Raw genomic sequence first — 131,584 nt, forward strand, 5'->3', positions numbered from 1 at the left:
TTTTTAGTTAAGTAACCAAAACAAAAACTTATCAATAATTTAGTGACTAATGATGTATTTACCCTTTTATTATTTTTCAAATTAATATTATAGTTTAATTTCTTATATAGTTCCAAATTTGTATATTATTTTAAAATTAAGAGAAATTATCTTTAATAAGTAAAAATAATTAAAAATAAGTTATTTAAAAACTAATTAAGATTTAAATGTATAAAATCACATTCAACACATGTGATGGAAAAGCTTTTGAATTGACGAAAATGCCTTTATTTTCCATCATATTGTTAATTTTACATTTTAAAATAATTATAATACTTAATTTAGAATTATTAGTTAAAAATGAAATAAAATAGAGGGTGTGATAATTATGCATTTAAAAATAATTATAATTTAAATAGAGTTATTATTTTAATAGAATTCTAAGTATATTAATTATTAAATTATTAATTTTATAACATCTCTTGTTAAACCTAAAGATATTAATTTTAGGTAATTTTCAAAAATTTTTATACACTTAGAATAATTTTATGAAGATAAAAAGCTCTAAAAAGCCTTTTAAAACTCATTTTGGTTTAACTTGGGTTGTAGTTCATGTTGGAAAAAACTCCGGTTTGAATTTTTTTTTCTTGCACAACAGAAAATTAAAATTTTGAAAACCGACTTGGTTTATGATATTTATAACAATAAATCCTCGATTGAATTCGTACTTGTGTTTTCGGATAGGTGGATCTTTTTTGTTCATGACTTTCAACCAAATGATCTTCTACGCTATTCTTGTACCACGAATCGCTTCAACTGTGAGCTCGAACAAATCGAATCAAATATAAAACTAGAAATATTTTATTTACTTTTAGTGGGAAAGTAAATCTCTCTAAATTAAACCAGTAGCATTGCAATTCCATAAAATAAAATTTATTCTTAAAATAAATTTCCACTATTTTATGCGAGAATAGCAATATTGAAAACTTCAAATAAACTACTACTTTCCTCTTTCTGTTGTGATTTGAAGCTTACCAGTACCATCTATTTATAAAGAAGGTTGGTAGAATCCTAGTTGAAGTGGTAGAATACAAATAATATTATTTTAATAGAAAAATCCTAGTTGAAGTGGTAGAATACAAATAATATTATTTTAATAGAAAAAATCTCTAACTCCTTATTATTTAATGATAGGGGCAACAACCCTAGATAGGAATACTAGGGTTTGACATCCTATGTATTCCATAAAAGGGGAGTTGAATCTCTCCTGTATTGGATCCGATTATATTTGTTTCTTGGATTTTAACCTAACACTTTATAATTTAATCCAACTCAGTACATGTTTTTCTATTTCCCAAATTAAATATTATTTACTCAATTAATTTAAATAAATTAAATTTTCAATTAAATAATTATCTCAACCCAATTCTATACTTACCCTTAACCTATTAACACAAACTTCTCTTTAATACAGGACAGAATATAAAAAAAATCAAATTCTTACTTGCTCTTGTGGCGGTTACTATACCCCCACACGTATACGTCGAAACAATCTTTTGGGCGAATAACACCACGTTAGACAAACTATATACTACTATACGCCGAAACTTTGGACCCGCTAGACCTATAGTGTTACAGTTCATCAATTTTGCTGCGAAGTGTCAAGGTTGTCGAACTATGCTAAGTGTGAACCCCAACGATTGGCAAACTCCTTTTTGCAAACCATTAATGAATTTTGATATACTATCTAATTAGTACCCTACGAACCGTGTTCGCAATATCTAAGAACCTAAGGGGAGGTTCGTGAAACTTACCCTATTTAAAGAAGCATTACTCCGTGAAAACTAGGATGTGCGAGTTAAGCAAGGATGCGAACCCCAATGCTAGATAGTTGAATAGTTGTATATTGTTATACGAACTTAAAGTTCACATGTTCTTAATTCCTTTCTTCAAATATTTATGACTTCAGGAAAAGAGTAAGTTAAGTCCTTGCAAGCGAAATAGGTTCGCATGTTATTGCTGTTGCATATCATGAAGCAAGCGAAGTGAGTTTGTGAGCTTGTACTTTCTTAGACCTATACATGTTACTTTATTTCAACTTGTGGTGTGTTGGAGGTTAGGTTGGATGATAACAATGAGTTACTTAAATGGCTAATGAATAGCTAGAGTTCGGCAATCGGATCGGGAATGAGGTGTTACAAGGTTAACTTAATTTCAAACTTAGTCATTGGCATAATCTAAGTTCACTATCTAATAATCTCTTTAATTTCAAGTCTAATTCATCAATTTCTCTCTAATGACAACTTGCTAAATATCTAAAAATTGAAGAAATCGATACATGGGCTAGCTAAATCAAGTTCCAGTGATTAAGAATTTATAAAAAATTGAAGAAAATAGTTTGATTACCTATGAAAATTGGAAGTTTGAATGTGTTTGGAAGTTAAGTTTTTTCTTTTCATTTTTATTTCTTTAATGGCTTACTACTTGAGAAAGAAGATGAAATCTTCTCATCCACTAATTTGGCTATTTGATGTGAGCATCCAGGCCCAATCAAGAGAGCATGGAGCATGGACAAGATGGGCTAACTCTACCTCAAGGCCTTATTACAAGATCGAAGCTAAACAACTTAAGTCCAGATTGAACGTAGTGGTTCAAGAGTTTGTGACGAAGGCCCTACAAGCTTATTTGAAGGAAAAATGATATAAAGATTCAATTTCTTAGCCCAATTCTATCATAGATGAAGCTTCAAGAATTCAAAGAGAATAAGATTCTGAATCTTAGTCTTAGAAACCACATTTTGGAGTTGGAATGTCATGGATCACACTGACGAGCTTAAATAAGCCCAATCTTGCAACGAATGGATCTAGCTCGTAAAATCAACCAATGGGGACGCCCATAAGCTAAACTTGAAGTTTCAGCTATATTTGAGTCTATTTGGATCAATTTAGGACTTAGTTTATATTTTTTAGTTTTAATTTGGCCCAATTTGTTAATGACCTAATTAATAAGCTTATTGTTAGTCAAGTCAATTTAATTCCAAGTAAATTTGGTCCATGCACAAAGCCATAAAGCTAGATAAATTCATTTGGTTTATCTAAGCTTTATCTAGAAATGCAGGTTAGGCTAAATTTTAGGTGTTTGTCTTCCACAATTTTAAGGATTTGTTTAGCTAAAATTTTAGGTGATTGTCTTCCATAATTTTAAGGATTTGTTCGGCTAAATTTTAGGCATTTTTCTTCCACAATTTTAAGGGTTTGTTTCTCTTTTATCTAGTCTCCTTGTAGTATAAAAGGAATGGTATCAACCATCTTTGAACACATTGTGAGTTTTTATTAATAAAAATACTCTTTGAGTTTCTTTTTTGCGAGATTTGTTCTTGTTTGTTTTAGAAGTTGTTCAACAAAATCTATTTAGATTGTTGGGATCATCTTGAAACTTTGACTTGCCAAGAACTCTTTCTTGGAGGGGAGATTAGAACCGATTGAAGGGAGTTGTTGGATTTTTTATTCCAAAAGCTTCTTATGGCACTTATTCAACCATCCATTCTCCATCTTCTATCTTCAATTTTGTCCACCCATCATCTTTTTTGTCTCTTCTTTAGTTTTACTTGTTGTTTACTTTATTTATTGGTTTTCTTGAATCTAATCACTTCAAATTCACTTGGTATTAATGTTACAATTTCCATTCAAGTCGGTCTAGCGCCTTAAGTCAAATTTGAAACTTGAAAGCTTTCGATCCTATTCCCCTATATCACTATTTATAGTTTGATTAACATTTAATTAACTTAATTAATCATGATTAGTTCATTAATTAAGGTTTATTTATTTATAAGATTAAGATTAAGTGGAAATCATCATCTTCCACTACCTTATGTTTATAATTGGCTAAATAACCATTTTTGACCTTTGGATAATTTCTATCTATATCCTAGAGTATTTTCTCAATTAAAACTCAATAGTGATTAAACTTTTACAATTTATTCCCTGAGCTTAACTAACGATTTTATTAGTTAAATTACTTAATTAATCTTTAATATATTTTCATATTATCTTTTTAAATCTTCTTATTTTACATTTATGGACTTGGTTTACAGAAATGGAGTTCTAAAACTGTCTAAAATCGAGTCGTTACACATTGTACTACGAATTGCGTCGAGTATAGGCTCGAGCCACACAAAAAAATAAAAAAATTAAATGATTTAAGTTCTTTCTATAAAAACAAGTAAAGATCATAATTCCCTAAAAAATAGAATTTATATAATAAATTCTCACTACTTTCTTGCAGAATAACGATAACTCTAATAATTCTAAAGTCTATTTTTAGGTCAATTGGTGCTATCTATTTATAGAGGGAAGTACAAGAACTCTGGTTGAATAACGCCTTTGTAAATAATATTGATTTAATTAATAAAACACTCCTATTCTAACTAAAGTATGTGAGGGCGACACACCCTAGTAAATTACTAAGGTTTCCGCTCCACATGTTACATGAAGGGAATTTTAGGCCTCTCATGTATTTGGTCTAATTATATGTGCTTCTTAGACTTTTAATTCAATACTTTATAATTTAATCAAACCTAATACTTATATTCTATTTTTCAAATTTAATATTATTTATCCAATTAATTAAATTAATTGAATTAACTAAATTAATTTCTTAATTAAATAATTTTCACAGCTCAATTCTAATTCCATTAAAGTCATAACAACTTCACTTAAAAAAATATATGAGGAAATATATTTAATTTAGTTATTCAAGAGATTTATAGTGACTAATTAATTTAATTCCATTTTCAAACTTTAATTAATTAAATAATAATTTGAAAAACCTTAAATTAATTCTCAATTCATTTTCGTACTTAGCGAGAAAACGTATTCATTTGTGAGTATGATCCATTTCTCTCACTTCATTTTTTCCATTCATTCTTGTTCATTTCTATCAACTTGATTTTACATGCAATTCATTTCTAGTTTAAATGAGCTAGCGGAGGAATCGATTGAATATATATAATTAGGGCTAAAATAATTTAAAATTATGTTTCAACTTTTCATTTATTAATTATAAACTTATTTAGTTACAAAGTCATTCCACTAAAGTATCACGACTAAACTTTCCTTAATTATATAGCATTACAAAAGTTACTTAATAAGTGGTCGTCGAATGACCCTATCATAAGTGTGTTACCCTCATAGGATATTCTTAATCTCTTCGGGATAAATTCTTTTTCCCAATATGATCCTATTTTATCTCATGGTAACCATTACATCTCTTTCATGAAAAGTCAATTACTACCAAATAGTAATCAAGTCATTTATCACAAAGATAAACAATTCGTGTCTATGTTTACTTTTCATCTATCATGTAATGTTGATGAGAGAATATTATTTACTCTTTAGCTGGGCTATGAATTTCACTATTGTGGAATGATGCTACATACTGCTAAAGTCATATAACCAACGCAACAACTTTCAGTTCCTTATTTATTTAAACTTAGTCTTTTACTTACATCAAAGTATACGAGTTATGCATATATAGTCTATCATTCACTCAAGAGAAATGTATGCTATACTATGAATGTTATAAGTGAATAAATTCATAATCGACTTAAAAGTAACAATGTTAACTTTTTAACAATGTTAACTTTTTAGTGTTTAATTTCAGTTTTAGAGTTAATTTGATTAAATTTCATAATTAGCTAATAATATTAGCAATTAACTTTCCTCAAATTAACTTTAAAATTTGAATTAAATCACATTTATTGAATTGTACTTGACAAATTAAATGCAAAATTAAACAAATTTACAATTAACGCTAAATTTATTCTATTAATAAAATCATGAAAAAATCAAACATAATAATATTAACAATTAACTTTCATCAAATTAACAATAAAATCCGAATTAAACACTAATATTACGTTTGGTAGGAGTGTTATATTTTCATCATATTTCAGTATATGAATTAGCGATAAACTAATTTCAAATGGTAATTTTTTACTACTCACATAACTTATTTATAAAAAGACTATTTCCGATTTAAAGCGGTCCTTTTTTTTTTTTTCAATTTAAGTAGGAAAATCTGTAATGATAAAACTAGCGAGGCTTTCCCTTTCTTGTCTGTTCACCCTCCATGCCTCTCTCGCTATATTTAAACTGAGGAGAATATTAATTTTGTTTTATAAATTTTTTTTGATTAGTAATAACCTTTAGGTAAATTTTCATTTAATTAATTATAAAACTTTATAGCAGTTTAAACTAAGTTTTCTCACAATTAAATATTTATTATTTTCACAAACCAACAAATATATAGTAAAAATTAAGATATATATATATTGACTTGATTATTAAGAAAAAAAATAAAAAAGATAAAAAAATATTAATGTTAAACAAAGATATATTTGTCTCTCTACCTAAGTAATGTGCCACCTCGGCCATTAGAATATAAAGTAACAAAATAGATGAAAAAGGAATGGTTGGTAAGGTGGTTGCAAAGTTGATTTGGATGGAGTAGAGTCGGTTGGTATATAGTATTATAATTTGTTCTATTTACGAAAATGTTTAAAATTATCCATAAATAAAAAGGATATTGTACGAAAAAAGTCGGAATAAAGAGATATAGATTAATCGTGAGAATGAATGGTGGGATCACGCACTAAATAAAAATCCCAATACTCATTTATTGAATATATTTTGGATAATGAAAGGTGGGATGATAATATAAAAAAGCGCACTAAATGAGAAAAGCAGCGAAAAATTCACACTACCCTTTTTGAATTATGTTTGGAGAATGGAATGGTGGGATCATAATAGCAAAATGCGCACTATATGAGAAAAGCACCTAATAACCAAAATCAACCAAACAACACTCCGCTTGTGGGCCATCTCCGCCATAGCTATTGCACAATTTCTCTTTCATCAATATTTTTGGGACATTGCTCTGTTTCCATGATAATAGAGTCTTCTGGGTTTTTTTTTTTTACTTGTGGTTTAAATAAATTTGGTTTGCTTTGGCTGTCTTTCTGGTTTTTGGCTCTGTGATGGGGAATTGTTGGTGTAAGTGGGAGCCTACCATATACAAAAATCCCAAATCAGGTTTGTTTATTTCTCGTTTTCTACTTAAAATCGAATTAAGTGTCATATACACTTTTTTGTTTTCATGCCATCGGATTTTTCATCTTAAAATTTGAAAAAAGAATGAAACTCTTATTGTACACACACATTTATATTGCTTTGTCAGAGTCTCCCAAGGAGCAAGAGAGAGAAAGGAGGGAAGGTAGTAAGTTGCCCTCAAACCCGGAAGAAGTAGAAGACCTACGTGGCGGTGATTCTGCAGCAAATCCATTAATAGCATTCACATTCGAAGAGTTGAAGATTATCACTGCAAATTTCAGGCAAGACCGTGTGTTGGGTGGAGGAGGTTTCGGAAACGTTTACAAAGGCTTCATCCCCGAGGACTTGAGGGAGGATCTTCAGATTCAGCCCCTTCCTCTTCCCGTTGCTGTAAAAGTTCATGACGGTGATAACAGTTATCAAGGTCACCGAGAATGGCTGGTGGGTGCTTTTGTCCTTTTTCCTAGAAAAAAAATCATCTGATGAGAAAACATGATTTTATTTGTGGAATGCTTTAGACGGAGGTCATATTTCTGGGGCAGCTGTCGCATCCGAATTTGGTGAAACTAATTGGATACTGCTGCCAAGATGACCATCGGGTACTTATATACGAGTATATGCCTCGTGGTAGTGTGGAAAACAATCTTTTTTCAAGTAAGTATGTTTTGTTTTCATCACTAAAACCTACAAGCTCCATGCAATGCCATTATAGGAACCTGGCCAAGCGACCAGAAACCAAATATCACTTTGATTAGCCTACCCAACTCCTCTTTTATCATAATTATATACAACAGAGAAATTAGGTTTTAGGACAGCAATTCAGATTCAGTATGTTAATCAGGAACTAAAACCAACTCAGATTTCATTACCTGCTACTATGCTGCCTTCTTATAATGTGGTGATAGAACAAAGATTTCTTTTTTTGATAGAAAAAACTAGGCAAAATGATGAGTAGTTTCTGAATAGTCTTTTTGTGTATGTCACTAAAAATCATTTTAGACCCAAAAATCCATTTTGAGAATCCAAATTTAGCTAAAAAGTAAAACAAACAAACCAAAAAAAATTTCCTTGAATCCCAGAGAACGTAAACTTAAAACAATTCAAAAGGCAAAATAACTATGATTCGAGAAATGATTTCAACACTAAAAACAATTTTGAACACGAATTTAATATTAAACTTATATTATTTGTCAAATCACCTAAAATAGATGAAAAAAATTAATATTTTTTAATTTTGTAAATATAGTGTACACATGAATTGCCATGTGAATAATAAATTAATTTTTAAAAATTTAAAATTTAAAAAATAAAAATTATTATAAGTATAAAAATCATAAATTATTTTTTAAAATTTTAAAATATTAATTAATTATTAACGTGGCATACATGTGAAATGTCACGTCAACAAAAGTAACAGATGTTAACTTTTTCATCTATTTTGGGATAATTTAACAAAAATAAAAGTTTAATAATTAAAAAAAATAAATTAAATGAAAGTTTAAAATATTTTTTTAAATTAAAAAATTAAATAATTCATTATACCAAAATTTTATTATATAATCTTTTAGCAAAACAAAAACCTTAATTCTTTAACTTCATCTTTTCTTTCATAATCAAAAGTTAAATTTTCAATCATTTCAAAAATTTTAAAAAGTTAAAATTTATACCAATACACTGTCGATATTTTCTACATAATAAAATTAAATTTCATAAATACTTAATTTCTTGTAATTTAAGTTAATTCTTCCAAAGTACAGCTTATGCTTTAACAAAATCACTATAGATATTGTTAAATCTACAATTGATTCGCTATATTTCACCGCCTATCCTGCTTCCTTATAGATATTTAATCTTAAAAATATTATCATCTTCATAAATATTAGATGCATCTATCCCGGCCCTCAATCTTATTTCTTTTCAATTTAATTTTTTAAATATTTTTAAAGGTAAGTAAATATTTAAATATATTTAAATATAAAATATTTTTATATTACTTATTATATTTTTACTCCATTAATAGTTTATATATACAAGGATATAATTATAATTTTATATAGTGAAGCGGGTCGTGGTGGGACAAGCAATTATAATAACCACTCCACACTCACTATCCAAAAGAAAAAATCCACCCACCCACCCCACCTCACGTCCACATTTCAAACAAAAAATCCGCTCTATTTGGAGCAGATCGGTTCAGAATCCATTTAGCGATTCGAGTTTTGCCATCCCTATTTGTGGGTGAGAAACATTTTTAAGTAAGAGAAAATATTCAGTACACTGCCAGTGAAGTTTTTAAACTTCACTGGTAGAGTTAAGGGATTGACAAGTGTCTTATAGGAATATAGTAAAATATTAAAATAATAATTTAAAAAAAGGAGGCATTTGACAATTTGTTAAGGTTACTTGTGGAATTAAAAATATATACTGTCGGTGTACTAAATACTAACCCTTTAAATAATAGTATTCACTAAAAAAATTGTATTTTTTTTTCAAAAGAAAAATAAATAAAAATTAAAACAAGCAATTAATTTAAGTGAATGGTAAATTTTGATGGTAATTATTTATTATTATAGATAAAAAGAAAAAAATTATATATTAGTGGAGCATTTGTGTAACAAATATATAAAAATAATGTGGCTTTGGTTGAAATGATAAAGTTATGATAGTAAAAAAGTATAATTGTTTTGGGTTCAAATATCATGATTGTCTTTATGGGCATATATTTTCTAGATTTATCAAAATATATATATAAAAAAACATAAATGCCTTTAAAATAATATTTTTTGGTTTATAAAATAAAGGAGTTATTGGTAATAACTGAGTTAGGACTCGATTGTGGGATGACACCAACTTAGTCAATCATTTAAAATATAGTACTAAAAATTCTATTACACGCGTATGCACTTGAAAATCACAAATTTAGAATACAAATGTTTGTTTAAAAATAACATACAATAAATAATGAAATATATTGCTTGAAACTAACTAATAACAACATATGAATTATGTACAATAAAATGAAAAAAAATAGAATATTATCATACGCGAATGCATGTGGAAAGCATTTATTTATAACATAGATGTGTGTTCAAAAATAACATGTAATAATTAATAAAAAGTATGGTTTGAAACTAATTAATAGTAACACATCAAATATGTACTATGTTAAAATTAAAATAAAAAAGATCAAATTGTGAGTAAAATAAAATTTAAACACAAAAACACAACAAATTAAGAATACTAAATAAATACAATTGTTTATCATTGTTTTGTCATCAACTTTAAGTTGATATCGAGTTAAGTTATGACACGAACTCAATTAATAATATTATTAACACAAAATATATTTATTAAAGTTTCATGTAATAGCAAAATATTATTTTAGTTCAAATGGTAATTACAAATATTTTATATGGATAGTGGTCTTAGTTCAAATCTTATTGAATGAATAATTTAACCTCAATCAATCAACTGTTATAGCCTCACAATTGCAATTCTAACTCCCTCAAACAATTTATCCCATTAAGAAGTGTTAAAAGCACTAACCCATATTATAAGTAAATCAAATATTTTTACATTAAAACAATATTCCCAAACATGAATAATATTGTGCTCATTCAGCTCGATAATTATACTCAAGAATAAAGGTTTCCATTTAAAGTTAGAATTATTTCAACTTCATTTAGTCAATCAACTTGGTTTCCTTGTTTCCTTGAAAATAGAGATGAAATTGTTGCCTTATCTTTAATAAGAGCGATCCACTCTTTATAGCTTTCATCTTTTCTCCATTTAGACTTCATACAGACGAAGGATTGAAATGAGTTTTGAGCATTTAAAATAGTAATGGTGTTGTTCTTTGTAAAATCTTCAACACAGATGTTTATTTCTTCTATTATATTCTTTCTCCATTTATTCATTCTCCTTTTTTTTGCAAACATTAGATGAAAACGAGTCTTTTTTAGCTCTGTCTCATAATTGATGTCAAAATTAACAACCCCAGTGGTGCAAAAGCATCTAAATTAGCCTAATAATTTATTGTTTATATTAGAGTCTATTTGTGTTTACAATTCTTTTATTGAATAGTTAGTTTGTAAGTGATTAGGATAAGACTCTTAGTAAGAATTCTAGTTTAAAAAGTACACTAAAAGGTTAGTAGGATTGTTAGATTTTAGTGTAAATAGGTTGTAATATATATATTTACAACCATATTATTATTTCTTATTATCTTCTTTGAATTAATAGAAAAAATTAGAGGTTTTCTATAACCTTGAGTTTGCTAGAGTTCCATCTTCTTTCCTATTCATTTGTTCAGCACTAATTTGTTTATTTACGATTGTTTTCTCCCCTAAATCACATTAAATTTTGGTATCAGAGTCTAATTAGATCCTAGGAATTAGATTAGGATCTGTTTTTAACCCATGGTTAGACGTGTTAGCGGTCGAGGAAGATGAAATCAGTGTCAAGAAACAGAATTAGTTGCGCTACATCATGCGGTTAAAGAATTGTCATGTGTAGTTTACACTTGGCTGCAGCAAGAACATGCGGGAACCTAGATGGAGATTTTGGAAGGTGCTCACAACCAGTTTGACATATTGGAACATAGTCTTACTAAAGAATCTGATTTTAGTGAGGAAAAAAACTCCTTTCATGATGCTGGACTCGTAAACCTTGCGCTACCAGGTGGATTGGAGGAGCAATTGGTTTATGCCTTTGAAATAAACAAGGGTGGAATTAACATTGAAGTTAAGGATTTCCATGGAAAGGCATGTATGGACGAGAAAGATTGTGATAGGTTAGAACCAATCTATGATGATTATACTGAGAAAAGTGAATAAATTTGTGTATTTGGTTCAAGGAGAGTCTTTGGTTGTCCATAGAGTGATGACAACCAATGGCTCAAAAGAATGGGAGGATTGGAGGCGAGTTGGAATCTTCTTGATATCTCAAAGGACACAGCGTTGAAAAAAGCAACTTTCTGATATCTTCTTGATATCTTTTGAAGAACTACTTGCATACAATGTGAAAGCTAGCTTTCTGAAAGCTGCAACTAGAAATCAGGTTAAGATAGTTTCAAGCAATATAGACAGTGCTAGAATATCTTTAGAAAAAAAAGTCTTGACGAAAAAAGCATTAATGAGGACTTTCAATTAATAATTTTATATGATCGTCTTCCTTAGCGTCCAAACTTGCATCTTATTTTGATGAGCTCAAATATCAATGTTGATTTGTTCCCTAAACTTTTGCCTAGAGTTTATGTTGGGAAGGGAATGCAAGAAAGTCAGTTTGCACTTATAAGGTATACTTTTGTTGGTATATTGCTTTTGTGTGCTAAGTTTGCATTCGACTATTTTATCCAAGTTCTTGATGTCAAAGAGGGGCAATGCCTACACTACCCATAACTCCTTCCCAACCCATAAATAGGAGGATAATGCGCTTCAACTAACTCAAACCCATTTTCTCCTGCATGGACAGTATAAATCATAATATATGAGTTTATTGAATAAATTTTGAAATATAAATGTCTTGGTATATAATTTATTTTCGATTAAATATTGAATAGCATCGTATCTGATCACGTTATAAAAAACATCGTGCCAAAAGTTGTAGCTTTCTCCTCCCCTTCTTCTGGTATAAGTCATCTGTTATTTCTAATCACATATTCAGACATGGTGGTAGGCATAGTGACAGCGTCCATACCAACTTGTAGTTCGTATGACGATCGATATGGAACATGTAGTTTGTCAGTAAGACCATCAAACATAGCATGCCTGCAGTTTTACTTATTTTAAACGTTAGGCAATGAAAAATCCTTTGTTACAGGAGTATTGCTTCCCCTTCCGTGGTCAACTAGAATGAAAATCGCATTGGGTGCTGCAAAAGGACTCGCCTTTCTCCATGAAGCAGACAAACCCGTCATCTACCGCGATTTTAAGACTTCTAATATTCTACTTGACCTGGTTACTAGTCTTCTTTTTTTCTTCCTGATCTTTTTGAATAGCTTGTCTGGTTATTTCTGCTAGAGCATTTTGCTTGCAATATTCATGATTCGGTTTGGTTTGAATAAACAGGATTACAACGCCAAGCTCTCTGATTTTGGCCTAGCGAAAGATGGACCCGAGGGAGACAAATCTCACGTCTCGACTCGCATAATGGGTACATATGGATATGCAGCACCTGAGTACATCATGACTGGTAACTTCTTACTGCTTATTATGCATTAATAATGGATATTTATTTATTTATGAAGCTTTAATTTTGTGCAGGACATTTGAGTCCTCGCAGCGATGTGTACAGCTTCGGTGTTGTCCTTCTGGAACTGCTTACAGGAAGGAAATCTCTGGACAAATCACGGCCAGCCCGCGAACAAAACCTTACAGATTGGGCTCTTCCTCTACTTAAAGAGAAGAAGTTACTGAACATAGTAGATCCTAGATTACAAGGAGATTTCCCCACCAAAGCCTTTCACAAAGCTGCCATGCTAGCTTATCACTGCCTCAACCGGAACCCCAAAGCAAGGCCTCTCATGCGAGATATAGTTGATTCCTTGGACCCTCTTCAGCTTTCTCACCCACTTCCCATAGAAAAAACTATCGTCACCGTCTCTACTGAGGTACCAAACCAACATCAGTTCAATGTTAAGACTGTTACAGAATTTGGTGCTCCTCTATAATAACTTTTTCTTCTAATACACATACATATATTTGTCTATATATGCATATGCAGGCAGCTTCTTATTCATTTGTTGCTTACATGGATGAATCTAGTGAGCATATTGTTTGTGGGAAGCCATATAATGGAATACAATAACATACAATTCTTTTTGTTGGTTCTCACTTCTAATTTATTTAGTAAACTGAATCAATGGCTGAGGTTTCATTTTAGCATCACGACTTGTGGCAGACGTGCAACTATATCAAGGGTTTTTGTTACTTTTGTTGTCCCATGAGATTATTTAGTAGACCAATATAATTATTATTTTATTTACCAATTAATTTTTTCCAACTGTAATAAATAAATCAAGATAAATTTGAGTAACATTTAAGTAAACTGGTTGCATTACTAAGTTTTACAGAATTTTAATATTAATATATCTATGAACTAAAGTAACAATAAAATTCTTTCATAAAAAAAACAATACAAGACACAGAGAGAATGAAAAATGAATATAAAAATATATTTAAATTATGACATGCTGATTTAACTTGGAATATATATATTTTTTAAAAATTAGAATATATACACATATGACAGTGACAAATAGTCTTAATAAAAATAAAGAAAAATTGACCAAAACAATTAAAAATATATATATGATATATGTAGAAACAATAAAAATGACCTGATGGTTATTAAATAAATAATTGATAAACTATAATATATGCAAAATTAAAATTAACAAACTTTTTATACGAAATCAATCCTAATTTATTGATCAGAAATAAAATTACTTAACGAAAATTATTCACTTTTCACCATTTAAATCTTCCTATGAGATTCATGAATAATTTTATTAATGAAAACTTATTTCCTTTCTATAAAATTTTAATTCTATCACAATTGTATTAATCATTTTTCTCTCTCTTTATGATCCAAGTGTCATAGATGTTTGATAATGACAAATTGTCACTTAATTTAGTAATGGTCGAATGCTCCTCTAATGGTACATTGTAAATTGTAACATTTTTAATTTAATTATGTGACCTAATTTATGTAAAATTTTCTTAACCGTTTAATTTGGTAATGGTCGAATACTCGATTTAAGTAAAATTTTAAACTTCCGTTATAATTAAATAATTATTTTCTTACCCAAATTTTCTTAAAAATATGTTTCATTAGATTGAATCATTTATGACCATTGGTAATATTCTAAAATAGCTAACATTAAAATTAAACTTCAAGACACAATCAAAGGTCATAAGGGTATTGAACAAAGATCTTATTTGATCTCATGGGTCTCACATATCTTTGAAGCAGAGATCAATTATTTAGCTACCCATATTGGTCAAATAACATACAAGTGGTATGAAACAGATTTTATGGTATTACTCTTCCTTTTTACTTAGTGCGCATCTCTTTATCGAAATTTCAATACTGTATAGGAGATAGTTCAGATGCATTTAGTATCTAACTTGAATCCAAAACTCTTAACGTTTTGGATCTAATGCCCTTAATGTAGTTTTCTGTCGTAATATACTTGTAATTTTTTGAACAGATGGTTTAATAAATTATCATCATTCACATTATTATCATTTGTATTTATTCTCAATAGTTTTTCCATGCAAAGCAAAATGAACCAGCAAATATTGGCTCTCTAATTACCTAATGTTTAACTAATATTAAGCTGCATTAGGTGGTCGAATCGGAATGCGAGAAAATAACTTATATTAGTAGGTAATCTAAATGATCCATAATCAAATCAGAATTGAGAAAATCGATTAAAAGACTATTATGCAATCTATCAAGTTTAATGGGGAGATACATTGTCTTGGGTATTAGAGCAAATGACTCTCAAAAGATAAAGACATAGCATGATTGTCTGGACTGACAACACTTCGGATGAGACCCAAGTAGAATGAATCCTAGATCTGTATGTATTCATTCAGTTGTGACGCTCATACTGTTGCTTACCTCAATCTTGAGCAAGTGATGGATTATAAGTATGTTACTCATGTACTTTGATGGACTAAAAGTCTGAGTTCAATTGGTACTAGAACGAAAGTTGATTCATTGGGTATAAAACTTGTACATGATATAGTTTTACTTACAATAGTGGAATTCATAACCCAAGTATATGGTAAATGATATCCTCTCATTAGTAGTACATGACACATGAAAATGTAATGTGGCTACGGGTCATTCGTCTAGGACAAATGATTAATTACTATGTATGAGTAATTGACTTTTTCATGAAGGAATATGTAATGGTTACCATGAGATAAAATAGGATTAGATTAATTGAACAGATTTAACTCATAGACATTAAGGATATCCTATGAGAGTAACATACATATGACAAGGTCATTGGATGAGCACTTGAAAAGTAGTTTTCGTAGTGATATATAATAAGAAAAACTCAGCCATGATACTTTAGTGGAATGACTCCATGGCTAACTAATATTGTAATCAGTAGATAAAGAGTTGGAACTTAATTACAAATTATCTGATCCCCAATTATATATGTCTAATCATTCTCCCCACTAATTCAATACAACTTTGATGGTTTGTATTTGAATAGATAAGATGAAAAAATACAAATGACGAATTAAAGAATTAGATCGCATGTATCACCATCCACAATAAATGTGTTTTCTTGCTATGAATAAGAGATTACTTAGAGATTAAATTAATTTCTTCAAATTATTATTTAATTTATTAAAATTGAAGTTCGAAGTGGAAATTAAATTAATTAGTTATCATAGACTTATTCAACAAGATAATCAAATTTATTTACTCATAGATTGTAGTAAGGTAGAGTCATCATGACTTTAACACAATTAGAATTAGATTGAGAAAATAATTTAATTAAGAAATTAGTTCAATTTATTTTATTTTATATAAACAATATTTTGGGAATAAAAAATTGGTTATTGTGTTGGTTAATTTATATGAGTTGGTTAAAGGTCCAGTTAACACATATAATTGTACACTATATACAAATGAGCCCATTTGGTATGGGATGGGCAACAGCATTAAGTGTAACACCTCAAACCCGACCTAGACGTTATAGTCGAATCTGGCAGCGTCACATGAGAGTACTTTTAGGAAACCTTTTTAGGAAACCTTATCAAGAGAAAAATCGTTCAGTTTGTTATCTTCACTTAAGTCGGGAAATCTCTATTCCAATTATTACGTGAAAACATTTCATTAACGTGGAAGCTAAAACATCATTAATTCATAAATCAATAATTTAACAATTTAAAATCCCAAAATAAACCCAAGAATAGTTCGAGTTCCAAATACATATTAATCCCAAAACATATATTTAAATAAAGCAGGCAAAATAAAGTGTTACTCAAAAATCCATAAATGTCTACCAGTGGTCACCATCGAGCCCTTCGTCACACTGATCCACCTACTGCTGAGGATTTCCTAAGAAACAAAATAAACAAAGGGGTGAGTTTTCGCAAACTCAGTGTGTACATCCCCACAAACAGCATGCATACAAACAGATAACAGAATACAGTTATTCGGCCTTAGCCATACAGATATCACATGCAAAACATATCAAATATCAGAAATATCATGCCCACCAACCCTGCACACAATCTCCGTCCAACCCATTACACCATGTGGGGATAGAATCGACCCACCTAACCTTACACACCAAGTATGGGGATTTAATCAACCCATCCAACCCTACACACCATAAGGTACCGCATCGCAGCACACATCATAAGTATGCAGCTTAGCTGCCAGATATCAGGCTAGTCGCCTCTCAGACTTCCTTCTCTTCACAACAATCCCAACCCAATGCAATGCATCATAAATATCATGGCATGCTATTATGCAGATAGTAGATCATATCAACATCATGTCAGAGCAGATATACAGAATCAGACAGATACACATGCTTATATTAACATACTTTTCAGTAACCAATCGGAGTATGGGGACTAAGTAACGCTTACCGCCCCTACAGTCAGGTCACAGTCGATTCAAGCAACCCGTGCAACATTACAGAACATTTCACCAAAATTGGGCTCACACGCCCGAGTGCCCTGCCCGTGTGGGCCCACACGCCCGTGTCCGTCGTGCTAGTGTAGCGCGCGCACGGCCTAGCTGGTCAGTGACACGCCCGTGTCTTGCGACGCAGGCTACCACACGGGTAGACCACATGCTCGTGTGGCGTCGACAGGCCACTTTTTAGCTTTCGCCGAAACTCGTTTTCTACATAATTAGAGTACACACCTGGTTCGTTTTCGCTACTAATCCAACCACGAGCACTCCAAAGCCTAAAATCGCTCGTAGCGAACCCAAAATCAGTCTCTTAAGTCTGATTATTAAGAATAGGCAAATCTCGAAACGAGAGATCTACTTACCTTCAACGAATAACAGTGATTCTTCGCTGTTTGGAACCCGATTAGCGATCCACAAAACTTTGGTAATCCCTTAAACAGCAAATAAAATCCTTTTAAACAATCTCTAAATGAAGTCACGCAATTTAATAAAACCATACTTACCAAGCCGACGAATCCACTAGCAATACGTCACCACTAATCGAAAAGAAAGAAAAACGGAGGAGAGGGGAAAAAGAAACAAAATTTTCGGCAGCAAGCGTTTGGCAGAAGAAAACGGCAGAGGAAAAAGCTTTTGTTAAAAAGAAAGAAAATAAGGACATACCGTAAACCCCTAATTTTTTATTAAAATATTATTATTTTGTTTTTACTTATTCAACTAAGACTCTTGTGATTCTCTCTATAAATAAAGACTACTGGCTAGTCAATCACTCACCAAATTAAGTGGACAGTCTATCAAAATTCAATGAGATTTATTCTTCTAAATAAAATCTAATTTTGAGAGAGTTTGCTTTTCAGTTTCTAGCTTTTAAGAGATATTAATATTCCTACTGAATATTAATAGAAAGTTTTCATAGTGTTCATAGGTTCTTAAATTAGAGCACACACTCTAAGTAAGTCGAGATTTGAGAATAGTGGAGAAGATCTTATTGGTCGAAAACCAAAAAAATCTTATAGCACTTATTTCAAAACACATGTATGGATTTAGTAAAGGGTTTAATGCTATAAATAACACAATTGCTCGGTTTTAAAAAACCTTTAATTTTTCGTTGTGCAACAAAATTATTTTCTAAACCAAAATTTTCTAATTAGTATTAGAGACAAGTTGTGCTATATTTATAGTGTAAATCAATTTAACAAATTATTCTTCTCTCTCTCTCTCTCTCTCTCCCACTCTCTCCCTCCCTTTCTTTCTCTTCCTCCCTCCCCTCCCTCTCCCTCCCTTTCTCCCCCTCTCTCTCTCCCTCTCCCACTCTCCCACTCTCCCTCTCTCTCTCTCTCTCTCTCTCTCTCTCTCTCTCTCTCTCTCTCTCTCTCTCCCCCTCTCTCCCTCTCTCCCTCTCTCTCTCTCTCTCTCTCTCCCTCTCCCCCTTTCTCCCTCTCTCTCTCTCTCTCCCCCTCTCTCTCCCTCACACACATACACACACACACACACAAAGGCTAAACGAATAAAGAGTTTTTGTATCCTAAATTTTTGATAGATCCTAGAAAAGCATGGCAAACCCATAACCCAAATGAAACGGAAAATTAATGAATGGCAAATCCCCATGGGTGGCTAACTGAAGCATATACAAAATCTTTATAAAGCTCTTTATATCCTATGTCATACCAACTATACCCGAAAACCTTTCCAAATCATCTAATAAGGCTATTAAGATTAATACATAATATTTCATTTGCAACAAACAATTTAATCATATCATTAACATTAAATTCACCAACTTATTCCCATCAAATAACTCATTTAATCATCAAATCAATATTCAAAACATCACACTTCCACATAATCAAGAACACATACATATCATAACTTCAACAACCAAATAAATTCTCTCACAGGATCTTCCGCTTCACGAATTTCCTGATAAAAACAAAGTTAGAAAGCCTCATACGCCCAGGCTTAGGTCAATGATAAGATAAAGGAACAAGGAATTCTGAACGAAAAAAGTGCTCTCTGAACCGAACGTGAAAGTTGTTTTCCATCAGACGGCTGAAGGCACCGAGCTAAGACCCCATCGGACATCTTGTAGTCAAAATTGCCACGCCTAACTGAGTCCGAAGCAACACAACCAAGCCATGCACGATGCGGATTTCGGTGGTCATATAAAATAAAAGGATTCCCCATGGCAAAGAGAAGACTTCGGCAAGGGTACTATTGGCCGACCCTTGAATCAGATTGCAACGAACATGTGCGGAAATGCCACGCTTGCCAAGCTCATGCCCAATCCATCCGGGCCCCGGCCTCTCATTTGCATACCATTGCGCACATATGATCAAGAAAAGAGTACCTATAATCACATGAAAACCATGAAAGCCAGTTGCTAATTCAACAAAGAGCAAATTAATTAACATAATTAGCAAAAATAAACCTTTGCACAAATACATATCATAACTTCAACAACCAAATAATTCAACAAAGAGCAAATTAATTAACATAATTAGCAAAAATAAACCTTTGCACAATTAATTTAGGCAAAAGCATAGAGTGAGTCAAAAATTAGAGAGCATAAACCAAAACTATCTATTCTTTTGACACCTTCATTTTCTCTTTCACATTTGAAATTTTGACTAGTTCTCTTGTTTCACAAACACAATTAAATCAACGAATCAAGTTAGATTAACAAGAATTAACAAACAAAAATTCTAAAAAAACGATTAATGATGCATTTGATAAAACAAGACTAACTTCTCTTTTCTAAAACTTAACTAAAATCCAGAGTAAAACGTTGTTGATTGATGAAGATATCATTTAAAATCAAACTTACCAACCTTAGATTTATGGAATTCAACCAAAGATTGAGAGAACTTTGAGAGAGAAATGGAGAGAATTTCTCTAGGTTGATTTCGACTAATGTGCATAAAATGGAGAGTAAAAAAATAAGTTATAATGTCTTATTTGGTCCTCTAACTTTATAAAAAAAAATCAGTTTAACCATTTATTTTTTTTTCTCTTTTAACCTTTGAATTTATATTTTTTTGTCAAAATTAACCTCAAATGGACAAAAAAGTTAATAATCGTTAACTTTGTTTATGTGGCATCTATGTGTATGCCACATCAAACAATTATTTTTTTTAAATTAAAAAAATATTTTAAAAATTCCAAAAGTAGGAAATTAAAAATTATTTTAAATTTTTTGTAAAAATAAATAATATTATAATTTTTTAAAATAAATATATTATAAAATTATATGTGTAATTATTTTCATCTTTTTCAAAGATTTGTTTTCTTCTAAATATTAAATAAAAATAAAGCATTAAAAAAATACTCATTTTAAAAAAATATATAAGTTATAATTAAATAATTTATTTTTTAATTCTTTCTTTTCCTTTCCGTTGCCTTTCTTTCCTCCCTTCTTTATTTTTTTTCTTGTACTTTCTGTTTCTCCCATCTTTCTCTCTTCTCCTAACCCTAGCCACTGCCCTTCCAAGGCGCTGCAGACGCCATTCGGCCTCCACCAATTGGAAGCCCCCAAAGTGATGCTCCTTGTCTTCCATTCACGTTTCTCAATTTAGATTTCCTCAAACCCAAACTAAAACCTTCAAAAAAGCCAATTGGTTATTAATATGTACCAAAAAAATCAGATTGGTTATTCATTTCTATTTTTTTCTTGGGATTTAATATTTTAGTTGCAATAATCAATGGAAAAGAGAAAACTTATAGTTTGTATAATGTTAAGAAAATAATTAGCAGAAAAGAAAAAAATAAATCATGGAAGAAAATTATAAATTTTAATATAACTTTTTGAATTTTAAAAAATTAATCTCGGAAGAAATTTATAATTTGTAATATTTTTTATGAATTTTTAAATAATTGTAATAATTTTTGAAATTTTTAATTTTTTTTGGATTTTTACAAAATTTACAAAATAATTTTAATTGTTTTTTAATTATTTTAAAAAATTTAATTAACTGTTAACTTTTCTATCCGTGGTTTAATATGACAAAAACCATAAGTTTAAGGGTTGAAAGAGATAAAAATTTAAATTGAAGGCTAAAATGATTTTTTTTATAAAGTTAGAGATTAAAAAATAATTGTTCCCTCATCTAAATGTGAGTGATAGAGATTTTGCTATTTTGCTTGTGGTCTAATGACCCTATAAGGCCCTTTCATCATTTTAATCCTAAAATCTAAAGTTAAGACATTTAACCCACTTATTTGATTTTTCTTATGAAATAGTCCATGCCTCTAATCAGTAATAGAAAATGGCAGGCATAATAGTTTTGAAGTGAATTGTGAATATTTAGAAGGCAGGCAAGCAGTTTGGTTAAAGATTGAAACTTGATTTTTTATTTTTATTTTTATTTTGAAGCATTACAGCAGTTTTGTTTATAAATAAAAAAACCATTCTCTTCTTCTTGGAAGTTGTAATGGAATACTCACAAACTTTTGGTCTTTGGAGGAGAATGGCATAAGCCATCACTTCCAATTCAGGATATATTGCCCCTTAATTTCTTAAATTTCTTTGGAAGTTGTAATTTCACGTTGCACAAGCTTTCACTTTGCTTTCTCTTCTTCTTTGGCTTCATTTTTTATATTTTTATAAAAAAATATTTTAATTTTAATTTTTTAATTTTTTAATTAAAAAAAGACTGTTTTTTAATTATAATTGAATTAATTGAATATGTAAATATAAAAGTACTAAAAAATTAAGGATTAGTGAGTAAATGGAAGTGAATTAGGGTTGGGTCGGGCATATGCATGTAGTTTAGGCAAAATAAAAACTTAAAAAGGATATTATTATAAGAAGGCGAAAGGGAAAATAGGGCGTAAGAAGAAGAGAGAAGAGAGAAGTGAGCGGGTGGGTGGGTGAGTGTTTTGGGGAAGAAAACATAAAAACAAAAGCGCCGTATTTGATTATAGTTTTGGAGTTGAGAGATCATAAATGCTTTTGCTGAAGCGATACATTGGTTGGCAGATCTTGGGGAGAAGAAAGTGAATGGAAATGCAAGGTGGGAAAATGGAGAAAGATTTCGTGTTGCAATGGGGAAACAGAAAGAGGCTAAGATGTTTCAACAAACTTAAAAAACAGCACCAGCACCAGTTTGGCGACAGCGGCGGCGGCACCTCTACCACGCCGCACTCCTTACCTCTGCCCAACAAGAAGATGGGCTCCTCGCCTGTTGCCAATCGTCTCAAAATGTAAGGAATGGATATTGTTTGTTTGCTTGATTACCCAGAACTAGTTTATTTTTAGTTCAGAAGTGTAATTATAGATCTGGGATTTGGTTTAACAGGAATTCGGATTTGGGAACAAATAAGTCAAGATCGGCATTGACATCTCCGGAGAAGGAAGATAGGTACTATGCAACAAGGGGATCGGGTTCCTTAGTGTTGGAAGACAATAATACCAAGGTTTTGATGGATCACCACCATGTTAAGGAAGATAAAGGGACTGTGTGGCCCAGATTGTTCACCACATTATCTAATAAAGAAAAAGAACAAGATTTCATGGCTATGAAGGGTTGTAAGCTTCCTCAAAGGCCAAAGAAAAGGGCAAAGTTGATCCAGAGAAGCATTCTCGTCAGTCAAGTCTTCCCTTCTTTTTCTTTTTTAAATTGCTAAGATTGCTTCTCATTTGTTGGGTTGGTGGTGTAGTTGGTGAGCCCAGGGACATGGCTATCAGACCTGTGCCAGGAGAGGTATCAAGTCAGGGAGAAGAAAACTTCAAAGAAGGTAACCACTTCTGGCTTTCACACCCCATCTTTCTTTTGCTCTTTAATCAGTATTATAGACGGTGCCCATTTGTTTGCTTTCTGTAATTCAGAAACCAAGAGGATTGAAGGCCATGGGAAGTATGGAAAGTGATTCTGAAAGAGATTGATTGATTGATACAAATGAATCCACTCAAGTGGTCTGCCTTAGCCTGGGAAGACGATTACTGATATAGCTTTTCCTTTATTTCATTTCTTACATATGGTGCCATTGTTGAAAAGAAACAGCCAAAAAAGATGGGGTTTTCCCTTATGTTTTGCTTTTGTAGCTGGCAAATTGTGATCAAATTTGGAATCAATTACTCCCTTGTAGTTTTATCTAATCCAATTTCTGAAAGCCCTTGTTAGCATTCCCCACCTCACGATTGCACTTGCACCAAGGTTAAAGGCAACGCTTGTCGGAACATATCCATTCGATATTTGACAACGGATAAGCATAAAACCATCTAAACAAAAACAATATCCATTCGATATTTGACAACGGATAAGCATAAAACCATCTAAACAAAAACAAGTCAAGCCAATTTGCATTGAAAATAAATCCCAAAGTATCACGTTCTTACAAACATAATTTCATTTCGAATCAAGGGGATACAAATGGGATTAGCTTCGCTTCCATTTCCCATTCCAACAATTGCTAATTAAAAGCATGAGATCCGTAAAACCAACAAATAATTAGATTAGAATCAAAGGAAGGATGGCACATTAAAGTAATATTATATATAAATAAAAGAGGACTTCAAAACTGCAGCTGAAACTGGAACCTCTTTACAGCTGCTATGCTTTTCTACTTTCCCTAATTACTTGGTAATTATTTTTTCTATTCTTTTCAACTTCATTTATTTACAATAATGGACCTATACTCTTCTCTCACCCACTCACAAATACCTACAAATGTACAGTTGGTTAATAATCAATCAGAATGAGAACCCACCCAATCTCATCCATTCTCCACCAGGAAAATACAAAGCTCTATCAAGTCATATCCAAGCTCCACTCCTTGTGTCCAAATCAAAGGAATTCAGGTTCGTACAGGAATCACATCTTCCAGATTGAGAATGAACATTAAGCTTTCGGTGATTGATACCCAACTCGAATCAACTGCTAACTGCTTGGCCATCCTTGCAGCTGAGAGCCCCGTGGCACTTTTAACTGCTACACAAGACACTTCAGTATAAGTTTTGCTTCTTTTGAGACCGACTTCCATCCACACACACAAAAAAGCACTGTTCCCCAAAAATCCAAAAACAAGTGTTGAATTACCTACTATCTTCCGCCTGATTTGGTCCAATGAGACCTGCCCCACAGGTGCACACAGGTTCCGGACAACCCAAGCACCCAAAAGTTTTACCAGCACGCCCTCCGCCAGAAAGACAAGCAGACTGGAGAATCCACCACTGCTAACTACAAAGGTTCCAAGACTACAGATGCTTTTGTGAATACAGAAAGGACAAATGGTGCTTCTTCCCCGGGATGTATGGTTGTAGGCACTATTGTGTAACCCTTTGGTTCAGGCTCTAAAACCATTTCACAAGATATTTCTCGAGAATTAACATAATCTGTACCACCAACTGATTCATGTAGGTAAATGTTGTAAGCAGCACGACGACCACGGGTTTTGAGGATCCTCATTCCAATGTAGAACATCTGTGAATCATGACTAGATTGATAATTTCTAAAACCAGCTGCCGTTCTTGAGAAGCTAACACCCTGAACAGTTAATGCCACTAAAAATCAGAAATTTCTTGCAAGTAGAGAAGAGGTAATAAACTCAATGAAGATTCATGCATTGCATACCTGAGTTAAGGTGATGAATACATGAATTGGATATGAAGCATCTGGACCACTTGCCCTCAATCTGAATTGGGGATTTTGATGCCATGAATTATAATCTTGACAACCACCAGCACTGTAACCACGCCATTGTCCATGAACAGAATATCGCATCTCAGGAGGGTAGACTCGACATACATAAATCGATCTGAAGTGAATTTGAAAATCTTGCCATGACATCCAGAATATACCGTCTTTTGACTGTTCAAAAGGAAACAAATAAGTCATAAAATGAAACCCATTTGAAAAAAAAAAACACTAGGTTTAGATAAATGCATTTATCCAATAATTCATGCCAAAGTAAGCAAAAGGTGCCTACCTGAGGAACATGCTTCAGCTTGTGCCTCATCCTATCTGTCCATTCTGAAGATGAATCAGACCAGGGACCATTCCATTCAACTTCATTTGCCCAAGGGTTTCGAATTTGAACAAGTTTGTGCCCATCCACCTCTCTTACCTGGATAAGAAATTAGTAAGATTGATAACCTGTTCCAACATTTCTTTAACAGTTACTATCATATGCAGAGCAAATTCAGAGGCTGCATTCCAGTATACCTGCAGTAATGAGTATGCGTGTCCTTGCACAATGCCACTGGAAGAAATGTGCACATCAGAGCCTGATGGACTTCCAGCACCAAGAAGAAATCCTTCTTGTTTAAACCGCAACAATTGAGACCATAGTCTACCACTGGCAAGGTCTATCTGGGCCTGGGGACTTCTCATGTCAATCTCCTCCCCAGCACCTCCAGTAAGATCAACAAGTGCATCCTGAACGAGACCACCTTCTAGTGCCTCATAAGAACCATGCAGTTTTGCATATGCCTTCTCCAATATAGAAACCCATAGTTCATTACCCTTCCTGCTGGTAGCAAATGCTGGCTTGCCGGGAGATTCACATGGAATCCAATCATCAACAACAACAGGGACCCACTCACCCTGTAGAGTGTTCATAACCAGTGTATGCCAAGGATCAACATGCTAATTATATGTTGACAAGAAATATCAATACTATAAAACAAAAATCAGTAGCAACTAAATCAAAAAACCACAGGCAGCACTAAGAATCCAATAGTGTATAAGATCAGGTCAAATGTCAGGTAATTATACCAGAAAGAGATTGAAATTTCTTTCTACATGCAGAATGAAATAAGCTGATTGAAGGGTCAGCTTACTCAAGAATTTATTTTGCTACACCTGTATTTACTGGACATGATAGTAATACTTCATAGATCTAGGGTTGTATTTGGTTGAAGCAATCACCCTTCCTGAAACTCCTAAGGAACCCTAGGTGTGACAGTATTCTTTCTTCTTGGTTGTTTGATACATGTAAAGAACCCTAGGTGTGACCCTTGGTATTCTTTCTTCTTGGTTCATTGATACATGGAAGAAACCTTTAAGTGTCAAGCTTTGGTTTCTTTTCTTTCTGCTTCCTTTTTATCTTATTCAGTTTCCTTCTCAGATCAGATTATTGCTTTAAAATCCTAGGCCCTTAAGCTGTCCTGCTTCAAGGACATTTGAAAATGGAATTAAAACCAATTGTGCCGGAGTGACATCCCAGTTCCTTTACCGTCCGAGTCTGACAGGGTTGCCAATAAAGCCGGAGAAATTTAATGCTTTGAAAGACGGAATCCCAATAGTTTTCCTTCAATTTCCAGCTACTCATGCATTGCAAGCTGTGCACAAATTCAATAACAAAATATGACCAACTAGAACATTACCTGAATACAGAAGCGAACGGTGTAGATTCCCTCCTCATTGTACTCTGGAGTAATTATCACTTCAGATATTTGCAAAACCTCCGTCAAAACAGCGACAGCACTCAAAAACCAACAATCACCCAATCGACCCTATTAAATTGGCAGGCAAAGACAAATTACAAAGAGCTGAACCACTAAGTTAACTCTACAACAGAAATTCAGCAGAAAATGATGGGACAAAAGACAACATTATGGAAATATAAGGTCATAAAAGAGTAAACCTGACAAACATCAGAAGGATTTGCAGCCCCAGAAAATAAGCATGGATGAGAATCCAGATGACCTTTAACAATTTCAGCAGGTCTCATCCACTCCGAAACAACCTAGGTTAGAAAGCAAAGACAAGGTGATAATAATAATAATAATAATAATAATGAAAACAACAATAAGAAACACCAATGGATTAGTGAGGAAAATACCTGCAACTTTGAAGGAGGATTCCTTGGATCTATAAAAAGTGACTGATCATTTGGAGGGAACTCATTGTCAGTAAAATGCATTTCACCTCGAGCAGAGAGGGCTTCTTTGACAGCCAACTCAACAGAAAGCATCCGCTGATTAATTTCTTCTTGTGTTTCAATCCTTGGCTTCCTATACCTTCTCGCAAAAGAATCCACATGAACAACAAAACCTTCACGTTCTGACCTCCTTTTCCTACCACTTGAATACTGACCATCCCAATCTACATCATCTCTATCATATAGGTCAACATCAGCAGGGTCACTATCCCACTCATCAACCTGAAGAAATAATAAACAGGTTTAAGTTACATATATTTTGCTCAGATGCAGAATTTTAACACACTAGAACCATACCCTTGGGGGTGAATCTGCCCAATGCCAGTTGTCCTCTGGGAAATCAATCAAGTTAAACTCGGTTGAGCAAATAGAAGTATGAAGAGAAGCAACCTCATCTTCATTTAAGCACCTTCCCCAGAGGAAAACATCCATTATATGCATCTTAGACTCTGCTCCTTCGCTGTCAGATCTCCCAAATGCATCCATATCAATAGGAGGCCTAACACCAACCCAAACCTCAGTCCCTTGTTCCCAAATGCTAGTACCCACAAACAAAGGTAAGCTAGTTTGATAGCCATCAAAACCACCATCTAAATAACAAGTTGCCTCCCCTATATCAGCATCAATGGTCATTGTCACAGTATGCCACCTGTAAAGCAATCACAATCCAGCTAAACTTGAATGCCAAAGGGGAAATACTTAGGCAGTAGATGAAAGCACAGGTAAAGAGCAAAATATTTTCCCAACTCCACACCCTTTTTAAAGACAAATGTGATAGCATAAATGAAAAATAAATCCATATATATAAGGATCATAATGTATTGAGCAAGAAAGTTTGGAGCGAAAAAACAGATCAGAAATTTTTTCTACTAAAAGAAAAATCTCAAACCTTCCATCAGCAATACTTGTCGCGCTGATGCTCCACTCCTTTGCAACAGTTGTCTGTCTGTCACCCTTAGTAATCAATCTAAGTCCAACTTGTCCAGCCTCAATACCTTGTTCAGAACCCGCCACCAAAATTTCCCAGCAGACCTTTTTCTGGAATTCAGTCCCTAACAGACAAACAGGACCAGATTCCGGTTGGATCATTACTGCAACCGAAAAGCTGACCTTTTGACTTTGACACATGCTTGGATCAATTTGACCACAGTGTCTGCCACTTGTTGTTGGCTCATCATCAAGAATGCAAACAGCACCAGATAGTCCCGTCTGTCAATAACATTTATGTTTTTACAAAAATAAGAAATAATTATATCCAAAAGCAAGGATCTCAATGGTACTATTACTAATGATACATTACAAAACCAGTATAACACAAAGTAAGGAAAAGTACAGTAGGCACCTTCTTAATAATTTTGTAATTATGCCTTTCAAATGAACGAAAATCACAAATTACAGTAGGCACATACACACATGAACTATAGACCTGAAGGTAGAAAGATGGCACCTCACACTATAGTATCATAAAATCTTTAATATCCGGTAATATTAACCGTAAACATTTACCTCAAAAAGTGCATGCTTTAGTACATTTTGAACTGTTCATTTTCTTGAAAATGAAAACAAAAAAATAAAGTCCAGGAGGAAACAAACATGAGATGTCAGACAATTAGACTTAGTATAGCAAGGTTAAAAAGAAGTACAATTTATAACAGATTATTGATTTTCTATTTGATTTTATGAGTACAAAATTGCCTTAGAATAGTATGCATGGCATACAGGACCATGCAAATAAATTTGAACACTAAAACAACAATGTAGAAACAAAAACCAACAAGCTCAAACTTTACCCGCTTACCTTCATTATCATGAAATACATCAGTTGAACATTAAGAACTAATTCTAAGTAGAAGCAAAAAGATTTAATACTTTTACTTATTGTTTTTCCTTTATGGGTAGTAGAAAATTACCAGAGCATAACAAACATGGCAAAATGCAATCACATTGCTAAACTATTATATTTAAAAATGAACTAACCTAAATATATTTTTGAACTAGGAATTAACAGTTATTAAGTACAAGCATTTCTCAACTACTATTTACTAATGGGAAAGTATTTGTTGCAAACTACCAAGGACCAAATGCTATTTTTAAACATTTCAAAAAGCAAATAACAAGAAAACTCAACCTGAACTGCTCTACGTGCTAATTGAGCTGTACGAATCCTACGCGCAATGCTTGAAACTCTCTCACGTGCAAAAGAATCCTCAAGAACAGAATCACCTCCTACTGCACGCACTGCAGCAGCCATTGCTGCTGCCTCCCGGCTGCCAGCATTAGGAATAGAAGAAATGAGGGAAGCTTCAATCTCCTTCCATTTACGTTCTTCCTTCTCCAGAAGGGCTTTTCTTCTCTCTTTACCTCTCCCCTCCTCTTCACGCCTCTGCATCAAGATTTCCTCTTCCATCTCCTTCTCTCTTATATAACTATAAATCCAAAATGAGAGGATTTTAAAGCACAGTAGAAATGTTGGAAAATGGCATCTCGAGTGAAAACAAAATATGAAAAGTGTCACACGGTTGCCACCTTTCCTGGATGATCTCAAACTGTCTACGGTCTTCTGGCATCCATTTCTTGATTTTCTTGGCACTTAGATCCGAGAACCCTATACTGTCAAGGAAAAGGTTCAAGCGCACCTCATCCTGCCACATAGTTATAAAACTATCATTAAATTTTTAAATCATACACCATCACACATGAAAAGCACATAAGGGAATGACAAACCTGTACTCGTTCTGCCTTAGCAGTTAAACCAAGCAAGAGCAGTAAATAACCACCAAATTTATCCCACATGTAGACCCATTCAGTATCAATAGCCTCTTCCAAAGCTAAAATTCGTGCATGAGCGCACATTTCTCTTCTATAATCCACATCATTGGTTGGTTCACGCCTAAACCCCCTATGATATCTCATTCTATGGAAGAACGATCCAGCAACTAGTTCCTCATTTCTCAGGCGATCTCTCAATTTCATGACATCGTCTCTAGGAAGCACAAAGTTCCCTCCCTTATCAAGTGTAGCAGCAGGGTCTCCTACCAAAAGAGCTGCTGAACTAGCAGACCTCTGGGGAGCGGAATATGTTCCAGATAAAGCATTTCTTGTCTGCTTGCATACATAACAATAACTTAATCATGAGAAAAGAAAATTTTTTAAAAAATCATAAAGAAGATTTTCCCGATCAGACTATTCTGATATTAAATGGAAACAATAAAAAAAAGAAAGAACAAATGGAATGGAATGGAATCAGTGATAAAGAGCATTAAAAATAATTAATCCCTTAAGGCAAAAATTCAAGAAAATAAACATTAAGGAAGTTTTATGCACCTACCACCAACAAGGGAGTGGAACAAATACTTTTGGAAAAACAAGAAAATGAAAGTACAAAATCAAACATTAACAACCATTTAGAAAATGGCTACAACTTCATGGAAAATATATTTAACTTCCCAGAACAGCAGAGCTGAAAATTTCAACAAGAAATAAAAGAAAAAAATATCACTTCGAGATTTGAAACCTATTTGTAGAAACATCCCCACATACCTTAGTAGCAGATCTAGAAATTGCTTGGACAACAGTATCTTTGCTGAGAAAATGAACTGCATCTTCCATCATCTGGTAGAAATAACAAATGACATAAAGTTAACATGCATGTCAATTTAAAGAGAAAAATCGAAACTTCTTTCAAGCAACATGCCCAAAAAGTGTAGCTCCAAGTTGCAATGGCAAGCACATTGACAGATTAGACAGGACTCACACCTTCAGAGTTAAGCATGGACGAGAAACAGCAAAGCCGAAGGCTACAACAAGGGTTACAGCAGATACAGCAGCACCAGCATATGGTGGATAGATTGTCAAGCTAGCTACAACACCCCATCCTTCAGTTGCAAGTGCAATTCCATACAGGACAAGAAATGCGGCACTATAGGCAACAGATTGCCAAAATTTCATGTCAATGCATGACTAAACATTTAGATTCATCATAGAAGCTAACAATACCAAAACCATATAATAAATAAACAAATGTGATTGAAGATAAATTGGAAATCTATCAGACAGAATATTCTATCTTAACAAACCTGACATTCTTTCCACAATCTGCATGAGCATCATAAACATATACAGGAAGCACTCGTGGAGAATAAACAACAATTGGAGGTGAAAGAAGAACCTACAGAGAAGGAGCATTTTTGTTGAACAAATGAAGTAGAAAGAGAATAATACAAACATTCTATCAAGATAATAGAATATAGCTCACCGTCAGAGCTCTCCCAGCAAGCAGAAACAGAAAAGAAAAATAACCAACAGATGCTCCAATAAAAGGTTTATCTGAAATAAAGATAAGATGTAATGATACCAATAGCATGAGTTACATAAAGTTATGCATCAAACCGACATAATATTTTCACAAATAAAACACCAAAAAGTAAAATAGGTAGAAGGGTGGTTATGTTCACCTTGAAACCAACCAACAAAAAAGGCTGCCAAACCCAAAAGAAAAGCAAGGAAGCAAACCAAGAACATTTGAGTTCTTGTTAAATAGAAATTGTTTGATGCCCAGTGGTGGATAACCCCAATAGCTAGAACAATCAAGAGAAGTAATAACAGAAATGCTGCCCCAATCTGTTTGTGACTCAAGAAAGACAACAGATTAGATAGGGAAATAGCTATAAAAGAGTAAGCTAAATCAAGGACACTCAAATAAGCCTCACTTACTGTCCATGGCTTAATTACAACAATAACAGCTGAAATTGCAGCAAGCAGAAGAAGAAGACCAATAGTAACAAATACATATACACCACGAGAAAGTTTCCAACCATCATCTTTCCTGCATAATAACATGAATTGCATAATGAAAATAATGGTCGACAATAAGTAAAAAACAGATCATGTAAACAATACATCATATTGGGATTTAAGCATTCATTATTTGCTAAATTCAGGAAGACTACAAACCATTTAAGTAATCCAGAGCAAAGAGATAGCAGTGCTGGAATGCACACCAGTGGAAGAAAGGCAGCAAGAAAATCACCAGCTGTAGGAACCTGGTCATCCCTAGACTTCACAATTTTCAAATGGGAGGCACCACAAAATGCGACGAGTACAACTAACAAAACAGCAGCAGAAAAAAGTAAGATCGAATTACATAGCCTCTAGAAATGGATGAAATACTTCTTTACTGGACACAAACAAAAACAGCTTCAATTGATGAGCTAAAAGTAGAGAGTGTAAAATAAAGAAAATGTACCTGAGAAAATACTGACACATATAGCAGAGGAGAGAGAGAACCGGTATGTTGCAAACCATGAAACGATGGGAAGCACACCAGTAACTGCTAAAGCAACTGCAGATGCCATTGCCCAACCAAGGTAAGCAGATGATGCATAAGGAGAGGTAAAGTTATTCTGTTCACCAGTCAATCCCTTGTATCTTAAATCATCTAGAGGCTTCACAGACACTATTGCACCCAGTGCCAGTACAGAACCAGCGAATACTGCTATGCAAAGAGTAAGAACAACAACCTGACAACGACAACAATGAATGTTACAACAGAACAGAAAATAAAATACTGGGAATTACTGCCAGAGAGCAAAAAGATGTGTAACTAGAATACTGAAGGAGTAAGCAATCACATCTTTTTCAACAGAAGACTTCTTAAAAGAAAAAAGAGATAAAAATTAGCAACACAGAAACTACATAATGTTTCTTCACATGAGCACAGCCTAAACGAAACTAACAACAAAAACTTAAAAAGGATACCTTCTTGGCCATACTTTAGCATGAAAATACAAATAGAGATTGATCAATTTAGTAAGAAAGCTTCAAAAAGGGTCAAGAAAAAAGCAGAACAAAATCTAAAGAACTATGGCACAAAAAGTAAATGATGTACTCTTGTCTTGCCAAGTACGTTCTGAACATTGAACTTCAAAAGGGAGTGAAAGACAAAAAGGCAGAAGTTTCTATTTTTATCTCTTTAAATCTTGGGTAACAAAGGAAAAATCTACATTATGTGTAAATGAAAATGCTTAGAAAAATCTGGGAAAGTAATTTTTATATGAAAAAGTTTCTTTTTATACTCTTTTCTTTTTATTATTTATTATTTTGGATATTACAGGAAGCACTTTAAATTTTTCTTTTAATAAAATTTGTTTAGATAACAATTTTTAAGCAAAATTATATAACAAATTATTACGTAATAAATCTCCCCCCAATGAGCATAAATCCAAAATGCACGCAGGTACACATCATGAACTCAAGTCAATGAAGTTTCAACTATGCAAAGTGCTAAAAAAATCAGCTCTAATGCCAGTCTGATAAAGCAGTCTTCTAAATTGCACGTCATTCCTATATTTAGTGCATGATCTATTTTCCTTTTAGGGAACTATTAATGATCATGTTCATCAATTTCCACGGGAAGTTACTGAAGGCTGCACTAGATGTTAAGTAAAGGCTATAGAGAGAGGAAATTTTTGGAGATTGGATCAACCCGCTTGTGACCATAATAGATTGAAGAAGATGAATTGAGAAGGCTGGCTTCAGAAATCTAAGTTGAAGCTGCTAACACTTAAGTAATGAGAGACTTTTGTCAACCTGAGGAAATTGATGCTACATATCTAATTATATACTATTTCATGTTAGATATTTAATTATAAGTATTTCTATTTTTGACCATATAACTAGTGGATTTATTTGTGTCCAAGGGCTAAAGATTAATAGCTGCTGTAGTCCAGTATGAATAATCTTTTCAACACATTAGGCTGCCATATTATATTCAGTTATCATTCAGTAGTCTAGAACCCTAAAACATAAAATACTGCTCTTGTTCCAACCCTAAACTATATTAAGTTAATTATTATCCATTATTTTCTGTTAGTTATTTAGTTATATGTTCAACAATTATATTTATATTAAGTGATTATATAACTAGCATGTGAACACTTAATGACTTTGAAATGCAAGCAGGCTTTTTTGCATCCAAGAGCTAGGATTAAAAGCTTCTGTAACCCTAGTATAAGCAGCATTTTCAAGACACTAAGCAGCATTACTATTCTTATATTAGTTGTTCGAATTTAAAAATTCAGTCTAGTTGTTAACACCATTAAAATCCATCTCTTAAATTCGCTGATGTGACATTTTAAAATTACAAAAGAAATACTCAATAACCATGTGACAGAAAAATGACATTGTAATAACAGAGAACTTTAACGGTGTTAACAATTATTATAGTTCATGTTAGAATCTTAATTAGAATAAAGTATTTAGACCAACTAATATGTTATAAAAGTTGAGGTACCAAATTATATAAAAAATTAACATATATGGATTAACTCTCAAATTTAACTGCAGTATAGGGACCAAAACTGAAACTTGACTACTGTTATTATAATCTAAAAAAAGTAGGGGGATCAAAATTGAAATTTAACCATTATCTTATAATTGCAAAAGAACAGGGTACATGCGCTATACATAGTGTTCCTATCCCAACTTCAATTGTACATCAATTTTTTCCTTTTACTCTGGTTTTCAGCAACCATTTTGATTTTCTTTCATTGTTTCTGTTTGCACTACTTGAGGTCCTATCCCATTAAAGTTTAAAACTTTTCTTAATATATATTTCCCCTAACAATTGCACCAAAATAATTACAAGCAGAAAACCAATAGATTGATCGTATGCCAAAAGCTAAAAATCTAGTCATATAAACTGTGAAAGAATAACAGAGCCAATCCATAAAATGAAAGATCCTGAAGGCAAGTTGAAAGATGCTTGATGACTCTGAATTAAGGAGGAGCACTAAAACAATGTTGCTGGCAGGAAATAAAGATAAGTGGCAGAACAAACCTCCTTTGTCCCAAAATGTCGATGATTTCCGGCAAAACCTGCACACTGAACTTGCGGAACCCAAAATTGGTAGCCATTGCGGATCCATATAGGAATTGCAACAGAGAGACAGGCTACAATGAGAGGCACTGTCAAGGACAATCCAAGAAGCACTGATGACTTGCTGCAGAAAGAACACAGATATTAGTGCATGACAGGCAATTAACCTGGCACCAGTCATAATTGAAGCAATAGCATAAAAGAAATTGTTAATAACCAATAGTGAAAAAGGGATGATAACAACGAAGGGAACATTCTTAACAAGTATGTTGATTATATAATAGAGGTGTTAAACAATGAGCTAGGATATCCAGTTAATCAATTTTGTATTAACCTCAAAAATTAACTACGGAACCATAAGAGATATTTCCATCAACAGGAAGGGGATCAAAAACATTAATTTATATTTATATTACCCATCACTTAAATCAGTGCAGGGAAAAAACAAAACTCCGTAAGGTACATGAAAGACATATCTCTGGCAAAGCTAAAGATCCATTCATTTGTTACTTTGGGTACTTGCCTCTTTCCCTTCCAAAAGTAAAAAGTAATATTTGCAGTCAAATAAAAAAATAATAATAATTTGAAGGATTACGGATAAAACATGATTTAAATAACAAAAAATACATGACTCTTCTTTTATCTAGACGAACCAGTGTTGACAAGGCCATGAAGTGTTGCTTTCGGTAGTCTCTTCAAGGCACAAAAATATTTGCATGAAGAAAGTAAGGCTCAATAAGTATACGTGTCTGTTATTTGTACATGCCTAGTGTATGTGTGTGTCAATAAGCTTAAGATACATAATTCTGATAACTCCAAAGAGTGGTCTAGTTTATCTTACAAAACATGTAAAATTGCCTTGTTTTTCCTTGACCAATATGCATGGTTTCCTTATGGTCCAGAACTTGTCAAATACTCAAAAATTGAGAAGTAGAGTTTGATATAAAGGTATAGCTCATTACAAAATTAAACAAATCATAGAGAACTTCAATCACGCAAACTTCTTTGTGCCTGCCACCTTATAAACAAACATGCCTAAGCACACCATGAATGCACCTTATCAAAAGTGCTTCACCTGAAAGGGTTTAAGGTGTTTTTGCTATATAGTGCGAAAGTGTAGCCCTAGGCACACCTAGAAACAAACCTTGACAACAATGAAACTAATAACTATTTTTCTTAAAATTGCTGTTACATTCTAACTATTTGTCCACTTTAATTAAAACTTCGATTTTAGCCGTTTGCTTGTACTTTATAATAAAAAATCAAGAAGCAAATATGACAAAGCAAGTAGAAAAAGGTATCAACTGAATGGAGCTTTCATAACACAATGAACTAAAAATACAAAACTAGGGGTTGACTAACCTACCAATGACAGAATGAACCAAGGCAAAGCTGTTCAAATACATGACAGGTAATGGTTCTCAGCAAAATATAGACTTGTGACAGCTTAGTATTTCATTTCAACATGTCAGCAAACACAGAAGAATTAAAAATAGAATAGATAAAAGAAGGAACCTAGCACTTGGATGATCCTAAAGAAATTGAAAGATAAATAACCCAGAAGTTTTAAATTACTTGTTGACACTATAGAAACCTTTATGTAGAGAAATTAATTGGAGAAGGAAGAAGATATTGAAGCAGAGAAATTAAAATAAATAAACTTTATATTATTGATAAAAAAGAATCATACATTATATAACAATTCTAGCACATTGCAACTGAATTTGGAACCATAATATAGTCATTCAACTGAATCTAAAAATCTTGAATAAGAAATCAAAGTATTACCATTTCACATTTTTACACTGCAGAAATCACTATTAACTGAAAATTTTGAAACATATTTCATTCATGGATAAAATAGACCATACCTTAGGAAAGAAAGCAGCAGTCCGACAGAAGTGCTGAGCAGCCAAGCAACAAAGCCATACTGGACAAAGAAAAGAAAAAGTGGAGAGGTGGGAGCAAAGCAGACAAGAAAACCGTAATAATTAAAAGAGAGAAAGGATTTATGTAAACTAATGGAAGTTAATACTAGAAATGGTAATCCAATATTGGATGTCATTACAAAAATAATGGCCACAGAAACAATGCTAAACACTTAAGCCAAAGGAAAAAAGAGAAAAAAAAATCTAATATAAATCTGCTACAGAAGAGACTTATTAAAAGGTACGGGGAGAATATTAAATTGAAGGCAGCTGCACCATAAATTTTATTTTTGGTGGCACATGAAAAGTTCCACAATCTTTTGTTTCAAGATTTCATTGATGCCCACTCAAGAAAAGGAATGAAGGATGCACAAGAAAAATACAAAAATGCAGCTTGTAACATAACACTCCAGATATATGGCTACCCACCAGTAATGAAGATTTGGTCAGCCATCTAAGTAAGATGTGTAATTACGAATACGTTTAGTTATCCTAGAAAAATATAAATAGACTACCAACTATAAGTAATAGGAGATTTCGGGATAAGGAGCTAACCTGTATGCTTAGCCTCAATGAGAAAGCATGGTCAAATGAAATCATTGTATATGAAAAGTATAAGGCCTACTGGACCAATATTTCCATATAAGCCTTTTCTAGAAATTTCCATCAATGCTATTGGCAACTCAGGACAAGAAAAGTACTAAATATCCACCTAGGCATTGTCATCTTCTAGAACCACTAAAATGTTCCTTCAAGAGCAAATAGGAGGAAACAGACACTACTCATATTTTAGGAAAACACAAGCAGATTCCAAAAATTCCAACATACAGAACCATAAAAGAAGAGAATGCCTTAATACAAAACAAATAAGCAAAATTATGAAAATAACTACAATCTAAACCTGCATTTTGGAGCCAATAAGTTGCAAAAAGGCCACATTAAAAAGTGAGAAAAATCACAAAAAAATTCCCAAAGGAAACCTCCTTATAATAGAGAATAATAGTGACAACTAAAATTAAGGAAATACTCATATTAGCAATCAAATTCAATCTGAAACCGAGCTGTAATTTCATGTAGGAACATCCAGTACAAACTTGAGAAGAGCAGTATACCCTGCGAGGTTTCGGTGTCAAGGGTGTTTCCTCTCCTTGAAGTGAACGAATAAAAGCCATGATTGAACAGACAACAGGAGATAAAAGCAGCACAGCAAAGCCAAATTCAAACTGCAAGAGATACACAGAATCTCCACATCAGCTATGGCAATGATAACTCTAGAGTAACGTCTATTTACAATTACCGAATTGCTATTAAACATAAACATCAATCAGGGAACTATCAAGTGGCGTCAAATAAAATAAGCAACATCCCAAGGGAAGAAAGGCCCACTTACTTGCTGATGTGTAGCATTTATAATTTTGATCGTCTTGGGACGAAAAACTGCCACAATGATTGTTTCTATAATAAAGACAAAACTAAACAGTACCCATGCTCGCTCTGGAGTACTTGCTATATGATGCAAAACAAGTCTGGACAACTTCAGCCACTTTTCAAGCCCTTGGAGTCTCAATTCTTCCGACAGAGAGATTTGATTCGGCATAGCATTATCAACACTATTGGAATCAACAATTGTAACATCAGTATTGTCTCGATGATCCCGATCTGCATCCAAGCTACTTCTCTGAAGTAATGCAAGTATAGTTGGATCCAAGCTCTTCTCCTTCAACATCATGGCAAAATTAGGATCCAATCCTTTATCTTGCAATAAACTAGTCAGTTCTCTATCACCATGTCTTGCCCTCCTTTTCAACATTGATGTAATCCTAGGATCACTCAACCTTTCTTGCAATGCAAGAGCTAAATTCAAATCCAACATCTGTTGATTTGCTGAAGTTGATGTACTAGACTCACAACCTTGGCTATCATGACCACTACTGGAGCAAACCATAAGAGAGCTATTGGGATCAATATTTTTCTCCAGCGTTCCCACTTCATTCTCTTGGACAACTGAGTGATGAGAACTGTTATGCATTGCTAAACTTGGTCTTCCACTGTCTACACTCTTATCACTATTTATCCCCTCTTGAATGTATCCAAGGCTATTCCAATTATTAGCATCAGAGCATTGAACCATACTCTGACTACTACCTTCAATGATGTTAGTGGAATGACCTCCTTCAACACTACTACTACGTTTGATACTTGAGCCACAACCATCAGAAGAACTAGAAGAACTATTTTGCTCCTTCCTACGAAAACCTTCCCTCAGACGGATCACAGTGCTTTGCAAGGCATCTCTTCGGGCAGCTAACGGGTTTGTAGCTGAAAAATGGCGAGAAACCGCCGCACCTAATAAGACAGATGCTACAACTGCATAGCTAATACAATGCCCCAAGTACCTGAATAAATAAAAAAATTTAAAGACAGAGAAAGAGATCAACTATCTTTAAGCAACAGTAACAAAACCATCACTACAAGAATCATGTGGGAGTTTAGAACAAACCAATAATGCACTCCAAAGCAAATGAGAAAAACCCGTGTAGTTCCAGCAACAAAAAGTGCAACAACACGACTTTTAAGAAGCTGAAACCCATACAAGCATGCTCCCATGTTCCAATCTACAAGACAAAAAAATAAAAGAAACTGAATATGCACGATAGAGATATGATTGTTGTACCAGGAATGTAAACAGCTAAAACTATATTAATACAATAATTTACAACCATACCAAGAATTATAACTGCGGCAGATGTAATAGCCCCAAGCCAATGTGCATCCTTTGCAGTCAGACCATATAGGATAGAGTAGACAAGAAGAACAACAAGGGAGCCAAGGTAAAGAAGTCCAAGATGAGAAGCCCTAAAAAGAAAAAAAAAATCCAAGAAACGCAGTATGGCATGAAAGCAAGTTCTTGCAGAACATGAAGCTTTCCAGTAAATAGATTGAGAAGAAGGCATAAAAAGATACTAAGATTTGAAACTGAATATAAAATAGACTCTTGAAGCATTCACTTAGTGTACCCAGAAAAATAGTGAAGTCTTGAACAATTACACCATCTATTCCTTAAAATAGAAATGGAGAAAAACCTTGACAAATTGAAACATATAAGCATACTCGGAGGCATAAGCTGCTACGTAAAACATACTTTACTACAGCAAGGTATCTACAAACATTATTTTGAACCATGGACATTCAAGACTATCACTGACATTATATATAACAAGAGATGTTAATCACTCAGTACTCGTACATAAAAACCAGAAACTGCTACCATCTGGCAATATTTCATACAATGCCAAATATGAAGATACAACATATTAGAGGGTGACCCTATTTCCATGCATGTCATTATGTGAGTAAGCAGGTGCCATAAGCATGCAAGTAAAAATGACCAATAAGTATTGAAGGAGCAAAAGGATGGAGAGAAATAGAGACACCCAAGCATCAAAATGAACACAATAAATGAACAGGGTTTACCAACTGAATTTCACACCAGAGTAACAAAAGCAAACACAATAAAATGGTTATACCTACTAAACTCCCGAGGATATAACTCGTTTGGGTCTGGTGGTTCTGGTAAACAAGACACAGGACCCATTTCTATACTATCAGAGTATGCAAATTTATAAGCCCTCCGGACATACTCGTCCACATCCAAGCCATTTCCTACATAAGATGTTGAAAGGGAAAGTCAACTTACAATCATTTATAAGTTTGGTCCTGATAATAGGGAAAAAAACCATCAATGTGTAACGAAGAAATGAAATGACTCATTAGGAATCAGGATAGCACTAGAGCAAAAATTACCATTGAAGACCATGCGGCATATAAAGAGCATATTGATTGCTAAGGCAATTGCTGATACACCAAAGAAAAATCCAGAAGGAGAATATCGCTCAGACGCACTGGAACCAGCTGTGACATAAACAGCACAAAGTTCATATGCACAAAGCAGAGCAACAGCCAGCAGAAGCAGAAAAGCAACGGCCCCTATGACAGCAGAAACAAGAACAGTATGAGATAAAGGGAAAAAAATCACTAATAGAAAGATATCACAGAAGATAATTAAAATAAAATCAAGAACACCTATAAACAAAACATAGTATCCTTTAACATCAAAACATCAACAAAGAATTCCAACAACTCTTTCCTCAAAAATGTTGCTTACGGTAGATACTCTCTTCCACCATTTCTCCTCCTAATAAACTACAATAATTTTGTTTTTCCCAGACCCATTGCAAGCTTTTTTTTATTTTACCTTCTACCAGAAATAGATACTTATAACATCATTGTTCAGTTAGTGTCCTTTTGGTCCAATCAGAACTAAGTCAACAAGAATGAGAAAACAATGTTCTCTGAAAATCACTGTTGGAATACACCTATTTTGAAAAGGAAGAAATGCATTTTATCTATTAGAAAAACTTACCCAAGTGGGCATCAGCTTATCATTGCAGTTCTTTTCTAATTTCAAGCTTCAGCTAAACTACAGAAGTTCGATTTCAGCTTTACACAAATTAAAAGTTGATGTTGAAAAGGCTAAAGCTTCATCATTCTAGAGCATATAAGTAGTTGCTCCTGAACTTGGGCGAAAAGGCACCAAAACATTTTTAGTAGTTTTCTAGTTTAAAATGAAGAACAAGTCCAATGTTGTTTAGATAGCAAACCTCACAGTCGGTGTCAAGTGGAGAATGTATATTTCAAGACAAATCTCCACCTGCTAACAAGATCTTGCATTAAACATAAATGAAAAATTTTTGCTACAACTTCTATTGTTCAATACACCAGTAATTGCATACAGTAAAGCTACTCCATCCTAATTAAAACTAAGCTAAGGTTACAGTCCATGATTTTAGTCAGATCAGTCCTTCAATGCCATTAATGCACTCTTTTTCCTTCAATATATAAGCATTTGGCTGAAATAGTTGAACTGTATACTTATCAGCCTCAAAGAAGCCAACTCAAACAGGATTGCAGAAAAGGGATCAAGACAATAAGATAAAAAGGTTAAGAGACAATGCCACAAGGAAAATGGACAACCAAGCAGACCAAACACCCTGTAAAGCTCACAACCACGGGCCAAGAGAAAAGGAAACATTGTGAAACACTTTCTCGGACACTTAAAAATTTGCAGTATAATCTACTTGACCGGTCATTGCCACATTCCTTTCTTTAGGGATATAACATTCTCGAAATATACTTCATCAAAGCCAATATCTTTTCTCAATACTGATTTTGCTCCTAAGGAATTCTATCTCCACTTGTTAGTTCATTTATAATATATTCTTAAAAATCTAGACAGATGGACAGTTTTTTTTTCCTTCAGCAGAGACAGATGAGCACTTAGACTAAATGTGACAAATTACAAAGTCTATCACTAGTGCCAAATAAAGAACCACGACAAGGCTTCAAATAAATTTGAGTTGACTGGAAATAAAATGACTAAAAAAATCTCTGTTCTTCTAAAAGGATATACGTACATCACAAAGTTGAAGGGCAAAAAAAAACAAAAAGAAAGAGGTCATTAAGATGCATACTTGAGCTTTGCCATCGAGTCCTCCACCAAAGCATAATTGAATAGAATGCCAATAATAGAGCAATGCCGGCCATTATTACTGCCAGACCAACAATATCTCTGCCTAATATTATGATTAGCCAGCATCCCCACATGATAAGCACCACAACTGGAGATAAAACAACCGCCCATGCCACTAGAGATAAAAGAGCACATAGCATACCCAGTTGAGGTCCTTGTAAAATACTCGGCCATTTTCGGGCGAAAATCCAACTGAAAAAGAACGAAAACAGTCATTGAAAGAGCACATAGCATAAAAGGGGCTTTACTTGCATATACCAACCAACTTGTGAAGGAGAAAAGTTATAAAAATGACTAATTTTTTTTGTAATAGGTAAGAATTAGTTGTTCAAATTTCCAGAAACAATAAAAAAAGTCAGATCATAAACCACATGGTGGCATTCAACCAGCCATACAAGTAAACCACATTAGTAGTAAAGCCAACAAAAAAAATGGTTAATAATAAGCCTCATAGTCAATTTGTCAATTAGAATTAAATGCAATTACAGAAAACATCTCAGTTATGTAGAATTAAAGTCGTAATTCATTCTTAACAATTCACTTGGAAAACCAGAAAACAAACGCAGCTGCATTCAAACGCTGTTATGATGTTAGCAACTATATCAGTAGCAAGATTAAAGGTTGGAAATATTAGATGCAATACCTATAAATCCGCCATGGGCGCCAATTGACAGCCCAGAGAATGGAAAATGAAGCTAAACCCAAAATTGCAAAAAGGATCCCAGAAATCAAACACGCCAGAGCAACCCCATCCCCTTCCATGGCTTCCTTCTCTCACCTTCAAACAACAAGCAAAAGCCTTCGTTTACATTTCAAACTTATAATTAAAAGAAAAACAGCAGTAAAAAGTTCAGCTATACCTACTTAACCCATATAGAGAACAGTGAAGAAGGAATGAGCTTTACCTACTTAAGTGAAGCAAGGGTAATGGGCAATCGCATGACGGCGAATTTAGGTGAAAGGAGCGAGTTTCGGGCATGAAATTTTGGCTGTTGAGCTAGGGCAATTTAGTCATTTTTGAAGTGAGCTAGGATTGAAACGAAGATGAAGAACCACGACGATGAAGAAGAAAAGAGATAAGGTCTATTAGGGTTTTCTTTTTAGTCTTGTTTGCGAAATTGCTGAAAGATTAAAAAGTTGCAGATGAAGACACAAAAAGAAGGGAAAGAAAAAAAAGAGTAAAGTTTAAAACCCTACAGCTCTCTCCTCTACTCTCCTGTATGTCAACTGTGAACTCTCTCAAGTCAAAAATAAAATTTATTTATTTATTTATTTATTTAATAGAAAACCAAAAGTAAATAATGGGAAAATAAAAACAATCAAAAATGATAGGCCAAGCGAATATATTAATCTTTTTTTTTCTTTTGACGGAAAATATATATTAATCTTATTTCTTTTTAATATTATTAGATAATCATATCATTTTTCTATTAATATATCATTATTTTTCATATTTATGAAATTATTTCTCTTAAAGTAATAATTTTAATGTACCAAAAAATATTAATAATTTAAGTTATATTAATAATTTAAGTTTAATATAAATAATACTAATATAATATTAATTCAAAAAAATTAACTATAATTTTATATACAAAATGTTGAGGGTAAAAAAGTTCTCACACTATAACACCTACAGAAGTGGTTCTAAAGAGAGGAGCGATGCCAACTAGCAAATATGAAACTTCTTCAAAGATAATCTCTAGTGATGGCAACGTTCGAGGTGATCTCGAATAAGATGTCTGGGTTTGCAAATAAATATCCAAAGTCTCAAAGATAATGTTAAGGCGGAACATTTTCAAAGATAAACTTTAGTGATGGTAATGTTTGAGATGATTTCGATATGATAGGTGATATAACGCCCCTAAATCTCTGATGTTATAAATAATACTATTTTGGAAAAATATTTAGTGAAAATTTCCCTAGTAATGGATTGCATTTAATCTAAAAAAATTAAAGGATGTAGTTGGACATCAAAGAAAGTCATTAGAAATGATACATTTTAATTTATTAAACCGATGAATAAACTAAATTGTAAAGAAATAGAGGTGTAAGGGTTAAAACTGTAATTATATCACATAGGTTCAAAGATGAATATAGAAACTTATAAAGGGTAAAATAGACAATTAACAAGAAGATATATTAAAAGTAAAAAAGAAAAAGTTAGTGTACCCTTGAATGATTTTGGACCATAAAATTAAGTAAAAAAAAAATTCAATTTAGGTCCATCAAATCTAAGTAGATGTTTTTATCTTTGTTAGATTTTTTTTTTTTAAATATGGAATTATGTACACATCTTCTCTAACGCATGGCAACAAAGGAAAAAAAAAGACTTGCTCTTTTTCATCTCGTTTCATCTCTTTCATCTAATCAATAAAAAATGTACCCAAAACCTTTTGTTTCTCATGAAATTCTAAATGAAATTTAGCTTCCGACACTTTTAGTTACATGTTAGAATTTAAATAGGGGCAAATCTAGAAAAAAAAATTAGCAGGGGTCGATATTTAACTATAATTTTTGCATGGATTAAAATATAAGTTTATTATGTATTAATTTATAATTTTACTATTTTTGAAGGGACTGAACAAAAGTTTTTATTTTATTTTTAGGAGTTAAAGTGCAATTTGTTATATATTAATTTTTAATTTCTTTTTTTAGAAGAGAATTGAATTGAAAATCTTTCATTTTGAAGGAGCTAAAGTGTAATTTAATTATATATTGATTTATAATTTCTTTATTTCTCCAAAACTTTTACCTACCCAGTTCAGATTTACCTCTTAATTCAATAACCCATGGTTGGAAGTCAAGAGAAAGTTTAGTGAATGAGAGGTAGTTGAGAAGACAAGGTGAAAAACTCATATTTTCTATCATGTATTCATGTTTATTTTAAGTAGAAACATATGACATTGATATTGGATATGTATTTTGATTTTCTTTCTTAACGAAGAGGAAGAGAAGGGAAATGGAAAAAGTGGTGTACAGAAAGGAAAAGAATGAAAGAAGGAAGAAGAAGTCTTAACTAACTTATTCAAGCTAAAGTAAAGTACGTACTTTTTTGAACTCTTATTTACCATGTTTGGATTTAGCTAGAAATTTTATAAACTATGATTTAGAATAATATTTAAATTAAAGAATTAATAAATTAGATGGTGAAGGAAGTATGAATATTGAAAGCTAATTTTCAATTCACACTCATAATTATATCCCTTTTTTAGTTAAATATGACTCATAATTAAAGGGTTAAAGTTCATATTCAAGTCTCAACAAAAAATTAATTTTAAAAATTCATCAAAATTTTTTAAGTGATGAAAGGTCTTAGTTGCCTGGCAGCCAGTGTTGTTTGAACCAAATCAACCCATCGAATAGGTTGAATCGAGAACTGGCTGGAGGATCGATTCGAAAAGTGACTTTGAACTAATTAGACTGTGAACCAGTGGTTGAACCAATTAAACCGATGATTGAACCAAGGTTTTTGTTTTTTTTATTTAACTAAAAAAGAGTCATAATTATTACTGTGAATTGAAAATTAGCTTTGTAACATTTCTTACTGGGATCAAATATTAGGCTCGGGTAAGGAGTGTTACAGGTGAGCCTTAAGATGATTATGTAGGATGATCTCGACATGATCAAGTCTTCCTGATGTGGCATATCAACTAAGAATATGGTCTTAAAAGGTGTTCCAAACATGAACAAGGTCTTTGCAATGCATTGAATAAACTAGATGGTCTCTAAGGGGACATCTGATTTATCTCAAACTATGGGAACTTCAGAACGTCTATAAAGAGAGAAACACGATTAGTGGTCACTAGAGGACTTCTCTCTAAGGAAAATTTTGATGCTTAAGTTAGTAGTCGAATGAAACATAATGTAGATGCAACACCTTGAGTCTAGATTCTAACTCCAGCAAGAGATGCTACATTCACTTACTTATAAGACTTTTCAATTTTCATATATGTTTTAAGCTTTATTTTTTTCTCATATGACATTTAAAACCATTCCAAAGGATCCTACTATGAAGCGGAAGCATTCTAAAGTCATTTAAAATCCTTTCAAGGATTAAAAACAACATTTTCTTAGAGCAAGGCACCCTAAGTATTAAGGTTTATGCTTGTTACTTGGATACAAGGGAGCCAAAATCAAGCTTAAGGACACTTTAAAACATACCAATTCATAATTTAATCATTTACAATCATCCTCAATCATTTATAGACCTCAAAATACTCTTAAAAATAATTCAAATCATTATACAACTCATTTATGTTTAATTTCCAACTAATATGCCATAAAGGTTCAAAACATTTCATCTTAAACACAACTTATCTTTATGCCGTTGCACTATCTATTTGAACACTTTCATTTTAGTTTGAATACCTAAGTACATGCCACTCTAGTACCATAATTTAAAGTCCATACATCACAAACCTTGCAATGTTTATGAGATGTGACCCGAATTACCACGCGTGAACTCGTTTCTCTCAATCTATTTCTCCAATTTAATTGTTTGAAAATAATGCCTTAAGTTTCATAGAAGCTTAGTAAGTACTCATCTGAACTTTATACTTATCTTACTATTAAATATAAGTTTGTTTTAAACACATTCATTCAATTATTTCATATTGCAATCTTTTCATTTAAAGTAATATAACTTAAAGTTAAAAATCTTCGCTTACCACCTATTTCACTTAGCCTTTAGTAAATGATTGAGAACAGAGAAGGTTGTGCGGAATCACATTGGAATGCTAAAGTGATAATCACACACTTGTATCATAGTGCAGGTCACACTTTGAAGTGCTAATCACACTTAAGAGCTTTGAGGGTATTCTTATGGCATGCCATTTATTCCGGTAGTTCAACCTTGTTTGTTAGGGACTTTACATTATCTTATTCACTTGTGAACATTTTTTTATTCTCTCATCACACTTGGTCTCCATATTCAAATACACTTTTCCATGTCACTTTTTTCTATATCACATATTTTCATAACCACTTCACGTCGTTCATCAATTCATTCACTTATATAACATTCTTTCACTAACTTTACATATCACTTTTCGTTTTCACTTTTACATTTGCTTAATTACTAATTTTCACTTCTTATATACTTTACAATTAATTTATTGAATTTCACTCATATTCACTTATGATAGACTTTTATTCTTTTAATTACTTCACTTCTTTACTTTTCTTAATTATTTATGAATCATTTCACTACAATTCATATTATTTATAATTCACTTCACATATAACTTTTTCAATAGAATTTCATCTCTCTTTTAGAAAGCTATACTTAATTCTTCCATTTTTCTACTTTCTCACTAACTAATATGTCACATTCATGCGCTTACTCAGAATTTATGTTCATATTGCTTTTGTTATTAACTATATTCCATTTCCCTAATTTCTTTACTTATTATTTGATTCATTTTTCAGATGGTAATTTCTTTCTTAAATTCACTTGTTTATAAATTTCATTACACTTTTTAATATTTTCCAAATTAGTCCGTATAACATCCTTAAAACCCCTAGATCATAGGTAGAGTTATCTTGAGAATACATGAGTAGATTTTTTAGAGTAAATAAAATGATATTTAGTAGTGAAAAAAGAGAAGATAGTTGGATATCGAGGAAGTTGAAAAGACTGATATATTGAGGGATATTAATCCAAGGTATAGAATAAATAGTAAGGTTGTGAAAAGTGTAGGGGTCAAAACGTGAATTTAAAATATAAAATGATAAAATTGAATTAATGGGAAAAAGTAGAAGGATTAGAAGTGCAACTACACCAAAAGTGAATAGTCACTCAAAGGATGAATTGTAAAGATTCTAAGGGGCAACAAGGTTATTTTTCAAAGTGGATAATTATAGAATTATTAATTAAGAAAACTACGTAAATGTTCGCATTATTTAGAGCCATTGGATTTGATGGCATTTGAGTTTTAATCTTAGATAGATTTTTTTATTAAATTAAATTAAATTAAATTATTTTATTTATTAAATTAATAGGATATATTTATGGAAAGATGGAGAAACTCTCCGTCCTTCTTCTTCACTTCAACCAAAGAAAAGAGAAGAAAAAGTCCATTATCTTACAATTTCATCCCTCTCATTCATTAAAGACAAATGCTAGCAAAAATCCTTTGAATTTTCATTAAAATCTTTAGTAGAATTAAGTTTCCAACTTTTGGGATATACCTTAATTAGTGTAGTGATTTCTTTTATATGTACTTGGATTTTTTGAACAAATTGGTTTAATAAAATATCTATTAGTTTCATTAATATCTTTATATATTGTCCTCAACGGTTTTTGAATGCAAAGCAAAATGAAAGTAAATATTGGTTCATTGATTATATAATGTTTAATTAAGTATAAGTGGTATTATGTGGTCAGATCGTAAAACGAAAAGACAACAAATATTAGTAGATAATATGAACACATCCTTGGTATAATTAGAAACGAACAAATCGATTGAAAAATTAATATGTCGCCTATCGAGTCTACGTGGGGAGATACCTTGCCATGGATATCGAAGCGGATGACTCCTAGAAGATAGAGACATAGATGTGACTAGCTAGACTGCCAGTACATTGAACATGTTTCGACTAGAATAGATCCTAGATCCGTTTCTGAGTTTATTCACTTGTGACATTCATAGTGTGTCATACATTAATCCTAAATGGATGATAGATTATGTATGTATGACTCGTATACTTTGATGTAAGGATGAGCATTTATTGAGTAGCTTTCATAATGGTATATAATAAGGACATATGGGTCACACAACCGTTTCACCAGGCCATGCGACTTCACTCAGATCGTGTGTGTCACAGGACCGTAAGTGTATGACATCATCAGTAACGCCATTGATATTAAATGTGTCACAAATCTCCAAAAGGTTAGCTAAATGAACATTCAAATTTTCATCTTACAACTTATCAAACTGAACATATTGTTGCACCATCTGAATTGTATTTGACTTAATCTTAAAATTATTTGCAGTAATAGTCGGTCTGACAAGCCCCAATCAAAGTGGGCTTAGCATAGTCATACATAGTCTAAGGAACAAGAAGTGCAAAAAGTTGCGGATTAACAAGATTATTATCTATCTCCACAGTAATATCCTTTTGCTCTTGATCATTTATGAAAATCTGTTGACATTGCCTTGCTTGTCGGACCTCTTTGTGATTTCTACGAGTAGTTTTTTCGATCTCATTGTAAAAAACTAATGGTTCCAATGGGCTGCCTCTAGTCATAAACCAAAGGAACATGTAAAAATCAAATAAAAGAAAAATCAGAATTTAAAAATTAAATTTAAAAAGTATTAAAATAAAAATAAAAATGGCTAAATTAATAGAAATAAAGTTTTCTTAATATTATAGTATTGGTAATGGCGACAAAAACTTAATGTTCATGAAACTAATTCAGGTAATTGCACCTATCAATTAATAGTATAGCTATGATGAACAAAGATATAATTCTCACGAGAACTACAAATACTAGTAATTATCGTCTTTCTATTATTTAACAGAATTGATTAAAACTAAAATTAACTAATTTAATTACTAACGAAGGCCACAAAAAAAGCATGAAAATAATATAACAAAAACCAAGAAAGGAAACAATACTTAGGAAAGAAGCTATTTAGATTTTATCTATTACTATTAATCTAAATTACGCAATTTTTTTACTTAACACCTTGATCCGTAGAAATCCCTAAATTATGCTAATATCTCTTTCGAGCATAAGAACAATTGACTATAGGTTCATTAATTGGAATTTCTTTCTAATTAAAACCCTTATTGTCGCATTAACTTGTGTTATAGATTCCCCTATTAGATTTGACTCTAATCCAGTAAATTTATGTTGTCATATTTCAAGGATTACATGCAACTCTATTCAGTTACACAAGATCTACTTTTTAAACAGGATTTTTCAACCACTGATTTAAGCACATCGAATATGAATTAATAATATAAAAATATTAAACCAAGAATTAAACAACATAATTGAGAACAAGAAACTAAAAATGTATTGCGTAAAATAAAAATCAAACAACATAATCCATCATAGGGTTCATCTCTCTAGTTATTTAGAAAATCAATTCATGTTTGAAAATAGAAATATCCAAGATGCAATATAACCAAAAGAAATAAAAAAAAATTCATGATAACTTCCTAAGAAATCAATTGAGAATCTTCAATTTTGACGGAATTATGGTTTAAAGTCAGCTTCAATAGTGTTTTTCGAGTTGTTTTCTTTTCTCTTTTTATTTTTTTTCATATATACATCATAAAATACTCGAAAATTCTAAAAATTACGATTTTGTATTGTTCAATGTGTAATCCCATGAAATCAACACGACCTATTACACGCCCGTGTGGGTTACACGGCTGTGTGGTCTATCCATGTGAAATGGTTCAGCCCGTGTGGCATCTGTAGCTTTCTCTAATGCTTTGGTTTTTGCTCATTTTTCACTCCTTTTACTCTCAAATGTTGTATTAAGTATTAAAACATCAATTTAAAGGATTAGGTATAAAATTCACAATTGATATCGGATAATCACCAAAAAGCATGTTAAAATTGAAACTAAAACATGTTACTTTTAGCACTTATCAATTGTTTATCATTATCACGATTCCCTAAAAACATAATTTTCAGAGTACATTTATGAAAAAATCTCAAGAGTTTTTAATACAATATTTCATTGTCAAATAAGGTCACCATCCACAAAAAAGTAGTTAAATGAAGAAAGGACAACATAACGAGGCTTCTCAAGAAGGGTCATTTTACAACACCCCTCTCGACTTTAACTGGAGGGGGAATATTGTTATACCCTCATCTGCGCGAAGACATGTGGTAAGTTGGAAGTACACTTGGGCAGTAAGCAAGCAAGCAATAAACTAGAAATTATTCATAAGTCTCGCCTTTCTTCACAATCACCCAGAAAAGTGCAAGCCATCCGGTACTCAAGTATTCATGCACCCATTGAGAATGTGATGTCATTGGTCACTAAATACTATATGAGTTCAACTACTTTATATCAACAAGTCAAAATGAATGAATTGAGGTTTACAAAAACCAACACTCTCTCCTTCATATTTCCTCAATCGCTGTATATCTTAAACTTTGTAATAGAAATCGACTTCAAAATTCCTACTTAATTTAAATACTTAAAACGAAATCCATTTTCACTATTTCAATTATTTTGAAGCGACCGTGCCAATGTCTTGGACTTTGTAGCACAAGCAGCTCAGTGGAAACCATTGGCTTCTAATGCTCGCAATTTCCCACCCTTTTCACTGCTTGCCAAACGTACGGCCGAAGGGTGGTGAAAAATAAAATGGTAAAAGAAAATTGCGGGGAAGTTGGTGATAAAACCGAAGCTAAAGAGCATTAAAAATACCTTCAGTCTTTGAACAAATCGTCTTTTCAGTATCAACTTGCTTTCCCTTCAACAAACTATACATCAGCTTACAGGCATCAAAGCCAACTCCTTTTGTCTTTTATTCCTTCCATTCCCATGTCCATTACCTCAACATAAACTACTCTACTCATCATTTATACACAATCAGTCCTTTTATAGCTTACCCAATTTTCTTTCAACCTCCAAATCCAGCCTCCCAGATGTCTGCCGGAATCTTTGCATCACCAATCGCCGGTTCTGGTTTTGTTGGCCTGAAAACCAATGTTTCAAAGCTGGTTCCAACTAATGATTCTATTTCATGGAGCCGGAAAACTGTGTCCAATGGTTCAAGAACCCACTGCATGAAGGTACTGTCATTGGTTTCAGTTCTAATATTATTATGTGGTTCATCTGACTTTGCCTTGTGATTTTAACAGACATGGAATCCAATCAACAACAAGAAGTTTGAGACGCTTTCTTACCTTCCACCTCTCTCAGATGACTCGATTGCAAAGGAAATTGATTACATGATGAAAAAAGGGTGGATTCCTTGTCTTGAATTTGATGAGGTAATAATAATTTTATTTTCTGTAACTTCCTCTAAGAATCAGCTAACCTAGGTCTAATTAAATGATAAAAGGTAGAGATTAATTCCTGGAATCAATATTTTTCAACGTTGTAACAGTTTAAAAACTGGTTTTCCTTTTAATAATGTTAGGTGGGGGCTGTCCACAGGGAGAATAGCAGCATTCCAGGGTACTATGATGGGAGGTATTGGACTCTATGGAAGCTGCCGATGTTTGGGTGCAACGACTCTTCTCAAGTCCTGAAAGAAATTCACGAGTGCAAAAAGGCATACCCCAATGCTTATATCCGTTGCCTGGCATTTGACAACAAGCACCAAGGTCAGTGCATGTCCTTTGTCATTCACAAACCTAATTGAAACCACCACCACCGACTGATCAGCAGCTAGCTGCCTACTGGGTTTTCCCCAATCTATTCCTATTCCTTTTTATTAGTAGAATAATGCTATATGATCTCTCTTTCTTCTGTCTTTTCGATGGATGACAATAGGACAGCCGGTGGATGATTATAAGTGTGGTGGGTTGTTTTGTTTCGGACACTTGTTTGCTTTTATTAAAACAACTATGATTATTATAATGGCTTAGGCACGCACTTACTTTTATTAAAATTAATGATAATTATAATAGCTTAAAAAAGCTAACACACAAGTGGATGTGACATTTTATTAGCCCATGGTTTTGGGTTTATTCTCAACGGCGAAGGAGGAGAAGCATTGTAGAGCTCGATCAGTTTTAGTGTTTTTTCATCATCAAAAGATTTATTTTTGTTTAAAAAAAGGAAAATATATCCGAGGAGACAACGGAGTCGGTAGTTTTCGTAAACAATTTGACCCGCACTGTCCAAAACCCCAAATCCCACTTTTTAAAATAATTAATTTTTTTCGGTACAATAAAGAAAAGCTAAAGAAGCCTAGCTGCCAGCAGACTGAAAATTCTTCAAAGCATCCATTGCCACTTGCATATCTTCATCCAGCAGCTTCTGAATGTAGCTTGGGGGGTCATTAAAATCCGCAGCCGTTACTTTGTTACTCTCCCTTGTTATATATAGCAAAATTTAACATGCCAATTCCTACTGCAAATATCATGGATCAAGCGCATCTCTAATAAATTATTTTCAGCATCATAGCCTTTTCCAACAAACTCAGTCTGTAATGCATTATCACATTCAACTTTTCAACTTCTATGTGTCGAAAGCCTCTAGCCCACGCAAGCAAAAGGCCCTCATCCACTGCTCTTGCTTCTATTTGAAAAATATTAGAAGTTCCAACTGTCATCGAAAAACCAGCTAACCGTTCGCCACATGAACCTCGGATCACCCCCTATAGCTGCGCGAGATAAGTGGCTTATAAGAAACCCATCAGAGTTCAGTTTAACCCACCCTTCAGGCGGTACTTGCCAATGTTTCCAAGTGACATGGTTGCTCTCAAGACTAGTTTTCCTCTTTGCATTTGCAAGACTCCTAGCCCATGCAAAACTAGTTGAGAGTAAGTATTCACTATTACTGCTAGTATGTTTAAAAAAGTCATTTCAACTCTTCCATAAAAACCAGCAAATAATAGAGAACAAAGTGGTCAACTTCCCTCGACAACAGTAATGTTCCCTTCATCGTGAAAGTTCCAACTAAACCACTCCTCTTTCGTTGATGAAAAGAAAGAGCTCCAAAGATCCCTTGGCAAGATGGACCACCAAACTCCACTAAGAAAACAACAATCTCTCATATCGTGCAATGCAGTTTCCATTGGAGCACCGCATTGTGCACATGAATCATCATCACCATACGTCTACGGCATCTTCACCCTTAGTGAGTAAGCGAGATCGTCTAGAAAGCCAAAGGAAAGCTCGTACATGTTGTGGAGCAACAATCTTCCAGACTTTTACGCAAGAATTTTGAGGGTTCAAAATATTAACACCATGCAAGTTGTTGAAGGTATCAGGCCCACTAGTGTCGTAAAGGGGCATCAATCTAGTTAATTGATTAAGGATAGACTGAGGCAAAAGAGATTTGCGACCTTGCCAATCCCAACTGCCATGGTCAGTAACTAGATCGCATAGACGAAGAGTCTCATCAATCCTCTCCCGGCTTATGTAATATAGTTTAAGAGGGCCAAGCTCTTTGATCCAACTATAATTCCAAAAATTAATTAAATGACCATCACCCACAAACCAAACAACACCTTCTGTAACTTTACACCAAACATTAGGAAGGGAACGCCACACATACGAACAATTGGTATGCTCAATGGACTTCAGAATCAACCCGTACATGTTGTTCTTGTCGTGAAGGATGCAAACCCTAAAAGCCTCGATATTATCCAATATATGGAACCCTAACTTAAGGAGGAAAATGTTATTTTGGTAAGGCTTCGAACTCTCAAGCCTCCTTCACCAAGCGGCATGCAACAATCCATCCAACTAACAAGAGTTGGCTTCGTATTTATAGAAGTAAACTCCAAATAAAATTATATGCAAGCTTCTCAATCTCTTTACACATAGAGACCGGGATACGAGCAATCCTCATAAAATAATTTGGGATAGCAAGCAACACTAATTTAGCAAAAGTAATTCTACCAGCCATAAAGAGGTGACAAACATCTGATCCATTAAGTTTACCTCACACTTCATCCATAACAAATTCAAAAATGTTTGAGGCACACGTTTGTGAAAAATTAGCATCCTAAGATACTTCCCCAAATCTGTCACCATGGAAAAACCAAGTCGTTAGCTAATGGCCAAAGCGGTCACCTTTGGTGTATTATTAGAGAAAAAGATTTGGGTCTTATGTTTGATAATCTTATATCTAGAGAATTGACAAAATATTGACAAGATATCATTAACCCCATCAGCCTGTTTTAAGTCAGCTATGCAAAATAGAAACAAATCATCTGCGAAGAAAAGATGAGAAAGCGCAAGACCTTTTCCTGAAAGCATAAAGGGCTCTTATTTCCTCTCCTCAATAGCCTGATCTATCATATGACCCAATTGTTCCATTCCTAAGACAAAAAGATACGGGGACAAGGGATCCCTTTACAGCATCCTTCGAGTAGGAAAGAAAGCATCAGTTACAGAACCATTCCAAAGTAGCTTCATGGATACTAAGGTGACACAATACATTACGAAGCTAAAGAACTAGGAAAGCCAGCATCCACTAAAGTGTCTTCAAGAAAATCCCACCGAACTTTATCATATGTTTTTTCAAGATTAGTTTTTATCTCCATCCAACACTTTTTGCTTTTCATGGTCTTAATCGTATGGATTACTTCTTGGGTGAAAACGATATTGTTTGACATATTCCTCCTAACAATAAAACTTGCTTGATTCTATTTGATAAGCCTTGCATGACAATACGCAACCGATCCATTAGATTCTTGGTAATAATTTTATAAAGGACCGTGCACAAACTGATTGGACAAAATTGAGTTAGAGAATCTGCCCTCAGAACCTTTAGAATCAAGACCAGCAGTGTCGTATTAAGCTAGAGATCCAAATGGTGACAGTTAAAGTCTACCAAGTTTGGACATGGTTCATGAGAGCATAACGAGGCCACTATTACAATCAATAATTTCAAGATCAAACCGGCAATGATTTAGATGATCCAGAATAATATACAATTTAAAGGCACAATGACAGAGGATTTGAATAAACACTTAAAATGGTTTTTCTAACTTTGCGATACTTTCAAGTACAATGGGGTCACTGGTGACGTTATTCGTCTTCGGTTGTACTCCTTTTCTTTAACTGATAATGTCTTTTCTCGGTTAGATTCGTAGGCACCAGGTTCTATTATGACATGGGGTGAGCTTGCTGGAAAATTTTTACAGAAGCTTTTCCCTATTAGCAAAGTGGTTCAACTAAGCAGAGAAATTTTTGTTTTTAGAAAAATGGAAGGAAAAAGTTTTTATGAGGCTTGGGAACATTTTAAAATGTTGATCCAGAAATGCTTGCACCACGGATTCGCTAAGTAGATGCAATTGCAGGTGTTTTACAATGGATTGGATGCAAATGCAAGATCTGGATTAGATGAAACAGTAGAAGGAGCCCTTATGAATAAAACGTACGAGGATGCGTACAAATTGATAGAAAACATGACGTTGAACTCCTGTCAGTGGCCTATTGAACAATTTACATATAGCTAGAAACCTGCTACGATAAAACCTATTCAAGAAGATAGCAAATGCCAACAATTAGTGGATAGACTTAACTGTATAGAATCTGTAAATAATGCATTGTTTATATATGGGGGAGACAAAATGTTCTTCCATTATATCAACAATCCTATTGAAGATGTAAACTGCATTGGAAATAGGGGTGAAAATTTCTATTCAAATACATACAATCTTGGATGGAGAGATCACCCGAACTTGATATAGGGAGGAAACCAATGAGGAGGTAATAATTCGAATCAAGGTAAAATGACTAACTATCAATTTCCTTAATTGCAAAAACCTCAGGATAGAATTGACAGAGAGATGTAGCAATGAGAACGGACGTAAAGAAGGTGTAGTCTGAGTACGCCAACTTAACAAGAACATTAACTAAACTTGAATATCAAATAAGCCAACTAATGAGCATGATGGGTAACATAAAAATACAAATTGACACAGGTATTCCCATGAATATAGAAAATAATCCTCGTAGGGAAGATAAGAAGCATGTGAAAGCAATAGTGCTCCAATCGGACAAAGTGCTAAGTAGTTTAGAAAACCATACTCAGGAGGTAAACATGAAGAATACTGGTGATCTTCAAGAAAGACCTCTAGAGGCTAAAGAAGAACCAGAGCCAGAGGAGGAAATTGCATCGGCAGCTAAACCAGAGAAAAAAATGACAAAAGATTCTATTGTTGCAAAGATCTCGTTCCCTTCAAGACTAGAAGAAAAACAAAAGTAGGTTGAAGATGAGTTTGTAAGTTTTCTAAACTTGTTCAAAACATTAAACGCTAACTTGCCTTTAATTGAGCTAATTAAGAAAGTTCTTAAGTACTCCAAGTTTTTAAAAGAAATTATGTCTAGACATAAGAAAATTAAGGTAGATGAACAAGTTAATATAAGTGCTTCCTGTAGTGTTATTATTCCAAAACAGGTTCCCCAAAAATTAAAAGACCCGAGAAGTTTTACTATTCCTATAGAGATAGGGAACAATCATTTTAATAGAGCTCTATGTGACCTGAGAGCTAGTATTAATTTAATGCCTCTGTCTATTTTTGAAAAACTCAGGTTAGGGGTCTTAAAAAAACTTAGATAACACTGCAATTGTCTAACAGATCTTCAATACATCCGAAAGGTGTATTGGAAGATGTGTTAGTCAAAGTATGCAACTTTATCATCCCAATAGACTTTGTGGTTCTAGATTTTGAAGAAGATCGAGAGACATCGATCTTATTAGGTAGACCTTTTCTGGCCACTTTTAGGTCCACCATTGATTTTAAAAAAATGAATTAACCATGAAAATCAATGGTGAGACTAAAATTTTTAAATGTGGTCATCAGACAAGTAAGGAAGGGAGGAGGGAGTTAGGAGAACAGTGTAATGAATTATTTGTTTCTAACATTCTCAAGTCAAAAGACACACTTCCTTTAATTCATACAAGTCGAAAAAATAGGTTTAATGAAAAGAATAAGCGGGCAAATGTGGAATGGCATAACGGATGATGAACTAATATTGATAGAACTGAAAGATCGTCCATTTGTGAATTAATGATACTATTGGAAAAATCCGGTAGTAAGACTTAAATTATTTGAATTGTTATTTCACTTTTGCAAATTATTGTATATTTAGCTAACTGTTTAGTATTGATTTTAATTTTTTATCAACTTGATCTTTTATGAAAACCTTAATGCTCTAGAAATTGGAATTTTGGGTGAAAACAGAATCGATGTCGCAACACGGTAGTCCGGTGTCGCAACACCAAGGACAGAACCAATGAGATTGGGAAAATCACTTCGATGTCGCAACACAGACTTTGTGTGTCGCAACATTAAAGCCAGTACACCCAAGAATTCAAAAATCTAGAGTGTGTCGCAGCATCGAACCCTGGTGTTATGACAATGGTAAACTGCCAGGGATGTTGAGACACGAAACCCCTGTTTCGCGACATCGCTGCAATTTTCTGCTGGGTTGACTCGACCCATTCACACAACTTGGTGGATTAAAACTCACTTTACCTGATTTTTAACTATTAAAAAACCTATTTTAACCTAAATACATACTATACCCATAGTTAAAACATCTTTCAACTCCCTTAATTTCCCAAAACCTCTTAAACCCCTTAAACCCTAAAATTTACTCTTTTATTTTTCTTTTTCATTTGCTTGGAAAGTTTTCTTCTTTCAATCATACTTGGTGCCACAAAGGACGAGAACACTCAAGGGAACAATAGGCACTACACGAATCGAGGAATACAATAATTTCCACGAGGTTAAGGGTTTTTAAGTTGAACTTCTACTGTTACATTGAATTTCTTTACTTGATAATTTGCTTTAGTTTTTAGTTTAATGATAATGCCTTCTATAAAAGTTAGACGAACTAATGAATTAGAGCCATCAACGGTTAAAAATCCCTCTAGTTTTGAGAACTTGAATGTTGAAAAATATTTTAACGAACTTTAAGAGAAGACATTCATTCAAGAAAGGGGATTTGATCCGTCAATGATCAGTTGTAATGAGATATGACCTCTATTTTGGTATAATAGATGGGAACATTTTTGGACAATCTTGAAAGATATTGTTATAGTTCTGATAGTTCAAGAATTTTATGCATCTTTATAGGACACGAGTTTAGAAATACTGACAACCATATATGGGATATTATATTTGTGCAAGGGATAGAAGTTAAAGTAACCCTCTGATCTATTTGTAATTTTTATGATGCTCCATTCTATGACCAAGATTTTATCTGTGAAATTGATTTGGAATACTTTAGGGACATAAATATGGACAATATTATAAATTAATTAACAGAGGGAATGGGTGAATAGAAATACCGCCTAGGTACTAGTACCCCAACCTCCTTTAATCAAGCTATCATGTTCCCAGAGGCCAAAATGATGATTCAATTTGTGTACATGAATAGTCATTACTTCAAATGTATCTAACATTAATACATTTCGAGCAATTTTACCATATGCTATTTTGTAAAAAAAGTAGGTGTGTATTGGAAAGTTGATCCATCAAAACATGAAGAAATGTATTAGTGGCTAGAAAGTGGGAGTGTTCTTTCCCTACTTAGTGACGACATTATGCAAAAGAGTAGGCATTCCTATGGTATTCATCAAGCAGTTGCTGAAACCATCTCGGAGCATTATTGGCGATACTTTATTCCAGCAGTACATAGAATTTTGAGCCAAACAAATAAAAGATTGGAACAAATGATAGCAAGAAGTGACGACTACACCAGCTTCGTCACAAGGGTTGACTCAAGCTTAACAAGAAGTCGGCGAGAGTAGTCATTCTAAACTGGATTGGAAGATATAATGGATGAAGGAGTCAGGGCCAATATTTCAAGAATTTGCAAGACAAAACAATATTAGGGTCCCTAACTACACGCCAGACATGTTTGAGCCATTTCTATTCATTTAATGTTCATTTGATTCAATATGAAATTTATTTATAGTTTTAACGAGCTAGTGAACGGACCGATTGAACATATTCAATTGGGGCTCAAATTATTTATAATTAAGTTTCAACTTTTCGCCTATTAATTATGACTCTATAAAGAAAATTCTCAACTTTTTTTAAGAAGTAATAGGGTAAGAGGTTAACCACTCAAAATCTTCAATTTTCTTCTCCCCTAATATGTACATGAGTCTAAAGCGCCATATTCAACATTATTTGGAAGTTGTCTTCATAAATCGCCAAGGTAATTATCTCTCTTCCTACTATTTGGGGTTGAAATAAATTAGAAGCATTCAACTTCGTCCTTAAACGAGTGCAATCAAAAGTTTAAAAATGGAAAGTAAGACTTCTATCTCAAAAGGGAAGGGAAATTCTTATTAAAATGGTTGTTTTATCTAGTCTTATCTTCGTCATACATTATTTCAAGCTTCTTGCTTCAATGTGCAATGAACTTAGCACCCTTATAAGTGGGTTTTGGTGAGGTGGAACATATAAAAACCATTGTAAAACTCTTTGGATGAGGTGGCTTAAATTGAAAAGGAAAAAAGTGATAAAGACATGGATTTCAAAAACTTTCATGATATTAACACAATTGTTCTAATGAATCAGTAATGGCAATTGCTTAAAGATCTAAATATTTATTGGGAACAATTTGTGAAGGAGATTTACTTTCATTCTTCTTCTCCAATTAGCACGCCACCATCTCGAACCCCATTGTAGTCTTGGAATAGTCTCAATGAGGGAATTATGCTTATTAAGAATGACTTTCGATAGAATATGGGGAATGGTAATCTTATTTCTATTTGGGTGGATAAATGGATCCCATCACTTCCTAACTTCCAAGTCTCTTTTGCCCCCACCTTCGAATCATGGTTTTCACTTGGTTAAACATCTCTCCTCGAATAATGAAAGAGAAATGTGAATTGAAACATTCAACTCTTTCTTCAACACTTATGGGGTAGAGGTAATCAAACAGATATCGATTAGGCCTTTTTTTTTTATAGATTTACTTATTTGGCATCATTAAAAAAAATAGTCAATTATCATCAAATTGGGTTATCATCTTCTTAGAAAATCTTATGAAGACTTCTCTTATGATGTTAGTTGTTCAAATTGAACTTGAAAGAAAAAAGAACGAGCTTCAATTTGAAATTTTAAATTTCTCCCCAAAAACCAAGCACTTTATATGATGCACTTTTCTCAATGCGGCCGCTTCTAATGAAAATCTAGTTAGAAGGTATTGAAGTTTCTCATCCTCTTGCCCTCAATGCAATGAATAATCTAAATCTCTCGAGTACATTTTATTCTTTTACCCTTTTGCCTATGAAACATGGTAAGCTTCGCTTTTTCATTATGACTCGAATCTTGTAGGTTTTCCATTCTTTGCACAATGTTGGATCTCTATTCAAGACAAGTGTGTATCATCAAATTCTATTCTTTGCCCTAATCTTGTTACCTTCATTTTCTAAGTGATTTGGAAGGCCCGTGACATTAGAATCTTCAAAAAAAAAATCAAAAAACTCAATTCAAGTTTGAAATAGAGCCTTCCAAGGTTATTCTTTTTTTTTTTAATTCAAAAAATCCCCCAAAAGCATGGGTCAGCCTCCCTCAATCTCAAGATTTTACTTAAATTCTATCAGAAGATAGCTTAAAGATTAATTATGATGGAACTTTCTCCTCCACTTTTTGAAAAGTCAGAATAGCTTCCCTAACTTGTGATCATCATAGATATATACTTGTTGGAGCCAACACTCTAATATCTTCTTCCTCGATATTAGCAGCTAAAGCCTATACTTTAAGGCTTGGCTTAAAACTTCTACATGATCACCAATGGCAACAAGTCATCATGGAATCTGAAAACAAGCTTTGCACTAGCAGATTGAGTAGAGATTTGGAACATATTTGAGAGTCTTCGACAATATTAACGAACATTCTTTACTTTGTTCCCAGTGATTATAATAGTTATTTTTTATTTTCACTTAGGAATAAGAAAGTGGGTTGTGGTTGGGTTGCTAAATGATCTTTATATGGGGCTTGCCCGTTGGATTGGATCCACAACCCTAAAGTTACAAGATTTCCTATAGTTTGCTCTTTCATAATGAATGTATGTGTGTTTAAAAGATGTAAATTCACTTTTATTTTCATGGAAAGTCTTAATAATAATATAAATTAATCATTTTAACTTTTATTCAAACTTAAATGATTTTTTTTAAAATTTTATCATAAATTAATTTTAAATCTTTTACATAAAAATTAGGTGTTCATTGATAAACAAAAAAATCAAGTGCTAAAAGACTAAATATAGAATTTCTAGTACAAAATTGTATAACTATTGCATTTACATTATAAAACTATTTGTTATTTAATAAAAATCAAGTATTGAATATAATTTTGTTGTTTGACAATAATATTTAATTTTTTGAAATGACTTATTTCATAATTTTAATCTTACTAATATCATATTTTATAATATTTGAGTAGTTTTGGATAAAAAATAAATATAATAAATTGAAAGTTTGATTTTTTTAAAAGCAAAAGTAAATAGATAATTTATTTTGAATATATTTTTTTAAATCAACTTAGGTGTTGTTTGATCAACTAAAAAATTAAGTACTGATTGAAGTTATAAAATCTATTTAGTATATTTCTTAAAATTAAGTAAGAAATATAATTAGATTTTTTGATAACTATCAACATATTTAAGTTATTCAACACTTCTTTAAGGCGAGGGATAGGGTCACTTACGATTGAACCCAAGCTTTCTCCCATGCCTCATGACGTAATACGTTATTGTCAACATTTTTAGTTTAAAAAATTTTAATTAAGTAAATATTTATTATGGTTATCAAACAAATGTAAAAAAAAAATTATTTTCAAAATTTTCAACATTTAATTATTTAATTGTGTTTGATAGCTATATTAACATTTTACTTAATATAAAATTTTCAGCAAAAAATTGTTGAATATGATAAGTAAGTAGACAACTACTTATCACTTATAGTTGAAAATATTAAGTTGATTTTATTTAAAAAATTATTTTTTGAAATAAACTATTTCCCCATTTTATTAAAAATTAAAATATTCAAATTCTTATTTTTAACTTTTATCCAAAACATTCTGTTAGGCCTGTAAATAATAAGAAGGGGAGGGTGAATTGATATTTTCCTTTAAAATTCGACAAACTTTTCTAAATGATAAGAAAATGGAATAAAAGCTTGTATAATTCGATTTATAGTAGTTCGATCCTAATTTACTATACTTGAATTATTAGCTTTCAAAGAAAATATATAACCTTTACAATCACTATTTTTTCACAAGACTAAGATATAACCTTCCCCCTAATTTTTGTGGTAAACTAGAACCATCTAGCTTTTACAAAGCTCAACTATAACTCTTAACAAATTACGTAAGGTTTTATACCTCAAAAACCTTAAATATCTTTTAGCAAGTACAAAGGAAAAATTTAAGCAATGAAGACCTCTCAAAAGTGTGTGTATTTACAAGTGCTAAGCTTTCTCAAAGAATTGAAATGAGAATAATAAATAGATTTAATAATAAGTATCTAAAGAGATATCTACAAGAGAAAAAGGAGAAATAAAGAATTTGAGGTTTTTCACTTAATTACAAAACTTGGATGTTCTTCTTTTGTGTCCTCAAGTGTTATTGACTTGAATATATACCCTCTAACTTATTTTTGGATGTTTGGAGCCGTTGTAGGGAGTTTATAGTTATAGGGAGCATTTATTTCATGCATTTAATGTAACCTGCAACAGTGTGTCTCAAAATACAAACCCCTTGTCTCAGGATAGGAAGAACAAAATATGACTGTTAGAGCTAGAGGTCTCAAGACACAAATGGCTTGTCTCAAGACAATTTGCTTTGTGACTCAAAATAATCTATCGTATGTCTTAAGATAAGGCTCCCTTGAAATTTACCTTTGCTTCGGTGTTGGCTTTGTCTCGAGACAAGGTTCTTTTGAAGCATTTTTAGCTTCGATGTTGGTCTATCTTGAGACAATATTGGAAACCTTTAAAAATTTGGTTTAGAAACATTTTAAAGGACATGGGAGTTCTCAATAAACTTTTATAAAAAGCTTAAATAATTTAGAAATTTTATTTTTGAGTTTGTAACACTTGAAAATATATTTAGATAAGATTGAAAAAATTTATGCAAATTTGATTAAGAGATTTTATAATAAAATTTATTATATCAAAACAATTGAAAATCAAAACTAACACATTTAAAATAAAATAAAAAATACTATATTAATAAGATTAAAATTATAAAATAATAAATTTTAAAAAAAATCAAAATTTACTATTATCAAACAAAATTAATCAAATAATTTTATAATATAAATTCAATACTTGTAAAATTCAATCTATACATCTAAATAAACATTTATGTGCAAATAAATCTTTTTAACTTTTTAATATGATTGTAATAACTTTTAAAATTTTAATTTATACTTATACAAGACATTTTAGAAAAAAAGAGTATAAAAACCTAATTAAAAAAAGGAAAAAAGGTTTTTTTTTTTTAATGTCATTGCCTCCATTTATGCCGAGCATTGCATTTAAGCCTCCTATTTAGCACTGGCTCACATTTATTAATCAGCCATTATCACCCACAAAAGTAATTTCCAATGCCCCTTTCCTCGACCTCCATTGTCCTCTAACCACTCAAACACCCCATCTTTGACTCCTCCCTCTTCTTTAACTCCGTCATCTTAAAAAAAAAAAAGTGGATAGTTGAGCTGCTATTGAGATTTTCTTTTTTCTCCCCAACCCTGTCTTATCTTGGTTGCTACCTGCCTCCTGCATGAAACAGAAACAGAGTTCCCTTTCTTGTTTCTCACTGTTGCGATGAAGTATATCCGGACCAACAACTTGAAACGGTTATTCTCATTAAAAAGACGCAGTTTCGAAGAAGGTGGTGCCAACCAACATGGGGTTTTCGAAGAAGACAACAACAATGATAGTTTTAAGATTGCTTCTGTTGCAGAGCGTTCTCAGCGACCTTCCTGGCGAAGCTTCTCCTTTGAAGAAATTTTTGTTGCCACCAATGCTTTTAGCTCAGGTTTGTTCAAGTATTTTTTTTTTCTTGGGTTCAAATTTTTGTATTTTCTTGTGGATGGCTTAACATCTTCCATTTGATTATATGTGAATAAACAGAGAATTTGGTAGGGAAAGGAGGGTATGCAGAGGTATACAAAGGAGTACTAAAGGACGGGGAAGAGATTGCAGTGAAGAGACTAACAAAAACTTGTAATGATGAAAGGAAAGAGAAGGATTTCTTGACAGAAATTGGAACTATTGGTCATGTTTGCCATCCAAATGTATTGTCACTTTTAGGGTGTTGTATCGACAATGGCCTTTATCTCATCTTTGAGTTCTCCTCCAGAGGGTCCGTTGCTTCTCTTCTTCATGGTACAAAATGCCAAATTTTGGTTTTCTCGATTCTCCCCCATAGATTGAAATGTTTCACATATCTGGGTTTCATTTAGTATCAGTTGTATGTTCTTCATTGAGATTTTGTTGATGCAGATGCGAATTTGCCACCAATGGATTGGAAAACAAGATATAAGATAGCAATTGGTACTGCCAGAGGACTCTATTACTTGCATAAAGTGTGCAAAAGAAGGATAATTCACCGTGACATTAAGTCTTCAAATATTCTATTGACTGCAGATTTTGAACCGAAGGTACCTATATCAAAATAAGCTCTGGTTGTTCACTGTAGTGTATTTGAGTTTGACCTTTCTTTTCGGAATTCATGTTTTAATTTAGATATCAGATTTTGGACTAGCAAAATGGCTTCCTTCTCAATGGACACACCATTCTATTGCTCCAATTGAAGGGACATTTGGGTACCCTATTCAACAACCCTTTTTCTCTGTTATTTTCTTTTATTTAGGTCAGAATTAAAATAAGATGTAAAGGTGATGCAGGCATTTAGCACCCGAGTACTTCATGCATGGAACAGTGGATGAGAAAACAGATGTGTTTGCCTTTGGAGTTTTCTTGTTAGAGATGATTTCAGGGAGGAAACCAGTTGACGCCTCTCACCAAAGCTTGCACTGCTGGGTAATGCTAATGCATGCCAATTTTGAAAAAAAAGAAAAAACGAAAAAAGTAATGGATGAGATTCCTTGTTTAACTTTCGAAACTCAACAGGCAAAACCACTGTTGAAACGTGAAGAGATGGAAAAATTGGTAGATCCAAGGCTTGGAGGATCCTACGATATTTCACAGCTAAAGAGTCTTGCATTCACGGCATCCCTCTGCATTCGAGCCTCTTCAGCCTGGCGTCCCCCCATGAATGAGGTATTTTATCTGCTATTCCTGCTATCACCAATCATCCAAGATAACCAACAAATTCAATTACTTCCATATATATTTATTAATATAGGATGATATAATTTTCAAACCAGCTATTGCTTCAATCAATACCCACCTGTCTAGTTGTGTTTTGAGACCCAAGGTTTTTTACGCATGCAATATTTTTCTGCCAACTTGTCAAATATCTTTTTTAAATTTCGTGTCACTCTCTTAATCGGCTGAAATTATAAAATAAAAAAAAATCAATATTTTTATAAAGTAATCAAAGCAACATTTGATTTTTTATTAAATTATTAGGTAAATTTTTTCACACTAATAACGATCATTAAATTATAATAGGGGGTATTTAAAAACACCAATTATGTGAATATAATACAATCGTGACAGCTGTCGTCTTCTCAACCTTTTGGATGTTTGCCTGTAAATGAATTTGGACATCCTTTTCACCAGCGTGGAATACAATTTGAACACTCTTTGATTTGACGATATTGGGTGGTGTAGATGAGGAAGTCCAGCCTTTTACCATTTTGTCCCTTTTTTTCTCCATAGTTTAGATTATTTGGTTAGAAATTTTAGGATTTCTTCTTCATCAGTACATTTGTTTATGTCTTAATGTCAAATTTACCAACCAAAATCTTCTTCTTCTTCTTCTTTTTTAACGGTAATTCATAGGTATTGGAAGTTCTTATGGAAGGGGAAACTGATAAAGAGAGGTGGAGAATGCCAGAAGAAGAGGAACAAGAAGAATTCTGGGGCTTTGAGGATCTTGAATATGAATGTCACACTTCTTTCTCACTTTCACCTGGTGATTCTCTCTCGACTGCAAGTTCTTTGAGGGAAAAAAATTAAAATAATCCAAAATCATAAACAAAATTTTAACCACTGCTATAAATTGTCTTCATGTAAATATAAATATCTATTTTGCAGTTATGAATATAATATTTAGCGTGAATTGTGGCAAGAAACCTTCCATTTCAATATTAGATTCCTATTGGACCTACTAACTTTGTTGGATTTAGGTTGAGTTGTGAGTAACTTAGGTTTAAAGTTTTGAGTTGTATGAAAAAAAAATATGGGTAAATTATATCATTTAAGTTTTCATTTTGGTTATTTAATTTTAAAAAAATTATAATTTAATCATTAAATTATTTAAAAATTTTCATTTAAGTCACTGAGATGTTAAAATCCATGTTATAGGCTTTATATGTTCGCATAGTCTACACTAATCTTTTTCTCTTATACAATTTAGTTTTTTTTTTATGAAACAACTTTGGATGTCATAGATTTGTAAATCTTAATTTAAACAGTTTTTTCTCGATCTTTGACATTAACCGTCATAATGACTTTGATCTAAGGCATGCTTTTCTATTCATTGATAGGTATTGATCTATCATACTGATCATCGAATCGTCACTTAAAGTTCATTAATGAACTTTTTTAAAAATACAACTCAACAATCTAATGATTAAAATAAAAACTTCTGAATAGTTTAGTGACTTAAATGAAAACTTTTGAATAATTCAATAACTAAATTGTAACTTTTTTTATTAAGTAACCAAAACAAAAACTTGCAAATAATTTAGTGATTAATTAATAGTTTACCAAAAATATGATTATGAAAATTAAGGAAAAGAAAAACATTGCAACTTTTATATTTGCTTCCATTAAAATTATATACAAGGAAAACACCAAGGAAAAAATGGCAGATAGAGGGGAAGAAAATAACAAAAAGTCAACTAATGTGTTAACGAGGGATCATAAAATATGGATGCTATTTTGTCCAACATTTGAACTCTTACTAACCATAAATTACTTTATTTGGATTTTTAGTTTTTAAAACTTTTATTTGACACTAGTATGCGATCGGACGTTAAAATGAAAGCACCATTCTCTTAATACTCTTAGAATAAGAATTTAGAAGTATTGAATATATATACTCGTATTTATTTATTTTCTTTTAATATAACTACAAAATTTGACAAAAAAAAAATCCGAAAAAGAGGACAGATCATAAATGAGTAACTAAAAAATTAGGAAATTGATTACTTCTTTAGAATTTTGGGTCAATGCTAATTTTAGAGTCAATATTTTAAGAGGGTTTTATCTAAATATCAACCTAGTTCAAACAAAATTATACTAGGTGGTGGGTGTCGGATTCATCAAAATTAAAATTTTAAGCCTAAAACATAAATTTAATTTGCAATATATATGAAGTAGGGTCGATTTGATAGAGACCAGATTGATCAATTTTACAATTTCTTACGACCAAAATTGATACAAATATGTGAAAAAATAGAAAAAGGATTAAACCTGAATATAAAATAAATAACCAAAATCAAATAAAACAAAAACAAAATTGCAATAGAAATAAGAAAACAAAATTAAATTTGAATAAATCAATAAAGCGAAAGCCCCAATTTCAAGTACAATTTTGACTTGGACTTTAAATTGATCCAGGACAATAAATTTTCTCATCCAATCAATAAGTAAGTTAGTTATAGTGATTGAGGAATGTGCTCAAACTATCAACCCTTCCATATGTAAATTAATTGCAGGAACAATTTGACAACTAACCTTTACCAAGTGAATAACCTTGCAATTAGCTTCCATGATTTAATTCCTCGGCAGCCTTGCAAACTAAAAGGACTTGGCTCAAATCAAGGGCCTCAATTGTATGGTCTAACTTAAATAAACGTTGTTGAGGTGAATTTGTTAGTTAGAATTAGGTCTCTCTCGTTCTTAATGCTACTTGTAAGTTAAATCTTGGACGTTAAGTTATAAGGTTATTTATTGTAATTTCAAATAAGTTGGCTCTTGTTTACCGAATAGGTAAGGAGGGATTGGTCGCCCAATGTTAAGTAAACAACTAGAACTAATTTATAAAAGGCATTGAAGATATCATTGCACCGATCATTGGATTTATGAATCAAGTAGAGAATTTACCTTTAACTAAAGCTTTTCCTCATTGATTCTTCCTAAACTTTTAATTACTGCTTTCTTCACTAAGTTTTTAAGTTAAATTTAGTTTTGATCTGCCAAAAACCCCTTCATATTTACTTTAGTTGTTATATTTAAGAAATAAAGTTATTATTGATCCCTATGGATACGATCCTACTTGTTGTTATCTACTAATTTTATATTTTCAAGTAGGTTTTTGTTTTTTGTAGGTTTCGACAACCTAACAGAAATTAATAAAAATTGATCAAGAAATGGAACCTAAGCATCAAACAAACCTCAAAAACTTCTACTGTCTTGATTCCATCAATAAATCTCATGATTAATCCCTTTATGCTAAAGTCATAGCCTTTTAACTTTTATAAGAATTAGATGTCCTAGTAAGATTTGAAACCCTAACCCTAACTGTTAAGGCATTTTTCCCTATAAACTACAAAAAATTTTAAAACATTTTGGCACTAATTCAAGTTGATTAAGGGTGACCTTTTAGGGGTTTGTGGTGTCTTAGATTTTGACATAATTATAAAGTATTTGTTAAAGTTTGTGTGACCTGAATGCCATCACTTGTTCAAGAAATAAATACAGTGCCAAAATAAGGGGATGTATGGGGGTGATCGAGGATGCAGGGGCTCTGCCACCGCGGTACAGATCATATGGCACATGAAACACCCCTAACCCATACTCGTTGCCAGATTAGGGTTACGAAGCATTATTGTTCAATTTAGAATATTTAATCTCAAACAGAAACAAATATTCAATTTAAATTCAAACATTCACTTACACATTTAATTTATAGGATAATATACACTTACGGGCTTTAAAATTGAGCCTACGATGCCCTAAAAATAGTTTGGGAACATTCAGGGACCATTTTGAAACAAAATAAAAAATTTAGAAAAAATTGAAAAAAATTGAAAACAGAAGTCATACAGCCGTGTGACATAGCCAAGACCGTGTGGCTTGAAAACATGGCCTTGTGGCCAACTGTGTACAATTCGAAGTATGGGACACAAGGTCGTACCCCAGCCTGTGTGGATATTTGAAGTAGAGTCACACGGCCATGTCATAGACTGTGTGACAGACCGTGTGTGTATTCGATGTTGGGTCACACAGCTGTGTCGCTAGGCCGTGTAACTCTACAAGACCATGTGGACTATCCTACACCAAAATTTTAATAAGATATATGGCCGTGTGACAGCCTGTGTCTTAGGCCGTGTGACAGCTAGTGTTCCAGGCTGTGTGTACCTAAAATTTGCTTCCAAAATAAGGCATTTCAACACTAATACCTTAAATATCAAGTCAAACCAAAACTAGCTATAAGAAGGCTTCCAAACAATTCTAATTGTGACTAAAACATACCTATTTCATACAATTTATGTGCCTTACCAATGTGCCTTCATTGACATCGCAAATTTTATGCATAAATATTAAGCAATTCACCTAAGATATCATTACCAAATCTATGTTACTCAATCAAAAATAATGCATCCAAATATCAAATACCAAATCATATGACAAAGGAAAATCAATTATGTCCATTATTATAAGTTAACTACCCTATGATCATTCCATATATCCTATCACTATAAGAATTACCAAAACCAAAACAATGCCTATCAAACAAAAGCATAAGCACCGCCATACCAAATAGTATTAATATGAAACATAGCTTTCCAATACATAACCTTATAAACTTAATTACGAATTCAACTATAAGTTTAAGTTCATTAACAACAAAGCCCTATATACATGCTACAAACCAAAATAAACAAATAAAAAACTACCGAAACAAATGCTGGATAGTATGAACTCTGAAGTTGATCTGTCCGACCAATTCCACAAAACATTAACTACAGAAAAACAAGAACAAATCAAGTAAGCTTAAGAAACTTAGTAAGTTCATAACTAAAATTCAAATAAACTTACCTCAAATAACATTTGAATTCAAAAAGAACTTAAATTATTTATCCCTGACCACCATTTACAAATCATATAACATTAGTACTAAACTTTTCATCATATAATCGATATCTCACAATAGTTCAAACTAAATCTGTTCACATATATTTATATATAAATATTGTTATTTTAAATAATTGCATTTACGACTGTTTGTATTCTGTTAGGATAATCAAATCACCTGTATGGTTTGTTGATGGATGCATATGTTTGAAAACCTTAATGACTGTGTACTTTGTAATATATTGAACTTAGGTTTTTCATATTAAAAATGTTAAGTCATGTATATATCATGTCAGGATTATGTGAAACACCCCAAATCTGGTTTAGATGTTATAGCTAGATTATGAATGTTACATTGGTCACCGAAATGGCAAAATGAACAAATTTTAGAAAAACTTGTACATTTTTCTTAGTTTAAATAAAACATCAGATTATCAAGTCAACTAAGAATTATTAGGCAACATAATATTTTTGAAAACTCAATTGATTTTTTTTTCTATTTTGTTGATGTCGAAACCATTTTTTAAAATCATTTTTTAAATCGAGTTTTGGAAAATGGGAATCGACTTTATGAAAAACGAAAACGGGAGTCGCCACCAATCTTTTTAGGTGTGATTGGATCACCTTATAAAATTTTTTATTTTAAAACATTAATTTTGGTCTACGAAAGTCGAGAAAACGGATTCGGGAGTCGGTTACGTACGAGGAAAGGTTAGCACCCTCGTAACGCCCAAAAATTGGTACCTAATTGATTATCAAGTGTCTTTAATGTCGGAAATTTGAAAGTTTTAAGATGCAAACCTCTTTTAATTAGAATGTCTCAATTTTGAAAACTAAGGCTCACTTATTTTAAACGAGTCAAAACATCACATCCAGTAAGTTAGGACGCAACATTTTAAAACCTTCGAAACTATGCTCGTCTTTCGAAAATTTCTATCTCGAAACAACAAAACGCCATATCCAGTAAGTTAGGACACTATGTTTTGAAATCTCGAAATAATTGTTTAAGTTTTGAAAACTCAAAATCACTTAAAAGGGTGCTTGACTATTCGAATTCAACGAGAAAAGTCGCAAACGAGAAAAGTCGCAACCTAGTAAGTTAGGGCACTACCTTTCTCGAAGTTTCCAAACATCACGCATTGCCTTTTATTTTTTTAAAAAAAACCTTGGAATATTATTTTAAATGACGTTTTAGGATGACATATTAATGCATCATGAAGTATAGATGTACAAAATATTCTAACATTTCCATACAAACATAAATAATATCATTAAGACAAAACTAAATAACATGAATATACGTTTAATAAAAAAAGTCATACTAAGGTAAATATAAGATAATAAACAAATAAAAACATAAGTAAACTAAAAGAAAAATATAATACATGCAAAAATTAAACAACAATATATATCATAAAATAGCACATAAAAGAAATAATTAAACATAGCATATAAAAAATGACATACACTAAAAATATGAATAAATATAACATTTACAAATTATAAAAATATAATGCAATAGTTCAAAATACATGAAATGATAATATAATATATATACATGCATAGAAAATATATATTTGAAAATAAACTATATAAAAAGGTTAAATATTATAATATATAAAATACATAATCAAATGTATAAAAGATAGGAATAAATATACATATTTGAAAATGAAGAAATTAAAATAAAAAAAAGGTTGAAAAACTAAGATAGACGAAGAATAAAATAAGAACAAACCACAGAGAATAAGAACGCAAGAGGGAGAGAAATTTGAGAGAATGCTCTCAAGAATTCTTATTATTTCCCAAAACTCAAGTGTGTTACAATGAAGGGAGAGGCATCTATTTATAGCTGAGCCTCCCCAAATCCAACGGTACAGATCAATTATATCAACGGTTAAGATTAAAGGATATCTACAAATTAAATCTCCAAGATTACAAGATCATATCTTCAAGATTGCATATCATATCTAGGATTACATATCATATCTAAGATTGTATCATATCTAAGATTGCAATCATATCTAATATTGCATATCATATCTAATATTGTATCATATCTAAGATTGCATATCATATCTAAGATTGCATATCCTTAAAGATTATATTTCCATATGAGTCAAGCTTATAGATGGACCTTAAATCTTTTCAAGTAATGGGCTATTTCGATTGGGCCAAATTATATGTTTGTAATTTTGTACTGGACTTGGACTTTGTTTTATTTTTTTTTTATTTTTTTGGACTTATTTCTGGGCCCGGGCAAAATTGAGTGTCTACAGTTGAATTGTGTTTTCAAAAACTCTTTCTTTATTACGCTTTGGAAATAATCGTGTAATCCGTAATTTATATTTCAAATCCATATTTTTTATGAATTAAAATCAGTTTGCATGTTTGATTAATTTTCAGCATAAATAACATACATGCAAATAAAATTCCAAATAACGCAACCCAAAATCAAAAACCAAACTCATGCCACAGTTAAAAAAAAGACATTATAGTCCCAAAAATAATATGATAATAATATTTTAAAAGAAATACTTTATTTATAAAAGTATGAGACAATCCCTCCGAATGTCGCATCCGATCCTAACTTTAAGGATTAATTAAAAGAGGAAAAATTAGGGGGGTGAGCTTTAAGAAGCTCAGTCTGAGTTTAAGAGTAACAATTCAGACATAAAGACATTATCAAAAAAACAATAAGCTATCCATACAAAGCCAACAATGGTACATAGCAAATCATCAATTAATGCCATTAAAACAAAATTTATAATAAGTATGGCTATTATCAATCAGTGCATAAGCATGTGTATGATCAAATGATGCAATGCAAAGTGTCAACAGAACATATCCTACCCCCATTCACTACACATCAGTTTCATCCATCCCATTACACCAAATAGGGCTACTAAAATCCGTCCATCTGTCACACCAAATTGTGGTATTTAGCCACCAGAAGTTATGCAGACAAGATGCTAGATTTATTGCGGAAATACCACCAGAAATAGATAATGCAATTTAACTGCCAAATCGAAATTTGTGGGTAAACCGCTAGAATCACATATCATAGTCTGCTAGAACTTCCTCCAAACGATACACAACCCAATCCTAATGCACATGCAAATGGCATAACATAAATGAGCTTACTCAAATCAGACGTGCCCATATACAGATAAAACATATCAGAACATTCTAGTTGCACATATAATTAATAGATCAAAACATGTTATTGGCATATTACCCATATGCAAATAAAACAGATCAAAACATACTAATTGCACATATAGTTAATAGATCAAAACATGCTATTGGTATATTCGACCATTACAAAAACAAGCAAGTATCGTATTCAACAACACAATAGGGACACATACGCATTCGAATAACTCAAATTAGGGCATAATCACCTTCGATCATCTCACCCAACTTACTTACCCGTATTCGGCCATAACTGAAATACACCCACAATCAACCGACTTGCACCAAATTTTACAGTTAGGGAAAATACTAACATTCAGTCTCCGCCAGAAGAAAACACAGGTCAGAATCAAACGATATCAATTAAAACACAATATCATTTACTTGTTATCATACACTCACAAACCACATAGGGTTAGGATTAACACATATAAGACTCAACACAATTTATTTACACATCCATTTGATTATCACTAAGTCACACGATTTATTTATGAATAAGACATGCAAAAATTAAAAAAAGTTTAGGACCCACATCTGATCTATGTAGAGGATGGCCAGGGGTGGCAAATAAGGGCTGTCGAATGTTGATAAAATCAGTTGTGGGTCACTAAAGGCTACTATTGCTATCGGCTGGTGGCACACAAGGTGCGATAGAAGCCGATAACTACCGATGACTATTGATTGCATGCGACATAAGTCGATAACTGCCAATTGCGTACAACAGAATACGATGGTTGTTGCTGCTGGCGGTGTTAAGATATACGTGTGGTGTGGTGGTGGTTGATGTTAAAAGTGGTGATATAGAAGATGAAAGATAGTGACTCAAAAATAAAAGAAATAAAAAAGAGGAGGGGACGACAGATAGTTTGGGCAACAAAAGAAAAACCAACGTGTAAAAAAAAAGAAAAACAAGAAAACAAAATGGAGAATGCGAGGGAGAGAGGGATGTAACAAGGATATTTTTGAGGAGATGATCTCTCTATTTTTTTTAATATAAATCAGATTATAACAAAAATAATTCTCACTTTGAGCACCACAAGATTCAAACTTAGGACCAAAGGGGATGTTCAATCTTAACCATTGAACCAACATGCTCATTGTTGTTAGTAAGCATACAAAAATTAAATATAATCTATACGTATCAAGCCAAATGTGAGATAAAATATAATTAAAAAAAATTTAAGGGAAGGGAATCAAACATAGGACCTCAAGTGTACAACTAGACATTAACCACTAAATCAAATCAAATTACAAGTTTCAATTCCTACAACATTTATCTAAAAATAGGGCATGTCCACTCTTGGTTCACTAACCCGATTTTTGGGATGTGACATTATATGTCAACATGAAAATGCCTACTTATGTACTCCAAAACCAATATTTGTACTATACTTGTTCAAGGGTCGACTTTTATGTTTTTGTTTTTTGTCTTGCTTTGCTTGAGGACAAGCAATGACTTAAATGTGAGGGAGTTTGATCTGCTGTAATTCGATATAATAGATTAAATTAGTTTTCGTACTTGAGGAGCTTGAATACGAGCAATATTAGTATGTTTTATTTATTTATTCTTAATTTAGTTAAATTAAGTAAAAAGTACATTTTGAGTCTTTTATTAACCTTAGTGGCCAACTGAGGCCTAAAGGCTAGCTAACGTATTTAGTAAGTGTGCATGAGACCATTCAAAAGCATAGTAACTCAAGTTGTGTCGTAACATATGGAGTTCGATGTCGCAACATATGGAACAGAATACTAGGATTGCTACATTGCATTGGGTGTCGCAACATAGCCAAAAGATGTCATGACACTCCTTTGAAGCTACCCCTGAACCATGCATACTGCTTTTAATGTTGCGACACAAGGACTAGGGTGTCGCAACACTGGTCCTGTATAGGAAACACTTACGAGCTAAGGGCGTGTTGGTCCACATAATAAAAATTAAACACGAGAACGTCAACTGACCTAGGTTAAGGATGATGGCAACCCTAACTCTATAAATAGGCTTTTAAAACACTTGTTTAAGGACGACTGTTCATACTTTAAGTTTTCTTTGTAATTTTGGTTTTTAGTTTTCCTTTCTTTTAGGCTTTAGGTTTATTTTTAGTTCTTTTCTATTTCGTGTTCTTCAGGGAACGTGAGTTGTAATCGTGATCAAACTATTGTGGATTCTGCACTTCAATCTATATAATTTAGGATTATCTTAAACCTTTCTCTTGATTTATTATTTATGTTTATCTTTATTATCAAGATTATTATGTTCATGAGATCTACGAGGTACTAATCATTTTATGGGGGATTAGTGAATGGAGGTGTGATTAATTGCCATGTAGGGTTTTCTTAGCGGATCAATTATTTGGGAGAGGAAGAACTTAAACCTTAGGCTCCACGACCATAGAAAGTTATTTAGGTAGGAATTAATTGAAAATTGGTATGATCTATCTATGAACACCTTAGCCCTAAACCAATTTGGACTATGAGGTCGAGAGATAATTAGTTCTTGTCGACTCGTTAGTTTAGTGAAGGATCGATAGATCCTACTAGGGTAGCAACTAGGTAATTGAGCAGAAACTCGAAATAGGAATTAGTTATGATCACCAAAGCGAGCTAATCACCCATACTTAGATTTGACTAAGCTAGAATTCATATACCTGAAGTTCACTTTCTCTTTGTTATTTTTATTTCATTATTTATAAAACCCCCAAATATTTCCTTTTATATTTTATCGTACTATAATTTATTTAAACTACTAATTACTTCTATTTGTGTTTAGGTTAACATTAATTTAGTACTCGCCTCTTTTGGGTACAATCCTTGGAGTACTGATCTACTTCATTGTAACTATATTACAACCTGACCCGTATACTTGCAGACACTGCCTCAATTCCATATCTTTTAGTTGCAATATTCATATTCTGGATGTTGTATGTCGGGAGGCGCTTAGAAATCAATCACGATTATTTGACATAATGACTAAATAACTTTGAAATTAACAGACATAGAATCGAACGTTAGTTACAAATTATTTAAGCCCCAATTATATATTTTTTATAAGTCTTTCCACTAGCTGATCATAACTCTATCCGAATTGCATAATAAGAACTAATTGAATGTATGGACTAAATCGACATATGAAAAATAGAACTTTATGTATTACTATCTACAATAAAAACATTTTCTCGAGAAGTCAATAGATGACTTGGAAATTAATTTAATTTATTTGATGTATTATTTATTTAGATAAATTAAATAGTTGATTCCAAAGTGAGGCTCAAATCAATTAGTTGATGCAGTTCCATTTTATTTAGATAATTAAATAAATTTATGCATAGATTCTATTATAGTAAAATTAGATTATTTTAACGAAATTAGAATTAGGGTGTGAAATTATTTAATTGAATAATTATTTAATTAATATTCAAAATAATTATTTATGAATAAAAATTTAAGTAATTAGGTTGAATAATTATGTGTGTTTGTATTTGAAATGGATGGCTAACCCATATAATTAAAATCAATTTCAACCGATTAAAGGCCATATTAAAGCCGAGTAATTGTACAAGGGTGCGAGTTAATAAGAAAAGATTGATTTAAACTTCTTTTTTGTATTGTTGGCCATGAAGTGACGGATCGGATAAGTAATTATTGCTCGTTGATGAAACGCCAATTATTATTAGTACTGTATCATGTCGGCCTCCCATGTTGTTCATCGAATTTTTGTTGGTTTAAAATATTTCATAACTACTTAATCTCTTTATTTTTATTTTTATATTTTAAAATTTAGATTTAATTATGATAATTATTTTATTAAATTCAGATTTATTATAACATAATTTTTTAATTATATTATTATTAAATGTATTTTTTTTAAATATTACACCAATAAATTTTAAAATATATATATTAATAATTAGACTTAATTTTAATATCTAAAAAATATTAAACATTTAAAAGAAATTTTCTTACGAAAAATAACAACCAAATATAATTGCTACGAATAAAATAACTGTAACCCTAATAATATTTAACAAATAAAGAAATTAGTCAATAAGTCACATTTCATGCCAGGTATGTTATATTAGACTTGTCCCAAAAGGCTTGGTTTAGCCTGCCCTTGGTGGAACCCATGCCAGAGCTAAGTCTTTAAATTATGAATATCACATTTCTTTGGGGGTGGGGGGACATAATTGAGACACCCAATCATATGGCTCAACAAAAATATTGCTCTCTAATTCCCTCTTTTCTAATACAATAGTAAGATAATTCTCAAGATAAAAGCAACTAAAATATATGTCATATCAGCTTGGGTTAATGGTATCATCCCAATTTACATCATACATGAACTTAATCTGATTCCATCAAAGACACTTATTTGAAATTTATCATAACTCATCTAATTGAAGGGATAATTGACTGTATAAAAAAAATAATTGTAGTTCAAAACTTGTTAGGTATATTAATGGAAAAGAAGTATTTATTTAAGTAGATAGTGATGAATAAAGTGGATGCAATTATTTAGTGTAACAAAAATGGAAGCAAGAACACATGGGTGTTGATGAACAGTTGTACTTGCCCTCTTCGATTAAATGGGTCCGGCAGGAACAAATAGATGCTAATTCCCAAAACCAAAAACACAGAAAATGTATTAGTTGAACACCTCAAGTGCTTGTTGTTTAGGAGTTAGGGGCATCTTTAACCTTATTTTAATCTCACTGTAACAACATTATTTATTTATTCATTCCATTGTTCATGTTTAGAAGTTGTTTATCTTATGAAGAATAGTGCAACCACAAATATGTGACGTGGCGTTTAGAGATAACCATACAGTTGTTGAAGTTAAGATATTACATTAATTTGTTAATTATAAAGCTATAATTATTTGTTCTACTGAGTTTATTATTAATTATTATTATCATTATTTGTTTGGGAAGGACACAAAGCAATGGAATGGAGGCAGGTAATAGTTCTTAACCAACTTCTTTTCTGTGTAATATTGTAATATTAGATACTAAGCTGGTTTAATATATATACTAGTTTCTTTTTAAAGGAAAATATCTCAATAGAATAATCCAATGAGCACAAAGAAAATGGCCAACTAGAAGTGCTCAAAACAAAACAAAAAATTACCCCATACATCTGATTCTAGATTTTCGTCTTCCAGAGGTTGTCACTATAGGGACATCCAAATTTAGAACGAGGATAACTAACTCTAAAAGTAGAGTGTGTTACCTTATTATTATTCCTTTTCGTCCAAGAATAGGTTAAATTCCAAAACAAAGATTTAATCTCCATACAATCTTCAATTACCAAAACGAAATTAATAACATTTGAACAATCACGAATCAGAGCATTAAATACTTGAAGCAAATCCAATTTAATGATGATAAATTCCCTACCGTCTCGCTGAACTTAAAAGAGAATCTCTCTATCATTAATTATTTACTTTTATGTTATTTACTATTTACTATTATTTTATCAATTATATCATTTACTTATATATCATATACTCTTAATTTATAATTATTTAGTATTAAAATTATTATATTTATTAATATACTATTAATCAATTACTATCAAACATTTTTTTGGAACCCTTTTATTTAATAAAATTTTCCAACATTTACAAGTACGTAAGTTGAAATTTAAATAGGAATTAATAATTAATAAAATTTTAATCTAGAAACATGTTACTTGATTAGTTAACTATATTAGAAGGCTTAAAAGTATACTTATATTTAGGTATTATAAAAGTTATGGTCTGTAATTGTTGTGCAAATAGAGTAAATTGTTATACTAGAAAATCAAGTTAAGTTTGATTTCAGGAAAAATTGGAGGGGTCACAATCGGTCTCGCTTAAAACACAACATTCTAGATAGAATCTCCCTAAAATTTAATTTAATAGCACAATATTTCAATATAATATTATACCTTGTGAAGAATTACAAATAGGAAAAGGGAAAAATTACCTTACGAAGAAAATGAAAAAAATTGAGATGATTTAAAGGTGGAGAAACAACCCACTCTCCACAATATTGTTTTTTTTAGATGTGGGATTGTGCTATTTCAACAAATCTCCACCTTAGCAAATTTTCACATCTTCTGTAACATCCAGAATTAGGGCCTACTCGGAATAGTGGTTTCGAGACCACAAATCTGAGATAGAAATAATCATTTTATGATTCTCATGAGAATTATGTTATGAATGCATTCTTGTGTGAAAGTTTCATGAAGAAATTATATGCATAAAATGTCTAATTGTATTTTAGGGACCAAATTGAATAAAGTGCCAAACTTGCATTCTAGAAGCTTTAAGCATGAAATTGCATTAGATATTGAATTGGAGGGTCCTAATTAGTAATTTAACCAATTTCTATAATTTTGGACAAAAATGGACATGCAAAGAAAAAATGTGAAAGAAAAACCCTAAAGGCATTTTGGTCATTTGGTAATTAAAATAATAAAAAGGGAAAAATAAGTCAAAATTAGTGTCCATCTTCTTCCTTCATTGCCGAAATTTGCAAGACACCATAGCTAGGGTTTGTTCAACATTTCCAAGCTTGATTGTAAGTGCATCCTAGCCCCGTTTTAAATCTTCTTTGCATTTTTTAAGTCCTTAAATCATGATCTACCCATTTCTAGCTATATTTTGAGCTAGGGTTCATGTATAAAATTTGAATCATGTGTAACATGCATGTATTTTGTTTATTAATGGAGGAATATGAATGTTTGATGCATGATAAACATCTTTTACTAAGTTATTTTTAGTGCAAACACCTAAACAAGGGACTTGTTTGTAAAAGTGTAAAAGAGAATAGTAATAATGTGAAATAAGAGAAAATATGGGCTGATATAAGCTTAGTAAAGACTCGGCTAGGCTTGGGTAGCCAAGAAAATGCATGCATTTCATTTTATGAGTTTAGGGACCAAAGTGCAAATATGTGAAAGTTTAGGGGTCAAAATGTAAAATTTCAAAAGTATGATTTATGGACCCATTTTAACAATGTGAATAATAAATAAGTTAAATTTGGCATTATAGATCAAGAAAAATGTGAACCAAGACTTGATCGAGGAAAGAATAAAGTACACGACGAATAGGCCCGATTATCATTATTTTTGTAAAGAGGTAAGTACATATGCAAATAATGTGGTGTTGTCGTATGTTTTAATGCTTTAATATATTGTAATAAATGTTTTATTAAAATTATGAGTTATATGCTTATTGATTGCTATGAAAGCGTGAATGTTATTATGGTTGTTATCCACGACGTTACGAGCAAGTACGATAGAGATACTATATGCAAGTGAGGAAAATTCCTGTTTGAACATTAGGAATAATTTAGGATACAAGTGACATGTCGCTAGGAACTAAGAAGTCCGAACTCGTTGAGTGGTCCGAGTTCGTGAGATATGTAACGCCCCTAACCCGAATCCATCACCGGAATAGAGTTACGGAGCATTACCGGAGTTATCGATTCATTTATCAGATATTTCATTAATCCGATATCTTTTCTTTTCCACGTTCAAGTCTCGTATTCAAGTCATCCGGATCTTTATAAAGAAATTTGATCGTCATTTTCATTTATTTCATGTTATAATACATTCAACTAATGCTCTAAACAAAATTATCATTTTACCCCTAAACTTTAATTAATGACAATTTCATCCTTAGGTTAAAATAAAATAAAATTATTGCAATTTAATCCTTATTTCCAGCCGTTATTCTCACACAAATTGATAACAACCTATGAATTCTATAAAATGTCAGAATTTTCCATAATTTCAACACTTTTCAATTTAATCCTTAAAACATGTTTTTCCCTGATCTTGAGCTATAATTTCATTCAATTTTGTAATTTAAATAATAAAATAATCCATTTCATGCAAATTGGTCATTTCTAACATTTTTTTACAAAATTGCCCATAAAATTTTACTTTTATTCAATTTAGTCCATGAGCCTAAAACATACAAATTAGCCATGCTAGCTAAATATTCATACATATTTTCCTCCTCCTCCTCTCTATTCCACATCCTTAATTTATATAACATGCAACAAGTAACATTATCAATAATTTCACTATCTACTTATGTATATTCAAAACTGTCCATTTGCTTCATAGTCACTAAATTATTTATATCTTAAGATACAGAACTCAAAATTAAGATCCGCTAATTTTCCCTGAAACTAGACTTACTTATCCTATAACCATAAAATTTTCATAATTTTTTGGTTTAGCCAATAAGTACAGTTTATTCTTTAAAGTTTCCAATGTTCTGCTGTCTCACAGTTCCGACCCTTCTTCACTAAGAATTAATTATCTCATCGTACGAGATTCAGATGATGTTCCCGCTTATTTCTATTGAAAATAGACTCTTTGAGGATTTTAAACATATAAATTTAATCCCATAATTATTTTTCTCCAATTTTTGATGATTTTCCAAAGTCAGAACAGGGGAACCCGAAATCATTCGGACATTGTCTCACAAAACTTATTATATCTCATGATTTACAATTCCATTGCTTACACCGTTTCTTCTATAAGAAACTAGACTCAATAAGCTTTAATTTCATATTTTATTCATCCTCTAATTAGATTTATAAAATTTTTTGGAGATTTTTCAAAGTTAGACTATTGCTGCTATCCAAAACTGTTTTAGTGCAAAATGTTGATTTTCATTTTGCCCCAAATTTCACAGTTCATATAATTCAGTCCTTACTTAATTAACCCCTCAATTAAACTAATTTTCTCAATTAATACTTTTCCTAGACATTATAAGTTATTTCATAACTATTGAAATTCAGAATTTCCACATAAAACTCTAACTTCAAACTCTTTTACAATTTAGGTCCCAAACATTCACTTTCTATTCAATTCTTTCAATAAAATCAGCATATAAACAATTTAAAGCTCTAATTCTATATCGAATCATCATATACTTCCAGCACATATTCATAGAAACTTTCAATTTCTTTCATAGAATCAAGAACTAATGAATTCAACAAATGGACCCAGTTGTAAAAGTCACAAAAACACAAAAATTTCAAGAAATAATCAAGAATTGAACTTACTTGCAGTAAAAATATGAAAAACCAGCTTAAGGGAACTCTTCCATGGTGTTTTTGCTGATGAGAATGTAGAAGAATAAAGAGAAATCTAGATAATTCCACTTTAGTCCTAGCTTTATTAGTAAATTTGGCAATTTTCTAATTTTGCCCTTATTTTCTTCGTGATTTCATGCTCTTACCGTCCAGCTCAAATAGACCTTGGGTCTATTTCCTTTTAAACCCTCTTTTTTTTATCATTTAAGCTATTTAATCATTTTTCACAATTTTGCATTTGATACAATTTAGTCCTTTTTGTTCAATTAGCTATCAGTATTTTAAAATTTCTTGACGAAGCTTTAATACTAACTTATTAACACTCCATAAATATTTATAAAAATATTTATGGCTAGATTTAAAATTCCCGAGGTCTCGATACCTCGTTTTCAATTCTAATTATTTTAATATATATATTTTTTGTACATTTCACTATTTCAAAAATTTTCCTAACTTCACATTTAACTTATACTCACTAAATTAATAATATTTCCTACTCATTTGTCGGATTTAGTGATCTCAAATCACTGTTCCGACACCACTAAAAATTAGGCTGTTACAACTCTCCCCCTTTTAGGGATTTTCGTCCCTGAAAATCTTACCAGAAGAAGTTGCTTTCAACACTCATAAAACACCTTTACTAACTTCTCAGAATCACAATTTGATTTAACCTCGAATATCTTTTTCCATTCACCTTTGAACTCTAGAACACAATGTAGGAACATACTGTCAAAATTCTAAATTACCCTCTCAGGGATACATATACTCAGCTGATCTGTCAAATGAAAACTCTGTGCCTACTGAAATGATCATACAGATCTTTCTTTGTCAAATGAACAACCATAAACTAAATAACATTTTCCTTTCCGATGTTAATGACAATCCCAGTTCGAAATCTATAGTCATTCTATCTCATAACACACTAGTATTATCATTGACTGCAATAATCCTAAATGTTCTTAATGTTCGGCTTACTTGCTAACAAATAGACATCTGAACATGAACTCAAAGATATTATGTAACGCTCGTGCAATCACTAGTACATCTAACTTACAAGAAGATAATAAAGATCTTGATAATTTCTCAAAGAAAGCCAGCAGAAAAACACTGCTTACCGACTCTGGACTTCCATCATAACAGAGATAATATATTTCCCGCATGTATAAAACAAAATCATAATCAGTAGAAACTTAAGAATAGTCTCACATAAATTTTTACCATTAACTTCATTTCCAACATATTAAAATAGAATTCCAAGAAGATGAAGAAATGACGATCATAAACCGACCAGACCAATAGGGCTTTCGTCTAACATCATGATTAACTAGCATTCTCAAAACATTAGAACTCCACCAGAGACTGAACAACCACACACACATATCTCTGAGGATAAAAGAATATATAGAATACCCAGAAAAGATGATCATATTCGTTTCAACTGTAACTATCACACACAGACATCTTTACTACTCAATTATCATTTTTTTTGTAAATTTTATTATAAAATACTACATTGGTAAGAGGGTGAGGTCGTAAAGCCTCTAACCGAGTTCTCATAAATACACACATATAACTTAGTGTTTATCATCAACATCATATCATCACAATTACATAATTCACTTCAAACAAATTAACATACATGATTATGTTACACGAACTTTTCAATTATCCATTTCAAACTAGTGTACTTAAACATACATTCCATGAATTTAGAGTAAATTTACTCATAGCATTTACTTAACCAAACAAGTCAGACACATAATATCATATGAATGCCACACAAACATAGATAAGTTTATCACAATATAAACTTTCATTTCATTCACGTTTCATCATTTCTCAACTTTTGATTATCTCATTTCGTACATTATCACATACATATCATGAACTTCTATTCTTACATTTCTAAGTTCCTTCTCATCATAAACACATTTCAAATATCTCAATATCACTAACTCATACTTCTCTTACCATATACAAAATTTAAATTTAACATTTAATAATAAATAATTTGAATTATAGTAATATAATCGTACGTTGAGTATGTTTGTACTCAGTGGTATTACCATAATTCAAATTATAAATACAATAATAAATAATAGACATCAAACATGTAACAATATAAGTTATATGTGCTAATTATGCTTTAATTTCATATCTCGGCAATAGTCTTTCATCAAATGGCATCATATATCATCTATATTATCTTTAATCAATTCATGAACCTTTGGTTCAAGCTTTCAATCTCATATCTCTGTTTCAATTCACAATTCACATTTCTTTTCATAATTCCACTTTTTCACACTTTCTATAGTTTAATCGATCAAATTCATTCGATTTTCTCATTTCATTTACTCAACCATATTAACATAACTCGGACTCAGATGGATACACGGATCCAACCAAACACACCAGTAAGACATATTGTGCCTAAAACAGTACATAGTACCTGATCAAAATACGACACATAAGTGCCTGACATACGACACATAAAGTGCCTGATCAGTAAAGCTGACAAATCCAGTACACTTCCAGTTCCTATGGCATGCCAATTATATCCGACTAGTCCGAAAAATTAATAGGGAATTCAATTCTCATTTCAATTTCACTTAATATTCATATTTACCCCTATTAACAAGACTCGGACTTTGGCGGATACACGGATTCCATCCAAAAACACCAAAATGTCTAACCAAAACACACCAGTATCAGATAATCCTCCCAAACACACTAGAATAATATAATCCATCCAAAACACACCAGAATAGCACAAAGTGCCTCTTCGGATAAGTCCGAAGGATATAAACATCAGCATATCCAAATCTCATCTCCAAATCCCTTCTCAAGATCCTATGGCATGCCAACTATATCCGACTCAGTCCGGTACAGTTAATAGGGTATTCAATTCACTTTCCAGTTTCCAATCAATACACATTTCAATTAATCACATATTCATATCAATTTCATCACATTCCCAATCAATACAATTTTCAAATATAACATATATCCAAAATTCTATTTCCACATCAATCACATATATCCATACAAATTTAATTCAATATTGATACTTACCTTAAATTTTACTTACTATATACATAAATTTAAATATAACATTTATTCATACCTTTATGAGTTCCGACTCATCATAGTCTACTTTTGCTCACATATTTGAGTATCGCTTTCAACATTATCGTAATTAGCTCGGTTGGGAAAGCATCTCTATCTTTAAGTAAAATAAATCTCATCAGAGCTGGAAGATATTAAATTATCTTATCACAAGTTATATAATGGCATGTATTTCTAGACTTCACATATGTTACGTTCGGTCCGAGAACCGACTAAAGCTTAGCTCTGATACCAATAAATGTAACGCCCCTAACCCGAATCCGTCACCGGAATAGAGTTACGGAGCATTTCTGGAGTTACCGATTCATTTATCAGATATTTCATTAATTCGATATCTTTTCTTTTCCACGTTTAAGTCTCGTATTCAAGCCATCCGGATCTTTATAAAGAAATTTGATCGTCGTTTTCATTTATTTCATGTTATAATGCATTCAACTAATGCTCTAAACAAAATTATCATTTTACCCCTAAACTTTAAATTAATGACGATTTCATCCTTAGGTTAAAATAAAATAAAATTATTGCAATTTAATCCTTATTTCCAGCCGTTATTCTCACACAAATTGATAACAACCTATGAATTCTATAAAATGTCAGAATTTTTCATAATTTCAACACTTTTCAATTTAATCATTAAAACATGTTTTTCCCTGATCTTGAGCTATAATTTCATTCAATTTTGTAATTTAAATAATAAAATAATCCATTTCATACAAATTGGTCATTTTTAACATTTTTTTACAAAATTACCCATAAAATTTTACTTTTATTCAATTTAGTCCATGAGCCTAAAACATACAAATTAGCCATGCTAGCTGAATATTCATACATATTTTCCTCCTCCTCCTCTCTATTCCACATCCTTAATTTATATAACATGCAACAAGTAACATTATCAATAATTTCACTATTTACTTACGTATATTCAAAACTGTCCATTTGCGTCATAGTCACTAAATTATTTATATCTCAAGCTACAGAACTCGAAATTAAGATCCGCTAATTTTCCCTGAAACTAGACTTACTTATCCTATTACCATAAAATTTTCATAATTTTTTGGTTTAGCCAATAAGTACAGTTTATTCTTTAAAGTTGCCCATGTTCTGCTGTCTGACAATTCCGACTCTTCTTCACTAAGAATTAATTATCTCATCGTACGAGATTCGGATGATGTTCCCGCTTATTTCTATTGAAAATAGACTCTTTTAGGATTTTAAACATATAAATTTAATCCCTTAATTATTTTTCTCTAATTTTTGATGATTTTCCAAAGTCAGAACAGGGGAACCCGAAATCATTCGGACATTGTCTCACAAAACTTATTATATCTCATGATTTACAATTCCATTGCTTACACCGTTTCTTCTATAAGAAACTAGACTCAATAAGCTTTAATTTCATATTTTATTCATCCTCTAATTAGATTTACACAATTTTTTGGAGATTTTTCAAAGTTAGACTATTGCTGCTGTCCAAAACTGTTTTAGTACAAAATGTTGATTTTCATTTTGCCCCAAATTTCACAGTTCATATAATTCAGTCCTTACTTAATTAACCCCTCAATTAAACTAATTTTATCAATTAATACTTTTCCTAGACATTATAAGTTATTTCATAACTATTGAAATTCAGAATTTCCACATAAAACTCTAACTTCAAACTCTTTTACAATTTAGGTCCCAAACATTCACTTTCTATTCAATTCTTTCAATAAAATCAGCATATAAACAATTTAAAGCTCTAATTCTATATCGAATCATCATATACTTCCAGCACATATTCATAGAAACTTTCAATTTCTTTCATAGAATCAAGAACTAATGAATTCAACAAATAGACCCAGTTGTAAAAGTCACAAAAACACAAAAATTTCAAGAAATAATCAAGAATTGAACTTACTTGCAGTAAAAATATGAAAAACCAGCTTAAGGGAACTCTTCCATGGTGTTTTTGCTAATGAGAATGCAGAAAAATAAAGAGAAATCTAGATAATTCCACTTTAGTCTTAGCTTTATTAAGTAAATTTTGTAATTTTCTAATTTTGCCCTTATTTTCTTGGTGATTTCATGCTCTTACCGTCCAGCCCAAATAGACCTTGGTTCTATTTGCCTTTTAAACCCTCTTTGTTTTATCATTTAAGCTTTTTAATCATTTTCCACAATTTTGTATTTGATACAATTTAGTCCTTTTTGTTCAATTAGCTATCAGTAGTTTAAAATTTCTTGACGAAACTTTAATACTAACTTATTAACACTCCGTAAATATTTATAAAAATATTTATGGCTCGATTTAAAATTCCCGAGGTCTCGATATCTCGTTTTCAATTCTAATTATTTTAATATATATATTTTTTGTACATTTCACTATTTCAAAATTTTTCCTAACTTCACATTTAACTTATACTCACTAAATTAATAATATTTCCTACTCATTTGTCGGATTTAGAGATCTCGAATCACTGTTCTAACACCACTGAAAATTAGACTGTTACAAGATATGTGGCATCCGAGCTCGTTGAGAGCTCCGAGATCATAATGGATGCGATTCATGTAACATCCGAGCTCGTTGATAGGTCCAAGTTGATTATGGATGTGTTACATGTTATGTAGTAGCCTCGACTATGTTTGTATATGTGGCACTTATGTGTAAGGTTTCCGCATATCCAATAGCATTCCGAGAGTTCAACGGGTAATGTAATGAATGTAATGAGAGTCCCGAGAAGGATAAATGAAAGATGTATGGTTATAGATACTTTATGATGAGTGCAGGTATATATGCTAAACCAATGAGTAATGCCTTAATAAAGATCGATTTACGATGAGCAAGTATATATATGTGTATATGATGAGTAAGCAAAAAGGTTTGAATGATAAATATTCTTTATGTATATGTTGCTATGTTTCTGCATGTTGATTCCTTACTACCATTTCATATTATTTGTATATGGACTTACTAAGCTTTAATGCTTACTCCCCTCTCTTTCCATCCTTTGTAGTTCTGCCAAGCTAGCTCGGGGATCAGAAGCTGTCGGAGTATTCGATCACACTATCAAAAGACTATTGGGTATAGTGAAATTATTATTTTGAGTATGGCATGTATAGGAAACTTGGTCATTTTGTGATATGTGTCATGCTATTTGGCCAAATTGTGAAGGCCTATGATAATGATGATTCATTTTGCAATGACCATGTGATGTAGCTCATATTTTATCATTTTGGGTTGTAATTTAATTACCCATGCATGCATGCACTAGTGTTTTGATGGTAGGATATGTTATTTCTTGGTGAGTGCATGGTAATGGAGTGATACGTTGTTGATCGATGAATGTATGGTAAAGTATGTTTGAATGTATGGGTGATTTTTGGGTGACTAGTGGCTTAGAATGTAGCCTTTATATGGTTCACACGGGTAGACAGAAGGGCATATGTCTCTGCTGTGTGTCCCCTGCACCTAAAATTTCTAAGTCAGTATACATGGTAGTAAACACACAGCAGAGACACAGCCGTGTCTCAACCGTGTAGAGGACACGGCCTAGCACACGGGTGTGTGCCTTGGCCGTGTGCCCCTAAATGAGCGATGACGTTATAAACAGAATGTCCAGGTTTTTGGACACGGGGCGATGACACGGGCATGTCTAGGCCGTGTGCGGGACACGGGCATGTGCTCGGCCGTGTGAAAACCCCTGTAGGTTCGAAATGAAAAATAAATTCTAAAAATTCCTCCACGGGTATGGCACACGGGCGTGTGTATTACCTCCATACGGGCGTGTGAGGTTTAAACCTAAAAATTTTCTTAAAATTTTTTTAAGTTCTCGGTTTAGTTCCAAATTACTTTTAGTGTATGTTTTGGACCTCGTAGGTTCATAATAAGGATAATATGATCGGTTTTTAATTTGGAATGAAATTTTATGACTCGTATTTTTTGGAAATTCCTTGTTTATGTACGGTAATGCCTCATACCTTGTCCCAGTCTCGGGTACGGGAAAGAGGTGTTACATATTCAATCTCCTTACAAAACAACATTTGATAGTGTCTTCAAATTCTAACCTTTAAGTTTTAACATTAATCAAGTCCAAATATAATTGGAGCTTAACCGCAACCACAACCTTAGTTATTATATCAATAGGATTCTCAGTGGTTGAAATTTTTTGGATCTTTACTCCACCATATTTTAGAATCTCTTGTAAAAAATGATACCAGACATTAATTTTCTTCATCCTTGCATGATAAACTTGATTATTTTCTAGCTGAATAGCACTCTGATTATTGCATTGTACTTTGAAATACTATACTTTTGCTTAATTTCTAGTTTGCCAAGCAACCCTTAAAGCCGAATTGCCTCTTTTACACCTCTGTGATTGGCATATACTCCAGTTTTGTAGAAGATAAAGCAATTGTTGACTGTAAAGTATACTTGCAACTAACTGGTGCCTTTGCAATGGTAAATACATAACCAATAGTTGATTGTCGTTTTTCCAAATCACCAACATAGTCTGAATCACAATATCCAACCACACCATGATTATCTTCCTACTAAAAAAACAATCCAATATCCATTGCATTCTAGATATATCACAAAATTCATTACAAAGCTTGCCAATGCTCTATTCCTGGATCATGCATATACCTACTCACGACCCCAACTGCTTGTGAAATGTTAGGTCTTGTACATACCATAACATACATTAAGCTACCAACAATATTAGCATATCGTATCTTTGACATGTATTCTCGTCCTGCATCATTCTTTGGTGACATTGAAGAATTAAGTTTGAAATGAGGAGCAATGGAGTACTAATAGGTTTTGCCTTTTTATTCATGCCAAAATACTTTTGCAATTTTCTCAAGTATTGTTTATAAGTAAAACAAAACCTCTTTAAGCTTCTATCTCGAGTTATCTTCATGCCAAGAATATTTTTTGCTTCTCCTAGATCATTCATCCCAAACTCCTTTTTCCACTGTGTGTCTTTAGCTTCTCAATCTCTATTTAACTTTTGGAAGTTATCAACATATCATCAATATAAAGAAGAAGATATATGAGTGAACTATCTTGAAGTTTGTGAAAATGCACACAATGATCATATTTACTTCTTGTGTATTTTTGTTCTGTTGTAAACTTGTCAAATCGCTTGTACCATTGCCTTGGATATTGCTTTAAATTGTAAAATGATTTTTGAAGTTTACACACTAAATTTTATTTTCCAACAACCTTGAATCCTTCTAGCTGAGTTATATAGATTTTCTCTTCCAAGTCTTCATGTAAAAAAAAAACAATTTTTATATCCAACTGAACTAGTTCCAAATCTAACATGTCACCAAAGCCAATAAAATTGTAATGGAGGAATGCTTTACAATTGAAGAAAATACCTCATTGTAATAAATTCCCTCATTCTGAGCATACATTTTGCCACCAATATTGCTTTGTAACAAACATTATCTTGGCCAAGAAATCTTTCTTTCTTTGCAAACACCCACTTTTACCCAATTTTTTTCCCTTCAGTAAACTAGCTAGCTTCCAAGTTTGATTCTTATGAAGGGATTGCATTTCTTGATTCATTGAATTCCTTCACTTTTCTTCTTTTGAACTTTGAATTGCTTCATTAAAAGTGGTATAAATGTTATCAGCTACAACTGAGAATGCATAAGCCACCATATTAGCAAAACGAGTAAGCTTTCTAGTTATTCTCCTTGGCTTGTTAGTTGCAATTGATTAAAGTTGTTGTGGAAGTTCTAGGGTCTGAACCTCCTCTTAACTGGAGTCTCATTCTTCCACTGGATCTTCTCTACTAGATTCTCCTTCTACCATAAGAGAATCATTAACTTCTTCATTTGTTAGAATCGCCACTTTTTCAAACTCCACCTGCTTATGAGTATCATCTGACTGCTCCTTTTGTACCTTTGAAAACATGGTAGATTCATCAAAGGTAACATCTAACCGCATGCGTGTGTGCACATAAAATAAATAATTTTATAAAACAATTTTAAAGGTGCGATTTTAACTATAAGCATATAATGTCAATTGTAATATTTGTAGTGTAAATAGAACACTAGAGCATTTCAAGAATCGAACCCAAGGGATTGCTGGTAAATGTATTTATCAAGTTAATTACAAGTTAAACAATTACTAATCTAATCGAGTAAAAAATTATTAGTGCAAATTCCAAAAAAAAATTATTTATAAACAAAATTTAAATTATCAGTTAAACCAACTAATCTAAATTTCTTCCCTATTGCTTTAGACAATGTAGATGATAAAACAATGGTCGGTTGATTCGTTAATTACTAAGCTAATAGACCTATACTGTAATGACCTGAAATTCACGGGCACCGGAAAAGTGAGTTATAGGGCCTCCGTCTTAGTGAAATAAGTTCGAAAATAATTATTAAAAATATTTATGAGCCTAGTGGTGTGTCTAATTAGGATCTAATTAAGTGAATTTAGCTTAATTTAGAGTAAGTAATAAAAAGGATTAAATTGAATAAAGGGTAAAAGTTTAATTATAAAGCAATAGAAAATAAAAAGGATTAAAATGGCAATTAAGCCATTGACTACAAATGAGGTGGCATATTGGTGAAATAAAATCAAAGATTTTTTTTTAGGTTTTATATATTATAATGATTATTATTATGGTTTTATATTAAATTGTTATGATTATTTAATTTATAATATATTATAAATAAATTAAATAGAAGACAATTGTATGGTAATAAAATATACATGTGTAAGAATTGTATGGGTACATTTGTAATTTAAATATTTAATTACTTATAATTTAAGTATAAAGATATTTGTTAATTAAATAATTAAATTATAAGATTTTTGGTATGAAAAACAAATTAAATAATGACATTTGTATTAATATGAATATATACATTTGTATTATAATTATGTATTTACTTAAATTTTAAGTTAAAGATATTTATTAATTAAATATTAATATTATAAGATTTTTTTGTTAAATAAATAAAAGAAAGACAAATGGATGGTAATAATAGTGTACAAATGTACAAAGATACATGTATACAAATGTGTTAATTATATTGTTATTAAATTAATAATATATATTAGTTAAATGATAAAATAAATAAGTAAAATAAATGAAATAATAAAAGAATAAAAAGAAAGACAAAAGAAACAAAGAAGAAACAGAACAGAAGCATTTCGAAACAGGGAAAGAAAAAGAAAGAAAGAAAAGGGAAAGGAAAAACTAGGGTTTTAAGGTTTGAAGCTTTAAAAGGTAGGTCAATTAAGTCCTTTTCTCTTAATTTTGATGTTTTAGGAGCTTTGAAACAAGATTTTGATGAAATTAAGTTGATAGTTCAAGAGTTCATATGTTTCCAAGTAGGGTTCATGTTGGAAAAATTATGGAATTAGGGATTTAATTGAATGAATTCTAAGTTAGAATTGATTAAGGGATTAAATTGTAAACTAGGCTATAAGTTTTATGTTGTAGGGACTAAATTGAAGAAATTTTGAAATTAGGGAAATATGCTGGAAATTTTATAGTCAAATATAAGTTTAGACAAAATTTGAATAGAAAAAGAGAGTGAATTGGATTAAGAAAATAATTAAGTTTAGTTAGGAAATTGGGAATAAGGTAGGAGTTGCTTAGAAATTTAATTATTTATTATAATTAGTGCTGTAAATAATAATGTAAATTACTATTATTTTCGTAGCCAATAAAGAACCTGAAGCATCAGCATCGAAAAGAAAGGAGAAAGTCATCGAGGACTAAAATGGGAGAATTACGGTGTGTATTACTATAATTCAAATTTTAATTATTATTGATTGCTGAAATTTTAATTGTTATGTATGGTAAGTAAGGCTTGAGGTAAGTATGTGATTATTTGAAAAGTGTATTGATTGAAAAATAAATAAATGGTGACAATTGTATGGTGTTGATGGTATACACTTGTGTGAAAATTAATTTGTATATGAATTAAGATAATAGATATTTGAATTGAATGAGTATTGAAAATTTTTGTGTAAATTAAATTGAAATTAGAAAAAGTAAAATAATACCCTATTAACTTGTCGGACTAGATTCGATACAAATGGCATGCCATTGGATTTGTGATGTGATGAAGAGATTGTAGTTCGGCCGAGAAGATGTTTCTGTTATTATATACTTCAGTTTATCCGAATAGGCATTTAATGCCTTATTGGTGTGTTTGGGAGGATATATTATACCGGTGTGTTATGGAGGATTTACAATATTCCGGGTGTGTTTGGGTTGGATATTCTGGTGTGTTTGGGTGGAAATCCGCGTATCTGTCATAGTCCGAGCTTTGTTAATAGGGTAAATAATTGAAATGAAATTTTGAAAATGAGATTATTTGTTTTAGTACTATTGAAAAGTACGAGAAAGAATGTATGAACTAAATTATGAATTGAGTTAGTATGAGAAAAATGAATTATGAATTTAAGATTTATGAAGTAAAATAATTGTATATAAAAGTAGTTTAAATAATTATAGAATTTATGGTTGATGTTTGTAATTTATTAATGTTAAATAGTCTTGAGTTATAGTAATACCACTGAGTATATCCATACTCAGCGTACGGTTGTTTCTGTGCGCAGGTTAGTAGAAGTCAAGTGTCCCGGCTCAGCATCCAGAACAATCCCGACTCCAACACAAACTTGGTGATATATATTTTTCTTTTGGGTAAAGGTGGCATGTACATAGGTGTTATTTAGTCACTTGAATATGTATATTACTTTGGGTAGTGAAAGATGAATTATAAAATTTAGATGGTTAAATGAAATGGTAAGGAAAGTACATGATATTTTGATACATGAACATTAAGTTGTTAAATGAATGAAGTTTTTAATCAATTTTGAATGATGCTATGATAATTATTAAATTAAAATTTTGTTAATAATATAAATATTAGTATATGAATGTGAAATATTGGTGTTGGTTGTTTTGGTTTCAATTTGTAGGAGGTTTAGGTAAAAATAAGCAGAAATGCTGCCAAAATTTTTATAAAAAAATAAAAAATTGGAATACTCAAACAAGTCCCGTTCTACTTTTAATACGTGTTTGAACTTCGAGAGTTCAAGATAGGGACTTAATTATTATATTATACTATGAAAGTTATATTAATTGTAAATTATTCGTAAGTTGTCTGATATGTCCGGTAATACCTCATAACCTCGTTCCGGCGACGGTTTGGGGTTAGGGGGTGTTACATATACAATTATATTGATTGCTACTCTTAGCTAGGAATCTCATCTTGATCTCATCCTTGACTAAAAGATACCATCTAAGCTTTCCTTTCTGTTTCACCCAGGCATATCAATTTTTTCTCGGTCTCACTATTTGGTACAATCATATCGAACTATCTAAGGATAAATTCTCCTCTCATTCTCGTTTATCTAGATTTTTCCACTAGAGTGTCAATTCTAGCATATTAAGCATTTCGATATAATCGAACAACCAATTAATCAAGCATAAACATTAACTTAAACTAACAAATTGTAACACCCCCTTTACCCGAAACCGTCGCCGGAGTCGAGCACGAGGCATTACTAAACTTATTTGAGCACTTAAACAAATTCAAACGATTTATATCATACTTTCCAGACAAGCTGTCCAACTGCATTACAGACGCAAAAAAAATCATATCTCGAGTTACAAAACTCGAAATCCAAATCCGTAAATTTTCCCCGAATTTAGGCTCATATATCTACTTACTAATTTTTTTCTAGAATTTTTAGTTGGGCCAATTAGTACAGTTTATTAGTTGAAGTCTTCCCTGTTTCAGGGTTCAGCTGCTCTGACCCCTGTGCACTACGAACCAAATTTCTCCATGTACAGAATTCAAATAACCAAGCCGTTTGTTTCTCTTAAAAATAGGCTCAATAAGGAATCCATACATATATAGTATGACTCCTAATTAATTTTTTAAAATTTTCAATGATTTTTACAAATCATAACAGGGGAGTTCAAAATCACTCTAACCTTGTCTCACAAAAATTCAAATATCTCCTGATATGAAAACCTTTTGCTTACACCGTTTCTTCTATGTGAAACTAGATTCAATAAGATTTAATTTCATATTTTATTAAACCTCTAATTAGATTTTCATGATTTATGGTAAATTTTCAAACTCAAACTACTGCTACTAACCAAAAACTGTTTTAGTACAAAATGTTGTTAACTAGTTTATAACATCTTTACTTCATTTCATTTAAACTCTATACATGCCATATAAATCTTCTAACATAAAAAAAAGCTACCGGAATTGATCTGGATAGTGTGCTTTGTTGTGTTGATCCGATCTACCCACTTCACTTCAAGTCAATCTACATAAAAATATTAAACACGCACAAGTAAGCTTATTGACGCTTAGTAAGTTCATAGGTTTAAAAGTAATGCTTACCAAACATAATATTTCCAAACAATACCAAAACATTTACTAAAGTTTCCTGCGATTCACAACCATTGTTATAATAATTCACATAGTTGAGCTCAACAGTAACAACTACTCAATCTCTTTCATTTGGATCACTTCTCTTTTATTTCTTATAATCAAATTAGGAAACGACTTACGAAATTGAGTACGTCGTTGCTCAATGCCACGATTCACAACTCAGTATGGTTTTCCTCATTGAAATACCATACCTACATTTTTCAACTCGGTATGGGAAATGCTATACCTACATTTCTTAACTCAGTATGGATTTGATAATACCATACCTATATTTCACAGCTCAGTATGGATAATACCATACCTACATTTCACAAATCAGTATGGATGATACCATACCTACATTTCACACTTTTCCATGGAACAACCATGGTCTTATCCGTCAATTCATCACACGTCACGATACGAACGTACTCAATCCTGCGTTTTTCCTAATTTGCATTTCCACATTTATTCTTTCATTAACAAAATCTACACAATCTCATAACAAATTCGTATATAATAACACATTATATACTTCAATCATTCACAAATAAACATCTAAATTCAACCATATGAACTTACCTGCCTAATTTGTAGAAGATATTGAAATTTAGGGACTATTCCGCAACTTTTTCTTTTCCTCGTTCTTCTTTGGATTCTTGATCTATAATATAAAATATTTCTACTCATTAGCATTTATTTGATTTCTATTTCACTTCACGATTTATGCTGTTCAAATTTCGAAATTGCACTTTTACCCCAAAATTTACAGTTTTCACAATTTAGTCCCTGCTCAGTTCACCCATCAATTGAACTAATTTTTCTCAATTAACACTTTATTTTATCATTATAAACTATTTAAAAACCTTTTATATTTTGAATTTCAACAGCAACCTTCAATTCACAACTTTTTCATAATTAGTCCTAAATATCATTTCCTATCAAAATCACTTAATAAAACCACCTTAATATGAAATTAGAACTTAAATTTCATAATAATTCATCATAAAATTCCCTTATCCATCCAGGGTAACTTCCAATTTCACCCATAAAATCAAAAACTAATGAATTCTATAAGTGGACCTAATTGTAAAAGTCATAAAAACATGAAAATTATCAAGAAAAAGCAAGAATTAAACTCACATGATGTAAATATATGAAAAACCAGCTTTCTCCAGACCTTCTACGGCGTTTTGGCTGAGAAAATATGAAGAAATGTCTAGATTTTTCAATTACATCATTATTTAACTATTAACTTTTATGCTATTTCCAATTTTGCCCCTTGTTCACATTGTTTTCTCGCTTATTTCATACCCAAACCGTCCAGCCATTGACCTTTGGGTCTAATTGCTCTTTAAATCCATCTTTTTAAATACTTAAGCTATTTACTCACAGTTTAACAAATTTTGTGCTATTTTCAATTTAGTCCTTAAATTATTTACTTTACTTTCAATTGGAAAGAAAATTCTCTGCCAATAGAAACCGATAGAATTGTCATTCCGAAAAATATAATTAATACTTAAAGAATAAACTCTCAATATTTTCGGGAAAAATAATAATATCTCAAAGTTGTGTAAAACTTCTTCTTTTTTTGCCCTACTGGTGTTATTTATTTATTGGGAGAAGAGATAGAATCCTTGTTGAATTGTAGAAGTCTATTTCAATAGAAAAATGAACTCCTATTTTTAACTAGTATTTGGTCAAAGTGCAAGTCAAAATCCTTTTCAAGTTTGAGGTTCACAATACATTTTCTTACCAAATCATCCAATGGCTCACATTCATCCAAAATATCAAATATTACTTCAAAATGATATTTCCAATATACAATACTTCGAAATAATCAGAATGCCTTTTCATGAAAAAATTATCATTTTTTCCCTTTTGCGTCTTTGTAGAATTTCATTACATCGAAAAGATATTTATCAACCGATTCTCATAAATCAAATTTAACTCTTATTAATAATCCTTGGATGGTGTAAGTTACACTTTTACCCTTTTTTAGGTAAAAATAGAAAGTTTATAGTTTAGCCCTTGTACTTTCAAATATTTCTATCTTTGTCCAGAAGTGATTTTTCATCACCAATACATATTCCACTTATTCTCATACAAAATAATCAATAATAGCCTACAACTCTCATTTTAGTTAAAATTTCAATTTAATCCTCATACTTTTAGAATTTTCAATTTAGTCTTTTTGCCTCATGCTCACTTCTATAATTCTTTTCATTGATTTCAATCTCCAAAATCAATTTTACTTTCATGAAAATTCTCTGTTCGACTCATTTTCAAATTTTTTTTCAAAATTTTCTTGAAATTTTACTATTTTTTACCCCAAAATACTGCCAGATGTCAAATTGAAAATTTTGAGATGTTATGAAACCGGAACCCTCTAGTTTTTTGTGGCTCAGCTTGTAACATTCTATATTACAATTGGTACAAAGATGAAGTAAACAAAAATCCTCTAAGAAGGCATGTGTATACAAATTTTGGCTTATTAAAGAAATGAAATAATAATGATAAAAGATTTTACAATATGAACTTTGTGACTATGTACAAGAGAAAATTAATAAATTAAGAATTTGAAGTTTTTATCTTAACATTGATTCTTAGATGTGTGCCTCTTGAATTTTGAAGTGTTCTTGAAAGGGAGTTTTACTAATGAACAAGTCTTTGAACGTTTATGGTTGTTAAGGGTGAATTCTAGTCATTGCAAGATGTTTGTAACACCCCTAACCCGTATCTGCTGCCAGAACAGGGTTTCGGAGCATTACTACCATTTACAGATCACTAAAAAATTTAAATACTTACCGATTCAATGCATCATATAAATAAATATATTACCATTCAATCAACAGTTTGATACTTGTATAAGCATCAAACAGCAACATTGTTAGTATACTTGCACATATCTCATATAAATTCAACATTGATATATCTATTTTCTCGACATATCGCACTTGAGTTTAATAATAGTCTCAACTTACATAATTTCCTTGTATCAACATATCAAAGATAATCATATATGTACATGTCATGAAACATATCATGCTCTTACCGTTTCTTCATAAGCATATATCATTCATTTCATTATATCAATATTTCATGCTCCATCATTTCCATATATTTTATGTATATTTATTCCGGTAATAGCTTATATCAAACTTAACATAAATTATACTCCATGTACTTATACTTATTTCGTTTATCTATCTTCATAATTATTTCATATAACCATTCGTCATCTGATACATATTACCTGAATATCAATTGTTCAACAGATGTTAGAGCGTCTCCCATCCACGGTCTTATTTATCTTTGACATGATGCCATAGTGTCTTTCAACTATGGTCTTACTCATTTTCTGCCATGTTGCCATGATATCTTTCAACCATGGTCTTGTTCATTTCATATCACGTTGCCATGGTATCTTTCAACCATGGTCTTACACATTTCATATCAGGCTGCCATGGTATCTTTCAACCATGGTCTTACACATTTCATATCAGGCTGCCATGGTATCTTTCAACCATGGTCTTACACATTTCATATCAGAGAGCACACTCCCGCGAACCTCATCCTTACAGTGGGATTACCAGTCCAGGCTAAATCCCCTGTAATATAAACTCATAGAGTATTGTCGGGATTACCAGTCCAGGCTAAATCCCCTGCAACAACAATTACTCTAATGAGCTTGGATCTGAATTACCAGTCCAGGCTAAATTCAGACCCTAATTCGGATTACCCGTCCGGGCTAAATCCATTTTACACGTATTCTTCGGGAGGGCTATATCAGAATAGGATCACCCGTCCGGGCTAGATCCTTTTTACCGTCAATTCCTTTTCAGAGATCCATCGAATTTTCCTTTCATTTAACTGGGATTTATTTTCAATTTATATCGAGTATTATCAATATTTCATCAAATATCATGAATTGAACATTCAAATCATATTTTCATCACATAACCACATATTCAAGTATTTAAAATACAATTCAAGTTACACAAACTTACCTCATTGCTTGTTTGTGTTTATAATTTCATTAATCCAATATCTTTTCTTTTCCACCATCAAGTCTCATATTTGAGTCGTCCGGATCTTTATAAATAAATTTGATCACCATTTTCATTCATTTCATCTTCTAATGCATTTAATTAATGCTCTAGGCAAAATTACCATTTTGCCCCTAAACTTTTAATTAATGACGATTTCATCCTTAGGGTCAGGAAAATAAAATTCTTGCAATTTAATCCTTATTTCCAGCTATTATTCTCATATATATTGATAACAGTCCATGAATTCTATAAAATATAAGAATTTTCCATAATTTTAACACTTTTCAATTTAATCCCTAAAACATGTTTTCCCCCGATCTTGAACTAAATTAATAATTTCATTCAATTCTATAATTTAAATAATAAAATAATCCATTTCATGCAATTTGGTCATTTCTGACATTTTTACAAAATTGCCTATAAAGTTTTACTTTTATTCAATTTAGTCCCTAAGCCTAAAAAATGCAAATTAGCCATGCTTAATGAATATTTATATATGTTTTCCTCCTCTTCCTCTCCATTCCAAATCCTTGATGTATGTAGCACACTTGTAAGTAACATTATCTATAATCTTTATTATTTACTTTTATGAATATTCAAGCTGTCCATCTGTGTCATAGTCACTAAATTATTTATATCTGGAGCTATAGGACTCCAAATTAAGATCCGCTAATTTTACCTGAATCTAGACTCATATATCTTCTTACCATAAAATTTTCAGAATTTTTGGTTTAGTCAATAAGTACAGTTTATTCTTTAAAGTTACCCCTATTCTGCTGTCTAACAGTTGTGATCCTTCTTCACTAAAAATTAATTATCTCCTTGTACAGAATTCGAATGATGTTCATATTTGTTTCTATTGAAAATAGACTCATTCAAGATTCTAAAAATATAAATTTAAGCCCCTAATTATTTTTATCCAATTTTTTTTTATGATTTTACAAATTCAGAACAGGGGAACCCGAAATTATTCTGACCTTGTCTCACAAAATTCATCATATCTCATGATTTAGAATTCCATTGCTTACATAATTTCTTCTATAAGAAACTAGACTTAATAAGATTTAATTTCATATTTTATTCATCTATAATTAGATTTATACAATTTTTGATGATTTTTCAAACTTAGACTACTGCTGCTGTCCAAAACTGTTTTAGTACAAGATATTAATTATCATGTTATAACATCCTTATTTTCTTTTTCTACACCATTTTTCATCACTTTCTCTTATTTTTTCTTCACTAACATATCAATAACATAGGACCTTATGTAAGAAAACTCTACTATAACATTATTTCCATGCTTTATCAATAATAACAAACTTAAAAACATAATGAAATCTTGATGTACTTACCTTTTCTTATTGACTTCAATCTTTAACTTGATTTCTCTCTCTCCTCCAGCTTTGATTTCTTGAATCCAACTTGATATTCTTGCTCCCCATCATCTCCTTGCTATCTTTCTCTCTTGATGGCTATGGAAATTCTTTCAAATTTTAGATGAAAATAATGAACTTTTGGTGGAATGACTAAATTGTAAAGAAAGCAAACTTCTTTTCTTCTTCTTATCTTACGTTAGTTTGCATGGAAAATGAAATGTGTTGATAATTCTTCATCTTTCCTTCCTTTTATACTAAATAAATAATAATATAATAATAATAAACATCTCATAAAATATTAATAAAATAATATTTATCTAATTAATTAATTTAAAATATCATCAACATAATCATTACATTCTAGAATTCTCTCTCTTACTAATTGACCATTTTTCCCTTCATGATCTTTTAGAATTCCATCCTTGAGTCATCACTTAATTTGGTAAAATTGCAATTTAGTCCCTCATAATTTTTTTACCTATTCAATTTGGTCCTAATTCATTAATTTTTCTTGGTTTCTAGATCATTCCACCCTTAAAATATTTGCACCATTAGTCCTTCAACTTTTTTATATTTTCACTTCAACCCCTTAAATTTTGAGTATTTACTCTTGTGCAACAAGACTTTTCTCATCTTTACAATTTAGTCATTTCTTGAATTAATATATCATAATATACTTCTCAATATTGACATCACTCAAAAATTCCCTTTTTGTCACTTTATTTCCTTATTTTACTATATCACGGATAATATTTTACTGTAAAAATTTTCGGGGTATTACAATGTTTCTATAATGTATGTCTCAAGACTTGTCAAGATGTCTTGAGATTTCGCTAAAAAATAGTTATTATATAGATTTTTCGGAGGCTATGTCTCAAGACATATAGATCATGTCTCAAGACTTTGCACCTCTAGAGCAAAGTTTGGTTTCGCACTTGCTTGTCTCAAGACTTGACTACCAAAGTGCTTTAAAAATATCTTAAACACCTTAGGACACATTGTTATCAACTAAAAAACATTTGGATAAAAAAATTAAAATAAAATTTTTAGTATATTGTAAGTATTTGAAAATGCTTTAAAAATGCTTGATAACGTTTCAGCCATATTTTTACATAATAAAATAAGAGATAATTAAATAAAATTTATCTTAAAAGTTGTTATATCAAAAGTTTAGGGCATCAAAGCTAAGAATCAAGTATGCAATCTATTTTCTCATCTTAGGTCAACATCAAAAGTTGATGTTGTGTATACATTGTAGTTACTGCAACATTCACTGAGCTTGTTTAAGCTCACCTACTTTCTCTAACCATTGCAGATATTTAACGTTTACATGTGAGAGGTGCGGGGATACCAAGGAAGTGATCCAAGTTAGGCTTTAGTTTTTCTATAGATGATATTAATATTATTTTTGAACTGTGTGGATAAGGCAATGTGGTTAGACTTTGATTGATTATCATTATGGTTCTTATGATATTTTATAGGCTTAGTTTCCTAACACTTTTGATGGATGTTATAATTATTTCATTAGTATTGTTTTGGTTTAAATATTTGCTATGTTGAAGTGTCATGAACTGTATGTATGATCAATGGACGTTAAATAATGTGGTAGAATTGTTGCATAAACTTTCCCATAATGTTTGAATTACTTTGATAGCTTATTTGTTCTTAAGATTTATGGATATTGTTCTTGTTATATCGTTCGCTTACTCAGACATGTTTTTGATGATTGAACCGTCATTGTAGCTGTTTTGGTGATTACTTGATAAGGTAAAAGTTGCATATTAAGTAGTATTATTTTGAATGAATTATATGCCTTAAACTGCTAAATTGTTGTGGTCTGGAGCAGAGATATCGGTATTCAGGTTATAAAAATAATACCTTTGTGATATTTCGATGTGCAGGAAGTCAATATGGTAAATTGGTATCGATACCTTACCACGAGTACGGATACTCGGGGTAAAATAATTGATATTTTATGAAAGGTACTGATAATTTTTGGGGTTTTAACTTTAAACGAGAAACAAGATGTTGTTTTGGTACCTTCGATACAGTATCAATACCTATGTGATTTGTTTCGAAATTTTGCTATGTGGTTCTAATGCATGTTTAATGCTTGTTCTAAGTCTGTATTGATGAATGTTTAGCATGTGTTAACAAAGACTAGAATTTGCATGACTTCTAAATATTATGAAAGCTAAAATGAAAGATGTTTACTTAATAACGAGACCATTTGGATTGCATGTGATGTGTGACGGTGGTGTGGCATCTTGATACTCGGGCTTGGTGGCCGTCGGGTATAGGGTGTTACAGATTCAACACCCATTAGTTATTCTGACAAAAAAAATTAATTGGTACATTTAACGCTAATGTAGACTTTTATCGATGGAAAATATGACCATCGAAATAAGTGCAATGACCTAAACCGATGGTCAAAATAATCACTTGGATATGGAATTTGGATTGGACCGTTATTCTATTAGATGAGCCACCAAGAGTCCATATTTACATTATGTGTTATTATTATAATGTATTATTCATATGGTATTATTGTTTTATTGGGATTGAATGAAATCTTCATTTGTAAGCAAGTCTCGAAATTGAAGTATATATATTTGAGAGACTTGCCTAGGTGAATATATAGAGAGTTAGACACTTAATTTGTTCTTGTGAGAATAAATTTGTAGGAATGTTATTTTGATAGTAGAACCTTGTATTGCGGTTTTACTTGTATTCGCAATGGGTGATTACAATGGTGAGAGTCCATATTTCTCAAAGTATAAGGGTGAGGAAAAGAATCATAAGGTATGGATTGGGTAGGTTCACTTGTAACTGTTGAAGAGAGTCCATATTTCTCACCGAGCTAAGCTTCGCAGGCGTAGAGAAACTGAACTGTGTAAACAACCTTCTTGTGTTATGTTTCTTTATTTTTTTTGTGGTTGAAGGAGTGGCTACTACCTTAGGCACCACTTCACTTTAGCGGATTGGTTTTTAGAAATGTTTTAGTTAGTATAAAAGCCTACTACTTAAAGTAGCTAGTGGAGATCCAAAGTGTTGCCAAAATCAAGCTATGGAAGGTTCATCCACATCTAGACCCCCGATGCTTGAAGTTGGCAATTTTGCATACTAGAAAGCACACATGAATGCCTATATAAAAATGGTTGATGAAGAAGTTTGGTTTATGATTTTGACTGGTTGGAAATCTCCCAAAATGGGTAGTAACGATGACAGAGTAGTCAAGCCAAAGGCTCAATGGATTATTGAGGAGGAGAAACATGCTAATGAAAATTCAAAGTGATAGTTAGTGAAGTGGTACAAGTTGTGATCAAGTGGAAAGTTTTGAAGATGTTAAGATTAATTTCTAGTGATTGAACTTGGATGAACATATGATGTTTTGAATGATATCTTGAAGCATTTAAAGGCCTAAAAATAGTTGAGGATGATTGGGAATGCCTAAGAAGTGTTTTGGCATGTTTTAAGGTAGTTTCAAGCTTGGTTTTGGTTTCCTTGCACCTAGGTTCTGATACCTAGACTTAGGTACTCATACATGACTACCTAGAATGAAAAAATCTGCAACAACCCATTTTTGAATCAAATCGGAACAATAGTTTTGGAACCACAAATGTGAAGTCAAAATATTTATTTTATTATTTTATTAAAGTTTACAACATGATATAATTATTGTGTGGAAGTTTCGTAAAGAAATTTTACCGCTTGAATGCTCAATTTGTGAAAAAGGACTAAATCGCGTAAAATGTAAAATGCATGTTCTATTAGTTAAAGGTGTCAAATAGCTTTGGCTGTTAATTATGGTGGCCTTAAATGGTAATTAAGCCATTTGAAAGATGAGTGGACAATTTTGGACAACTATTATGTGATTTTAATGTTTTATTAGTAAGGTTAATATTGTAATTTATAATTAAAAGTTATTAAGTAAAGAAAATAAAAAAAAAACATGCATGTTCATCTTTCTCAACTAATTGTTGAAGAAAGGAAAGCCATTTTAGAACACCTATCATTCGGCCATAGTTCAACCTTACTTGTGAGTCCATTTTTCGATCCGTTTTTAATGATTTTTATGTTTTTGAGATCGTTGCTTCGTATTCTAACTAGCCCATGCCTTAAATTTTGAGAATGTTAAAGATTTTGAGAGTTTCCTTTGTTGAATCTATGTGTTCTTTGATGTTTAATGTTGAAATATGAAAGCTTGATGATAGTTTTACATATTTTGTTAAGAGATTTTTAATGAAAATGCATAATAGGGATTAAATTGTGAAATGTGCAAATTGTGTGGTTGAAATGTAAAACAAATGGAAGTTTTGGACTGCTAGAAACCTATATATAATTCGATCAAGCATGGGTATTGTTGAATTGTGTGAATTTTATGTATTTGTGAAATAGAGACTAAATTGATTAAATGCAAAAGTTTAGGGGCTAATGTGTAAAAATTCCCAAATATGCATTTTTGGATTAATTGAATGAGTGTATGAATAAATAAGTTAATTTTGAATTCATATAGATCAAGAAAGAAAGAATTCGGGTTTAGATCAGGGGAAAAGCAAGGTTATCGAGTAGTAGACCTGATCCGTCAATTCCGAATACGAGGTAAGTTTATATGTGATGATTACATTATAAATTTATGTTAAAATGCTTTAATATTGCATAAATTTTTAAAAAGGGATTATGGATAATGTATGAATTGTGAAAACGGCTCTATGAATGCATTCGATGATAGAAACGAAAAGTGTGAAAGCCCGGGTGAACCTTAAGAATAGTTTTGGATACTATTGACATGTCAATAAATGATACGTTGAGTTGGCTTCGGGCCATGATATTAGCACTTCGGATGCAAATTTTATAGATGGCTTCTAGCCATGTATATCGGATAATTTGGCTTCGGGCTATGATAATAGTTCTTCAAATAAGTTACCTTGATTTGGCTACGGGCCATGGTATAGGTACTTATTGTACGAGACTCCTGAGTATCCGATTTCTATTCCGAATGGTTCAACGGGTAACGAATGATGTGGTTGAGAAAAAGGTTAGTACGAGGCGATATAGGTATGTGTAGAACCTATTCGAGTATTAAATAGTGAAAGTTCGATGAGTTCATATTTGATCATGTTTTGAGACATGAGAAAGGTTTGTAGTTAATGTGTACATGGTTTTTTCATGTGTAATTAGTTGATTTGCATTTGTTCGATGAATTAAGTTATTCACATACAAGCTTACTAAGTTATGAAGCTTACTTCGTGTTAATTTTCTATGTTTTATAGTGAATCAAGGCTAGCTCGGATCCAGGAGTCGTCAGGAACATCATCGCACTATCAAACATCTAAGTTGGTACTTTTGAATTATACAATTACGGTATATGGCATGTATAGGCTAGATGTGGTATTTTGGTTGTGATTATAGCTATGAGATTTGACTTGTAAATGATGTTAATATTGAAGTGTGTTTGGTTATTAGAAATGGCTTGTAAATGTATATGTTTTGGTTTGTATATATATAGCCATGAGTGATGGCTTATTTTGGTTTGTTTTGGCATGGTTGTAACCAAGACATTATAGAAGTTAAAAGGGTTATGTGAATTATGATAAATGATCCATATTGTTTGATATTGTTTTGGCATGTATTTGGCTAAGTAAATGGAAGTGATTTGAGAATTGGAATAGATGAAATTATAATGGTATGAATTGTGCATTTAGTTGATGATTTTGGCTGCCTAATTGTATAATGAAATGGTACCATTTTGCCTTGTGTAGGTACATTGAAGTTGGGGTGGAAAATTGGCCTTGCAAATGGCTTATTTTTGTCCATACAGGCAGAGACACGGGCGTGTGTCTCAGTCGTGTGTGACACACGGTCATGCTACACGGCCATGTGTCCCCTGGTGTTGAAATTGAATTGAAGTCAGTATGCTCCACACGGTCTCACATACAAATGTGTGACTAGCCGTGTGGTGCAAGTCAGTATACCCCTGAATTGGCACACGGCCTAGCACACGGGCGTGTGACTTGGCTGTGTTGCATAAGTCAGTATACCCTACAGGTTTGGCATAGCCTAGCACACGGGGGTGTGTGGCCACTTCGAAGGGCACACGAGCTAGACATGCGGTCGTGTGGTTAGCCGTGTGACCCAAGTCAGTATGTATGCCCTGTTTCCACACGGCCTAAGACACGGACATGTCTGGAGCCGTGTGAGACGCACGGCCTATTCACACAGGCGTGTGACCCTTGTATGGTTGAAATTTTTCTAAGTTTCCAAAAATTTTCATATGTTATCGGTTTAGTCCTGAACCACTTCTAAAACATGTTTAATGCCTCGTAGGCCATTATAAGGAATAATGTGTTTGTGATTAAATGGTATTTGAGTATGACTGCATAAATGTATGAGTTATATGTTAAATGATGTGAATTGATCGGTAATACCTAGTAACCCTACTCTGGTGACGGATACGGGTTAGGGGTGTTACAAAATCTACAGTAAACACATCAAGTTACTGATACCTTTGCTTCTAAATGCCTTGTTTTGACTTCGAAAAGGCCACGACACAACTGAATAATAAAGCAAGCTTAGTAATGATTTTACAAGTGATAAAAGACCATAAATAAGTTTGAAAGATAAGTGGAAAAAAATAATATACTTGGTACTTGAGTGCACTGTTTAACTTGAAAGGTAGCATTCATTGTTCGGGTGTAGGTTTGAGCTCAAGTAAGGGGCGTTACAGTCACACAACTTCAAAAAGTTGCAATTGGGGTCATCTAATTATTCATGATTGTGTTTTTTGGTTATCCATCCATTAAATGGCTAACGTAAGGATGACATGATCTTTTCTAATTGACATAATAACAAATTTAATCCTTAATGTTTATACATTTTATCAATGTGACCCTAATTAAAGAAAAACCCTCAACATTAACACAATATGTTAATTTGGTCTTGATTCTAAAAAATGAAAAATATATAAAAAGTTATGTAAAAAGTTTCAAGAAAATTACATAGAAATTAAAAAAACACATTTGAAAATTTCTATGTATCTTTTTTTTTAAATTATGTATTTTTCATTTTTATAGTTTTTTAAACTTTTTAGAATCAAGACCAAATTAACACAATGTGTAAACGTGAAAGACTAATTTTTTATGGGGCCAAATTGACAAAATCTATAATTTTTTAGGGCTAAATTTGTTATTATGTCAATTAAAAATGGTCACATTATCCTTCTATTAGTTACTTAATGGTTGGGTGATAAAAAAAACCACAATCTTGAATAATTGAGAGACCTATCTATAATTTTTTAAAAGTTAAGTGACCTAAACAAAAACTTACACATAATAAAGTAACCAACAATGTACTTTACCTAAAAATATAATTTTTAAGGAGTAAAATTAAAATGAAAGGGTTTTGATTTGTAAAATTTCTGAGTAGATTTGTAAGGGTTCTAAATTTAGTTGAAAGGATTTAGGGTTAACCAAACCTATAGTATGGGAGGAAATAAGGTATACAAAATCTAAAATTAATCTCCCCATCCATTAGTGATGAGACCAATGTAATATCTATACTTATATTAAGTCTTTCACTAAGTTGGTGTTATAGGACAATAAGGCATCAACTTAATTTTGGAATTACTAAATTACCCTCGCATATACAAATTAACTTCTACTTTTCTAATGATGTTTTTTTGTCTTTTTCATATTGTTGGAACCTGTAGTTTTGGGATTTGCAAGAAAATTGAACAGTGTCAACTACTTCAGACACTAGTGAAGAACACACAATATGTTTATACAATTCGGTTTCTCTACGTCTGCAGGGCATTGTCCAAAAAAATAATCTGTTACCTTAACACCTTATACAACAAGTGATTACAAGCTTTAACACTTACCATATTAGCAACTTCACTTTTGCATCCAAGATCTAAATCACTCTCCTTCAAGTTATCCCCTAAGCACAAATTCTCCACACCTTTGAAAATTAATTCTAAATAACTTAGTAAGTGCTAAGATCACACCCTTTCACCTATACAAACCTTTCAATATGTAAGGGCTTATAAAGATAAAAATCAATTAACATCAATCCCATCAAAATAGCAAGATAATCATAATGGATAATATCTTTAACATGACCAAAATAAATCTTCAAATCTTCAAGATATGTTACTAAGGTATTCGATCCAATCTAATTGCTTAAAAAATTGAAGTCAATTTTAAAAAAAAAAGTCAATAAAAATCATAACAAATTTTTTTTTTACATAAATTTGTCAATACAAAATATGGTAAGTTTATGAGTTAAGTAGTTCCAAACACTACTTGGAACTCTTTATAAACCGCCTCAACAAATATAATAAATTAATAAAAAAATAATCATAATAAAATTTAAACTTGAAATTCAATACATAATAAACAATTAACTTTTTCATAGTAGCCATGCATTAATTAATTTTTACGTGACTTTCTATTAAATTTATTTGTTACATAATTTTTTTACTCACATGTATATAAATTTAGTTTATATAAAATTTTTTATAGAATTTGAAGGGCGGGGATGTTGTAATATTAAAAAAAAGCCATATTTAAAAAATTAATTTGAAAAAAGAAAGACGAATAAATGAAGAAATTTCTATTATTTACTTAGGAAATGAGTATGGATAAAATTTACATAGTAAGAAAAAGGGTTTTTTTAGTAAAAAAAAGATTATTACTGATTTCGTGGGACTTTGTACAAGTTGCAAGATAACAAGATAAGGTTGTCTTGCAAGATGGCTACTAATTGGTAAAGCCAAATCCAAAATCAGAAAATCTTCTTCTGCCCTCCGCAAAGTACAAACCCCTTTGTTTTAAAAATCTGATCGCTGCTGCTACTCTGGTCTGGATCAAGAAGAGGAAATGTTAGGTGCGCTTAGTGCTGCAAGTTTAACACTTGGTCTGGCTTGTGCGCCAGCAGCATTCACCGCCCAATGCGGCAATGGTGGCGCTGCCAAAGCCTTAGCGTTTCCTAGTAGCAGCAACAGCAACAACCGGGCCCAATTGTTGGTTAAGAGCTCATTCACTTCCACTTCCAGGACTCCACCATCCTTTAGGACAGCTGTTGCTGCAGTCGACTCCGACCAGCTCAGTCCCGACATGGTACTCCTTTTGTATCTATTATTTCTTTACCATCGTCTATCGAATACCAAATAGTTGCATTAATAGGTATTTGAGTCATGATACACTGCAATCTTTCTGTGCATTACCCACTGTGTAGATATATTTAACTGCTTTTATTCAGGTAGGACTGCTATCACTCGTTTGCCTTTTTTGTTAGTTATACCATTTGATTTCATGCCAAACCAATTTCTAGTCCAATTTATGCACCCATATATTCCTTCTCATTGCCTTCTTCCTTATTGTGCTAAATAGCTAGTTTTCATTGATATACGATCTAGTAGGAAAAAGGGTGCTATTACATATACTTATATCAAAACTGATATTGATTGAGTTTCTATCATGAGTTCAGTGACTCCAACATGGTCATTGAATTGACAAAGAGTCTCTTCTATCTATATTATATACTAAGCCCCTAATTGAGTTGGTGACAAAAGGATTAAATTACCATTGTTACAAACTATATTATTTTTAGGATGTTTTGGCTTTTTATATCTTTTATATAAAAAATAGAAAAATATAGTCATAGTGGGCATTGAAATTAAAAGACTATGATTTTTAACATCTTCACTTTAATATTTCAACTAAAGCTTTATTTATTAATTAAATCATTTTTTTATAAATATATTTGTTACGTAATATTGTGATTGTATTATAATTTAGTATTTTATAAAATAAATGGTTATTTATACACTAATATAAAGTGTTTGATTGAGTTTCGTGTCACGAATTAAGTGATACCAACTGTCATTGAGTTGAGCCTCGTATTAGAACAAATAGTTATGTACATAAAAGATAATTATGTCATTGAAATATTAAATATGTTTTATTTTTATAAAAAAATTTCCACACCCTTAAAACCTTCTCTTTCTTTATAAACTACCATGTGAGTGTGTTAATATGTACATAATTCAACAAGAAAGACCTGTTTGACTGTTACATTGATACTTTGATTGAACAAAGCCGTTGCATTATATTGTTGAGATTTGAGAAGCAACAAAGTGGTAAACAATTCAAATATTCCCCCTTCTAATTGCCTCAGGGTATCATTTAACTCCATCAGTTTCCTAAAGCATGTAATCCTTCATAAATAAAATCAATAGCAGGAAAGAAGGTTGAAATGTGTCGACTTCTGAGATGCTTTTTCTTTCATTTTGATGATGAAGATCTTCTTGAGAATCATCCTCTATTTAAAGGTTTCATGGTGCTGTAAAATTAAAATAATAATAATAGAAACAGTGCCAAGAGGCCATGCTGATTTTCTGTTCAGAGTGATATTATTAAATAGGCTTTTCTTGTGGTATGAATTACTTTGTGGTTCTGAAATTATTCTTATTTTCCAGCAACAATCCAGAAAATACTATTTTGTTGTTGCGAATGCAAAGTTCATGCTTGATGAAGAGGAGCACTTCAAAGAACTTTTGTTTGAGAGGCTTCGTTACTACGGAGAACGCAATAAAGAGCAGGACTTCTGGCTTGTAATCGAACCCAAGTTCTTGGAAAATTTCCCTGACATCACAAAGAGGTTGCGCAGGCCTGCTGTTGCTCTGGTTTCAACTAACGGCCCTTGGATCACGTAAGGCTTGAAACCAAAAAATTTCTTTTAGTTTGAGCATACTTTTCATCTCTTTCTTCCTACTTCCTATGTGCCTACTGATAAAATCTGAATATTAAAAGACTAGTATTTAAGCTAGTATCATTTGCTGGTCTCAATTACCTGCCACCTTGGTTAGGACTTCATCTAGGAGATGTTAAATCTCAAATGGAGCAAGTACGAAATACCCTAAATTCACGTGCAATTGAATCCTTTGTGAATTTGTCTGGTGATACATGAATCATACTCTTGCGTGACAGATCATATTTAAAATGCAAAAGGCAAGAGAAAGAACCATATCTGACTGTGGTGGTGATAATGCAGGAAAAAGTGCATCTTAGTTTAAGAATGGCTTGAAAACACCCATCCTCATGGTTGTAGGCAACACAAATGGAATTACATCCCAAACTATTTCTGAACCTTTTATTAGTGGGAATTAGCCATAGTTTTAAGGTATTAGTATAGCAGGGAAGCAAAGATTCCTACTCGCATTTTGTTATATATGTTATTTTTAACTTGCATCTTTTTGCTCCTAATTCAATTTGCTTATCAGGTTTATGAAATTGAGGTTGGACAGAGTTTTATCTGATAGCTATGAAGCTGACAATCTTGAAGAAGCTTTAGCTTCAAATCCTACCACTCTCGAGTTTGAGAAGCCAGAAAACTGGGTGGCACCCTATCCAAAATATGAATTTGGATGGTGGGAGCCCTTCTTGCCAACTGGAGTTAAAGTTTGAAGTACGGCATTTTTGGCTATCGTTTTTTTGTTTAGTTGGAACCATTTTGCATAACAGATGAAAATTAATGAATGTGGTTGTCCATTTTGCATGAGTTGGTGCTTCCTAGAGACGAGTTGAAAATTTTAATCTCGGATGTTACAACTGCTGAGCTAATATCTTAACTCTAGCGTGTAGACCTCTATGTGTAGAACTCTCTTGATTTGATTCTCCCTTTTTCTTGAGAGATAAAGGTAAATAGTTCAAGACTCAAGAATTGCGTACGCTGAAGATCTTGAAATCTCATATGAGCATCATAATAACTCCTGTTGAGTGGAAAACAACCCCTAATATGTATATGTGTGCCTTCGGATAACATCACAACATGCATTCATTTGTATCCTTACTAATATTAAACTCTTTTACTTAATTGGGTACTAATATTGAACTCTTTATATTATTTTAAGGTATTTTTGTCATTTCTATAAATAATAGAAATATAAATACAATTTGAACGTAAAATTTATTAATCATTTTAATTTTTTATAAATATATTTAATACATCACCCACATTGTAAATATAATATAACCTCTGACATTCGTTGATGTCTGCTTACCGGAAGATTCTCATTATCAACATCTTCATCTCTAGGTAAACATTATCCAAGTTGAACATTGGACAAAGTAATCGAACAGAAAAAGATATCCAGCTGTACGCCATACCTTTAAGCGGTTAACCCATGATCCATATTTGTCAATCCAGGATACCAGACTATGTTGGCCCATCCAACAATAGGCCTTCCATTTTTTATGTAAAAAGGTTAATGAGCCCATTTGGCTTGGTAGTTGCGTTCTTGACTTGACTTGACTTGGAAACAGGAGTTGGGGGTTTTGGGATTGGTTGGGAGATGCAGTATGATTTTTATGGCGATCCATTCATTTCTATTTTCTCTCTCTCCTAACTCTGCCTTGAAGAAGAAGTAGAGCATACAGTTTGTGGGTTGGTGAAAATTTGGGAATGGAAGCTGTGGCAGAAGGGCTGTGGGGTCTGGCGGATGAGTTTGAGAAGAAGGGAGAGATAGGGAAGGCGGTGAAGTGCTTGGAGGCAATCTGCCAGTCTCACGCTTCCTTCCTTCCCATCGTTGAGGTGAAGACTCGACTCCGCATAGCCACTATTCTGCTGCGCCACTCGCACAACGTGAACCATGCTAAGTCCCACCTTGAACGCTCACAATTGCTCCTTAATTCCATACCTTCATGCTTCGACTTGAAGTGCCGAACCTACTCACTGCTCAGCCAGTGCTACCATCTCGTTGGGGCTATCCCTCCTCAGAAGCAGATCTTGTACAAGGCTCTTCACCTTACTTCTGCGGCGGCTCCCGAGTATGCTTGCACTTAAGCTTTTCCTATTTAAAGATATTCTACTTCTGACTATATAATTTTTTTTCTTTTACCCTAATTACTGTACTAGTACTGAATCTGATAGAGTAAATTACTAGTGTTAAACACTCCTTGAATTTGCAGTGTTTCGGCCAAGTTATGGTGTTGCAACTTCAATTCTCAGCTGGCAAACGCTCTGATTATTGAAGGAGACTACCAGAACTCAATCTCCACTTTAGAATCAGGTTATGTATCCGCTACTCAAATTTGCTATCCGGAGCTTCAGATGTTCTTTGTGGCTTCCATCCTGCATGTCCGCCTCCTTATGCAATGGGATGATCAAACTGCGAATGAGGTTGAGCGAGCTCTTCAGAGATGCAATCAGGTCTGGGAGACTATGCCCTCTGATAGGGTCAGTTGAGCTCTACCATCTCTTCTCTTTCGTTTTTTGTCTACTTGTTAATCTGTGATTTATATACAATATGGTACTAATTCCTTTTTCCTATCAAAGAGAGCCCACTGCATGGGTTTACTCTTTTACAATGAGCTCCTCCACATCTTCTATCGACTTCGTGTCTCTGATTACAAGAATGCTGTCAAACACGTGGACAAATTGGATGCTGCTATGAGGCAAGATTCCAAGTCTCGGGGACAGCTTACCCGTTTTACTACTACCACCACCACTTCAGCTGGAAATGATTCTCTTGAACCCACATATTTTGGAAATGCCAAACGGGCATTGCAAGATAAGCTTTTCCTCGCACCACCTCCCATTAATGGGGAATGGCTGCCAAAAAGTGCTGTCTATGCCCTTGTTGATCTTATGATCATCATTTTTGGCCGTCCAAAAGGAAATTTCAAAGAGTGTGATAAACGAATTCAGTCTGGAATACATATCATCAAAGGTTTGTTCTTTAAACTAAGACAGGATTGCTTTATTTTTGGGATTTCATTTCTTTTACCACCTTTCTATGATTGAGAATAAGAGAAAAGTGGAGTAGAAGGGTTTATAAGTTCTATGTAGCCCCTTAGATTATATGATTAATGGATGGTTAGGATCTAAGCATTGATGTTTCTTGCAGAGGAACTCATCAGGCTTGGTATAACTGATGATGTGAGAGGTTAGTTTGCTTTTGTTATTTTTACATCTTGTATTTTTCGTCCTGAAGTAATTTTACGTTTCTTACTGTTGAACTTAATTTTTCTTGAGTAGAAGTGGACTTGCAGCACTCGGCGATCTGGATGGCTGGTGTATATTTAATGCTATTGATGCAGTTCCTTGAGAATAAAGTGGCTGTGGAGCTTACACGGTCTGAATTTCTTGAAGCTCAAGAGGTAGGTTTTATGGTTCCAATTATTGCCAATGAACTGTCTTCTCTCTTAAAACTTGAGCTTTAAAACCTTTGGATTTATTTGTTCAAGTCAGCTAATGGTGTTTTTATTTCCCTAGCCTTTTTTATGCAGCATCTTAACGAACAAATTGATAAGTCATCAAAAAGTCTATGCATGCATGTATATGTGGTTTATTTTATATTCTTAGTATTTATAAAGGTTTGAAGGATCCTTGATTTGGATTATCATGAAAAATAAAAATGAGAGAGAGAAGAAAATTTTAGTTTTGATTCTCTCTTTTCTAAGCTGTGTTACATTGAATAACGTTAGTTAGCATTAGGGTTGTTGAATACTATGGTTGTATATTGTATGATTACAAATGTCGAATAACTTAATCTGCTTGTCTTTAGCAACCATGATAGTGACTTCCTTCCAATGATTTTGAATATCCCTTGCATGGTTATTTTGCCCCCTCCCCCCTATTTGTATTTTATGCACAGAAACATGTAGGGTGACTTTCTCTGACTTTTTCCTTAGCAAGATTATCATTTTACATCTTATTTTTCATCAGACACGTAAATGCTTCATGCTGTACAATTATAAACTTCTAGATTGGCAGAATGCTCCTTAATTTTCTCCAGCCAAAAACCTGAATCGGTAATTCTTGAATTTGAATTACTAAGATAGCATCTCAATCCCACAGGCATTGATGCAAATGAAGAACTGGTTCATTCGCTTTCCAACAATTTTACAAGCTTGTGAGAGCATCATCGAAATGCTTAGGGGGCAATATTCCCATTCTGTTGGCTGTTATAATGAAGCAGCTTTTCACTATGTAGAAGCTGCAAAGGTATGTTGTTTAACTTGGCAATATTTTGTTTAGCTATCCCATTATGGCTTTTGAAATAGAGGTGGATAGTTAAAAGCTAATACCAATTAATATAAGCAAGTTCATTCTGTTTAGCTGATGTCATCTAATGTACTATGCTTCTGTCCTATTCTCTAGAAGAATATCTGTGAAATTTAAAGTGTGTATTTTGTTTCACATGTTCAGATAACTGAGAGCAAATCAATGCAAATCATGTGCCAAGCTTATGCAGCCATTTCATACTTTTGCATTGGTGATGCTGAATCGTCTTCACAGGTCAAGTAGTTGCTGGCTACAAAATTTTTTGTTGCTAAAAATTATAATTTAGTTTATGTTGTGTTTTTTCTTTCTAGTGTCTATGTTGTGTTATTGATATTTATGTTGCATGTAGGCGCTTGATTTAATTGGACCAGTTTACAGAATGAAGGATTCCTTTGTTGGAGTTCGTGAGGAAGCAAGCATCCTTTTTGCTTATGGCCTTCTATTGATGAAGCAGCAAGATCTACAAGAAGCACGGTGAGCTTCTAATTTGATTAGTTTCATTTAAACTGAAAGATCATTGAATGCTTGGTTTCGGTAATTTGGTCTATCATATCTTAAGTGGCATTTGAGACAACCCAATTTCCTTTCTCAAAGCATTTCTTGAATCCATGTTAAGTAATTGCTATAACATCTATGTTAGTATGTGACGCATGAGCTTAAGTTTATAATATTTTATTTTGTTATTTCAGTTTATTTTATAATATTTAGTTTGAAGTATTAAATATCTTATTTTGGACAGCTAGGATTATTAGTTTCTTGAGGGTTAAGTTGAGGGTTAATAATAAAATTTTATTTGCAAAAGTCCATTTTATATATGTTGTAACATATTTACAACTTTTCTGATTATTATCTTTGAATTAATAAAGAGGTCTGGAGACTTTCTATAACTCTTAATTTTTCTAGAGTTTCAAATTCTTTTCTTATTCGTTTTACAGCCTTAATTATTTCAATTATGGTTGTTTTCTTCCCTAAACCATATCAATTTTGGCATTAGAACTTAATTAGATCCTACGGTTGCTATTAAGCCATGGTTGGACATAGTGGATATTAAGGAAGCGGAAGTCAAGGTCAAGAGACAATATTGACTGCAATACAAAGTGATATTAAAGAATTGTCGCATGCAATTTATGCTACATTGCGACAAGAGCCAGTGGGAGTCCAGATGGAATTCTGGAAGGTGCCCACAATTGTGTATGCCTTAGAATTAAATAGGGTGGAATTATATAGGGTTAAGTTGAGGGTTAATAATAAAATTTTATTTGCAAAAGTCCATTTTATATATGTTGTAACATATTTTCAACTTTTCTGATTATTATCTTTGAATTAATAAAGAGGCCTGGAGAGTTTCTATAACTCTAAGTTTTCTAGAGTTTCAAATTCTTTGCTTATTCGTTTTACAGCCATAATTCTTTCAATTATGGTTGTTTTCTTCTCTAAACCATATCAATTTTGGCATTAGAACTTAATTAGATCCTACGGTTGCTATTAAGCCATGGTTGGACATGGTAGATATTAAGGAAGCGGAAGTCAAGGTCAAGAGACAATATTGACTGCAATACGAAGTGATATTAAAGAATTGTCGCATGCAATTTATGCTACATTGCGACAAGAACCAGTGGGAGTCCAGATGGAGATTCTGGAAGGTGCCCACAATTGTGTAAGCCTTTGAATTAAATAGGGTGGAATTAAGATCAAAGTTGCTGATTTTCATGATAAGATGCACGTGGAAAATTATTTGGATTGGGAAGTGTAGAATGAGAAAAATAAAGAGAAGAAATATAGAGTGAAGTCTTAATTTTCAGCTTGATTATTCCCTCAAGTTAGATGGGTATTTATGCTATAGGAAATGTACAAAACAAGACAAAGAAACATTGAAATTTCAATTGTTGTAATTGAGTCTATAATCCATACAATTTATAGCTTATAATCTCTATCATAATACTCCACAAACTGGAGCATGTATATCATATGTTCCTAGCTTGTTATGTATATACTCGAATTGAGGTTTCTTGAGGACTTCAGTGAGAATAACTGCTAACTGATCATTGGAATTAACAAAACTAGTGGCAATGCATCTGGACTCTATTTTTTGTCTAACAAAGTGATAATCTATCTTTATGTGTTTGGTCATTCCATGAAACACTAAATTTGAAACAATATGCAATGCTGCTTGATTATCACACGTCAACTTCATTGGACTAATTGTTTCACCTCAATTCTTGAAGTAGTTATTTTAACCAAGTTTACAAGTGACTAAGGCCATGGCTTGATAATCTGCTTTTGTGCTTGATCTTACTACAACATCTTGTTTTTTACTTTTCCATGATAATAGATTCCTTCCTATGAAGACATAATATCCTGAAGTGGACCGTCTATTTGAGGGAGATTTTACCTGATCAACATGAGTATCTGAAAACCTGTGTATTTCCCTTATCTTCATACAAAAAGCCTTGCTCAGGGGCACCTTTGATGTATTTAAGGATGCGTATTACTGTATTCAAGTGCCTATCACGTGGAGTTTGGAGAATTTAACTAACCACATTAATTGCAAAGAAAAGAAAATATTTAGACTTGTGATAGTGAGATAATTAAGTTTCCCAATCAATCTTCGAGATTGACTAGGATTCTTTAGTGGCTTCCTTTTGTCCTGGAATAAGCTTAGCATTAAGATCCATAGGTGTCTCCAGAGGTTTGCAATTCAACATTCCTCTAAGTGATAGCTCAATGCCTTCATGAACATCACCTGTTACAGCAATATCATTCACATACACCACTAGATAGATGCACTGGCCATGATTGGTCTCACGCTGAAAGACTAATTGATCTGCTTCACTCCTTTTCATCTCAAATGCTTGGATAACAATGCTAGGTTCAAACCAGACCCTCAGAGATTGTTTTAGGCTATAAAGAGATTTCTACAGTAGACATACTTAGACTCCCCTTGGGCAACAAAACCTGACAGTTACTCCATATAAACTTTTTTAGTCAATTCTCCATGAAGAAATGCATTTTCAAGAATAGGAATAATTGGGCTGAGAAGAATATGATCTCAAACTGAGGCTAGATTTGCTCTCACTGTCAAGGCAAGTACAATAAAATTGTCTCTTGCTCTTGATCAATGACATTTTCAAAAAGAGGCATAATAACATTGGATTCATCCTTTAAAGTTTCAACTTAACCTAAATAGTTAGTCATGTCATGTTGATTTTGCTAGAGATGAACAAGATCTAAGACAACTTCATAAATTCTTGGTATATAAAGTCTTTGCCTTAGACCAAAATTTGTAACAGGTTTTGCAAGAATAAAACAAAGTAACTTTGCTTTAAGCAAGTGCCATAATAAACAACATAGTTGTGCATCAATTTTCGCCCAAGCATCTCTATTTTTTCTTCAACTTTTCTAGCATCCTTTTCTAAATGATCCTTGTATCCTTAAATCACAATTCAATAGAAGCAGGCCAAGAAACATAATTATTACTAATTCATAATTTGGCGGTAGTAATTGAACGACTTGCCACATACATCCTCCACAAACCATCTTGCTTTATTGTGGTGGATCACTTTTTGATGATGGCGCATTTCATTCCTTGTTTTAAAACTTCTTATGCTACATATTGCTGAGTTCTTTTTTTTTTCAGGGTAGTAAGATTACATGGTGTTCCTATATCTATAGTTTTTGATAGGGATGTCAAATTAGGACATTTTTGGAGGACTTTGTGGTAGAAAATAGGAACCCAGTTGAATTTTTTCAGTAGTTGTTATCCACAAACGGATGGACAAACAGAGGATTTTAATTGAAGTTTAGGAAATATGCTTAGGTATCTTGTTAGGAATCATGTGAAGAGATGGAATTTGGTTATTCCTCAAGTTGGGTTCGCATACAACTTTGTTAATAGAATAATTAATGAGACTCCTTTTGAAACTGCCTATGGGCTTGAACCCCAACATGCACTTGATTTAAGTTCCTTGACCACTTGGAAATAGGGTGAGTGCTGATGAGAAAGCTTTTGCTAATCATATATGGCAAGTTCTCTAAAGGTGATGGTTGCCTTAAAAGCAAGCAATGAGCGATATGTTACTAAAGCTAATCTACATTGTCGAATTAAGGAGTTTGAAGATGGAGACTTAGATCTCATACACTTGAGGCAAAAAAGGTTTTCAAAGGGTACTGATTACATGTTGAAGTCAAAGAAGTTCGGGGCATGTAAGGTGTTGAGGAAAATAAGCTCTGATGCTTATGTGATTGAGTTGCCTACAGATTTGCATGTCATTTTAATGTTTCTTACTTGTATTCTTTTGAGGGTTTCGATGGGGATTTTGCTGAAATTTCTGAGCAGGTGCTGCAACTTTTTAAGGCTAAAAATTGAGGTTATCAAAGATGTCTTGGATTTTAAAGAAGCAAGGTCTAGAAGCGATAATAAATATAGGAGATTTTTGGTGAAATGATTAGGCAAAACAGTTAGTGAAAGTACTTGGATTGCAGAAGAAGAGCTGCAAAGAGTTGATCCAAAAATTTATGCTGAAGTGGTGAAAGTTTTCTCACCAGAGTCGAGTTTTCCAAGCTGAGGAATAATGTAGATATTTTCTTTTATTATTTCGGTTTATTTTATATTTTGTTAATTTTATTTAAGTCTACGACAAATTATAAAACTTTATTTGCAAGAAAGTCTATTATATATGCTGTAACAGATTTACAACAGCAACTTTTCTGATTATTATGTTTGAATTAATAAATTAACCTAGAGGTTTTCTATAACCTTAAGTTTTCCATAGTTTTCATTTTCATTTTTAACTTTGTTTTACAGCCTTAATTCTTTCAATTACCACTGTTTGTTCGCTAAACCACATCAGTGAGTCAAAAACTGATGCTAAAAATTTTGTATATTTGAAAAGACCTATTCCTTCTTCCAATGCTACTTCTTCAGTTCAGTCCTCCCTTGTCCTATCTCAGAGCACTGACGAATGATTTAAATCCGATGCAAATGAACAGTTTCCTCTATAATAGGGAAATTCATTTTAACTATGCTTCAGAGTGTTGGATTGAAGGTACCATTAGTGGTAAATGATGGTTATTAGAAGTGGTGAAAAGATAAGCAACATGCTCAAAAGGGCAGTGTATTTCCTATTTTATCAGTAGTGGGTAAAAAGTGAACTTGTTTGGATGTGCAAGATTTTTATATACTAATGCGCAAAAAAAAAAAAAAAAGATTTTTGTACTTCTACTACTGATATCATTAATATATTTTTGAAGGTAGAAAATATAATCACCTAAGAAAAGAAGACTTACTCTTTTGTTTATTATAGAATGCTAGAATTAATTTTATGGTTTAGGGTCTGGTAGGACTGCTATCTCTCTTAATCGGTTTGTGTAAAATTACAACTTTGATGCAGAAACCGGCTGGCCAAGGGTTTGCAGATTGCTCATGTTCAAATGGGGAACCTTCAACTTGTTTCTCAATATTTGACCATTCTTGGGAATTTGGCACTTGCTCTGCATGACACTGGACAGGCCAGAGAGATCCTAAGATCCTCACTAACTCTAGCAAAGAAGCTTAGTGATATCCCAACTCAGATATGGGTTCTGTCTGTTTTGACAGGTATTATTCCTTGCTTCGCAGGTTTCACTTATGGTTTGACTGTATTCTCAAAGTACTTCAATTATGAATATTCTTCATGCAGGTCTTTTTCAACAATTAGGTGAGAGGGGAAATCAAATGGAGAATGATGAGTACAGAAGAAAAAAGTTCGATGAATTGCAATCGAGACTTGCTGATACACGTTCATCCATCTATCATATTGAACTTGTAATTACTGCCATTTTACTCGATATATCTGGTTTTGTAGTGTAACGCGGTTTGTGTAATTGGCAAAAGGTCTTAATTTGCTGCCACTTACCATTTTATTTCGTGTGTATTTTTCTAAACAGATCGACAAAGTAAAACTTCAAGTTCAGCAATTTCATGAGATTGACATGAAGCGTACAATAGCAGACGAATCTATGAGAGTCAATCTTGACATCCCAGAATCAGTTGGCTTATCAACACCAATGCCAGTCCCATCATCATCAAGGCTGGCTGATTTAGATACTGGAAGACGTGGTAAGAGAAAACTTTAACTTTTTTTAACATATTTTCTTGTTTATTTGATTTAGGGAAATGGTGTTAGCACTTGTATGTATAGAGTTCCTAGTAAGGTTATTTTCAGAAAGACAGCATCACCCTTCTCATTGTTATTGCTGTTTAATGTCTTTTTCTTTAATAAAAATTATCTTCTCTAAAAAATTGATGCAAGCTATGTTATTGTTTTTATAAAGTAAATTCAGTGCAGGGTGAAAGAACATGAAATTGCTGGACAATGGCGTAAGTCTCTATGAAGTCCTCATGCATAACACATGGCCACATGGGGTGGGGTTTGTTTACCTTTCAAGACCACATTGTTGTGCACGTTCCCTATATGCCATATTAAGACTAGTAAACTTGCGAATGCCTCTGTATCAAGCATCCTCATCGCATTCAAACTAGTCGATGCAACTTACTACATCAATAAACAATAAATTATCATTAATCCCAACTTGAGTAAGGACATCGTAAGATACCTGACAATTTTGCAAGGCGTGAAGGAAGTTATCCATAGGTGCACTATACCTCCCACATCTAGCATCATTAAACATGGGAGTAATGGCTATGTAAGACCCCACTCTCGATCCGATCTCAAGATCTGAGACATGAGATGCCACACTTGTTGTCAAAGCAATTACGATATCATTTCAATATTCCATGAGACGAATTGTACAAACAATTAAATATTATATCTTCTAAAAACACTATCTAATCAAATTTGCATCATGAGTAAGCTTACAAAAGCTCTCATACTAATCTGATGGTGAATGAGGGATTAAAATGTAAAAACCATAAAATTAAGGAGTAATGTCGTGACATTGAAGGATTCATATCGCGACATTAAGTGTAGGGACCTTGAAGACTTCAATCGAGGTGAGTTGTCACCTTGAAGACAGGAAATTGATGTCGTGACTTCAGTAGAGGAATGTCGCGACCTTGAGGGTAGGGTAATTCAATTTCGCGACGTCAGCATGGGGAATCACGACTATGGAAACAAAAGCTTGATGTCACGACACCAATAAGAGAGTGTCGTGACCATGAAGGCAGTTTTTCCCAAATTTTACTTCATTCATCTTAAATCTATTAAATACAAATACTAGATGGTCAAAATGACCCCAAAATGCAACGCAATACAATTTAGGCATTAATTCAAAAGCCAAACTACCTTACTTGACTCAACAAGTACCTTTCAGTATGTGATCATAAGTATATAATGCATTCATTTACTTGGCAAGCATGAAACAACTCCATCACAAGTACAACGATGTCAAATTGGTAAGTAAGCATTAACTCACTAGATATATATATATGCTTAACATGAACCACATGTGGACATGTTCAGAATATAAACCTTTCCATCATATATACCAATATGAAAACTTGAACCTAAGGACCAACTTAAAGGTTAAGTACATACCACTTGCAATTAACATAACATAATGTACGGACCTATTGGTCATTTTGTGACTTTGAGATTTATGAAACTTAGCACAGAAATAAGCAAATCATACGCTAAACAATAGGGCTCAATGGTACTTTCATGATTTAAATCAATAATCAATAAAAACAAGATATCAATACAATAAATATATTATTCATCTATCGACTAAATCAATTTCCATTTTCATGTCTCAAGTGCATAGTCTAATACCAAATTTCATTTGACATTTCATTCATGAACACATAATTTCTTTTACCATCATATCTCAATTTCGCATATGACATAGCATACTAAAAATCCATTCATTTCACATTTCTATATCAAATAAATAGATTCGCTTTATATCCTTGCTGGCCCTCAAAGCTAGTTTTATCCAGTTCATATGATCTTTCACATGCCATCTTTTATTACTTTAATATTAATATACAAGGTAAACCATTCAATATTGGTATTTCATATCAAATATCATATAGCACGAAATATGTTTTATAATCCCTATTAACCAAAAATAGGCTCAAGATGGATACACGGATCACCCAACCATTACACCAATATACCTGACACCTAGTGCCTTATCGATATGTCCAAAGTATAATTTGCGCTTCACACCTCATCGGTATAAATCGAAGTAAAGTGTGCTCTGCACCTCATGGGGATGTCCAAAATATAGTATGCACTCCGTGCCTCATCGGTATAAGCCGAAGTATAATCTCGCATATTAATCCTATGACATGCAACTATACCCGACTCTGCCCGAGACAGTTAATAGGGTAATCAATGTTCTAAACACATATCATAGTTTCATATAATACTCATTTATACCATAACCATATCAATTTAATTCACCACATTCCATATCATCATATACAAAAATGAGAGTACAAACCATATTGAATTCAAATAATGAAAGTACAAACCATATTAGCCACTCATCTACAACTCTTGTCTTCCTTTCTCTCAGGATGGTCCAACGTCGTCTTTAGCTACGTACGATAATTCACATATAGAAACGATATTAGTTTTCACCTCTTCACACGAAAATCACAAAATCAAACATAGTTTGCATTTCATTAATTTTAGCTCGTATATCTAAAATAGTCATATTTTCTGGTATCTAACATCGGATCAAAATTTAATTTCATATCTTTCATTAAGTACCTTGTACTTTTAATCTTAATCCAATAATAATTTTATTATTCAATTTGGTCCCTAATGTTATAAAATTATCTAGAAAGCTTAACTTAATTTCTAACTTAATCATTAACATAATCCAATCTTACTAACTAGTAGTCTCTTAAATTTCAAGATTAAATTCATCAATTATAATTTAACGGTAACTTTCTAAACGTTTAACAATTGAAGAATTTAATACATGTGTTAGCTACATCAAGCTCCCACGATTCAAATTCATAAAAATCTTAAGGAAAGAACTTAATTACCTTGATTATTTTGGATCAAAATGGAAAAGCAAACAAAAATGTTTTTCCTTCTTCTTAGCTTTGGAAAACCGAACACAATGAGAAAGAACTTCATCTTTCTCTCCACTCACTCAATATATACAGTATGACTAAGGCCTTAATTAGCTTAATTAATCTAAATATTAACCTTTAATTATACTTAACTAATTAACCTAATTAATTCAAATCAAGTGGATGTCACCAAAACCCACTAAATCATTTCACAATAATGGTTGAATAACCATTTGGTCCTTTGGTTAATTATTGATTGGACCCTCAAGCTATTTTCAATTTAAAATTTAATAACAATTGAACTTTTATAATTTAGTCCATGAACTTTAAGTAATGATTTTCTGGATTTAATTACTTAATCATTTTTTAATATATTTTCATACTAACTTTGAAAATCCTCCCAATAGAATCCCATGGACTCTATTCAATGAATTGGGTTCCAAAACGATATTATTGACACTAGCTAAAGTCGGGTGATTATAATTCTCCCCTCATTCAAGAAATTTCATCATTGAAATTTACTTAAAAAGAGGTCGAGATATTGCAATCTCATCATCTCTTCTGGCTCTCAAGTAGCCTCTTTAATGCTATGACTTCACGGTAAGACTTTATGTTAAACTAAGTTTTATTTAATAAAATATTTTGATATAACAAAGATAAAAATTTTTGAATAAAAATTGTTTTTGAACAAAGACTTAATGAAGTTCAAAGTAAAAAAATTATTTCAAATCTTTTTAAACTCTAATCCATCTTCAAACACTTTGAAAAATTACTGTGAACACTTAGAAAATATTTTGGACAAGTTCAAAAACCTTTCAAGCCGCTTAAAACAAGTGAAAAACTGTTTAAAATAAAAAGTATCGATACTTATTATTAAATATCAATACCTAGACATTTTTATCGATACCCATGCATGGTATCGATACAAAATTAGCATTTTGAAATTTTGAGCAAAAGTAAAAAAGTATTGGTACTTATACTGTCATATTTTTATTAATACATTTTCTTGGTATCGATATGAAATTAACATTCTGACTTTGAGGGAAAATTGAGCAAAAGTGTTAAGTATTGATACTTGCAATTAAGTGTCGATACCTATGAACAATTTATCGATACCCTCCCCTAGTATCAATATTATTTTAAGGTTCAATGTTTTAAAAATTAAACAAGAAATTACTCGAATATCGATACCTATAAAAAAATATCGATAAAATTCTTCAGGTATCGAAATGAAAAAGGGCCAATGATCAGTAAATTGAACATTAAATGCTTTAAGTATCGATACCCATCAAAAGGTATTGATACCTGTTGTTCCATGTGACATTAATTCACTGATTTTTACACCCCAACGACTCTATTCAATTTTGCAACAATCACAATGGTTGGAAATCAATTTGGGAGTGTAAATACCAACTTTCAAATGTTCAACAACAACAAGAGAGTGCTAAAAGATTAAAAAGCTATCCTATCAACCTTTGTATTTCAAATTTTCATATTTTACTTATATACACTTGTGAGCATTTATTGTTTTCTATTAGCTCAAGTATTTTTTTTGTATTAGTGTTTAATTGACAAACATCTTAATCTTGTAAGGATTGTTTCTTTGTTTACTTATGTAACAACCCGTTTTTCAATGGTGTCAGAAACGATAGTTTCAAGACCACAATTTCAACTAGTGAGTTGATAAATATTATTTATTTAACATTTACAAGTCTACTGTAGTGTCATATTAAATTTTGGTTCCGTAATTTTGATGTTTAGTTGGTTAATTAGGTAAAAAAGAACTAAATCATAAAGGCTGAAAAAGTCGATCACTATTAACTAAAATATGTTGAATGGATAAAAAAGCATGATTGAAAGGCATTATTAGTTAATTATACCACTAGTCATTATAATGGATGGTTAAAGTTATGATTTGGTTTAAATTTAAGGTCAATTTTAAGGGTAAATTAGTAAATAGGTAAATATGTTAATATAAACAAAAGAAAAAGATTGTCATCTTCTTCTTCATTCTTTTCCACCACCGTTTACACAATTTTTAAGCATGTTTATGGTTTGGCCAAGCTTTTTGGTGTGCATATCAAGAAACGGATCAATTAATAGACTAACGCGAAAAAGGAAAAATTGTTGAGTAGTCTTCGGTGTTGTGTTTTTGTAGATTCAGTTTAGGTAAGTTGGTATAGTTAATAAAATTGATTTAATTTCTATTTTTGTGAATTAATAAATATTTATGTATGTTTGTGATTGGATTTATTTGCATAGTAAATATTAAGTTGTGGAATAGATCAAATTGTAATGATATTATAATTGAGGGTTATGATTGAAAATGGAAAATTATATAATGAATTCATGTGATGAAGTAATGCAAAGTAGTTAAATGTTATGGAAATGACTCAAGGCCTGTATGAACCTTGTGAATACCTAGGATACAAATGACATGTCATTAGGGTTTTTACCGTTTCGGGTGCTGGTCTTAGATGTCCTACCGATGGCTAAGATCCTGCATTCATTGCAGATTTTTCACAGCTCATGTAAGCAGCACCGTGTAGCCTAACATCTTAACCCACAGCTCATATGAGCAGCATCGTGTAGCCTAACATCTTAACCCACAGCTTATGTGAGTAGGCATATTTCATAGCTCGTGTGAGCATTGTTCCCGCGTATGTGACATGTGAAGGTTTATGTATATTATCAAGTGTCATTATTTGTATATGTTTTATAAGCATGATTAAGTGATATGTTTCATATGTGAATTCACTAACTTTATGATATTTGTGATGTGTATAGGCAATTAATGAAATCGCGTTTTTGATTGTGTAATTAATTGTACCATGTTTAAGTTACATTATAATCAATAACTTGAGCTAATTTTTATACGAACTTACTAAACAATGAATTTCTTACATTCGTTGAGTTTGTTTTTTATAGATTATTGTAAGTTTTGGTCAGTTGGAAGTCAAGTCGGAGCTCATCCTATTCGTTCAATGACGCGATAGAGTTTTGGTCATTTTGGTATAAGTTATAATTGACATGTAGTAGGTGTTTTAATTTCATCTGTATATATTCAAGTTGTGATGTGTTTTGGCTATATAAATATTGTTGTGTATTTTGCTTAGTTGGTACTTTTGGTAAACAAGTATGTACTTATATATGAATGGTTTTGATCATGTTTTGTAAGCTTAGTTTTGGTACGTGATAAGATGCAAGGGTTAAAATAATAGGCATATGCTTTCTGGATTGGTGTTTGATGAATGTGAAATTGTTTATGCTTAATTTGCGGTGTCAACTATGGCATACTAGTTAGGCACTTAGGATGTATGAATATGTGTTGGTTTTGGTATGTTTTGATGAGTTTTGAATTGGTTTGAATGTTGGTATAATGTTGCTTGTGGCCTAAGTGAAATTGGTTTTGGTAACTTGTTGGAAAAAGGGAAAATTAGGTACACACGGCCTGACACACGACCATGTGCCATACATAGGTTTATGGCACGACCGTGTGGTCTGTGTGATTTAAGTTTTAATTGGCACACACAACATCAGTTAGTTACACGGCCTAGAGAGACAACCGTGTACCTCCTCCCACACGGCTTTAGTCCCTACACACGGTTAGCCAACACGGCCATGTTTTATGGCTTCACACGACATCAAGCTGTCACACGGTCTTGTAACCCCTGTTTAATATTTTTATTCCACTTTTCTCAAATGTTTCAAATGAGTCCTTAAATTGTTTTATAGCTTCGGTATGCTCAATTGAACACTATAAGGATATGATTAACACGATTTTGATTTTGTGTTTAATAATTTAACCAATGTATGGAAATGTTTTAATCTAATATATCATGATTCTGTTCTGTATTGTATAGTAGCATCCGATAACCTTAATTTGGTGTCAGGGATAGATAAGGGGTATTACAACTTATTTTTTTATTTTTTTAGAGGGTTTGTATTTTAGATTTGGGTAGAAATTTTAAGGGAGTTGTAAGGATAAACTTTATCCTCAAAAGTTTATCAAATTAATGAATATGAGAAAATCCTTAGTTGTGGAAAGCTATGGTAGTGAATTAGGCAATTAGGGTTGAACTACTCTAAATTCTTATGTTCATGTTCTATACCTTTTCTTTTGCTTCCACAAATTTTTTAAAAGGCCAATTCAGCCCCCTTTTGACTATTTTAGTTGATTGATTGAGCTAACAATTAGTATCAGAGCTAATTTCTAAAGATGGTCTAACAATCAAGAGAAGATCCACGAAGAAACTCAAACGATCATCAACATTCCCTACAACAATGACGTCCACTTTCGGGTCAATTTTCTTTGGAAAATCTCACTCTATCTCCA

General features: G+C 32.2%; 7 protein-coding genes, 1 long non-coding RNA gene and 1 other non-coding gene across 15 annotated transcripts; 6 read left to right on the forward strand and 3 right to left on the reverse strand.

Moving 5' to 3' along the window:
- The first annotated feature begins 6,728 nt into the window (after window positions 1-6,728).
- On the forward strand, window positions 6,729-13,909 carry LOC107963810 (probable serine/threonine-protein kinase PBL16). Its single transcript, XM_016900288.2, has 7 exons — window positions 6,729-7,070; window positions 7,216-7,529; window positions 7,607-7,742; window positions 12,909-13,045; window positions 13,157-13,280; window positions 13,352-13,698; window positions 13,812-13,909. The coding sequence occupies exons 1-7, from the start codon at window positions 7,016-7,018 to the stop codon at window positions 13,893-13,895; spliced, it is 1,197 nt and encodes a 398-aa protein (XP_016755777.1). The 5' UTR covers window positions 6,729-7,015; the 3' UTR covers window positions 13,896-13,909.
- Window positions 13,910-19,549: 5,640 nt separating this feature from the next.
- LOC121223784 (uncharacterized) lies at window positions 19,550-20,673 on the reverse strand. Its single transcript, XR_005921131.1, has 2 exons — window positions 20,594-20,673; window positions 19,550-20,112 (listed from the first exon to the last, which is right to left on the reverse strand). It is a non-coding gene; the product is annotated as an uncharacterized lncRNA (long non-coding RNA).
- Window positions 20,674-22,096: 1,423 nt separating this feature from the next.
- On the forward strand, window positions 22,097-23,859 carry LOC107963812 (uncharacterized). The gene is made up of 4 exons (XM_016900293.2): window positions 22,097-22,964; window positions 23,060-23,345; window positions 23,421-23,498; window positions 23,590-23,859. The coding sequence occupies exons 1-4, from the start codon at window positions 22,762-22,764 to the stop codon at window positions 23,644-23,646; spliced, it is 624 nt and encodes a 207-aa protein (XP_016755782.1). The 5' UTR covers window positions 22,097-22,761; the 3' UTR covers window positions 23,647-23,859.
- A 375-nt stretch (window positions 23,860-24,234) lies between these two features.
- On the reverse strand, window positions 24,235-44,284 carry LOC107963811 (calpain-type cysteine protease DEK1). 4 transcript variants are annotated; one of them, XR_005921134.1, is made up of 32 exons: window positions 43,944-44,278; window positions 43,682-43,816; window positions 42,980-43,230; window positions 41,253-41,435; window positions 40,976-41,111; window positions 40,174-40,304; window positions 39,949-40,063; window positions 38,839-39,844; window positions 38,561-38,671; window positions 37,392-37,450; window positions 35,482-35,644; window positions 32,890-33,163; window positions 32,598-32,748; window positions 32,358-32,469; window positions 32,099-32,264; window positions 31,900-31,970; window positions 31,721-31,812; window positions 31,401-31,563; window positions 31,185-31,256; window positions 30,369-30,746; window positions 30,171-30,286; window positions 29,773-30,070; window positions 28,534-28,853; window positions 27,942-28,293; window positions 27,546-27,866; window positions 27,348-27,449; window positions 27,088-27,216; window positions 25,925-26,305; window positions 25,689-25,826; window positions 25,334-25,570; window positions 24,800-25,246; window positions 24,235-24,688 (listed from the first exon to the last, which is right to left on the reverse strand). XR_005921134.1 is itself a non-coding variant. In XM_016900292.2 (31 exons), the coding sequence occupies exons 2-31, from the start codon at window positions 43,798-43,800 to the stop codon at window positions 24,941-24,943; spliced, it is 6,453 nt and encodes a 2,150-aa protein (XP_016755781.1). In that variant the 5' UTR covers window positions 43,801-43,816; window positions 43,944-44,284; the 3' UTR covers window positions 24,235-24,940. The 4 variants fall into 4 exon arrangements, 2 of the variants coding, with proteins under 2 accessions (XP_016755781.1, XP_040962168.1); XR_005921135.1 differs by having other exon boundaries at window positions 24,235-24,691; XM_016900292.2 differs by having other exon boundaries at window positions 24,235-25,246; window positions 43,944-44,284.
- Window positions 44,285-52,442: 8,158 nt separating this feature from the next.
- Window positions 52,443-53,600, forward strand: LOC107963813 (ribulose bisphosphate carboxylase small chain clone 512). The gene is made up of 3 exons (XM_016900294.2): window positions 52,443-52,807; window positions 52,877-53,008; window positions 53,158-53,600. The coding sequence occupies exons 1-3, from the start codon at window positions 52,661-52,663 to the stop codon at window positions 53,380-53,382; spliced, it is 504 nt and encodes a 167-aa protein (XP_016755783.1). The 5' UTR covers window positions 52,443-52,660; the 3' UTR covers window positions 53,383-53,600.
- Window positions 53,601-56,868: 3,268 nt separating this feature from the next.
- LOC121225390 (small nucleolar RNA R71) lies at window positions 56,869-56,975 on the reverse strand. Its single transcript, XR_005923248.1, has one exon. It is a non-coding gene; the product is annotated as a small nucleolar RNA R71 (small nucleolar RNA).
- Window positions 56,976-65,222: 8,247 nt separating this feature from the next.
- On the forward strand, window positions 65,223-67,971 carry LOC107963814 (probable receptor-like serine/threonine-protein kinase At5g57670). The gene is made up of 7 exons (XM_041106237.1): window positions 65,223-65,709; window positions 65,805-66,059; window positions 66,177-66,334; window positions 66,420-66,499; window positions 66,581-66,716; window positions 66,807-66,956; window positions 67,644-67,971. Exons 1-7 carry the CDS (start codon window positions 65,496-65,498, stop codon window positions 67,818-67,820), a joined length of 1,170 nt encoding a protein of 389 aa, XP_040962171.1. The 5' UTR covers window positions 65,223-65,495; the 3' UTR covers window positions 67,821-67,971.
- Window positions 67,972-111,777: 43,806 nt separating this feature from the next.
- Window positions 111,778-114,710, forward strand: LOC107963817 (uncharacterized). The gene is made up of 3 exons (XM_016900300.2): window positions 111,778-112,270; window positions 113,632-113,864; window positions 114,436-114,710. Exons 1-3 carry the CDS (start codon window positions 112,031-112,033, stop codon window positions 114,617-114,619), a joined length of 657 nt encoding a protein of 218 aa, XP_016755789.1. The 5' UTR covers window positions 111,778-112,030; the 3' UTR covers window positions 114,620-114,710.
- A 420-nt stretch (window positions 114,711-115,130) lies between these two features.
- On the forward strand, window positions 115,131-124,783 carry LOC107963815 (sister chromatid cohesion protein SCC4). Of its 4 annotated transcripts, none has more exons than XM_016900296.2 (12): window positions 115,131-115,981; window positions 116,123-116,390; window positions 116,490-116,883; window positions 117,061-117,099; window positions 117,192-117,313; window positions 118,014-118,160; window positions 118,365-118,454; window positions 118,570-118,694; window positions 123,611-123,816; window positions 123,899-124,023; window positions 124,146-124,317; window positions 124,533-124,783. In XM_016900296.2, exons 1-12 carry the CDS (start codon window positions 115,617-115,619, stop codon window positions 124,559-124,561), a joined length of 2,082 nt encoding a protein of 693 aa, XP_016755785.1. In that variant the 5' UTR covers window positions 115,131-115,616; the 3' UTR covers window positions 124,562-124,783. The 4 variants fall into 4 exon arrangements, with proteins under 4 accessions (XP_016755785.1, XP_016755786.1, XP_016755788.1 ...); XM_016900297.2 differs by having other exon boundaries at window positions 124,542-124,783; XM_016900299.2 differs by having other exon boundaries at window positions 124,547-124,783.
- Window positions 124,784-131,584: the final 6,801 nt, after the last annotated feature.

This window comes from Gossypium hirsutum, chromosome A03 (assembly GCF_007990345.1).
Source record: "Gossypium hirsutum isolate 1008001.06 chromosome A03, Gossypium_hirsutum_v2.1, whole genome shotgun sequence".
Taxonomy (NCBI): domain Eukaryota; kingdom Viridiplantae; phylum Streptophyta; class Magnoliopsida; order Malvales; family Malvaceae; genus Gossypium; species Gossypium hirsutum.

What these genes read in the sequence shown, in the direction of transcription:
- LOC107963810 (XM_016900288.2), top strand. Translation starts at nt 7,016, where the DNA reads ATGGGGAATTGTTGGTGTAAGTGGGAGCCTACCATATACAAAAATCCC. An exon ending in GGAAAACAATCTTTTTTCAA is followed by an intron (nt 7,743 to 12,908) that starts GTAAGTATGTTT and finishes CCTTTGTTACAG; the next exon opens with GAGTATTGCTTCCCCTTCCG. An exon ending in CTAATATTCTACTTGACCTG is followed by an intron (nt 13,046 to 13,156) that starts GTTACTAGTCTT and finishes TTGAATAAACAG; the next exon opens with GATTACAACGCCAAGCTCTC.
- LOC107963812 (XM_016900293.2), top strand. Translation starts at nt 22,762, where the DNA reads ATGGAAATGCAAGGTGGGAAAATGGAGAAAGATTTCGTGTTGCAATGG. An exon ending in GTTGCCAATCGTCTCAAAAT is followed by an intron (nt 22,965 to 23,059) that starts GTAAGGAATGGA and finishes TTGGTTTAACAG; the next exon opens with GAATTCGGATTTGGGAACAA. An exon ending in TGATCCAGAGAAGCATTCTC is followed by an intron (nt 23,346 to 23,420) that starts GTCAGTCAAGTC and finishes TTGGTGGTGTAG; the next exon opens with TTGGTGAGCCCAGGGACATG.
- LOC107963811 (XM_016900292.2), bottom strand. Translation starts at nt 43,800, where the DNA reads ATGGAAGGGGATGGGGTTGCTCTGGCGTGTTTGATTTCTGGGATCCTT. An exon ending in ATGCCGCATGGTCTTCAATG is followed by an intron (nt 41,112 to 41,252) that starts GTAATTTTTGCT and finishes CATCTTATGTAG; the next exon opens with GAAATGGCTTGGATGTGGAC. An exon ending in GTCCATGCTTAACTCTGAAG is followed by an intron (nt 31,257 to 31,400) that starts GTGTGAGTCCTG and finishes TATTTCTACCAG; the next exon opens with ATGATGGAAGATGCAGTTCA.
- LOC107963813 (XM_016900294.2), top strand. Translation starts at nt 52,661, where the DNA reads ATGTCTGCCGGAATCTTTGCATCACCAATCGCCGGTTCTGGTTTTGTT. An exon ending in CAAGAACCCACTGCATGAAG is followed by an intron (nt 52,808 to 52,876) that starts GTACTGTCATTG and finishes TGATTTTAACAG; the next exon opens with ACATGGAATCCAATCAACAA. An exon ending in CTTGTCTTGAATTTGATGAG is followed by an intron (nt 53,009 to 53,157) that starts GTAATAATAATT and finishes TAATAATGTTAG; the next exon opens with GTGGGGGCTGTCCACAGGGA.
- LOC107963814 (XM_041106237.1), top strand. Translation starts at nt 65,496, where the DNA reads ATGAAGTATATCCGGACCAACAACTTGAAACGGTTATTCTCATTAAAA. An exon ending in CTGCAGATTTTGAACCGAAG is followed by an intron (nt 66,335 to 66,419) that starts GTACCTATATCA and finishes GTTTTAATTTAG; the next exon opens with ATATCAGATTTTGGACTAGC. An exon ending in CCAATTGAAGGGACATTTGG is followed by an intron (nt 66,500 to 66,580) that starts GTACCCTATTCA and finishes AAGGTGATGCAG; the next exon opens with GCATTTAGCACCCGAGTACT.
- LOC107963817 (XM_016900300.2), top strand. Translation starts at nt 112,031, where the DNA reads ATGTTAGGTGCGCTTAGTGCTGCAAGTTTAACACTTGGTCTGGCTTGT. An exon ending in ACCAGCTCAGTCCCGACATG is followed by an intron (nt 112,271 to 113,631) that starts GTACTCCTTTTG and finishes CTTATTTTCCAG; the next exon opens with CAACAATCCAGAAAATACTA. An exon ending in ACTAACGGCCCTTGGATCAC is followed by an intron (nt 113,865 to 114,435) that starts GTAAGGCTTGAA and finishes TTTGCTTATCAG; the next exon opens with GTTTATGAAATTGAGGTTGG.
- LOC107963815 (XM_016900296.2), top strand. Translation starts at nt 115,617, where the DNA reads ATGGAAGCTGTGGCAGAAGGGCTGTGGGGTCTGGCGGATGAGTTTGAG. An exon ending in ATGCTGAATCGTCTTCACAG is followed by an intron (nt 118,455 to 118,569) that starts GTCAAGTAGTTG and finishes TGTTGCATGTAG; the next exon opens with GCGCTTGATTTAATTGGACC. An exon ending in GGTTCTGTCTGTTTTGACAG is followed by an intron (nt 123,817 to 123,898) that starts GTATTATTCCTT and finishes TTCTTCATGCAG; the next exon opens with GTCTTTTTCAACAATTAGGT.